Here is a 144179-nt window from a genome sequence, read left to right on the forward strand (position 1 = left end):
GACCGACGTTTGGGTCATAAAATCACTTGGTTGGCAACCACTGGCTTGTTGTAGTATGATAAGTACTGTTGAAGAGCTGCTCACTTTTGAAAAAATTCAGTTTCTTGTTTTGTTTTGATTTAATTTCTCAAACATAAACTAAACCTATACCGCGCTCTCCACAAGTCCCCATGATAAGAATTCCAGGGTGATAGCAATCACATCAGATGCCCTTACCTAGGACCAGGCATTCCGGTTTGTGGAGAGATAGCGAGAGAGAGAGAGAGAGAAGGAGGAAATAATGTCGACATTTCCATGATTGTGCAAGACTTTCAGTAAAAACAGTTGTCACTAAGCTAACAGAGAGACTGGGAACACAAACACATTGTAAAGAGAGAGAGACAGTGTGTGTGTGGGTGTACAGTGTGTGTGGGTGTACAGTGTGTACAGTGTGTGTGGGGGGGTGTACTGTGTGTGTGTGTACATTGTGTGTGTGTGTACAGTGTATGCGCACCACCACATGTCCTTTGCTATGTGACATACTCCTCCATTTCCATCCACAGACCCAGTATCACAACCTGAAGTCACCTGTGAATTGAACGGTACCGTGGCAACACTTTTCTGCAGTGCTGAGGGTCCACTGGTGGAGTACCGCTGGTCTTGGCCTGACCACCAGGGGGAGATGTGGAGCCAGGAGCAGAGTGGACAGCACTACAACACCACATCCCCAGAGTCAGACAGCTACAGCTGTGAGGCCAGGAACCCAGTCAGTGAGAAGACACAGACCTACAACAGCAACGACTGCCTGGCCAAGAGAGATAGCCGAGATATAGAAGGTTTGGGTTTTGTGAAGTAAATACCATTCTTTTGGAATATTTAGTCAAGTTTAAATCATGTATTTCAATGCTGTTGATAAAGGAATGAGAATTCCTTTGTTCAGTTTCCACTGACCATGTGACCTGACCTGTGTGTATCTGTCTGAATGTGTGTGTGTCAGGTAATCCTGAGATGTACATATACACTGGTATTGGTGTAGGTGTCTTGCTGTTGGTTGCTGTTGTGGTTGCTGTTGTGGTCTGGCTCATCAAGAAGCGTTCCAAAGGTAAGCCCATTTTTTTAAATAAGTACAGTAATACCTTATAACAGGGTTCTTTATTAGGAGTCTCCTTAAAGTTGTATTGACATGGTGCTGATTCATTGTGTTCGGTTTAGACTCATAATCAACTGAAGAAAATCTGTCACTTTGTCCGAACTTGCATTTCCCTTTCTTTCTAAGCCCTCTAGTCGCTCCATACCTGCATACCCATTGACTTCCCTTCTTTCCTCTCCCTTGTTTTTGTAACTAAGGCCAAGCTAATTCTGTGGCTCAATCAAGATCTGTCGGCTCCCTTGGTGACACCACAGCTGATACTTTCCAATCCGGTCATGACATCCCTGTTCCTCTAGATTTGTGGAGAACAGGGAATGCCAGCCATCTTGAAGAGGATCGAGAGAAGGCGGTGGCAATCAGCCCGGCAGAGATTAGGAAAGAGGATAAAAAGCTATTACTAGATGAAGAACTTACTTGGAACACAAGTGTAAAGGACAGGGTCAATCAGATCAACCAGACCAGCAAGGCTGTGAAAACTGGAGAGGGAGAGGGAGAGGGAGAGAAGAAACCATTACTAGACAAGGCAGGATCCACTGATTCAGATGTTATTGTGAGTAATATCCCATTCAAACTGAACAACCAGAATCAGGTGTGGGGTGGGGAGTCCAGAAAGAGACAGAGGGAAGAAAAAGAGCAGAACGCAGAATCCAAACAGAACATGAACGTTACCTTGGGGAGTATTACCGAGGATACCAGCCAAACTGCTCCCCCGAAGCCACCTCGGAGCAGCCTTAACTATAATTCACCGTACCCACAGATTCTGGAGACACAGCATAGCAGAGAGCATCATGGGAGAGGACCTGACCAAAGTATTAGTGGTTATGGCACAGAGGGAGATGGAGAGGGAGATGGACAGCTTATGTCCCACAAAACCTTAGACACAGGGGAGGAGAGCGGAGGAAAGGAGGTGGGGACAAGAGAGGAGGGAGAGCACGTTGAGAAAGAGAAGGTAGTAGAAGATGATTTAGTGAGAGTGGAGGGAGAGGGACAAGAAGAAACAGGAAGGAGAGGTGATGGAGGAGAAAAAAAGGGACAGGAGAGAGAGATGGAAAATAATGAAGAAGAGCAGGTGAAAGGAGAGGAAGAAGACAGAGGGAAGAAAGGAGAGAAGGGAGAGGAAGGAAAGAGCCCAACTTCTCCCGAACAACCACTCCCCCGCAAAGCCCCCCGACCACCTCTCGCCCCAAAACCATCATCTATAAGACATGGCAACCAGATGGGTGTAGAACAAGGAAGCATAGTGAAGACAATGAAAACCCAGAGGAGCAGTAGTCAGGTAGACAGAGAGGGGGGAACACCTGGCCTATCAGGTCTGAGGAGACCAACTAGCTCAATGTCAAACAGTACATACACTCCTGATAGAAGCAGTCCAGAATTGTCAGCTGGTCTCAGAGCCACAGCATTTAGTCCAAAGATAGACAGTGGTACTGTATCCAAACCAGGAAAGTCCAGTTCAGGTGCACCCTCTGGACCAGTAGACACCAGTTCAGATACAACTTGTACAGCAATAGAGAGTAGCTCAGATACTCCAACAGAGACCAGTAAAGCTACAGCCTCTGTACCAGGAGAAACCAGTTGAAAAGCACTTGTTGAAATAGTTTGTTAAACAAAAATGTTAGGCTCTGTACGGGGATGCTTTGTTTCTCTTATATTTAGACAAAATTAGTTCAAGTGTATTTAAAACCAATTATCTTTAGACTTTTACTTTAGTCATTTTCTATTAAAGTATCTTTACTTTTACTCAAGTATGACAATTGGGTACTTTTTCACCACTTTTTCACCACATAGCACATCAACATTGTATTGTGTTGGTACAGTATACAGTACATTTTTTATACCAACATACATTTTGTATTTTTAAGTGTATTTTATGAAAAAAATGTTTAATTAAGAGCTTTGATCCTTTACATGGTGTGAGTGCTGATACTTTGCTCTATAAAAATAAGACATATTTCAAATGTTAATATTTTTAAAAAGTTGCGAAATTTTATTTTGTCCCGACTTTCAATAATGCCTGAGGCGTAGGCCCGTATAAAAAAGAAGAAATAACCCTATTACTTTGACTTCATGGATCTCACTTGTGGGATATGGCTGACAAAGGACGATCAATTTAAACTGTAATAGTATTAGTCACCATCTCCTGTTGCATTTGTGGCAGATAATTAATGAATGGTAAGTGACTATATTTCCCGCAGGTATTCCTAATTATAGTCTAGACGCACTCAAGTGAAACAGAGGAGATTTCAGTCTAGGGTTAACTGACAATATACACTGCTCAAAAAAATAAAGGGAACACTAAAATAACACATCCTAGATCTGAATGAAAGAAATATTCTTAAATACTTTTTTCTTTACATAGTTGAATGTGCTGACAACAAAATCACACAAAAATGATCAATGGAAATCAAATTTATCAACCCATGGAGGTCAGGGATTTGGAGTCACACTCAAAATTAAAGTGGAAAACCACACTACAGGCTGATCCAACTTTGATGTAATGTCCTTAAAACAAGTCAAAATGAGGCTCAGTAGTGTGTGTGGCCTCCACGTGCCTGTATGACCTCCCTACAATGCCTGGGCATGCTCCTGATGAGGTGGCGGATGGTCTCCTGAGGGATCTCCTCCCAGACCTGGACTAAAGCATCCGCCAACTCCTGGACAGTCTGTGGTGCAACGTGGCGTTGGTGGATGGAGCGAGACATGATGTCCCAGATGTGCTCAATTGGATTCAGGTCTGGGCAACGGGCGGGCCAGTCCATAGCATCAATGCCTTCCTCTTGCAGGAACTGCTGACACACTCCAGCCACATGAGGTCTAGCATTGTCTTGCATTAGGAGGAACCCAGGGCCAACCGCACCAGCATATGGTCTCACAAGGGGTCTGAGGATCTCATCTCGGTACCTAATGACAGTCAGGCTACCTCTGGCGAGCACATGGAGGGCTGTGCGGCCCCACAAAGAAATGCCACCCCACACCATGACTGACCCACCGCCAAACCGGTCATGCTGGAGGATGTTGCAGGCACCAGACTCTGTCACGTCTGTCACATGTGCTCTGTGTGAACCTGCTTTCATCTGTGAAGAGCACAGGGCGCCAGTGGCGAATTTGCCAATCTTGGTGTTCTCTGGCAAATGCCAAACGTCCTGCACGGTGTTGGGCTGTAAGCACAACCCCCACCTGTGGACGTCGGGCCCTCATACCACCCTCATGGAGTCTGTTTCTGACCGTTTGACCAGACACATGCACATTTGTGGCCTGCTGGAGGTCAATTTACAGGGCTCTGGCAGTGCTCCTCCTCCTCCTCCTTACACAAAGGCGGAGGTAGCGGTCCTGCTGCTGGGTTGTTGCCCTCCTACGGCCTCCTCCACGTCTCCTGATGTACTGGCCTGTCTCCTGGTAGCGCCTCCATGCTCTGGACACTATGCTGACAGACACAGCAAACCTTCTTGCCACAGCTCGCATTGATGTGTCATCCTGGATGAGCTGCACTACCTGAGCCACTTGTGTGGGTTGTAGACTCCGTCTCATGCTACCACTAGAGTGAAAGCACCGCCAGCATTCAAAGTGACCAAAACATCAGCCAGGAAGCATAGGAACTGAGAAGTGGTCTGTGGTCACCACCTGCAGAACCACCACTCCTTTATTGGGGGTGTCTTGCTAATTGCCTATAATTTCCACCTTTTGTCTATTCCATTTGCACAACAGCATGTGAAATTTATTGTCAATCAGTGTTGCTTCCTAAGTGGACAGTTTGATTTCACAGAAGTGTGATTGACTTGGAGTTACATTGTGTTGTTTAAGTGTTCCCTTTATTTTTTTGAGCAGTGTATGTTTTGACACAGCCATCCAGCGGGCGACAGTTTTTCATTAATGTTTGTTAGGGTGCAGACTATTGAGTCGAGTTAAGGGTGTGCATTATAAGAACATGTGAACTATATTGACTGTGCCATTGTGTTTTTGAAATGTGAACGGTAGGCCTACTTCACAGCTGAATGTATACTGGGCTGTTATTACTGGGTAGGACAAGATGTTAATACTCGACTAAAGACTATGGCATGTTAAGAGTGATGATGCAACCATATAAATAGAATTTAAGTAGACCTACCGGACTTATGATTCTTTTTCTAAGGGTGTAACTCTGCTCTTTTCCCATAGCAGCTGCAGCTTCACCAATACGTTATATCATCACAAAGGAACGTCATCATCAATCCTGGGATCCGTGGTGGAATTCTACAGGAGATCCTCTGGAAACATGGTGTAAATAAGGTGGTGGAATGGGACACTGCCAGGATACGGAGATTTCGTGATTTTAAAGGAAAGACATCCTTGAACACCACGACTGGAGAAATCACTATCAGACAGTTGACCAAGCAGCTCAGTGGGATGTATGATTGGTGGAAAAATACAGACCTTTCAGCAGAGAGTGAAATTTGTTGTAAAGTCATTGTTTCCTAAATGGAAGGTCGGGACTTGTGATCCAATGATGGATCGGGACCTCTTTTTAGGTACTAGCTAAAGACGGGGATGTAACACATTTAAAAAATGTAACCTTTATTTAACTAGGCAAGTCAATTAAGAGCAAATTCTTATTTACAATGACGGCCTACCCCTAGCCAAACCAGGACGATGCTGGGCCGCCCTATGGGACTTCCAATCATGGCCGGATGTGATACAGCCTGGATTCGAACAAGGGACTGTAGTGACGGCTCTTGCACTGAGATGCAGTGCTTTACACCGCTGCGCCACTCGGGAGCAAAACATGTCAAAGGTTCAAACACAAAAAGGTTGCCAACGACTGTGTCATGTGCTGTTAAAGTGCTGAACAGGAACCTTGGTTAGTCCACACTTTTTAAAGACATTTCTGTTTCTGGTTATCTTTTTACTTTTCTTATAAACAAACCCTATATGCAGCTCTCTCCAAACGTCCCCATGATAAGAACGCAAGGGACTTTTGTTGTATATCAGATAAGAGAACTATGCAGGTTTGAGAGAAACAAAGAGACAGTCACAGATAAATCTGGCATGTGTTTGTGTTTACATGTGTGTTATAGGGATTCCATGGATCCCCATACTAGCAGCTTTTGATGTCCTGGCCTTAGTTTTGTTTGTTGTTGGAGTATTTCTTATCTACAAGAAGTGTTATAAAGGTAAGCCCACATCTTTAAGTAATACTATGGTGTTTTTATTTTGCTTTTACTCCTTTAACTTGGATTTAATCTCTCAGGATCAAATGATGATTTCAGGTCAAACACTATTCATTATGTTAAATTGTGACTAAAACATTACATTTACATTTAAGTCATTTAGCAGACGCTCTTATCCAGAGCGACTTACAAATTGGTGCATTCACCTTATGACATCCAGTGGAACAGCCACTTTACAATAGTGCATCTAAATCTTTTAAGGGGGGGGGGGGGGGGGGGGCAGAAGGATTGCTTTATCCTATCCTAGGTATTCCTTGAAGAGGTGGGGTTTCAGGTGTCTCCGGAAGGTGGTGATTGACTCCGCTGTCCTGGCGTCGTGAGGGAGTTTGTTCCACCATTGGGGTGCCAGAGCAGCGAACAGTTTTGACTGGGCTGAGCGGGAACTGTACTTCCTCAGTGGTAGGGAGGCGAGCAGGCCAGAGGTGGATGAACGCAGTGCCCTTGTTTGGGTGTAGGGCCTGATCAGAGCCTGAAGGTACTGAGGTGCCGTTCCCCTCACAGCTCCGTAGGCAAGCACCATGGTCTTGTAGCGGATGCGAGCTTCAACTGGAAGCCAGTGGAGAGAGCGGAGGAGCGGGGTGACGTGAGAGAACTTGGGAAGGTTGAACACCAGACGGGCTGCGGCGTTCTGGATGAGTTGTAGGGGTTTAATGGCACAGGCAGGGAGCCCAGCCAACAGCGAGTTGCAGTAATCCAGACGGGAGATGACAAGTGCCTGGATTAGGACCTGCGCCGCTTCCTGTGTGAGGCAGGGTCGTACTCTGCGGATGTTGTAGAGCATAAACCTACAGGAACGGGCCACCGCCTTGATGTTAGTTGAGAACGACAGGGTGTTGTCCAGGATCACGCCAAGGTTCTTAGCGCTCTGGGAGGAGGACACAATGGAGTTGTCAACCGTGATGGCGAGATCATGGAACGGGCAGTCCTTCCCCGGGAGGAAGAGCAGCTCCGTCTTGCCGAGGTTCAGCTTGAGGTGGTGATCCGTCATCCACACTGATATGTCTGCCAGACATGCAGAGATGCGATTCGCCACCTGGTCATCAGAAGGGGGAAAGGAGAAGATTAATTGTGTGTCGTCTGCATAGCAATGATAGGAGAGACCATGTGAGGTTATGACAGAGCCAAGTGACTTGGTGTATAGCGAGAATAGGAGAGGGCCTAGAACAGAGCCCTGGGGTACACCAGTGGTGAGAGCGCGTGGTGAGGAGACAGATTCTCGCCACGCCACCTGGTAGGAGCGACCTGTCAGGTAGGACGCAATCCAAGCGTGGGCCGCGCCGGAGATGCCCAACTCGGAGAGGGTGGAGAGGAGGATCTGATGGTTCACAGTATCGAAGGCAGCCGATAGGTCTAGAAGGATGAGAGCAGAGGAGAGAGAGTTAGCTTTAGCAGTGAGGAGCGCCTCCGTGATACAGAGAAGAGCAGTCTCAGTTGAGTGACTAGTCTTGAAACCTGACTGATTTGGATCAAGAAGGTCATTCTGAGAGAGATAGCAGGAGAGCTGGCCAAGGACGGCACGTTCAAGAGTTTGAGAGAAAAGAAAGAAGGGATACTGGTCTGTAGTTGTTGACATCGGAGGGATCGAGTGTAGGTTTTTTCAGAAGGGGTGCAACTCTCGCTCTCTTGAAGACGGAAGGGACGTAGCCAGCGGTCAAGGATGAGTTGATGAGCGAGGTGAGGTAAGGGAGAAGGTCTCCGGAAATGGTCTGGAGAAGAGAGGAGGGGATAGGGTCAAGCGGGCAGGTTGTTGGGCGGCCGGCCGTCACAAGACGCGAGATTTCATCTGGAGAGAGAGGGGAGAAAGAGGTCAGAGCACAGGGTAGGGCAGTGTGAGCAGAACCAGCGGTGTCGTTTGACTTAGCAAACGAGGATCGGATGTCGTCGACCTTCTTTTCGAAATGGTTGACGAAGTCGTCTGCAGAGAGGGAGGAGGGGGGGGGGGGGGGGGAGGATTCAGGAGGGAGGAGAAGGTGGCAAAGAGCTTCCTAGGGTTAGAGGCAGATGCTTGGAATTTAGAGTGGTAGAAAGTGGCTTTAGCAGCAGAGACAGAAGAGGAAAATGTAGAGAGGAGGGAGTGAAAGGATGCCAGGTCCGCAGGGAGGCGAGTTTTCCTCCATTTCCGCTCGGCTGCCCGGAGCCCTGTTCTGTGAGCTCGCAATGAGTCGTCGAGCCACGGAGCGGGAGGGGAGGACCGAGCCGGCCTGGAGGATAGGGGACATAGAGAGTCAAAGGATGCAGAAAGGGAGGAGAGGAGGGTTGAGGAGGCAGAATCAGGAGATAGGTTGGAGAAGGTTTGGGCAGAGGGAAGAGATGATAGGATGGAAGAGGAGAGAGTAGCGGGGGAGAGAGAGCGAAGGTTGGGACGGCGCGATACCATCCGAGTAGGGGCAGTGTGGGAAGTGTTGGATGAGAGCGAGAGGGAAAAGGATACAAGGTAGTGGTCGGAGACTTGGAGGGGAGTTGCAATGAGGTTAGTGGAAGAACAGCATCTAGTAAAGATGAGGTCAAGCGTATTGCCTGCCTTGTGAGTAGGGGGGGAAGGTGAGAGGGTGAGGTCAAAAGAGGAGAGGAGTGGAAAGAAGGAGGCAGAGAGGAATGAGTCAAAGGTAGACATGGGGAGGTTAAAGTCACCCAGAACTGTGAGAGGTGAGCCGTCCTCAGGAAAGGAGCTTATCAAGGCATCAAGCTCATTGATGAACTCTCCAAGGGAACCTGGAGGGCGATAAATGATAAGGATGTTAAGCTTGAAAGGGCTGGTAACTGTGACAGCATGGAATTCAAAGGAGGCGATAGACAGATGGGTAAGGGGAGAAAGAGAGAATGACCACTTGGGAGAGATGAGGATCCCGGTGCCACCACCCCGCTGACCAGAAGCTCTCGGGGTGTGCGAGAACACGTGGGCAGACGAAGAGAGAGCAGTAGGAGTAGCAGTGTTATCTGTGGTGAGCCATGTTTCCGTCAGTGCCAAGAAGTCGAGGGACTGGAGGGACGCATAGGCTGAGATGAGCTCTGCCTTGTTGGCCGCAGATCGGCAGTTCCAGAGGCTACCGGAGACCTGGAACTCCACGTGGGTCGTGCGGGCTGGGACCACCAGGTTAGGGTGGGCGCGGCCACGCGGTGTGAAGCGTTTGTATGGTCTGTGCAGAGAGGAGAGAACAGGGATAGACAGACACATAGTTGACAGGCTACAGAAGAGGCTACGCTAATGCAAAGGAGATTAGAATGACAAGTGGACTACACGTCTCGAATGTTCAGAAAGTTAAGCTTACGTTGCAAAAAATAAAATAAAATAAAAGATCTTATTGACTAAAATGATATAGTACTGCTGGCTGGTGAAGTAGCCTGGCTAGCAGTGGCTGCGTTGTTGAAAGTGAAGCTGGCTAGGTAACCTCGACAATTTCTCTAAATTTCTCTAAACTACACAATTATCATGGATACAAGGACAGCAAAGACAACTAGCTAACACTACGCTAATCAAGTCGTTCCGTTGTAATGTAAGTTTCTACAGTGCTGCTATTCGGTAGAAGTTGGCTAGCTAGCAGTGTTAGCTAGCAGTGTTGGCTAGGTAGGAGGACGGCAGCGCGGCAGGCGAAAATAGCTGGCTAGCTAACCGATAATTACTCAAGGCTACACAATTATCTTAGATACAAAGATAGCAAAGAAAACTATGTTGCTAGCTAACACTACACAAATCAAGTCGTTCCGTTGTAATGTAATCGTTTCTACAGTGCTGCTAATCGGTGGCTAGCTGGCTAGCTAGCAGGGTTGACTACGTTACGTTACGTTAGGACGAGAATACCTGGCTAGCGAACCTCAGCGAACCTCGATAACTACACAATTATCTTTGATACAAAGACGGCTATGTAGCCAGCTAAGTAGCTAGCTAAGATCACAAATCAAAGATAGCAAAGACAACTGTGTAGCCAGCTAACACTACACTAATCAAGTCGTTCCGTTGTAATGCACTCGTTTCTACAATGCTGCTATTCGGTGGCTAGCTGGCTAGCTAGCAGTGTTGGCTACGTTGCGTTACGTTAGGACGAAAATAGCTGGCTAGCGAACCTCAATAACTACACAATTATGTTTGATACAAAGACGGCTATGTAGCTAGCTAAGATCAAACAAATCAAACCGTTGTACTGTAATGAAAATGAAAATCAGACCGTTGTACTATAATGAAATGTAATGAAAAGTTATACTACTATTCGGTAGACGGTGGACGTTTGCTAGCTGGCTAGCTGCTGGGCAGATAGCAGTGTGGACTACGATAGACGACGAAATACGATAATTACGCAATTATCTTTGATACACAGACGGCTATGTAGCTAGCTAAGAAGAAATTGCTAAGGTTAGACAAATCAAACCGTTGTACTATAATGAAATGTAATGAAATGTAAGGAAAAGTTATACTACCTGCGGAGCGAATGCAAATGCGACCGCTCGCTCCAAACCGGATGTGTAAAACATCCCACTGGGCAGAAACTGGTTGCATCTACGTTGTTTCTACGTCATTTCAACCAAAAATGAAATGTGAGGATGTTCAATCTATGCCGAAAACGGATTGGATTTACAAGGAATTTCATGTTTTTTCACCCAACTTTGAACCTAAATCCAATTACATTGTGAAATGTTTTATTGATATTGTAACGCTCGTCGTCGGTGGAAGGAAGAGTGGACCAAAGCGCAGCGTGGAAAGTGTTCATGATATTTATTACAAGAAACACTCAAATAAAAATAACATATCCGAAAGCGAACAGTTCCGTCAGGCACAGGCACTAAACAGAAAATAACACCCCACAAAACTCAGACGGAAAATCACAACTTATATATGATCCCCAATCAGAGACAACGATAGACAGCTGCCTCTGATTGGGAACCACACTCGGCAAAACAACAAAGAAATAGAAAGCATAGATTTTCCCACCCGAGTCACACCCTTACCAAACCAAACATAGAGAATAAATAAGGTTCTCTAAGGTCAGGGCGTGACAGATATCACGTTGAATTCAAGTTAGTTAAAATAAAAACTAGATGTTGAAATGACGTCTGTGCCCTGTGGGACATCTGTCACTTCGCCTGACGTTGCTTTTCGGTTTCATAGCTACAGATTGTTACACCAGATAATGTGATTTAGTCAAAGATTTTTGGTATCCATTTCTGGGAGTGACAGGTTGGGTACTGTTTGGTGTAGCACAGAGGATTTTCGACCAACCTTATCTTGGCGATACCATCTTCGTTCTCGATTCGGCCAAACATGTATCGTCTAAAATATCCATGTCCAGTTGCAGGAGGTGCGTTTGAATATAGATAATGCTCCATTATTCAAAAAATAAAAAAATAAAAATCTCCAGTAATCCAACAATGTGTACGACGTCATCTTGTCTATTTCAAATCTTCTCTCATTGTTCGAAACAGGTGAGTGTCATCATGACATGCGTCACGCCCACCCGTCTCAATCAATGAGAGAAGATTTGAAATAGACAAGGTTTTGTCATAACCCGGCTCTCCATACCTCTACGACCATTGACTTTGCCTTCTTCCATCTCTTTTGTTTTCCCTAACATTCCCATATCTAAACCAATGCAAAGCTAATGGAGACCCTGAGACCAGATCTGTCTGCTCCATTGGAGGTATCACAGCTGTTCCTCAACACAGACATCACATCCACATGCCTCAATGTGGGCTGAGCCCTGGGAATGACGACCACTCAGAAGAGGTTCCTGAGAAGGCAGTGGGAACCAGCCAAGCAGAGAGTGGGGAGAAGGAGAAGCAGCCATTACTGGAACAATAATCTGGGGTTAAAGTAGGGGACATATTCAACAAGATCAAGCAGACCAAGGAGGGTGTGAGAACCAGAGGGAGTGAGGGAGATAAGAACCCATTACTGGACTATAACAAGGCAGGATCTACTGAAAACATAGGTGGTACTGTGAGTAATAACCAGTTGAAACTAAACAACTAGAATCAGGGCCGAGGTTCCAACCAGCCTAAATATTAGATGAGGACACCGACTAAGGAATGTGAAGACGGAGAGGGGGAGGGAGAGAGAGGAAAGTGAAGAAAGAAAGTGAGGGAGAGGAAGAATATGGACTCATCTCACCCCTTCCAAAGCCCCCTCAGATGTCACGTGCCAGCGATGAATACAGCCTGAACCACAATCTAACACTCCCAACAGGTTCAGGATAAACAGTGGGGGAACCGAGCTGACCAGGAGTTACATGAGAGGAGTGACAAAGGAAATGACTCAGACAGAGGGAGGGAGAGATGAAGAGGAAAGGAGAGATGTCGATGGAGAGACGGAGGGAGAGACAGAGGGAAGATGAGATGCAGAGAGGGAGGAAAAGGAAGATGAGGAGACACAGAAGGAAGGAAAGGAAGAAGAGGGATATAGAAAATAAGAAGATGACGACCAACAACAGGAGGACATCCAATCTGAGGTGGAGCCAGGGTCAGAGGAGCAAGAGGAGGAATCCAGCAGAGCCACACACACAACAGCCAGACTGACGGTCAGAGGTCTCCACCAACTCCTCAGAGAATGGACTAAGATGGAGCGTCCAGAGAGAGAGTAGGTGAAAGAACCTAACGTATCCCAAACAAACACCTCCATTCTAAATTCCATGAGTAGGAGATGCACTGCAATACTTAATGCAGCTGGTGGCCACACCAGATACTGACTGTTACTTTTGATTTTGACCCCCCCTTTGTTCAGGGATACATTATTCAATTTCTGTTAGTCACATGTCTGTGGAACTTGTTCAGTTTATGTCTCAGGTGTTGAATCTTGTTATGTTCATACAAATATTTACAAACGTTAAGTTTGCTGAAAATTAACGCAGTTGACAGTGAGAGGACGTTTCTTTTTTTGCTGAGTTTATGTTTTGAGGAAAATATTTCACATTGTCAATGTTTTGGTGTGCATGCCATATAGGCCTGTGGATGAATGGCTATAGGCTGGTGAATTAAAATCTCTCTTACACTCAATGGACAGGAAAACAATTAAATTAACTATAGTTATTAATTTACCTTTGAATATGACAGTATTGCCAAGTTGTGTTACATTATAGCAGAGATTCTATCAGTTCTAAACTATATATATGGAATTCTGTGCGTTGCAGCCAATTATACACACAGGGAGGCGCCAAAGACCAGGTATGGGCACGACTACAGGAAGGAATATTTCAGAACTGGTTAGAAAAAATTGCTTATTAAAGTTATTATAACATATATAAATAATGCAATGTGTTTGTTATAAAATATTATTTAGTTGCAGCTATTAAAACGTAATTTACAAGTCAAATGGAACGTTATTTTATTTTCCACCAAGAGGTGATGAATAGGGAGGAACTAAACCACATTTTACTTTCACTTTCACAGCCTTAGGAAATAAAATATCAGAAGTAGGCTAGACTATGAACCACACATTGTTTTGGCATATCTAATTTGAATTTACTTTTACTTATTATCTCAACAAACAAACGAATTAGCAAATATGCCCAAACTAACGCTCATCGGATTGTACTTTTGGATTTGTCTTGCGCAAAAGGTGGTTTCCGGAGGTAAGTTGAACCGATTGGCAAGGCCGAACGTAGTTTTTGGCCTACTTAATATTTGTAATGTTACTTGTGTGCTATAGTGTGCTTCCTGTATAGCCTACAATATTATCACATAATGTTTGACTATCATGAACAATAGGTGTATGATATGTTACAATGTGCCTTATGAACACAATGTGCGTTGCAACTTCAAGAACACGCGAAGCCGCCCAAGTGTTATTCACGTCAATGAAAAAACATGGCAATCTGAAACAAGAAGCTTTTATAGCGACATTAGCCTAAACACGCTCTTCATAGTGATTTTCAACATGGAAAGTCTGAATGGTTTTAAACGAAGTCTATGTGGGTTTCGATAAGAAATAAGGACCGCACCCTTATTATTTTTACACACACACACATGCGCGCGCACACACACAATTTAGGAAGTGATCTAATATTAAGTCTTGGGCTGCATTCCAAACACTTGTATACACTTGCAGGGCAAGGGAGGAAGGAATGATTTTTAAATGGACTGCACTTGCCTGGAAATTCGTCACTCATTCATCCCGGATGATTGTGTTTTCAGCCATTGGTAGCTTGTGGGTGCTTTATATGCGCTAAAGTCAATTATGATTGCATGTCTACTTATATGAACTCTATCATTATTAATATACTCCACCTGTATGATAGCTAGCAAATTAATAAGCTAACTAATGTAAGCCTGCCTAGCTAGAACTTCTGAAGGAAAATGTTTTATTTCTACAATTTCCAAAAGCTAACCAAACAAAAACTTCATTACTTTTACGAGACATGTTTAGGCTGTCATGTGCATTAGTAGCACAATTTCAAACCTTTAAACATTAGTTTTTACTTACACTTGTATGTTGACTTATCCATATTGACATTGAGGTTTTAATTTTCGGCTGACTTTTCTTAGTGGATGTACAATCATTGCGAATTGAAGTATGGGGCGTTTCAGGCCCTGACGTGAACATAATTGTACACTCGCAAACTCAATCAAAAACGAGGGTCGAGAGGCTTACATTGCAAACTTCCCTTGTTTGGCTAATCATTTGGACCGATGTCCAAGATGTTGACAGGGATTCCTCCAAGGGCATAAGGCGAGGTTAAGTGGACGAGGGTGTGTCTTTTATGAGTTTGAAACGCAGCCCTGGCCTAACCAAGGCGTAAACCAACAGAAGGGTCTGCGTGATCATGGCAGGGGCGGTGATATGGACCGGCCTTAGGGGGGCTACCATACCTTCTTGCCCCTCCAAATAAAATATTTAAATATGTGTTATTTATTTGACTGAGATGCACGCCGACAGAAAGAGCCAGCAATCTCAGATAAAGCATCCGAGCAAGCGAAACGTCTCCCCTCTGTCTCAGTATTTGTAGACAATGTATCTGATGCTATGTGGACCAAAAAAGAGTATGGCATGTTTCAGCAGCGAGGAAGAGGCGAAGTGAGAGGGCTCACTCTCGCCAAAATCAGTCCAGAATAATCCCTATGGGCATAATATGCAGACATAACCTTGTTGTCTGCCTTCCTGCCTTTGGGACAATGACTCCCATCATTAGCACGGAGACATGAGTATCTATCTCATCATTATATAAAGTTAGGATGCTGGCTTCCCCTAAAGTAAATTGATGATTGTTTTGCCAAAATTATATAATTACTTATATAATTACTCCTGCCTAAATGAAAACATTCAAAAAAGACTATACCAGAGAGCATGACTTAGCCACAGAGAATCATTAAAATACTTCACCAGAGAGCATGACTTAGCCACAGAGGATCATTAAAATACTTCACCAGAGAGCATGACTTAGCCACAGAGGATCATTAAAATACTTCACCAGAGAGCTTGACTTAGCCACAGAGGATCATTAAAATACTTCACCAGAGAGCATGACTTAGCCACAGAGGATCATTAAAATACTTCACCAGAGAGCTTGACTTAGCCACAGAGGATCATTAGCTTCTTAAAAAAAATCTACTCACTAGTGCATAGGCCTTTGTCTTTCCCACGATTTGGGCAGCGGGTGTGCAATATGTCTAGCTGACTGAGTTTTGGCCATCAATAAGAATTTGTTCTTAACTGATTTGCCTAGTTAAATAAAGGTTAAATAAATAAATATATATATATATATAAGAATCTAAAATATTTGTGAAAATAATGTGTCTTGAGTATAATTTTTTATGTTGCAAGAAGAACAAGAAGAAGGGGAGGGGCGTGTTTCTCTCCAGAATGCATGCACTCAGCTCTCCAGAATTTAATCCGCAGTCTCCCGCCAATCCTTGCCTATTCATTGTTTCATTGTGTGAATTGTTTGCCGTTTGATTGTTTATTTTTTATCAATTCCTCATTACATGTCACAAGTAGGCCTAGTAAATGTTAATCCCTCTTCATTTGCTGCAAAACCTGGACCCATACAAATCAGCTGGGCTTGACAATCTAGACCCTCTATTTCTGAAACTATCCGGCGCCATTGTCGCAACCCCTATTACCAGCCTGTTCAACCTCTCTTTCATATCGTCTGAGATCCCCAAGGATTGGAAAGCTGCTGCGGTCATCCCCCTCTTCAAATGGGGAGACACCCTGGACCCAAACTGTTACAGACCTATATCCATCCTGCCCTGCATGTCTAAGGTCTTCGAAAACCAAGTTAATAAACAGATCACTGACCATCTCGAATCCCACCGTACCTTCTCCGCTGTGCAATCCGGTTTCCGAGCCGGTCACAGGTGCACCTCAGCCACGCTCAATGTACTAAATTATATCATAACTGCCATCGATAAAGACAGTACTGTGCAGCCGTCTTCATCGACCTGGCCAAGGCTTTCGACTCTGTCAATCACCATATTCTTATCGGCAGACTCAGTAGCCTCGGTTTTCTGATGACTGCCTTGCCTGGTTCACCAACTACTTTGCAGACAGAGTTCAGTGTGTCAAATCGGAGGGCATGTTGTCCAGTCCTCTGGCAGTCTCTATGGGGGTACCACAGGGTTCAATTCTCGGGCCGACTCTTTTCTCTGTATATATCAATGATGTTGCTCTTGCTGTGGGCGATTCCCTGATCCACCTCTACGCAGACGACACCATTCTGTATACTTCTGGCCCTTCCTTGGACACTGTGCTATCTAACCTCCAAACGAGCTTCAATGCCATACAGCACTCCTTCCCTGGTCTCCAACTGCTCTTAAACGCTATTAAAACCAAATGCATGCTTTTCAACCGGTCGCCGCCCGCCCGACTAGCATCACCACCCTGGACGTTTCCGACCTAGAATATGTGGACATCTATAAATACCTAGGTGTCTGGCTAGACTGTAAACTCTCCTTCCAGACTCCTATTAAACATCTCCAATCCAAAATCAAATCAAGAATCAGCTTTCTATTTCTCAACAAAGCCTCCTTCACTCACACCGCCAAATTTACCCCAGCCTACTGCTGCATTGGCCTATAGACTATCTCTGAGTTCTTTGCGCTAATTTCCTTAGCCGCCAATGGACCACAGTGTATCAATGTGTCCATATGGCAGAGGCTGGTGCTCTCACCTTAAACCAGGTGTACACTACACGATTTTGGCCATGATTTAGCTGTCCCAGACCCAGTTTTTGAGATTGGGGACAAAATCCCATATCGTTGCCTACTCGGGGCGCACAGCCATCGCCGACGCTTGTTTAATGTGAGTAGGTCAAATACGCAATCTGAAGGCTACGGATCTCGTCTTTGAGCAGTACCAGACATCCTAATATTTTCAAACATGTTTGATTTTATCCGCACACAATATACAGTGCTATTGTAGTGTGAGATGTGCAACAACAAGTTTCGAGAACAATGATCAGCAATAGCCAATGAGAGCTCGGCAGAGAAGAAGTCAGTGGGATGACGTTGCTTCGCATCACCCAAAATATGTAGATCTCGAGCAGGAGAAATGACTAGTCTACTAATAGTATGCGTTTGTAATTGCCTTTAACCAAAGCCAACGTGTCAAATCGTTACAGCTCTGAAGTTCACAAGCAATGTTATTCAATTCAAAATGTTGGCTAGATATTTGAACTCTATGTGGCAAGTGTTTATGAAGCTGCTTTTGAGACACAGCTCGTAGCTAAGTAAATCTAATCACATCATTGTTTTCACGAGACAGCATGGTATCGAGAATCCTCACGACAAAGTGAAGAATCTTGTAGTGTGTGAACTCCGTCTGTGCCACATCGTTTAGTGCGAGCACCACAACGTTGGCTACATCAAAAAATGAATGGAAATTACAGTCGTTTAATGTGAGAGGCTCAGCGTTGTTAGGATTTTGAAAGTCGTGTAGTGTTCACCCAGCTTTAGTAGAATTTTAACTTTGATATTTTTATAATTAACCATGTGCCAATGATTTTGAGAAACGTAAACGTTATTATTGAAATGTCACTGTTCCACGAAAATGCGCATATAAAAATAATCATAACCTTCATGCAGATCGGTAGAAAAGGTACGATACTTTGTAAGCTTCCCCAAACTTCAATCTCACGAGCTGCCTATGGTCTTTACTATAACACCAATAAAAACACATTTGTGAACGCGCAAGCCGTGCCCACCTATGGATATCAAAGGCCCATTCAACTGATTAGTTCTACACACACGCTCCCTCAACGTTATCAGCACAGAGAAACCACACGTGCTCATTGCTCACTTGGAGCACTTCAAATAAAAGACAATACAAAAATGGACAACTCCTAAATGATGGTTAGGAAATAAACCAGAACTTGTTTCTCACAAGTGAAGCAGGTTGTGACCTCTGCAAACAACGTTTCCACTCCGAGAATGAAAACAGTAAATGACTGTAATGCACGCATTAAAATTAATAAATGTAACCAAATGACGGGGATTAACGGTACATTTACTAGGCCTACTGGTTACATCTGTAATAGGGAATTGATAGAAATAAACAATCAAAGGGCAAACAATTCACACATTGAAACAATGAATGTGCAATAATTGGCGGGAGACTGCGAAGGACATTCTGGAGAGCTGAGTGCATGCATTCTGGAGAAACACGCCGATATCTATACCACACACCCCTCACCTTATTCTTATCTCAATATTTTAAATGATACTCAAGCCACACTATCTTCACACATTTTAGATGCTTTTCACTGACAGCTACAACTAAATAATCAGCTAGGCCTATTGCCACGCGCTGAGCAAATTGCTGTATTCCCAAATAGGCATAGACATGTGCACTTGTGATTTGCAACAGTCCACAGCTATTTTTTTAAAGAAGCTAATGATCCGTTGTGGCTAAGTCAAGCTCTCTGGTAAAGTATTTTTAATGATTTTATTTAGACAGGAGTAATTATATAATTTAGGCAAAACATCCATTTACTTTAGGGGAAGGCTGCATACGAACAGTCCGCTGTGCACCCGCCAATTTTCCTTTCTAATTCGCAAGTGGCTGAAACCACAGATCTGTATATAATGACGAGATGCGAGTAGTTGTCCCAAAGGCGGGAATGCAGGCGACAAGTTTATGTCCCATGGAAACGTGTTGGGTTTATTCAGGACAGATTTTGGTGAGAGTGAGTCCTCTCGTTTAGCCTAATCCTCTTTGTTGAAACTAGCGAGCGAAACGGCGCCCCTCGGTTTTACTATATGTAGCCCAGGTATCTGATGCTGTCTGGCCAGAAAAAAATATAACATGCCATACTCCTTTTGTCCGGACAGCATCAGATATCTGGGCTACATATACTACATCTCGGTGCTAGAGGCGTCACTACAGACACTCTGGTGCAGCGGTCTAAGACACTACATCTCAGTGCTAGAGGCGTCACTACAGACACTCTGGTGCAGCGGTCTAAGATACTACATCTCAGTGCTAGAGGCGTCACTACAGACACTCTGGTGCAGCGGTCTAAGACACTACATCTCAGTGCTAGAGGCGTCACTACAGACACTCTGGTGCAGCGGTCTAAGACACTACATCTCAGTGCTAGAGGCGTCACTACAGACACTCTGGTGCAGCGGTCTAAGATACTACATCTCAGTGCTAGAGGCGTCACTACAGACTCTCTGGTTCGAATCCAGGCTATATCACAACCGGCTGTGATTGGGAGTCCCATAGGGCGGAGCACAATTGGCCCAGTGTCGTCCGGTGTAGGCCGTCATTGTAAATAAGAATTTGTTCTTTACTGGCTTGCCTAGTTAAATAAAGGTTAAATACAAAAATAAAACAATTACTGTACACGATTATATGGTCTGTGGTCCCACTATGACTCAGGAAACCATGCTGTTTTTAGGGTACAGATGAAATAAGCAGGGGTGCAACTTTCACTGGGGAAAGGGGTCATGTCCCCCCCACATTCTGAAATGACATTTTAGCCCCGCAAAGGGTGCTTTAGAACCATGCGGACACCTCAGAGCGTGGCTGGATTTAGGACACCACAGAGCGGGCTTACAGGCTGTGTGAAGGCAAAGATTCTGAAAGGCTGGCTGGACCAGCATGGGAAAGTTGAGCATAGTTCAGTGTGAATGTGTTGCCCTCTTTCACCAAGTTGTAAAAGCAAGCAAGCTACCTCAAAAAATGGCCCCAAACCCAACAGTCCCACAAAGTTACCGGCATAAGGCTTGATTTTCTCTGGAGGCCAGGAAGGAGCTGGTACGATGTACATTACTTGCGGTTTTAGATTTTAGTGATGTTACATATATGCAGGCCTCAACCACTACCCTGAGAGCACTTGATTCAGTGTATCATGCAGCCCTCAGGTTCATTACAAATCAAAAAAGTCTAACACATCATTGTGATCTCTACAGCGCTGTTGGCTGGTCGTCATTGACCTTGCGTAGGCTTAAACACTGGTATACACTGATTTATAAGGCCATATTGGGTAAAATGCCATTTTATCTCTGCTCTTTTTTAATCAGGTCGGTAAATAAATATAAATTATGGTCCCATTCTCATTTGCTTTTAACAATAACAAGAATTAGAACAGGTCATGGTAGAATAGTTTTAGTTACTCAGCTCTGTGGTCAAGATTCTCTGGTCTGATGAAATCAAGAATGAACTATTTGACCTGAATGCCAAGCGTCACATCTGGAGGAAACCTGACACCATCTCTACAGTGAAGCATTGTAGTGGTAGCATCATGCTGGGGGGATGTTTTTCAGCGGCAGGGTCAGGGAGACTCGTCAGGATCGAGGGAAAGATGAAGGGAGCGAGGTATAGAGAGATCCTTGATGAAAATCTGCTCCAGTGCGCTCAGGACCTCAGACTGGGGTGAAGGTTCACCTTCCAACAGGACAACTACCTTAATCACACAGCCAAGACAATGCAGGAGTCTCTGAATGTCCTTGAGTGGCCCAGCCAGAACCTGGACTTGAACCTGATCGAACATCTCGAGACCTGAAAATAGCTGTGCAGCGATGCTCCCCATACCACCTGACAGAGCTTGGATCTTCAGAGAAGAATGGGAGAAACTCCCCAAATACAGGTGTGCCAAGCTTGTAGCGTCATACCCAAGAAGAATCGAGGCTGTAATCGCTGCCAAAGGTGCTTCAACAAAGTACTTAGTAAAGGGTGTGAATACTTATGTAAATGTTATATTTCAGTTTTTTACTTTTAATAAATTCGCAAAATATTTGAAAAACCTGTTTTTGCTTTGTCATTATGGGGTATTATGTGTAGATTGATGAAGAAAAAAAATATTTAAACCCTTTTAGAATATGGCTGTAACGCAACAAAATGGGGAAAAAGTCAAGGGGTCTGAATACTTGAAGAATACATAGGATAGAATAGTAAATGTACAGCAATAGTTGAATAGGATGGCCTTAACTAGAATACAGTATATACATATGAAGTGGGTTAAACAGTATGTAAACATTACTAAAGTGACCAGTGTTCCATCCATGTCTATGTTGTACCTTGGCTGCAGAGGGAACGAGAGGGCCGACCTTGACCAGGCCATGAATCTGTACAGGAAAGCACATTAAGCTATAGATGGATGGATGGATAGACCGTATGTGTTATTTTTGGTCTGTTTTTTGTTTCCAAAATGTTCCCTTGTGAACAAAGAAAATGAAATGTAGGAACTGGGAAGGAACTTGTGTTTGGAGAGAGTTGAGTAATTGACTAGACTGGTGGGGGTCGGGCTGGTGGGGGTCAAGAGTTGTTCATTTGTTAGGCTGTTGGTTAAAGGTGCAACACAATATTTATTATTGAATTACCTTTGATCAAGTTTAGTGTCACGCCCTGACCTTAGTTATCTCTGTTTTCGTTATTATTTTGGTTAGGTCAGGGTGTGACGAGGGTGGGTATGCTTGTTTTGTCTTGTCTAGGGGTTTTGTATATCTAGGAGGTTTTGTAAGTGTAGGTATATGTATGTCTATGGTGGCCTGAATTGGTTCCCAATCAGAGGCAGCTGTTTATCGTTGTCTCTGATTGGGGATCCTATTTAGGTTGCCATTTTCCCTTTTGGTTTCGTGGGTTTTTGTCTATGTGTAGTTGCCTGTCAGCACTCGTTTAGTATAGCGTTTGGTTTGTTCAGTGTTCTTTCTTTAATAAAATAAGTATGTACGCTCTCCTCCATACAACGAACGTGACATTTAGTCTTATGAATCACTTAAACATATTTAATATTGATTTCTTACCTAGCTTGATGATTGTGGGCATCTGTGCTTACTTTTTTTTGTTCTAAATAGAGACAGCATAGTGGATTGGGTAAAAATTGGCTTTAGCTGCCCCAACAAATGTTGGGACCCCCAGACGCCCAACTAAGTTATTTCCCACCAACTTCTAAAAACAAAGTGGTGCCCCTGGAAATAAGTTATGATGAACTTCCCAGGGTGGTGAAAGTGCACGCAATCTTAATGCTCCTTTCCAATAAATATTGAGGGTCTTATTCTTGTGACATGATTATCGATACTTGACTGCCGTAATAATGTCATCATGTAGACTAGCCTACCAGCACAGCACTGTATCTGAGAGCTGTTGGCTAGAACCCACGTGCCAAGACCAGAGTAGGCAATTTTGTTTTTGTTACAAAACTATCAATAGAGTTGAAAATACGCTGGAAACATATTGAACTTTAGATTTTTATTCCCGTACATGAAAATGTAAGCGAAAAAGTACATTTAGTGTGATTTTGATTAGGATCCCCATTAGCCGACGCCAATGGTGACATTACAGACAAAATACTTTACAATTGACATACATTTAAAAACATTAACATGTAGTGTGTGTGCATCTATCAGTTCCACATACATATCAGTACATACACACAACAAGTAGGTCAGGAGAGGCGTTGTGCCATGAGGTGTAGATTTATTTGTTTTTTTTAAACCAGGTTTGCTGTTCACTTGCCCTATATAAGATGAAAGGGAGTTCCATACACTCATGTGCACTACATCATCACACACAGCCTTTTATCCTCAAAAAGTCAGTTTGATGGAAACATCTCTCTGGTGGGAGAATTTGCATATTGTTTTATGCAGATTTAGAATAATAGCATGAAACTCTGTTGCAGATTGGATGGAGACCTAGCTAGTGATATAATAGTGGACAGGGTGTAGACAAAGTCTTTAATCTGTAGTGTAGTCTAGATACATTTCTGCTCCAGTGGTGGTGGTGAGGGGGGACATACTAATCAAAGTGGGCTGTCTACATAGACCAGATACACCCAACAAGCAGAATTCTAGACATAAACAGTAAAGGTTGATAATAATGACAGTTTAATGCCAATAGGGTTAGGACTACGTATTTATACCCTAATGTGTTACCCTGGACACATTGATACTCTGATACATGTATGAAATGTCTGCTTTTCCAGAGGATCTTTATCATAAAGTGGAAGGTGAGCTGGTGTTGAAACCAGACAAGTCCACAGTGCCTGACTCCATCACAAGCATCCTATGGAAGCATGGGAAGAACAAGGTGGCAGAGTGGGACAAAGATTTTGGTGGTATTCTGGAAATCTATGCTGGCTTCAAAGGCCGCACAACCCTGGACCAGACTACTGGAGAGCTGAGAATCAGTGGATTGAACAAAACAGACAGTGGAGTTTATTCTGTGGAGTTCAACAGCAAACTGCTTGAGAAGACATATACACTGTCTGTTATCAGTAAGTGTGTGTGTGTGTGTGTGTGTGTGTGTGTGTGTGTGTGTGTGTGTGTGTGTGTGTGTGTGTGTGTGTGTGTGTGTGTGTGTGTGTGTGTGTGTGTGTGTGTGTGTGTGTGTGTGTGTGTGTGTGTGTGTGTGTGTGGTTGTGTAGAAACAGCAGGTGATGTATTGTAGTGCCTCACAAGTATTTCCCCAAATGATTCCTGTTTCTTTCCTCTATTTACAGAGGCAGTCCCCAAACCCATCATCACTTCTTCCTGTAACGCCAACCTAACCTCCTGCACTCTGACCTGTGAGGGCAACACCACTGATGCTGAACCCGTGACCTACAGCTGGAAAGTGGGAGAGGGGGCGTGGGAGGTCGGAGGAAAACTGTTTAATGTCTTTAAGAGCGACACTGGCAAATCAACCAATGGTTACAAGTACATCTGCAAGCTGAAGAACGCTGTTAGTGGGGAAGTCAGTGAGCCAGTTGGAGAGGTGTTTGGTCCAGGTGAGTGGACACTCATAAGTGTGTTACAGTCTTATGTATTGATACTGCTAGTGTTGTAGGACATTTTGAATGCTGGACTATGTTGGATACCTGATCAACTCCTGTCAAAGTATCAATACAAAATGTGTTTTCATTTCAGAGCCTTCCAATACCAGTGCTATTGTTGGTGGTGTTATTGGTACCGTATTAGCTCTTGTTGCCATCGTCATAACAGGTAAGAACAGTACTTTTATAGTAACAGAGGACTGCACATGTACATAGTTCTGAAGCACAGATTGACACAACAGCAGCAACAACAGTGAGCTATACCCCCTGAAGGGGATACCTGTTCTACCTGTATTTACAGTACTGTTCAGGCTACTGTTACAGTCAAGTCAAGGGGTTAGATGCACCACCTTGTCACGCTGACCTTAGAGATCCCTGTTTATTCTCTATATTTTGGTTAGGTCAGGGTGTGATTAGGGTGGGTACTCTAGTTTTTGTATATCTGTGTTTTCTTTTTCTTTGTTGGCCTAGTATGGTTCCCAATCAGAGGCAGCTGTCTATCGTTGTCTCTGATTGGGGATCATATTTAGGCAGCCTTTTTTCCCACCTTCTGTTGTGGGATCTTGTCTATGTTTGGTTGCATGTATTTTGCACGACAAAGCTTTTTGTTCGTTGTATTGTTTATAGTTTTTTTTGCTGGTTCACATTTTTAATAAATATGATGAACCCAAATCACGCTGCGCCTTGGTCTACCCTTAACGATGAACATTACAGAAGATCCCACCACCAACGGACTAAGCAGCGTGGTCAGGAGGACTGGACCTGGGAGGAAATCCTGGAGGGAGCAGGACCCTAGACAAGGGCCGGGGAGTATCGCTGTCCGAAGGAGCAGATGGAGGCAGCGAAAGCGGAACTGCCACGATACGAGGAGTTAAATCAACAAAGCAAGCACGAGAGGCAGCCCCAAAAAACATTTTTTGGGGGGGGCACACGGGGAGATTGGAGGAGTCAGGGTTCAGACCTGAGCCAACTCCCCGTGCTTATCGTGGGGAGCGAGTGACCGGTCAAGCACCGTGTTATCCGGTTCTACGCACCATGCCTTCAGTGCGCATCCACAGCCCGGTGCGCTCTGTGCAGGCTCCCCGCAGTTGCCGTGCTAGAGTGGGCATTCAGCCAGGACGGATTGTGCCGGCTCAGCGCTCCTGGCCTCCGGTGCGTCTCTTCAGTCCAGGATATCCTGCGCCACCTCTACGCACGGTATCCCCAGTTCGCCAGCACAACCCAGTGCGGCCTGTGCCAGCTCCCCGCACTTGCCGTTCTACAGGGGGGATTCAGCCAGGACGCGTTGTGCCAGCTCTGCGCTCCAGAGCGCCTCCACGGCCCAGTATATCCTGCGCCAGCTCTGCGTACTATGCCTCCAGTGCGCCTGCATAGCCCAGTGCGTCCCGTGCCAGCTCTCCACACTCACCAAGCTAAAGTGGGTATCCAGCCAGGATGTGTTGTGGCAGCTCCCCCCACCAGGCTTCCAGTATGTCTCCTCAGTCCGGTGAGACCTGTTCCGGCTCCACGTACGAAGCCTCCAGTGATGATCCATGGCACGAAGCCTCCAGTGATTATCCATGGCCCGGAGCCTGTAGTGGTGATCCATGGCACGAAGCCTCCAGTGATAATCCATGGCCCGGAGCCTCCGGCGAGGAGCCACGGTCCAGTTCCTCCGGCAACGATTCACGGTCCGGAGTCTCCGGCGACGATCCACGGTCCGGTTCCGCAGAAGCGGAGGGATCAGCGTAGGGAGCGGGGGCTACGTGCCGAACCGGAGCCGCCACCGTGAGTAGATGCCCACCCGGACCCTCCCCTATAGGTTCAGGTTTGCAGCCGGAGTCCGCACCTTTGGGGAGGGGGGGTACTGTCACGCCCTGACCTTAGAGATCCCTGTTTATTCTCTATATTTTGGTTAGGTCAGGGTGTGATTAGGGTGGGTACTCTAGTTTTTGTATATCTATGTTTTCTTTTTCTTTGTTGGCCTAGTATGGTTCCCAATCAGAGGCAGCTGTCTATCGTTGTCTCTGATTGGAGATCATACTTAGGCAGCCTTTTTCCCACCTTCTGTTGTGGGATCTTGTCTTTGTTTGGTTGCATGTATTTTGCACGACAAAGCTTTTCGTTCGTTGTATTGTTTATTGTTTTTTTTGCTGGTTCACATTTTTAATAAATATGATGAACCCAAATCACGCTGCGCCTTGTTCTACCCTTAACGATGAACGTTACACACGTGCTGTAGGGCACAGTCTTCATAATGTGTCACACACAGGGAGGCACCAAATTGGATTGTGCACAATATGGATTAGTCTAGTCTGAATTAATCAGCAAAAAGGATGGTAAATACTCTGTGTCAACCTAAAAATATGTTTAGTTTACAATGGATATTAAATGTGAAATTGCTGGCTAGGATATTTTACCTTTGTCATAGGCTACATCCATCCTATTTTTTTCAATCGAATGGCTCAACTGGCAAGTTTTAGTTTCACTTTTACAGAAAGCTCATGTCTGCTACATAGGCTGAAGACATAGCCACAGTCAAAATACTATACAACTGTTAGTTACAAGCCAACTAGAAAAGTACTTCAAAGAAAAGGCTCCCAGTGCCTCTGAAGATGTGGGCCATGAAACCACGGAAAGCCATTCATTTCCAATGGAAGAGAAGCGACGTGGCAGGGGACAGTTTGGCGATGCGAGCATGGGTGAGGGTCGGGAACAGGGTGTGACCAAAGTCAGGGAAAGCTGAACTTTATGCAAATACTTACCGCCATCGCGGCGGGCTTGAAGTACATAAATAACAACATACATCAATAAAACATCATGTTAGGAAACTGCTAATAATAAGCCATGGGTAGAATCTGAATTGTTTACTCTTCGTGTCCTCGCTTCCTTCTCAAAACCCATTGGAGGAGAAGGTCAGAGGGGCGGGATCTCTGGCTGTCTCATAAATTGGGTTTTGAGAAGTAGTAGGGAGGAGAGAGGACGCAAGGAGTATGTCACTGAGATTCTTCCCTAGTTGCACAAGTATGCTACGTTTTCCATACAATATCGACCACACCCTTTAACTTTAATGTGACTGTTTATGAGGCCTATCTACAGGTCTATAAAAAGTTGGTTCATTTTGGCTGTGTGTGTGTGGCATTACCATTTAAGAAAGTAGACTAAAATGCAACATCTGTTTAGAGTAGTGGATGGCATCGGTGAGCAGCAGCCAGCATGGTGCCTCTTCTGTCACTTTTAGAAAGCAGAGAACAGAGAATACCAGTTTGTTTTGCCGGTCAGTAGTGTAGGCCGGTCACCGATCGCTTTGACTCTTATGTCAGGATTTGAACTCGTCCTTGTAATCCGTGTTGTAATCTGATAGCCAGGGAATTGAGAGGTGGGGGAGTCCTCCTTTTTGGTGACCAATGGAAACCAAAAGCTATTTTATTTATATTAAAATATAGGTTGTGATAGCTGTAGCCTAATTGGTATCTTCATTCATTCGGCCCAGGAGGCTAGTGCCGTTTTGGTTTCATGTATTAATTTGAAAATAAACACAACTGAAACAACTTCCCCAAAATACATGTCCTGTTTGTTTTATAAAGCTAGGCTACTTATGGTTTTTAGTCTGTTTGTGTGCTCTCCTCCTGTGTCGTTGAAGACACTAATGACTTCCCACCAACATTGTCTCGTGCTCTTCCCACTTTCTACAAAGACCATTGGTGGGGAGTCATTATAGAGCTACACTGTATGCGCCGTTCCACAAGGGTGACTATAGTCTAGGGGGTCGGCAACCTTTTTCATCTGGAGAGCCAATTTACAATTATTCCTACCATTTCTAAAGTTCTGCGTGTCAGTTATGCTTTTCATATATGCATTGTAGGCTACCTAACCATGCTCCGAAAATGTCTAACTGCCCACAAACTGAAGAATTTTATAGCTGTCTACTAGACAGAGGTGCTGTCCAATCAGCACCACGCCACAAAACTCCACTATGCCTACCTGTACCGAGGAGCTGTCCATTCAGCGGTGCTGAATCACAGACGCAGCCTTACATGCTGACTAGACTGGGCACGCAAGTGCGCCATCGCGCGCATGTTGATTTTGTCCATCCATACTAGACGCAATCAGAACACGCAGGTTGAAATATCAGAACGAACTCTGAACCAACTATATTAATTTGGGAGCAGGTTGAAACATTCATGGCCATTTAGCTTGCTGTTGCTAGCTAATTTGTCCTGGGATATAAACATTGGGTTGTACGGTTTCCTGAAATGCACAATGTCCTTTTTTCTGGATCTTTGTAGAATTTTTACCCATTTTGAGTCATACAAAATCACGTGTTTTCTACTCTGCCAATTAATCCACAGATAAAAGGGGAAGCCTAGTTAGTTAGTTTCTAGTAATTATTTGTATACCTTTTGTTTCTAGTAATCTCTCGTTCAGTCGTCTTCTTCTTCTTCGGACTTTATATGGCAGTTGGCAATCAACTTTAAGGTGCATTACCACCACCAACTGGACTGGAGTGTGGACCTCAGTTCATCTTTCAATCACCCACGTGGGTATATGCTCCTAAAAAACAATGAGGAGATGGAAGAGGCGCCCGGCTATTTTAGCGCCCGGCTACGCAGACACTCATTGACGTGCGCAATCATTTTGGATGAAATCATCGAAAAACATGTACAGTGCATTCGGAAAGTATTCAGACGCCTTTTTCCACATTTTGTTGCGTTACAGCCTTATTCTAAAATGTATTAAGTACTTTTTTTGCCTCATCAATCCACACACAATAACCCGTATTGACAAAGCAAAAACAGGTTTTTAATATTTTTGTTAATTTATAAAACATTTAAAACGGAAATATTAAATTTACGTAACTTTTCAGACCCATTACTCAGTACTTTGTTGAAGCATCTTCAGCAGTGATTATAGCCTTGAGTCTTCTTGGGTATGACGCTACAAGCTTGGCACACCTGTATTTGAGGAGTTTCTACCATTCTTCGCTATAGATCCTCAAGCTCTGACAGCTTGGATGGGAAGCGTCGCTGCACAGCTATCGATCCTGACTAGTCTCCCTGCCTTTTCACATTGAAAAACATACCCACAGTATGATGCTGCCATCACCATGCTTCACCGTAGGGATGGTGCCAGGTTTCCTCCAGACGCAACGCTTGGCATTCAGGCAAAACAGTTAAATCTTGGTTTCATCAGACCAGAGAATCTTGTTTCTCATGGTCTGAGAGTCTTTAGGTGCCTTTTGTTAAACTCCAAGTGGGCTGTCATGTGCCTTTTACTGAGGAGTGGCTTCTGTCTGGCCACTCTACCATAAATGCCTGATTGATGGAGTGCTGATGAGATGGTTGTCCTTCTGGAAGGTTCTCCCATCTCCACAGAGGAACTCTGGAGCTCTGTCAGAGTGATCATTGGGTTCTTGGTCACCTCCCTGACCAAGGCCCTTCTCCCCCGATTGCTCAGTTTGGCCGGGCAGCCAGCCCTAGGAAGTCTTGGTGGTTCCAAACTTGTTCCATTTAAGAATGATGGAGGCCACTGTGTTCTTGGGGACCTTCAATGCTGAAGAAATGTTTTGGTACCCTTCCGCAGTTCTGTGGCTCGACATAATCCTGTCTCTGAGCTCTATGGACAATTCCTTCAACCTCATGGCTTGGTTTTTTCTCTGATACGCACTGTCAACTGTGGGACCGTATATAGACAGGTGTGTGCCTTCCCAAATCATGTCCAATCAATTGAATTTAGCACAGGTGGACAGCAATCAAGTTGTAGAAACATCTCAAGGATGATCAATGGGAACAGGATGCACCTGAGCTCAATTTCGAGTCTCATAGCAAAGGGTCTGAATACTTATGTAAATAAGGTATTTCTGTTTTTTATTTTATTATATATTTGAAAACATTTCTAAACCTGTTTTCGCTGTTTTATTATGGGGTATTGTGTGTAGATTGATGAGGACATTTTTTTATTTTATCAATTTTAGAATAAGGTTGTAATGTAAGAAAATATGGAAAATGGTTAAGGGTCTGAATACTTTCTGAATGCACTGTATGTGTACATTTATTTTGCAACACCAGCGGAGTGGTCAGCATGTTAGCTCCCTTTAAAAAAGCAGGTGTATATTTAGTGATTTTTGTCATTCTTTGAGGTTTTTTGTCTTCATGCGTCCTTGTTGATTGTAGGCCTGGGTAAGTCCTTTGATGATTGCCTTTTATTTCAATGCATGTGTAGGATTTATCTAAGCATAGTTTGCATTCGTTGTCAGCTGTTTAATGCACCGGTTACTTTCACATTGATTTGAAGTCGGCCTTGTGCAGGTACTGTATGCATGCTCTCAAATGATGTCTCCTTATTGCAGCTTAAGCATGTAAATGTGGGTGAAGTCACACTCCATAGTTGATAGAATGGTTAATACACAGACTTGTACTTTATGATGGGTTATTTCTCACTCTGTTAAACTTAACACATAAGATACAGAACCATGGATCAACTTGGAAAATAACATATTACTTTTTTTACTCCACAGGATTTTTGATATGGGAAAAAAAAAAGCCAGGCAGGTTTTTTTTGGATTCTCTGTCTCTTCCTGTCTCAATTCTTCATACTCACTGCTTCACAATTATTTTTTTAACATTTGGATTCCAGTTAAAACAAAGAACCATTTGAATGAAACTGTCAATAATGTCTTACATTTTTGTGTGCCTTTTTCATCTCAGAATATCTACAAGACACCTGGATCGAATTTTTTAGCAAGTTTTTTAGTCGATTGTGTGGTAAGTGTTACCTTAACTTGACTGGTCCATATTCAACCTGCCAACAGGGTCCCCAAACACAACATTATTCATGTACTGCACTATATTCACAACCTTCCATGCACTGCACACATGCTTCCTCACAGCACAGGACAGTAGTGTTGTTTTTGTCCCACCCCAGAAATCAAGAAACCTGTTTTAATCAAAGTGTGTGTGTGTGTGTGTGTGTGTGTGTGTGTGTGTGTGTGTGTGTGTGTGTGTGTGTGTGTGTGTGTGTGTGTGTGTGTGTGTGTGTGTGTGTGTGTGTGTGTGTGTGTGTGTGTGTGTGTGTGTGTGTGTGTGTGTGTGTGTGTGTGTGTGTGTGTGTGTGTGTGTGTGAGAGAGTCCCAGAATATTTCCACGTTTTCTCAACATAACCTTAAAGGACAAATACCTCCTAAATTCAAGGAATGTCTTCTACTCTGTTTGCTGTAAACAATGTTGATGGATGGTTTAACTTTACAGGGGATGCAGGCAACAATCAGAACTCTGTTGCCCCGGATACTGTTTATCACACTGTAGGGGATGTTCAGGTCACCAACCTTGGAGCTTCAAGGGTTTTCTCTGGGGTTGCCATGGATACAGTTTACAGCACTGTAGGAGAGAAGTCTTCTAGAGATTATTCCATGAATCAGAATAATAACAATCAGCCCACTAACACAGGTAGTAACACTAACACACCTTTTACATGGTACTTCTATGGGGACATTTTGACAATGCAGATACAGTGGGGCAAAAAAGTATTTAGTCAGCCACCAATTGTGCAAGTTCTCACTACAGACACTCTGGTGCAGCGGTCAAAGACACTACAACTCAGTGCTAGAGGCGTCACTACAGACACTCTGGTGCAGCGTTCTAAGACACTACATCTCAGTGCTAGAGGCGTCACTACAGACACTCTGGTGCAGCGTTCTAAGACACTACATCTCAGTGCTAGAGGCGTCACTACAGACACTCTGGTGCAGCGTTCTAAGACACTACATCTCAGTGCTAGAGGCGTCACTACAGAAACTCTGGTGCAGCGGTCAAAGACACTACATCTCAGTGCTAGAGGCGTCACTACAGACACTCTGGTGCAGCGGTCTAAGATACTACATCTTAGTGCTAGAGGCGTCACTACAGACACTCTGGTGCAGCGGTCTAAGATACTACATCTCAGTGCTAGAGGCGTCACTACAGACACTCTGGTGTAGCGGTCAAAGACACTACATCTCAGTGCTAGAGGCATCACTACAGACACTCTGGTGCAACGGTCAAAGACACTACATCTCAGTGCTAGAGGCGTCACTACAGACACTCTGGTGCAGCGGTCTAAGATACTACATCTCAGTGCTAGAGGCGTCACTACAGACACTCTGGTGCAACGGTCGAAGACACTACATCTCAGTGCTAGAGGCGTCACTACAGACACTCTGGTGCAGCGGTCTAAGATACTACATCTCAGTGCTAGAGGTGTCACTACAGACACTCTGGTGCAGCGGTCGAAGGCACTACATCTCAGTGCTAGAGGCGTCACTACAGACACTCTGGTGCAGCGGTCAAAGACACTACATCTCAGTGCTAGAGGCGTCACTACAGACACTCTGGTGCAGCGGTCAAAGACACTACATCTCAGTGCTAGAGGCGTCACTACAGACACTCTGGTGCAGCGGTCAAAGACACTACATCTCAGTGCTAGAGGCGTCACTACAGACACTCTGGTGCAGCGGTCGAAGGCACTACATCTCAGTGCTAGAGGCGTCACTACAGACACTCTGGTGCAGCGGTCTAAGACACTACATCTCAGTGCTAGAGGCGTCACTACAGACACTCTGGTGCAGCGGTCTAAGATACTACATCTTAGTGCTAGAGGCGTCACTACAGACACTCTGGTGCAGCGGTCAAAGACACTACATCTCAGTGCTAGAGGCGTCACTACAGACACTCTGGTGCAGCGGTCGAAGACACTACATCTCAGTGCTAGAGGCGTCACTACAGACACTCTGGTGCAGCGGTCTAAGATACTACATCTCGGTGCTAGAGGCGTCACTACAGACACTCTGGTGCAGCGGTCTAAGACACTACATCTCAGTGCTAGAGGCGTCACTACAGACACTCTGGTGCAGCGTTCTAAGACACTACATCTCAGTGCTAGAGGCGTCACTACAGACACTCTGGTGCAGCGGTCTAAGACACTACATATCAGTGCTAAAGGCGTCACTACAGACACTCTGGTGCAGCGGTCTAAGATACTACATCTCAGTGCTAGAGGCGTCACTACAGACAATCTGGTTCGAATCCAGGCTATATCACAACCGACTGTGGGAGTCCCATAGGGCGGAGCACAATTGGCCCAGTGTCGTCCGGTGTAGGCCGTCATTGTAAATAAGAATTTGTTCTTTACTGGCTTGCCTAGTTAAATAAAGGTTAAATACAAAAATAAAACAATTACACGATTATATGGTGTGTGTTCCCACTTTGACTCAGGAAACCATGCTGTTTTTAGGGTACAGATAAAATAAGCAGGGGTGCAACTTTCACTGGGGAAAGGGGTCATGTCCCCCCCACATTCTGAAATGACATTTTAGCCCCCCCCCCCGTTTTATCATTAGAATGTGATACAAAAAGAGGCAAAGGGTGCTTTAGAACCATGCGGACACCTCAGAGCGTGGCTGGATTTAGGACACCACAGAGCGGGCTTACAGGCTGTGTGAAGGCAAAGATTCTGAAAGGCTGGCTGGACCAGCATGGGAGAGTTGAGCATAGTTCAGTGTGTATGTGTTGCCCTCTTTCACCAAGTTGTAAAAGCAAGCAAGCTACCTCAAACAAGGGCCCCAAACCCAACAGTCCCACAAAGTTAACGGCATAAGGCTTGATTTTCTCTGGAGGCCAGGAAGGAGCTGGTACGATGTACATTACTTGCGGTTTTAGATTTTAGTGATGTTATATACAGTGGGGCAGAAAAGTATTTAGTCAGCCACCAATTGTGCAAGTACTCCCAATTAAAAAGATGAGATAGGCCTGTAATTTTCATCATAGGTACACTTCAACTATGACAGACAAAATGAGAAAAAAAAATCCAGAAAATCACATTGTAGGATTTTTAATGAATTTATTTGCAAATTATGGTGGAAAATAAGTATTTGGTCACCTACAAACAAGCAAGATTTCTGGCTCTCACAGACCTGTAACTTCTTTAACCTGTCTGGCTCTGGTGTTCCGCTTGCGGAACTCCTCCCACATTCCACTGAAAAGGCAGAGCGCGAAATTCAAAAGATATTTTTTGGAAATATTTAACTTTCACACATTAACAAGTCCAATACAGCAAATGAAAGATACACATCTTGTGAATCCAGTCAACATGTCCGATTTTTAAAATGTTTTACAGCGAAAACACCACATATATTTATGTTAGCTCACCACCAAATACAAAAAAGGACAGACATTTTTCACAGCACAGGTAGCATGCACAAAGCCAACCTAACTAACCAAGAACCAACCAAACTAACCAACAAACAACTTCATCAGATGACAGTCTTATAACATGTTATTCAATAAATCTATGTTTTGTTCGAAAAATTTGCATATTTCAGGTATAAATCATAGTTTACATTGCAGCTACAATCAGAAATTGCACCTAAATACTCTTCATAAAACATTTCTGAAAAATCGATGGTGTACAGCAAATTAAAGGCAAATCTTGTGAATCCAGCCAATATTTCCGATTTTTTAAGTGTTTTACAGCGAAAACACAATATAGCATTATATTAGCTTACTACAATAGCCTACCATACTACCGCATTCATTCATCAAGGCACGTTAGCGATAGCAATAGGCACGTTAGCGATAGCGAATAAACCAGCAAGATATATAATTTTTGACTAACCTTGATAAGCTTCATCCGATGACAGTCCTATAACATCAGGTTATACATACACTTATGTTTTGTTCGAAAATGTGCATATTTAGAGCTGAAATCAGTGGTTATACATTGTGCTAACGTAGCATCTTTTTCCCACAACGTCCGGATATTTTTCTGACACTTTTTCTGACACACATATTTTGACCAAATAACTATTCATAAACATAACAAAAAAATACATGTTGTATAGGAAATGATAGATACACTAGTTCTTAATGCAATCGGCGTGTTAGAATTCTAAAAATAACTTCATTACGACATCCAGCTTAGGTTTAGCGAGAGAGTGCCCAAACTCTGGGCGCAAACGACTAGTTCACATGTACGACAGATATATGAAATAACATCATAAAATGGGTCCTACTTTTGCTGAAATGGGTCCTACTTTTGATCTTCCATCAAAATGTTGTACAAGGGGTCCTTTGTCCAGAACAATCGTTGTTTGGTTTTAGAACGGCCTTTTTCCTTCTCGATTTAGCAAGCACACTTGCCAAGTGCCGCGAATCTCTCCATCGTCAACAAACTCAGAGAACGGAACAAGGCAAAAATTTCAATAATCTGATTAAACTATATTGAAAAAACATACTTTACGATGATATTGTCACATGTATCAAATAAAATCAAAGCCGGAGATATTAGTCGTCCATAACGACAGCTTATCAGAAGGAAAATCCAGGTCCCTTCTCGCGCTCTCCAGAAAACAGGAAACTGGTGACATGTCATGCCAAGGGCTGTTTTTCTGCAAAGGGACCAGGACGACTGATCAGTGTAAAGGAAAGAATGAATGGGGCCATGTATCGTGAGATTTTGAGTGAAAACCTCCTTCCATCAGCAAGGGCATTGAAGATGAAACGTGGCTGGGTCTTTCAGCATGACAATGATCCCAAACACACCGCCCGGGCAACGAAGGAGTGGCTTTGTAAGAAGCATTTCAAGGGCCTGGAGTGGCCTAGCCAGTCTCCAGATCTCAACCCCATAGAACATCTTTGGAGGGAGTTGAAAGTCCATGTTGCACAGCAACAGCCCCAAAACATCACTGCTCTAGAGGAGATCTGCATGGAGGAATGGGCCAAAATACCAGCAACAGTGTGTGAAAACCTTGTGAAGACTTACAGAAAACGTTTGACCTCTGTCATTGCCAACAAAGGGTATATAACAAAGTTTTGAGAAACTTTTGTAATTGACCAAATACTTATTTTCCACCATAATTTGCAAATAAATTCATTAAAAATCCTACAATGTGATTTTCTGTGTGATGAGTATTTGAAATAACCTGCTTGGGTTTTAGTGTATCTTTACATCTATGCATTTTTTCACTGTCAAAATGTCACCCGTAGAGGTAACACTCTGAATAAAGATTGTCACTGTCACCCCTTGCTAGTTTGTATGCTCCAAAAGCCAATTATTTAATGAGTTCAGTGTGAGTCTTCTGCTTTATTTGATCTGTCAATCAGAACATTTTGAGTTATCAGAACTGCTTCCATGTTTTGTTTGAACATCTGAATACCTTTGCAGGTTTTGTCGTCATAAAGCAGAAGTAGCATCGATGCTCATCTGCATTTCTCAGAATATCAAAAGAACATAGATTGCTATTTTATTTGAATTCTGTTGATGACTGGCAGCAGGAAGTCACTGTGTATGATGCTATGCCTACTGGTATACTTTATTGGGAAGTTATTCTTGTCAAAATAGAAGGTTAGTAAGTGGCAACTTGTAGGTGAGTGGGAGCCAGTACTACTAGTATCTACACCATTTTGCTGACAGTCATTATGAAATGATGCCTGTTCTACCTGTATTTATAGTAGATTTTAGGTGTGCATGTACAGTACGGCAGTTGTTTATTAGTGTTCTCTGTTCTGTCCTCATTATTGAAGTAGCTTAGAGTGTAAATGTAGGATAAATCTTCCAACAGCTCATTGCTTGTGGTCTTGCAACTTTTTTCCCATAATTTTTCATACCGACTCTTAGATTTCCTGAAATCATTAGCTAATTTTAGACTGTATTAGATGGGTATCTGCGTATCTCAGAATATCATAGGAACTTAATTCTGTGTGGCTAGGTATTTCTTCTGAGATGGTACTTCCACAGAACTTCCACTAGAATCAAGCTTTGACGATTGTTCCAAACAGATGAAGGGTTTTGCTGAAATATCATTTGGTGCAACTGTGAACAAAACTCCCCTCTGTAAGCTCCACTACCCACAGACAGGATAGGAGTCATACTTAACTGGGGGAGATGATTTATAGACAAACTTTGTTATTCTGTCCTCAGGGACGGCTGGCAACAATGCCAACAGTGTTAAGCCGGTGACAAAACCTGAAGAAGGTTAAGACACTAGCTAGGTTTCCATCCAATTGGCGACAGATTTTCATGAGAATATTCTAAAATCTGCATAAAAACAATATGCATGTTTTTCCACCAGAGAGATGTTTCCATTAAACTGACTTGTTGCGGATATAAGGCTGTGCGTGATGTCATGGTACACATAAAAATAACGTTTGCAGTTAATTTCCCATCTACTGAATAAAAAATACAACTTAAGTGGGTTTCCATCCCATTTTCAATTCTTCTGATGGTTTTTCACCCCAAAATGTGACCTCTAGCCAACAGCTCGCAGATACAGTGCGGGCATAGCATACATGATGAAATTATTATGGAGAAAAGTCTGATTATTTTTTTATTTGTCAAACAGCACCCAACCATCTTTCATCATGTCACCAGAATAAGACCCTCGATATTTATTTGAAAGGAGCATCAAACTCATCACTTTGCACTTTCACCACCCTGTGAAGTTCATAATTTATTTAATCTGTAACCTAATAAACTGCGTACTTTCCAGAGTCGTAGTGGCAGGACCACACGTCATTGCGTGACTCCAAGTTTACTTTAATATGATCGTTATTAAATCAATATTTGTGCATAAAAGCGTTTCCACTGTCATTTCTCACATAATTAATTTGACAGACACAAAAAGATCCCACCTTGTCTTGCGTGTTTTGTCGTCATTTGAAGTTTACTGACATTAGCTGTTTCCATCAGGCTGGTCATTAAAAAGAATGTAGTCGGACATGTACTTCCATTAATAAGGTTGGATGGACACCTGGTTACAGATTGAGGTGAAAGTGGCATTCCAATGGAATTCTACAATCAAATATGTTGAGGATTGTTAGAACAAGTCGGGTTTGAAAAACATTGTGGTGGGAGGGCTTGTCCTGTCTAAGAAAACACTGTCTCGGAAACACTGGTGGTTCAGTATAGAGGCTGTAGTACATGGTTTACCCTCTGTTTGTTTCCTCAGTGGGCGAGTCTAAAACAGATGGCAGCGCTGCACCAGTGGGCGAGGATGAGTCCAAAACGGATGGCAGCGCTGCACCAGTGGGCGAGGATGGGTCTAAAACGGATGGCAGCGCTGCACCAGTGGGCGAGGATGAGTCCAAAACGGATGGCAGTACTGCACCAGTGGGCGAGGATGAGTCCAAAACGGATGGCAGCGCTGCACCAGTGGGCGAGGATGAGTCCAAAACGGATGGCAGCGCTGCACCAGTGGGCGAGGATGAGTCTAAAACGGATGGCAGTACTGCATCAGTGGGCGAGGATGAGTCTAAAACGGATGGCAGCGCTGCACCAGGGGGTGACCTAAACGCAGCTGAAAAAGGAGAGGCAAATGGAGGTGTGTATGAGTAAGGGATAGCAAACATCAAGTCCCTCTGAATGCATCAGGATAAATGTACAGACGTCAGTCTCAAATAGATGGGAAAGACTGGCTTCATTTTAAACTGGCATAACAGAGCAGGAATCAGTGCCATTGTAATTATAGCATTCTTGAATCACATTAATTCTGAATGGTTTCATTTCTCCAGTTGAGTTCTCCTACTGTGTTTTCTTGCAGAGGTGTCCATGCTGCTGAACGAAGACACGGTGAAGTACGACAATGGAAAGGGGGCAGCAGAAGAGAATTCAGCATTGTAGGACGGTAAGTTGCAGTGTGATAACAATGTAGACTGTTTTCACTTAATTTCCCTTTATTGTACAATACTTCTTCTTACACTCTGGTCAACTCACTATAAGCAGACTGTTAGTATGTTACCAACTCTTGTTCCTACTAACTGACTTCTCTCTAGACAGGGAACTGTGGACCACAGGTACACAGAGGATCATGAAGACGAGAACCCACCGTCTCATCCGGGTTACCAGCACTGGACGACAAGGCATTCTAACGTTCAGAGAATATTTCCATAGCAATAGACTGGTTGGTGTTCGGTGAAACTGAGGTCCATTTATAACATCACTGGTCCTTTCTAAACAAGTGTGCTTTCTAAAAACAAGGAGTGGGAAATGTGTAGCAATAGTTTGACCCCTAGAAGACCTTTTTGAAATTGAGAAAGTATAAAAATGCACAACCCCAACAAAGCGAAGCACCTTTAAAGCATCATATTAAAGCTTTGATTAGAAGTGAAACAGCAACAAATCATAAACCAACACAAAATTGGATGCAATACGGCTTTCTGTATCGGATGTAACCAGCAATCAAACTAATAGTCAATATCGTCAGTAGTCCAAAGGTCAAAGTCAAAAAGAAATTCAGTTCAACCAAAAATGTCCTTTAAATCCAGGATTCCCAATATTCAATTCAGTACTTTCCCAAAAAAGGTAAAGCCACAAAAAATATAAATTATATTCCAATTGTAAGAGCAGGAGAGTCGATCAACAATTCACATTCAATCAGATACACTCATCACTCCGTGGTGTTGAATAGAAGTCCTTAAATCCAGTAATTTCCCTTTTGATGGCAAATAATTCAGTGGAACAGGTTTAAACTACACCATTACGGAGCAATTTTACTTGCAAAGTTTTCAAAAAAGCATTTCCTCTTTGTTCTTTTTGTTCTTTTTTTTTGCTCTTCCCTTTCCTACACACATGACCACATACTTAAATTGACAGGTATCATTTCTGGCCAATCAACAGAATATCCACTCTGTGGCACTTAAATCAGGGCAAGGAAAACATGCATGACCATTCATTCTGTTTCGTATCACATTTAATGTGGCAACGTTACACGCGTTAGTTTATTTTAATCTCGTTTAGTAAGTAATGTCCAAAGCTGCCACTTCTACTCTGCATATTTCCCAGCTTCCACCTGTCCTCTCTTCTATTTCATAACAAAATGATTGCTAGCAAGTGTTATGGACATGTCAAGATAAAGCAGAGGAATGCCCATGCCCTGTAGATACCTTAGGCCTACTGTATTTTAACTGAATTATTTGCATGATTATATTGACATGATAATTTCCCCCTGTTGTACATTAATCCTAGTGTATGAGTGGTGTGTGTTATGTATGTAAGTATTTTGTATAAAAGCCTTTATATATTTTGCAATAAACATTCAGGCCAAATATATTTAAATATGAAATTAACAAGGGGTGCTGCGGAGAACTTTTGTCAGAGTATTTTTCTCCGCTCATATCAGAGTATTTTGTGTGTGTGTATATATATATATATAATTAGTACCAGTCAAAAGTTTGGACACACCTACTCATTCAAGGGGTTTTTCTTTATTTTTACAATTTTCTACATGGGGGGAGAGGGTGTGTCTACATGTATTATCATAGTGAAGACATCAAAATGAGGCTGGTAACTCAAATTAACTTCTCCTCTGTAGCAGAGGTAACTCTGAGTCTTCCTTTCCTGTGGCGGTCCTCATGAGAGCCAGTTTCATCATAGCGCCTGATGGTTTTTGCAATGGCACTTTCAAAGTTCTTGACATTTTCCAGAGGCAAAATAACCAGGGATGTTGTCTTGATAGGTGTGTGAATCAGACCATTTTCTTGTCCTGCTAAGCATTCAAAATGTGACACACTTTTGAGTAAAAAGTACATTATTTTCTTTAGGAATGTAATGAAGTAAAAGAAGTAAAAGTTGTCCAAAATATAAATAGTAAAGTACAGATACCCCCAAAAAACTACTTAAGTAGCACTTTAAAGTACTTTTACATAAGTACACCATTGCAGCTTTGCTAATTCTTGGCATTCTCTCAACCAGCTTCATGATGTGGTCACCTGGAATGCATTTCAATTAATAGGTGTGCCTTGTTAAAAGTACATTTTAACTTTTAACAAGGAATTCCTTGCCTTAATGCGTTTGAGCCAATCAGTTGTGTTGGGACAAGGTAGGGGTGGTATACAGAAGATAGAGTCCTATTTGGTAAAAGACCAAGTCCAGATTATGGCAAGAACAGCTCAAATAAGCAAAGACAAACAACAGTCCATCATTACTTTAAGACAAAGGTCAGTCAATCTGGAACATTTCAAGAACTTTGAAAGTTTCTTCAAGTGCAGTCGCAAAAACCATCAAGCGTTATGTTGAAACTGCCTCTCATGAGGACCGCCACAGGAAAGGAAGACCCAAAGTTCTCTCTGCTGCAGGGGATAAGTTCATTAGAGTTACCTGCCTCAGAAATCAGCAATTAACTGCACCTCAGATTGCACCTCACAGAGTTCAAGTAACAGACACATCTCAACATCAGCTGTTCAGAGGAGACTACTTGAATCAGGCCTTCATGGTCGAATTGCTGCAAAGAAACCACTACTAAAGGACACCAACATGAAGAACAGTCTTGCTTGGGCAAGGAAAGACGAGCAATGGACATTAGACCAGTGGAAATGTCTTTTGATCTGAAGATTCCAAATTTGAGATTTTTGGTTGCAGCTGCCGTGTCTTTGTGAGAGGCAGAGTAGCTGAACGGATGATCTCTGCTTGAAGCATGGAGGAAGAGTGAAGCATGGAGGAGGAGGTGTGGGGGTGCTTTTGCTGGTAACATTGTCAGTGATTTATTTAGAATTCAAGGCACACTTAACCAGCATGGCTACCACAGCATTCTGCAGCGATACACCATCCCATCTGGTTTGCGCTTAGTGGGACTATCACTTGTTTTTCAACAGGACAATTACCCAACACACCTCCAGGCTGTGTAAGGGGTCTTTGACCAAGAAGGAGAGCGATGGAGTGCTGCATCAGATGACCTGGCCTCCACAATCACAACCCAATTGAGATGGTTTGGGATGAGTTGTCAAGCCGTCTACGCATACAGTTTGACACATACATTCGATAAATCCAAAGTATGCACCACACCAAACGCACTGCAACTGCCTCTGTAACGCAATGCTGCAAGGCAAATACAGCGTTTCATAGGCAATTAATGTAATTATGATGTACCAAAATGCTAACGTTATCCGTGTGTTCGAAGCATAAGTCATTGTCGCACAAGTAGGCTACGTTTTAAATATGTCGACCACACCCTATAACTTTAGTATGTGACTGTATAAGGCCTATCTGCAGGTCCATAAAATGATGATTAATTTTGGCTGTGTGTGTTTGTGTGGGTGGCTTTAGCATAAGAAATAGGGGGTTTCCAGGGTCGGGTAGGTTGTAATCAGTTACTCCTCAACCCTTGGGGTTTCCACTTCTGCCTCCCAATGATGACATATTATAGGACTATTGTATTGGCAAGCAGAGATATTTTAACAGCTGAAATATTTTGTGTTAACCTTCACACACAGTGCCTTCAGGAAGTATCCATACCCATTGACTAATTTCACATTTTGTGTTAGACTGAATTCAAAAATGTACAAAATATACACTGACTAAAAATATAAAACGCAACATGCAACAATTTCAAAGATTTTACTGAGTTAAGGTACATAAAAGGAAATCAGTCAACTGAAGTAAATAAATTATTTGCTAAACTATGGATTTCACGACTGGAAATACAGATTACTGTTGGTCACAGATACCTTAAAAAAAAACAGAGGGGCGTGGATCAGAAAACCAGTCAGTATCTGGTGTGACCACCATTTGCCTCATGCAGCGCAACACATCTCCTTCGCATAGAGACTGTGGAATGTTGTCCCACTCCTTTTCAATAGCTGTGCGAAGTTGCTGGATATTGGCGTGAATTGGAACACGCTGTTGTACACGTCGATCCAGAACATCTCAAACATGCTCAATGGGTAACATGGCTGGTGAATATGCAGGGCATGGAAGAACTGGGACATTCTCAGTTTCCTGCAATTGTGTACAGATCCTTGCGACATGGGACTGTGTATTGTCATACTGAAACATTAGGTGATGGCGGTGGATGAATGGTACGACAATGGGCCTCAGGATCTTGTCACGGTAACTGTGTGCATTCAAATGGCCATAGATAAAATGCAATTGTGTTCATTGTCTGTATGTAACAATTGTCATCTGGAGAAGGAGAGGAGGACCAAGGTGCAGCGTGGTAAGTGTCCATAACATATTTTTAATAAATCAAAATGAACACAGAACAAAATTAACAAAACACAAACAAACAAAACAGTCCCATATGGTGCAAACACTGAAACAGGAAACAACCACCCACAAACAAAAGTGTGAAAACAGGCTACCTAAATATGGCTCCCAATCAGAGACAACGATAGACAGCTGCCTCTGATTGGGAACCACACCAGGCCAAACATACAGAAACAGAAAACCTAGACCTACAACATAGAATACCCAGACATAGAATACCCACCCACATCACACCCTGACCAAACTAAAAATAGAAACATACAAAGCAATCTACGGTCATTGCGTGACACTGCAGCTTTTGTCTGCCCATACCATAACCCCACCGCCACCATGGGGCACTCTGTTCACAACAGTGATGTCAGCAAACAGCTCGCCCAAATGACGCCACACACAAACATCTGTGGCATTGTGTTGTGTGACAGAACTGCACATTTTAGAGTGGCTTTTTATTGTCCCTAGCACAAAATTCACCTGAGTAATGATCATGCTGTTTAATCAGCTTGTTGATATACCACACCTGTCAGGTGGATGGATTATCCTGACAAAGGAGAAATGCTCACTAACAAGGATGTAAACAAATTTGTGCACAACATTTGAGATAAATAAGCTTTTTGTGCATATGGCAAATTTCTGGGATCTTTTATTTCAGTTCATGGAACATGGGACCAACACTTTCCATGTTGCGTTTATATTTTGGTTCAGTATACATAGTTATAGTTGTTGGTTAGAAGTGGAAGCAAAGATGGTGGATAAATAACACATTTTACTGAGGCCTTTTACCATTGAAAAAAATGGTGACGGTTCCGGTCTTAAGTGGGTGTTTCCTCTCTCGTGTTAGTATACTTTTACCGTGTGGTGTGAGCATGCTTTTCCCGTGTGAGCTCATGGTTCATCCATAATATCTGGCATGCTCACACGAGAGGGAACAGCTGGCTCTGGTCTACTTACTTTCCCCTCCTGCTTGCCTCACCCACCCCACCCAGAAACAATTATCCAGTGTGATGTCTCACCCTGGGGAACCGCCTCCATGGGGTGGGGGCAATAAGTAGACCAGAGTGGCCCCGCCCCGATCAGAAAAAAATTGGGTAGTGGGGCTTCTTGCTTTCTCTACCTTCTCTGGGGGAAGCATTAGAAGTGTTGATTTTGGATGCACTGTGAGAGCTGGGTAATTTTGTAGCGTCTCAATAATTGTGATGATGATGATACCCTCAGTTAACTCCAGCGGCAGTGAGTGGGCAAATTCTGGGCAAAGTGGGCAGCTCAGAAAGTTAATACTGTAATTTTTAATGCCAATGGAGTAACATTTATACCCTTTAAAATAAAGTGTTACCCTGGCTTCTAATTTGAATACATCAATACTCTTTTATATGTTTGGAATGTCTGTTTATCCAGATCAGCTTAATCTTAAGGTGGGGGGTGAGCTCGTGTTGATGTAGGACAAGTCCACAGTGACTGACCTCATCACAAGCATCATATGGAAGCATGGGAAGAACAAGGATTTTGGTGGTCTGGACATCTATGCTGTCTTCAAAGAGCGTACAACCCTGGACCAGACTACTGGAGAGCTGAGAATCAGTGGATTGATGAAAACAGACAGTGGAGTTTAACAGCAGAGCCCCATCTGTTTAGCTATAAAAAAAAGTTTTGCATGTTATTTTGGTGTCACATATCAGTTTGCAAACTGTTGTATATTAACCTGTTAGTAGCCCACGTGCCTCACCTTAATAATTTAGTCCCTTTCCCCTTCATAACAGCCTAATGTTCTGACTTGGTGGTGCACATGTAGCCATAGGCGGAAATCCCAGTGGGGACACGACCCCCCCATCTTGGGAAAAATGTGATTTGTCCCCCCCAATATATCACTTAAACATAACTACGTAATTTCAATAATATTAATAATACGCAATGAAAGCACTTGTGCTGATTATAGACACTTAATACCCGATTGCGACCTCCCCCCGCACTTTGCCTCACGATGGTTTGATCCACTGCCATTCCTTTAGCTGGCAAGGTAATAGAGGTGTGGTATCTACTGTCCGAAAGGCACATGTACGTAATTGACGCGAGGTTAATCCAGTCAATCCATAGCAGGTCCATAGCAATGTTATTTATTTATTTTTATGTTGGCAGGGTTCACACACTAGCTGAATTTGCAGGGCTAGCACGCAAACTAAAGCAAACATTAACCATCAAGCTAGCTAGAAAAGCTAGTACCTATTCCATTTATGTGGCGTCGTCAAAGATGGAATCTTTGCTATCGTCAGTTTATTCCAAGATCAGCATGCAGCTGGAGTGCTTAAGTCCCTGTGATAAGGTTAGCGATAAACTGAACAGAACTACACTCTCGTATACCATTGTCTTAAATATATTTAATGGTCTCGTTGCAAAAGCTAAATTGTCGCTAGTGAACTTTTTAATATTTTTTCACCTTTATTTAACCAGGTAGCAAAGATTATAGCAAACACCACAGAAACGGAATTGGTGCTCGCTAGCTTTGCAAATTCAGCTATTGTTGGAAGCCAGCCAATATGAAACAAACTATATTAAAATTACGAAAGGTTGCAGCATATGTTGTGTAAATGTGTGTGTGTGCAGCTAGGCCAGCCAGCCAGGTAGAAAAATGGCAGAAAAAAGTAAAAAGATTGACATCAGAGTATTTTTCAGTACACCAAAACGCAAAGTAAGAACTCTAGTAGCCTAATATCTCAAAGACTAGTTGATAAAATGTTCATAAGAAAGAAGTGAAATGCTAATGTAAATGTTTCACAATGATGTCATTAGGCAGAGCAGGCAACAGATGGCACACAAACAGCAGAGCTGGGGACAGATTTGCAGGGACAGACTGGCAGAGACAGGGAGTCTCAGGTAAGTTTGTTGAGTCTTTGTTTGGCAACATTATGAAAGGTTCTCAATTCTTTTGACTTGTAAAATAGGGACATAATTGGAAAATGCCAGGGATACCCCCACTCTCAACTTAAACTGGTGACTAAACTAAGATTTGTTTACGGAAGGCAATGGTATTGCTGTTGTGATTAATTGTGTAGTTTTGGGTACTGGTAGTTAGGAGTACGGCAAACACCTTATTTATTTTCTAGGAGACAGACTGAGTCAGTGAGGGTGGTGAAAGGGAAAGAGCCAGGGAGAGAGACTTCAGAGGACAGTGTCACAGCCACGGCAGGACCAGGTGTCACCCTTGTTGCCAGCAGCACCAGTATAGGGGACAGTGGCACAACATTGTCCAGTTACCACAGTGATGGCACAAAACCATATCAGCCACACTGTCACGTTCCTGACCTATTTCTGTTAGTTTGTTATGTGTGTTAGTTGGTCAGGACGTGAGGTTGGGTGGGCATTCTATGTTTTCTGTTTCTGTGTTGGTTTTGGGTTGCCTGGTATGGCTCTTAGTTAGAGGCAGGTGTTTGGCGTTCCTCCAATTAAGAGTCATATTTAGGTAGGCGTTGTCACAGTGTTCCTTGTGGGTGATTGTCTTCCATGTCTGTGTCTGTACACCACGCAGGACTGTTTACGGTTTGTTCGGGTTTGTGTAGCCTATGTTCCTATTCGTGCGTTTTTCTTGTTTTATGTAAGTAGGTCGTCTAGGTCTGTCTACACCGTTTGTTGTTTTTGTTAGTTTAGTCAAGTTCGTGTTTTAGTTAATAAAATATGTCATTTCACTACGCTGCGCCTTGGTTCCCTCAATACTCCTCTTCGTCAGATGAAGAGGAGGAGGACTGCCGTTACAGAATCACCCACCAAATCTCCAGAACCAAGCAGCGGAGTAAACGGAGTAAGGGACAGAGAAAGAAGGAGGAATGGACTTGGGACGATGTATTGGACGGGAAAGGTTGCTACACATGGGAGGAGATCCTGGCTGGTAGGGATCGCCTCCCATGGGAACAGCTGGAGGCACTGAGGAGAGCAGAGGCAACCGGAGAAGGGAACCGGAGTTATGAGGGAACGCGTCTTGCACGGAAGCCCAAAAAGCCCGTGAGTAACACCCAAAAATTTCTTGGGGGGTGGCTAAGAGGTAGTGGGCCAAGGGCAGGTAGGAGACCTGCGCCCACTTCCCAGGCTTACCGTGGAGAGCGGGAGTATGGGCAGGCGCAGTGTTACGCAGTAGAGCGCACGGTGTCTCCTGTACGAGTGCATAGCCCAGTGCGGGTTATTCCACCTCCCCGCACTGGTAGGGCTAGATTGGGTATTGAGCCAGGTGTCATGAGGCCGGCTCAACGCGTCTGGTCTCCAGTGCGTCTCCTCGGGCCGGCATACATGGCACCTGCCTTACGCATGGTTTCCCCGGTTCGCCTACATAGGCCGGTGCGGGTTATTCCACCTCCCCGCACTGGTCGGTGATCGGGAGCATTCAACCAGGTAAGGTTGGGCAGGCTCAATGCTCAAGAGAGCCAGTACGCCTCCACGGTCCGGTATTTCCTGCGCCACCTCCCCGCCCCAGCCTAGTACCTACAGTGCCTACACTACGCACTAGGCTACCAGTGCGTCTCCTGAGCCCTGTTCCTCCTCCACGCACTCTCCCTGTAGTGCGTGTATCCAGTTCGGTGCCTCCAGTTCCGGCACCACGCACTAAGCCACCTGTGCGTCTCCAGAGCCCTGTACACACTGTTTCTTCTCCCCCTACTAATCCTGATGTGCTTGCCCTCAGCCCGGTGCCACCAGTGCCGGTACCACGCACCAGGTATAGAGTGGGCTTTGAGAGTCCAGTGTGCCCTGTCCCTGCTCCCCGCACTAGTATGAAGGTGCGTGTCCTTAGCCCGGTGCCTCCAGTTCCGGCACTACGCACCAGGTCTACAGTGCGCCTTATCCGGCCAGAGCCATCCGTCTCCCCAGCGCCATCTGAGCCATCCGTCTCCCCAGCGCCATCTGAGCCATCCGTCTCCCCAGCGCCATCTGAGCCATCCGTCTCCCCAGCGCCGTCTGAGCCATCCGTCTGCAATGAGCCTGCAAAGCCGCCCGTCTGCCATGAGCCTGCAAAGCCGCCCGTCTGCCATGAGCCTACAGAGCCGTCCGCCAGACAGGAGCCGCTAGAGCCGCCCGCCAGACAGGAGCCGCTAGAGCCGTCCGTCAGACAGGATCTGCCAGAGCCGCCAACCAGACAGGATCTGCCAGAGCCGCCAACCAGACAGGATCTGCCAGAGCCGCCAACCAGACAGGATCTGCCAGAGCCGCCAACCAGACAGGATCTGCCAGAGCCGCCAGCGAGCCATGAGCGTCCAGAGCCGTCAGAGAGCCATGAGCGTCCAGAGCCGTCAGCCTGCCATGAGCGTCGAGAGCCGTCAGCCAGCCATGAGCGTCGAGAGCCGTCAGCCAGCCATGAGCGTCGAGAGCCGTCAGCCAGCCATGAGCGTTGAGAGCCGTCAGCCAGCCATGAGCGTCGAGAGCCGTCAGCCAGCCATGAGCGTCGAGAGCCGTTAGTCAGCCATGAGCGTCGAGAGCCGTCAGCCAGCCATGAGCGTCGAGAGCCGTCAGCCAGCCATGAGCGTCGAGAGCCGTCAGCCAGCCATGAGCGTCGAGAGCCGTCAGCCAGCCATGAGCGTCGAGAGCCGTCAGCCTGCCATGAGCGTCGAGAGCCGTCAGCCTGCCATGAGCGTCCAGATTCGTCAGTCAGCCATGAGCTGCCCTTCAGCCAGAAACGGCTATATACCCAGAACTGCCCCTCAGTCCAGAGCTGTCTCTCTGTCCGGAGCTGCCTTTCAGTCCGGAGTTGCCCCTCTATCATGATCTCCCTCTCTATCTTGATCTACCTCTTTATTCTGATCTATCCCTCTGTCTTGTGCTATCCCTCTGTCTTGATCTATCTCTCTGTCCCGGTGCTGTCCCTGTCATTGATGTTACTAAGGGGATTTTGTGGGGGTAAAATGAGGGTGGACATTCTTAGGGGGAGATGGAGGCTAGGATGGATTATGGTGGGGTGGGGACCTCGCCCGGAGCCTGAGCCACCACCGTGGTCAGATGCCCACCCAGACCCTCCCCTAGACTTTGTGCTGGTGCGCCCGGAGTTCGCACCTTATGGGGGGGGTTATGTCACGTTCCTGACCTATTTCTGTTAGTTTGTTATGTGTGTTAGTTGGTCAGGACGTGAGGTTGGGTGGGCATTCTATGTTTTCTGTTTCTGTGTTGGTTTTGGGTTGCCTGGTATGGCTCTTAGTTAGAGGCAGGTGTTTGGCGTTCCTCTAATTAAGAGTCATATTTAGGTAGGCGTTGTCACAGTGTTCGTTGTGGGTGATTGTCTTCCGTGTCTGTGTCTGTACACCACGCGGGACTGTTTACGGTTTGTTCGGTTTGTGTAGCCTATGTTCCTATTCGTGCGTTTTTCTTGTTTTATGTAAGTACGTCGTCTAGGTCTGTCTACACCGTTTGTTGTTTTTGTTAGTTTAGTCAAGTTCGTGTTTTCGTTAATAAAATATGTCATTTCACTACGCTGCGCCTTGGTTCCCTCAATACTCCTCTTCGTCAGATGAAGAGGAGGAGGACTGCCGTTACACACACCCACAATTTATAGAACCGCAAACTCTTGCCAACAGAGTGTTGACGTTTCAAGAGAGATGGTTTCGCGATTTCCCCTGGCTACATTATAATCCATCAATAAAAGGAGTGTTGTGTTTTCACTGTAGCTAAGGGTTTTCAAGCCAGCCATCTTTTGGCCAAAGAGCAGATGCTGCCTTCATTAGTGCAGGATTTAGGAACTGGAGAAAAGCCATTGAAAAATTCACAGCACAGTAATTGTAACAGCACACCAGCTAAATCCAATCAGTGTCCAGTTATCCAGTGCGTGGGGTAAACAGCAGGAGGATGCAAGGCATTGCTTGATGAAAATTGTTAGTTCGGTGCGGCATGTAGTAAGACAGGGACAAGCCTTTAGAGGCCACACGGATGACAGTGGGAATTTATACCAGCTTTTGAAACTTAGGGCAGAAGAGGATGATCCCATTTTACTGAAGTGGTTAACAGAGCGTACCACAATGTACACAGGCCGCAAAGCACAGAATGAAATTCTGAACATCATGGCCAATACAGTCATTCGAGGCATTGCAGCTGAGATTAGGTCTCTTCCGATTGTACAATTTTCATTAATTGTTGATGGTACTCAAGATGTCTCGTGCTGAACAGGAGAGTGTCTGTCTGCGTTATGTTGACCATGACCTTGTCCCTCACAAGGAGTTTATTGGGCTATACAGGGTGTCGGAGACAACAGGCGAGGGCATTGCGAAAGTGGCAACTGATGTGTTGTTGAGGCTCAATTTGCCCATGTCTGGCTTACGTGGGCAGAGTTACGATGGTGCCTCAAACATGGCAGGAAAATACACAGGTGCACAGGCAATTGTGAGGAGGCAGCAGCCGTTAGCCCTCTATGTCCATTGTGGAGCACACTGTGTAAATCTGATTACACAGGCTGGCTGCTCAGCCTTCCCACTGATCCGGAATTCCCTTTCCTGGGTCCATCAGTTAGGTGTCCTCTATGGCCAGTCAGGAAAGTTTAAGAGCATGTTTGAATCAATTGCCACGTCCAAAGATACAAATCTGACCACCCTGGTCAGGGTGGACTGTGTGGTATACTGCTATTAGAGCTCTGCTAGGACAGTATGAGTGGGTACTAAGCAGCCTAGAGGAGATGGCAAAAACTGCATCCAAGACAGCTTCAACTGCCAGTGGCTTATTCGAGCACTTAAGCAAAGGCAATACTGTGTTGGGCCTCACACTTGCCTCTGCTGTTCTTGGAGAGCTTGAATGTCTAAACATTTCACTGCAGAAGAAAACTCAGACTGTCTCTGGTATGCAGGCTGCAGTCGAGTGTGTGCGGTCATCTCTTAGAGGCACGAGAAATGACGAAAGCTACCTTGCACTGTATGAGAAAGCAACAACATTGATTGACTCTATTGAATCCATTGAGACGCACTCAAGACGATTTGCTGGCAAAGCAGTGGATCACTATAGGGCAGAAATTTTTAAAGTGTTGGATGATGTGGAGGTTCAGTTTGGCGACCGTTTTGACCAGGACAGTCTAAACGTCCTGCAAAAGTTGGAAAGAGCTCTTCTCACGGGGGAGTTGGATGAGTCTCTAGATCAGTACCCAGAACTGAACATAGATTCTCTTTCAGTGCAGATCCCTCTCTTTCACAACAAATACCCCTGTAGCAGCAGTGGAGAGGCAGCAGAGGTCCTCATGAGGCTTCCAGTGGAGGTGCGGGGGTTGTTTGACCAAGTTGAGGTGCTGATCAGAATTTTGTTTGTGGTGCCAGTGTCTTCATGTGAGGCTGAGAGGAGTTTCAGTGCACCCCGCAGGTTAAAGACTTGGCTACGGGCTAGCATGGGCCAAGAGAGACTGAACGGCGTAGTTGTCTGTAATGTACATAAAGACAGGCTGGACAGTCTCAAGAGGGAAAATATCTGCCAGCAATTTGTTGGATCCATTGAAACCCACAAACATATGTTTGGTTCAGTAGTGTGTATAGCAGTGGTTCTCAACCTTTTTTGGGTACTGGAACCCCTGCATATTTTCAAGCAAGGCAGGCAAGGTTTTGAGCGGTCCTCAGGGACCTCCACTCTATAGTATATGTAAACTTACTGGAAACCTTGTGGTGCTGAATACGTTCATTACACTTTTTTATTTCACGGACTGCATACATACTGGACTTGTCAGGAGCACTGCTATAACTATTATTAGTTGTAGAATTATAATGATTTAAACATTTGAACAAGTTGGGAAAACCCTTCAGTTAACTACTGTACCTATCAATTATCCAGTTGTAGGAATTATGGTTCCTCAATATACATTTAACATATTACAACGTAGGCTATGTGTTACAGCACTACTTTTGGTGTCCCCCTTAGGAATTGCTCTTGAAAAAATGTATTGTAATTGTCCCCTCCAAGGTTGATATCAGATTTTCACCCCTGCATGTAGCCTATAGCCTGTTTTAGAGAAATGTCATAATTTAATATTTTAAGAACTTTCATTGTCTGCTTATATGCCCCCTTTATTTATTATACGATTCTGACTTGGTGTACAGGGAGAATATTGTAAGAACAACCATGTTCTGAATTCTGTCGCTGTACATTTCAAAAGTGCTTGTAATGATGACGCTGTGAGTCGAGAAGCAGCTGAAACATTTAATAAAACAACAAATATGAAACGACAGCGAAACAGTGGCGATAATGCATAAACACAGGAACAATACCGACCGAGGAATGAACGTAAGGGAGGGACAGATAAAGGGGAGGTAATAAGGAAGAAATGGCGTCCAGGTGTGAATCATAAGGATCTGCAGGTGCGCTTAATGATGATTCCCAGGACCGATGGTTAGTATTCTGGCGACGTCGAACACCAGAGGGGAGGAGCAGGAGTAGACGTGATAGTGCTGACAAATAGTTATATTGACTACGTCCATCTTATTTCGCTCATTAATGTCTTCATCAAAATTACGGACTGCCTTTTATCCACTCATCGTTCACTTATGCCATAGTTTGTACATCTAAATTGTCAGTAGAAACCACATTTGTTTAAGCAAGTCAGCCATGTTATTTAAAAATGCAGTAAATGAGGCTGAATGAACTGTTTTGCTGTCAGACAAGGCTCCGCTGATAGCCAGGTGTAACAGTGGTAAGGATTCACTCCATGATGTTGAAAAGAAAGCTCTGCTGTTGGGCACCGTTTGTCACTGTTATAGTGCAATTCATTTATTTGTTAGTGTTGTGTTGTGTAGTGGCTTTGCTGGCATGCATCTACCATTTTATAAAAAATGTTGCCCCACCAAGATCGCCACTGTTTACAAGACATAAACTGTCTGTCATCAGTACCTTGTTAAATGTGTGTGTTTGTGTGTATATAGTGCTGAGAAAAAGTATTTGGCCCCTTTCTGATTTGCTCTATTTTAACATATTTTTTTACACTGAATATTTTTTTTAATCTTCAACCAAAACATAATATTAGATAAAGGAAACCTGAGTGAACAAATAAAACAACATGTGGATTCTTGATTGTTTTGGCGCATGAGCTGCTCGTTTCAGGTCCTTCCACAACATTTGGTGGTGGTAGTGTAATGGTTTGAGGATGCTTTGCTGTCTCAGTACTTTGACGACTTGCCATCATTGAAAGAACCATGAATTCTGCTCTGTATCAGACCATTCTGAAGGAGAATGTCAGGCCATCTGTCCGTGAGCTGAAGCTGAAATGCAGCTGGGTCATGCAGTAAAACAATGATCCAAAACACACAAGCAAGTCCACATCAGAATGGCTGAAAAGCAACAAATATAAATATTTTGGAATGGCCTAGTCCAGACCTAAGCCCAACAAATGTTGTGCAAGGATCTGAAACTAGCAATACATTTTTTGATGAGTTAATTTTGCTGAGTTAAGGCAGTTCTCCATGGAAAAGTAGGCCAAAATTCCTCCACAGCAACGTGAGACACTGATCAACAATTACAGGAAGCATTTGGTTGGAGTCATTGCAGCTAAAGGTGGCACAACCAGTTATTGAGTGTAAAGGCAATTACTTTTTCACACAGGGGCATTGAGTGTTGCAAACTTTGTTTATTAAATAAGTATCCATATGTTGTGTTACTTGTTTGCTTCGGTTCCCTTTCTAATTTTATATTTTGGTTGAAGATCTAAAAATATTCAGTGTCAAAAGAATATAAAAAAATAGAGAATCAGAAAGGGGGCAAGTACTTTTTCACAGGACTGTATGTGTACATGTGTGTTTGTGTTCATGTGTTTGTACTATGTGTGACAGGAGGCTGCTGAGGGGAGGACGGCTAATGATAATGGCCGGAACGGAGCAAATGCTATGGCATCTAACACCTGGAAACCATGTGTTTGATCTATTTGATACAATTCCACTGTAGCCGTTACCACAAGCCCGACCTTCCCAATTAAGGTGCCACCACCCTCCTGTGGTATGTGCATGTGTGCGCGTGTCGTGCACGAAACTGCAGGTTATGTAGTGCCTCACAATAGTGTTGTCAAGATACCAGAATGTTGACTTCGATACCAGGTTTAGTATCATGATACTCGATACCACATCAAAAAAAAGAAGGCATATTAACCAAAGTCACAGAATGGCACTTGATACAGACAGTTAAACTCAGCTCTTGCTTTGTTCAATCATTGGGCATCTTTTGAGTTCAATATCATTACATTAGAACATTTTTACATCAACATTTTTCAGAGACAGCCATGTATGCATTAATATATCAATCATACAATCAATTTGATTTGATTTTTACCAATGTTAATCATTTATTTGAATGGTAAATCTCTATTGAGAATGCCATTTAGGCTTGGCCTATTCACAATACAGGTGAATGCATAATCAATAGGAGTGTGTACATGCATTGTTATTGAGCTTGTTTTGGCTCATATCATGGGACTACAGTTGACAATCAATCTGTTTCCCTTCCATTTGGGACTTATTTTATTGAACTGATCAACAAAATTTGCATAGAGGGACCTTATTTTAGACAAGCGTCTCTTTAACCAATAATGATGCCATTCAGGAGGCGGCCCATCGGAGCCCTATTCACACACACATTCAGCTTGCTGAGGCAATATATCATTTTTGGGAGTGATGTGCGAGAGAGAAACCGATTTTTAAGTGAATGAGTCAAGTTTGTGGCAATCAGCTTTGAAATCACCATATTTAGCATATTATCACAAACAAAGTACTAGAGTAGTGAATTGATCTTAGCTTCAGTTGTAAGCTAGCAAGGAAAGTTTACAAAGCTGGAAGCTACCGGTATCTTCTTACATTGTGAAGTGTTCTAGCCTGTATGTATGGACATTGTTTTGCAAACAGTAATTAACCGTTTCAACATTTCTACATGCCTTGTTTCTACATACATTTCTACATGCCTATTCAAGTGTTTTAACTTCTGTGCAGCATGCTTTGAGAGCCAACATGATGCAGCACAGACCCCCAATGCAGGCTAAGTGGAGCAGGCACCGTGCGCGGTTAAGGGGGACATCTGCAGCACCGAAAGTAACACAAATTCTACTGCCAAATCATTTTTCATGTTCTAGAATTGAAAAAGTACCTTAAGATTCCGTATACCGTGCAACACTACCTCAAGCATTTTTCCAAATTATTCCTGTGTCTTTCCTCTATTTACAGAGGCAGTCCCCAAACCCACAATCACTTCTTCCTGTAACCCAGACAAAACCTCCTGCACTCTGACCTGTGAGGGCAACACTACTGATGCTGAACCCGTCACCTACAGCTGGAAAGTGGGAGAAGGAGCATGGGAGGTCTTATACAAACAGAGGAATGTCTCTAAGAGCAACACTGGCAAATCAACCAATGGTTACAAGTACATCTGCAAGCTGAATAACGCTGTTAGTGGGGAAGTCAGTGAGCCAGTTGGAGAGGTATTTGGTTCAGGTGAGTGGACACTCATAAGTGTGTTACAGTCTTATGTATTGATATGTTAGTAACACTGCTAGTGTTGTAGGACATTTTGAATGCTGCACTATGTAGAATTCCTGATTAACTCCTGTCAAAGTATCAATAAAAAGAAAAATCATTTCAGAGCCTTCCAATATCGGTGCTGTTGTTCCTTTCATTGTCACTGCAATATTAACACTTGTCTGCCTAATGAATAGGTAAGAACAGCACATCTACAGTAACAGAGTACTGTACATGTACATAGTTGTGAAGCACAGATTGACACAACAGTAGCAACAACAGTGAGCTATACCTGTGGTACCTGAAATTTACAGTAGTGTTCAGATGTGCAGGTACTGTATGCAGGTTGTTTATTGGTGCTGTCAGACATGATGGCTTGTTATTGCAGCTTAAACATGTAATTGTGGGTAAAGTCATTCTCCATAGCTGACGGAAAATTAATGCAGACTTGTACTTTAAGAAGTGATCAAATATAAACATTTTTACTTCCAGATTTGGTTGGTATGGAAGAAAATAAAAGGTATGATGATTTTCTGGCTCTTCCTGGTTCAACTCTTCATACTCACTGCTTCACAAAATGTTAGACAATGTGAATTTCATTTAAACGCTTTAAGTGTCTTAATAAAGTCTAACATTTGTGTGTCTTTTTAATTTCAGGATATCCCCAAGACACCCGGATCAACTTTTTAAAAAGGTTTGGGGTGGAATTTATTGTAAGTTTTGCCCTAAATTGACTCTGATCCATATTCAACCTGCTAACAGGGTCGCTAAAGTAATACAAACACAACATTATTCATGTACTGCACTATATTCACAACCTTCTATGCACTGCACACATGCTTCCTCACAGCACAGGACAGTAGTGTTGTTTTTGTCCCACCCCAGAAATCAAGAAACCTGTTTTAATCAAAGTGTGTTTTAATCAAAGTGTGTGTGTGCGAGAGAGAGAGAGAGTGCATAGCTGTAGTCCTACCACCCAGAATATTTCCAAGTTTTCTGATCATAACCTTACGCAAGGAACGTCTTTTACTCTGTTTGCTGTAAACAATGTTGATGGATGGTGTAACTTTAGGGATGCAGTCAACAATCAGATTTCATTTTCCCCGGATACTGTTTATCACACTGTAGGGGATGTTCAGGTTGCCAACCATGGAGCTTCAGGGGTTCTTTCTGAGGTTGCCATGAATACAGTTTATAGCACTTGTGGTAAATCATGGGGTGTTGGGTTGAGCGTGCAGAGATTAACACAGAGACAGGGAGGTTCTAGTCAGCAAACACGACTTTACTAGGCAATAAAATAAAATCACGTAGGGCTGGCTCGGTCCTTTTTCTCAGCTTCTACTCTATGTCGGTCTCTCTGTTCTCCTATTATGTGCTCCTATTATGTGGCCTCCACGGCTGGTTTCGCCTAATTTCTCTACTTGGGGCCATGCATGTCGGGGTGCCCAGCCTGTGTACTCCCAGCAGAGGGAGCCAAAGTCGCAGCACATACCTCTCCTCTATCCCCAAACCCCGAGGTAGATCTCCCGGGATACCACACACTGTAGGGGAGAAGTCTTCTAGAGATTACTCCATGAATCAGAGTAATAACAATCAGCCCACTAACACAGGTAGTAACACTAACACACCTTTTACATGGTACTTCTATGGGGACATTTTGACAATGCAGATATGTGGAGATGTTGCCAGAAATGTGTTTCTCATATTATTAGTGGTGACATTTATTTGAAGAACAAGCTTTTGTGACATGTTTTATTTATTTATTTAACCAGGTATTCTAGTTGAGAACAAGTTAGGCTAGTTGTACACACAGTATGAGAAACACAGTATGAGAAACACAGTTTGAGAAAGTGATGATTATTCATGTGAGTTTAAAGTTATCAGTGTGTGGGTTAGCGTATATAAAATGTTTATTATAAGGTTGGAATCTGCAAGGAAAATGTGCTTTAAATGATGTACTTGTGACAAGTATTTGAAATAATCTGCTGGGTTTTGGTTTATCTTTACATCTATGCATTTTTTCACTGTCAAAATGGCGCCCATAGAGGTAACACTGTGGATAAAGATTGTCACTGTCACCCCTTGCTAGTTTGTACTGTTGAAAAGCCAGTTATTTCACAATCTTCTGCTCCATTTGATTTGCTCCATGGTTGTCATTCAGGACACGCTTTCAGTTCTGAGAACGGTTTCCATCTTGTTTTGTTTGATATGATTGTTGCTGGTTTAGAGATTTTTTAAATTTATTTTACCGTTATTTTACCAGGTAAGTTGACTGAGAACACATTCTCATTTGCAGCAACGACCTGGGGAATAGTTACAGGGGAGAGGAGGGGGATGAATGAGCCAATTGTAAACTGGGGATTATTAGGTGACCATGATGGTTTGAGGGCCAGATTGGGAATTTAGCCAGGACACCGGGGTTAACACCCCTACTCTTACGATAAGTGCCATGGGATCTTTAATGACCTCAGAGAGTCAGGACACCCGTTTAACGTCCCATCCGAAAGACGGCACCCTACACAGGGCAGTGTCCCCAATCACTGCCCTGGGGCATTGGGATATTTTTTTAGACCAGAGGAAAGAGTGCCTCCTACTGGCCCTCCAACACCACTTCCAGCAGCATCTGGTCTCCCATCCAGGGACTGACCAGGACCAACCCTGCTTAGCTTCAGAAGCAAGCCAGCAGTGGTATGCAGGGTGGTATGCTGCTGGCACAAGAGATGTAGCTTGTTTCAGAACGTCTCAAGACCTTTGCAGGTTTTGTGTCTTTTAGAGCTTATAGTATTCATCTACTGCAGGGGTAGACAACCCTGGTCCTGGAGGGCCGCAGACACTTCATGTTTTTGATTTAACCACCTAGAAGACCAGGTGTGTTGAATTGAGGCCATCACTGAACTGATCAATTAGCTCAGTTGGTCTGGTGTGGTGCCTAGTTGGAACAAATTCCTGCAGTACCTACTTTACTGACATTACTGTCCCCATGGGGACATGTTGTTGCAGTGTCATGTACATGTTTCAAGTGGTGTTTAAATACAAAACAAATTGAAAATACAACTTTCATATCATTTACATACCAATAAAAAGAGACTAGCCTGCTGGCCTTACTGGGTCGATAGGAACATTAGCCCGAGCTATTTAGGAGGGATATCACACCTGGCACAAATGATTGTCTAGTTGTGTTTTTCCTGCTGAGGGGTGCCCTATACCTGCGCCCAGAGGGGAGTAATTCAAAGTCTGGCTACAGGGGGTGGCTTGGGTCTAAAATCATTTTGTGCCTTGCGGAGGGCCCTGACCTTAAAGATCTCATCCAGGCCTGTCTGTGTGACTCCAAGTACATTGCTTGGTGTGGTGATAATCCTTCTCAGCATATTTCTCTGGCTGACAGTGGCATTGCCAAACCAACAAACAATACAAAAAGTTCAAATACTCTCAATAAAAGATTTGTAAAACAGAGTCAGTATAGTACAGTCTACATTAAAAGATCCCCGCTTTTTGAGAAAGTGCAGTCTCTGTTGACTCTTTGTAGATCAGGTCTGTACATTTACTCCACTGAAGCTTATTGTCCAAGAGGACACCCAGGTATTTGTATTCCTCTACAATTTCTATATTCTGACCTCTGATAGATGTTGCAGAGGTTGGTGTTGTACACTTCCTGAAGTCTATGCACATCTCTTTGGTCTTGTTGGTATTGAGGACCAAGTGTGATTCGTCACATCACTCTACAAAGGACCGGGCCATGTTGTTCCTCGTCATCATGCAACAAGCTGATCAAGGCAGGATGTGAAGGCAACAGGGCGGTAGTCATTCAGCACAGAGGGATTAGATGCTTTAGGAAAGGGTATAATTCTTGAGTTTTTCCACAATACTGGCACGTGTTGATGGTCGAGCGAGGATTGGAAAATTTCTAAAAACACCAGCCAATTGTTCAGCACAGTGCTTTAACACATGTCCATTTATTTTGTCTGGACCTGGGCTTTTGTGTGCGTTACATCCCCTGAGCAACTTCAAAACATCAGCCTGTTTAACAACAACCCTGTCAAACATTTATAATGCTGCTTCCATTTGTTTTACCTCCGACATAAGGTCGTCAGATTCAAATCTTGAGAAGAAAACATTCAGTTGATTAGCCATGTTCTGTCCCTCATGTCTCCCAAGTTCAGCACTGGTTTTCCCCTGCCTATGTGGGAGGCACTAGCCATGGATTTAATCCCTTGCCAGGCCACCCTTGAGTTTCCTAAGGAGAGGGTTCTCTCCACCCTCCTATGCCTCCTTGTCCACCAGTATCTGTCTTTTGATCGCACGTTGTACATCTCTTAAAGTCTGTCTATTATTATTGCCTTCTTCCTATTAAGTAGTGATATTAGATTTGTTGATACCCAAGGCTTAAGATTTTACAGGTTTTAGTAGGCACAACTAACTCAACTCAGAATCTTACGGAGTCTGAAACAACATCTGTGAGTTCATCAAGATCTGCTGTCCTCGTACCTCCCACATAGTACAGTTAAAACACCCTTGGAGATGAGTGATACTATTGTCGTTCAAGATGTGGACAGTTTTAACTGTAGGTTTCTCCCTCTCCAGGAGGCAACAGTGGGTTGGCCGGAGGTAGACATTATTGTGGTCTGATGTCCCCAGGGGAGGTCTGGTGGTGGCAGAGAAAGCATTTTTTCTCCCATAGTACAAATCAAGAGTCTTATTTTTTTCTAGTGTGACATTTCACATACTGGTGGTATGTGAACAGGAACTTGTGCAAAGTAGTTGTTAAAATGTGGGTGCGTTGGGGGAGATGGATTCCAGTTTCTGTGACAGATTATGAATCATCTCTGATGCTTTTGTTATATTAGCTTTTGGTTGATTGTACACAACGGTAACAAACAATTGGGGGAACTCACAGGGCAGATAGTAGGGTCACAGTGACACAGAAGCAGTTCAATGTCGGTGGTACGGAGTCTCTCTCTTACCAGTATTGATTTACACCACTGGTCCCTGACAAGCAGGCAGACGACCCGCCGTGATGTTTCCCTGTGACGTTCAGATCACGGTCCGCTCTGACCAGTGTGATGCCGGCCGGCTCCACTTCCCTGTCCGGGACTCTGTCATCCAGCTAAGTCTCAGTAAACGCCAACAAACAGGCCTCCCGGTATTTGTGTTGGAAGCGCCGAGTCGTTGACAGCTCATCCGCTTTCCCCCTCAGTGACTGGGCATTGATCAGCAAGGGGGTGGGTAAGGGAGGTGGTGTCTGATTCCCCCGAGTTTTCCACATTTGCATTTGGGTTTGTAATCCTCTCGCAGACAATCAGGGATTAGATGGGCCATTGGGATATCCATCGTGTTTGAGTTGCATTGTAGTATAAACTCTCTGCTGTATTGGATTCCCCAGCCAGCAGCGTATTCATAATTTAGTCCATTTGTTGCGGGTAGGTACAAGATCAGTCCAACACCTCACCACTGTAAAACCATCGTTGACAGATGGTTTACAAACCAAGTGTACAAATTAAAAACATAAAAGAACGCCACACCAAACGTCACACACACTCATCATTAAGTATATAGAATGATATAGCTGTCTACTAGACAGAGGCGCTGTCCATTCAGCACCATGGAGCTCCACTATGCCTACCTGTACTGGTTTGGTTGTTTCAGTTAATGGCAGGGATGGAAACAACCAAACCACAGGCAAGTCCTCCAGCTAATTTAAGACGTCATGAAGCAGAAGTAGCATAGATGCTCATCTGCATATCTCAGAATATCACAAGAACATACATTGATTGCTATTTTATTTTAATTCTGTTAATTACTTTAAATATAAAGTTACTTTAAATATAAAGTTCAATGACACTTGATGGTAAGACAACGTGTCATTCGACTGGAATTCTGCCACTCAGCATCCTTTGCATTGTCATCCAGAAGTGAACACAACAAATACTAATATGGTTTGTGTATGAGAATGCTAAACTCAACTTTTCTCTCTTGTCGTCTTCTCCTCCTCAGCTAAAGGCAGTGCTGGAGTCCAACCAGAACAAGGCAAGTAATCCAGTTAATTTAAGACTGTAGAAAGCTGAAGTAACTTCTTTAAGTAGCATTTGATGCAGTAAGAGAGATGCTGTAGTTGATGTTTTCCTTCTGTGTGATTCTGCAGAGGTTATGGTTCCACTAACGGCATCACCAGAAATCTGTTTTAACTCAATTAGAGACCTTTACTCGTGTGTGTGTGTGTATATGTGTATGTGTGTGTGTGTGTGTGTGTGTGTGTGTGTGTGTGTGTGTGTGTGTGTGTGTGTGTGTGTGTGTGTGTGTGTGTGTGTGTGTGTGTTGTGTGTGTGTCCAAAACAGGGAAAGGCAATGCAGATAAAGCTGAAAAGGGGAAGGGGAATGAAGGTGTGTATGAAACTTAAGTGGGTAGTTTACCCGGTAACAGAGTGCTCTGTCTGTTACAGTACACTCAATACATATTTGTCCCAGATGAGCTGATTCCTGTAACTTACTGAATCTTAAAAGCTAAGTATACTGGAAAAAACATATAAATGCAACAATTTCGACGATTTTACTGAGTTTCAGTTGATATAGGGAAATCATTCAATTTAAATAAATTCTGTAGGCCCTAATCTATGGATTTCACATGACTGGACAGGGGCACAGCCATGGGTGGGCATGGGAGGGCATAGGCGCACCCAATGGGGAGCCAGGCCCAGCCAATCAGAATGAATTTTTCTACACAAAAAGGCTTTATTACAGACAGAAATTAAGTTTAATCAGCTGTCTGAGTGGCTGGTCTCAGATGATCCCGCATGTGAAGAAGCCAGATGTGGAAGTTGTTATGCTGTTATGAAGCCGGTTGGACGTACTGCCAAATTCTCTAAAACAACATTGGAGGCGACTTATGGCAGAGAAATGAACATTCAATTCTCTGGCAACAGCTCAGTTGGACATTCCTGCAGTCAGCATGCCAATTGCACGCTCCCTCAAAACTGCACATTTTAGAGTGGCCTATTATTGCCCCCAGCACAAGGTGCACCTGTGTAATGATCATGCTGTTTAATCAGCTTCTTAAATATGCCACACCTTTCAGGTGGATGGATTACAGTGTATTTGTAAAGTATTCAGACCCCTTGACTTTTTCCACGTATTCTTACGTTACAGCCTTATTCTAAAATGGTTTAAATTCATTTTTTTCTCTCATCAATCTACACACAATACCCCCAAATTGAGCTCAGGTGCATCCTGTTTCTATTGATCATCATTGAAATGTTTCTACAACTTGATTGGAGTCCACCTGTGGAAAATTCAATTGATTGGACAGGATTTGGAAAGGCACACACCTGTATATATAAGGTCCCACAGTTGACAGTGCATGTTAGAGCCAAAACCAAGCCATGAGGTCAAAGGAATTGCCCGTAGAGCCCCGAGACAAGATTGTGTTGAGGCACAGATCTGGGGAAGGGTACCAAAACATTTCTGCAGCATTGCCCCCAAGAACACAGTGGCCTCCATCGTTCTTAAATGGGAAAAATTTGGAACCAGCAAGACTCTTCCTAGAGCTGGCCGCCCGACCAAACTGAGCAATCGGGGGAGAAGGGCCTTGGTCAGGGAGGTGACCAAGAACCCGATGCTCCCAGAGTTCCTCTGTGGAGATGGGAGAAGCTTTTAGAAGGACAACCATCTCTGCAGTACTTCACCAAGCAGGCCTTTATGGTAGTGGCCAGACAGAAGCCACTCCTCAGTAAAAGGCACATGACAGCCCGCTTGAAGTTTGGCAAAAGTCACCTGAAGGACTCTGGTCTGATGAAACCAAGATTAAACTCTTTGGCCTGAATGCCAAGCATCACATCTGGAGGAAACCTGGAACCATCCCTACGGTGAAGCGTGGTGGCAGCATCATGCTGTGGGGATGTTTTTCAGTGGCAGGGACTGGGAAACTAGTCAGGATCGAGGGAAAGATGAACGGAGCAAAGTACAGAGAGATCCTTGATGAAAACCTGCTCCAGAGCGCTCAGAATGGGGCGGAGGTTCACCTTCCAACAGGACAGCGACCCTAAGCACACAGCCAAGACAACGCAGGAGTGGCTTCGGGACAAGTCTCTGAATGTTCTTGAGTGGCCCAATCAGAGCCTGGACTTGAACCCGATTGAATATCTCTGGAGAGTCCTGAAAATAGCTGTGCAGCGATGCTCCCCATACAACCTGACCGAGCTTGAGAGGATCTGCAGAGAGGAATGGGAGAAACTCCCCAAATACAGGTGTGCCAAGCTTGTAGCATCATACCCAAGTAGAGTCGAGGCTGTAATCGCAGCCAAAGGTGCTTCAACATAGTACTGAGTAAAGGGTGTGAATACTCATGTAAATGTTATTACATTATTTTTTTTATTAATACATTTGGAAAAATGTAAACAAACCTGTTTTTGCTTTGTCATTATGGGGTCTTGTGTGTAGATTGATGAGGGGAAAACTATTGAATCCATTTTAGAATAAGGCTAATGTAATAAAATGCTGAAAAAGTCAAGGGTCTGATTAGTTTCCAAATGCACTGTATCCTGGAAAAGGAGAAATGTTCACTAGCAGGGATGTAAACAAATTTGTGCATGTTTTTTTTTGCATATGGAACATTTCTGGGATCTTTTATTTCAGCTCATGAAACATGGGACCAACACTTTACATGTTACGTTTATATTTTTATTCAGTAAATCTTAAAGGCTCTTTATACATACAATTTGTATTATACCCATATGGGTGTGAGACAACATCCCTCCCTGTGGCTGTATGAGAAGTGTATGATAAGGGTAATGTGTAATGTATGTTTTATGTTGAGTGTGTTATGTACAGTGTCTATTTTGTATACAGCGGTACTGTGTGTCTAAGACAATTTTCCCCTTGGGACATTAAAGTTCATCCTCTTTTCCTATAAGCAGTATCTATAATTATATGTCAATATTTTAGGTTGACTATAATTTCATTACACAATTTCTGATACGTCACATGCCTTTTATTTTCCTGCATCAGTAAAATCAGGAAATGCATCATCTATGCCTCTACTGCCATTCATTCCAATTAGACTGGTTTTGGATTTCTTCCTGAACAAGATGTTTGTCATTTTTGCCCCATTCTGGAACTTTGAGGGATTGTGACATAGCCCCTCTAGTGGTTTAATAGGATCTATATTGATATAATAGTGGACAGCCTCTGAGGTAGGGTGTAGCCAAAGATTTCCATCTGTGGTGTAGTCTAGATACATTTCTACTCCAGTAGTGGTGGTGAGGGGGGACATACTAGTCAAAATGGTTAGACTACATAGACCAGATACAACCAGCAAGCAGAATTCTTGACATAAACAGTAAATGTTGACAATAATGTCACTTTCAATGCCAATAGGGTTAGGACTACATATTTATACCCTAATGTGTTACCCTGGGTACATTGATACTCTGATACATGTATGAAATGTCTGCTTTTCCAGAGTATCTTTATCATGAAGTGGGAGGTGAGCTCGTGTTGACGCCGGACAAGTCCACAGTGCCTGACTCCATCACAAGCATCCTATGGAAGCATGGGGAGTGCTGGGTGGCATATTGGGACAAGGATTCGAGTGGTCTGGACATCTATGGTGCCTTCAAAGAGCGTACAACCCTGGACCAGACTACTGGAGAGCTGAGAATCAGTGGATTGAAGAAAACAGACAGTGGAGTTTATTCTGTGGAGTTCAACAGCAAACTGCTTGAGAAGACATATACACTGTCTGTTATCAGTGAGTGTTTGTGTGTGTGTGTGTGTGTGTGTGTGTGTGTGTGTGTGTGTGCATAGATCTGTGTGTATGTACCCTTGTGTATGTGTGTGTGTGATCATGTAGAAACAGCAGGTTATGCAATGCCTCACAAGCATTTTTTTGTTTTAGTATACATTATACTGTGTATTATAAGTATTGGAGTTTTCTTTCACACGATCTAATTAGAAAGAGTTTGTCCTTCTGTTCTCATTTGCAGATAAACCTAGCGGATCCAACCGTCCTAAAGATGAATCAAAGCCTGATGGTAAGACAACGTGTCATTCATCTGGAATTCTGCCACTCAGCATCCTTTTCATTGTCATCCAGAAGTGAACACAACAAATACTAATATGGTTTGTGTATGAGAATGCTAAACTCAACTTTTCTCTCTTCTCAGCTAAAGGCAGTGATGTAGTCCAGCCAGAACAAGGCAAGTCATCCAGTTATTTTAAGACTGTATAAAGCAGGTACATTCTTAAATAGCTTTTGATGCAGTAGGAGAGAGGCTGTAGTTGATGTTTTCCTTCTGTGTTTGATTCTGCAGAGGTTACTGTTCCGCTAACTGCCATCACCACAACAGGGGAAGACAACGCAGACAAAGCTGGAAAGGGGCAGGGGAATGAAGGTGTGTATGAAACTTAAGTGGATAGATTCCTGTAACTGACTGATTCTGAAAAGCTAAATACATTATACTGTGTATTACAAATATAAAGGGTTCATCTAGAACAGGGTGTCAAACTCATTCCATGAAGAGTTTCGTGTCTGCGTGTTTTTGGTTTTTCCTTTCAGTTAAGATCTAGACAACCAGGTGAGGGGAGTTCTTTACTAATTAGTGACCTTAAATGATCAATCAAGTTCAAGGGAGGAGTGAAAACCCCAGACACTTGGCCCTCCGTGGAATGAGTTTGTCATGTGATCTAGAGTGTTTGCTTTTAACTATCTAATTAGAACAAGTTTGTGGTCAAGAATAGACAAACTAGGAAATCCCTGTACTGTATGATTGTTGTAGTTTATGAGGGTGTGAAGGGAGACCAGGGATGTGTGTAAGCTTGCATGCTTACCTGAATGTGTGTGTGTGTGTGATTAAGTCCCAACTCTTCTGTTGTGTGTTTTCTTGCCAGAAGCCAGTCCATTGATGGAGTAGAAAGACCACCAGTAAAGAATCCAGTGTTTTTAGGATGGTAAGTATGAGTCTGAGAAAGACACCAACCACAACATTTATTAAGAAAGCATTAGGAAGTGGTCACATTGTTATTACATTGTTATTATGTTTGTGGTGATCAACATGTGGTATTATTATTTGGATGCAATGAAAGAGAAACAGTGAACAAGTCAGATTGGTGTTGGTATTCTTAAAGGAAAGGAAGAACACCTGTTGTTGCATTTATAACATAAGACCAAGAGTTTTTCCAGACCATGTGACCTGACCAGGAAAAACTCCGGTCCCTAGTCATTAGTAATGTTTTGTCTCATGAGCTCTTTCCTCTACTGCTTCCTTCCAGGTTGTGGTCTTCCTGGTGGGTAACTGAGGACCAGAAACATGGGGTTTGAAGGCTCTCACTACATAACTCCATATCTGTTACATTGAGACAAACGACCAAGAAGAGAGAAACATGTTTGAACTGTTGGAGACGTTTTTAATTCAATGAAAAATTAAGAGAAACAACAGGAAGCATAGTAACTTACATGCGATCAGATGAAGTACAGTGAGCTCCAAAAGTATTGGGACAGTGACACGCATGTTGTTGTTTTTGCTCTGTACTCCAACACTTTGGATTTGAAATAATACAATGACTATGAGGTTAAAGAACAGACAAACAGCTTTAATTTGAGGGTATTTTCATCCATATCGGTTGAGCGGTTTAGAAATTGCAGTACTTTTTGTACATAGTCCCCCCATTTTAGGGGGCCAAAGGTATAGGGACAAATTCACATGTGTATTATTGAGTCACTTTTATTCTAAATGAGAATGTAATGTTTCTAAACACTTTTACATGAATACGGACGATACCATGATTACACAATCCTGAATGAATCCTGAATAATGCAGTGAGGAGTGAGAAAGTTTTGACGCACAAATATCATACCCCCCTAGAATGCTAACTTCCCCTGTTATGTAACGGTGAGAGGTTAGCCTGTCTTCGGGGTATGATATTTGTGTGCCTAACTGTGTTGAGACGTCTAAGTGTTTAGAAACATATTCTATTCTTATTTACAATATAAGTGACAGAATACATTATTTACCATTATTTTGTGCCCAATAGAAATTAATCTGCAAAACAAACAGCAAATGCATCCAACAAGTTTGTAGAGTTACAAGCTTGATGTAATCATTGTGTGCTAGAAATATGGGACCAAATACAGTGAATTTGTCCTGATACTTTTGGTCCCCTAAAATAGGGGGACTATGTACAACAACTCCTATAATTTATAAACGGCTCACCCGATATGGATGAGAACCCTGACATTAAAGCTGACAGTCTGCACTTTAACCTCATAGTCATTGTATCATTTCAAATCCAAAGTGCTGAAGCACAGAGCCAAAACAACCCAAAAAGTGTCACTGTCCCGATACTTTTGGAGCTCACCGTATAACGTGATGAACTGTGTGCTTTATGAACTTACTGTCACGTTCCTGACCTGTTTTCTGTTGTTTTTGTATGTGTTTAGTTGGTCAGGGCGTGAGTTGGGGTGGGCATTCTATGTTATGTGTTTCTATGTTTAGGTTCATTGGTAATTAGCTTTATATGGTTCTCAATCAGGGACAGGTGTTTGACGTTTCCTCTGATTGAGAACCATATAAAGGTAGGCTGTTCACACTGTTTGTTTGTGGGTGATTGTCTTCCGTGTCTGTCGCACCACACGGGACTGGTTCGTGTTTGTAGTCTGTTCCTCTTCGTGTTATTATTGTAAGTTCGTAAGTTCAGGTCTGTCTACTTCGTTTATTGTTTTGTAGTTTGTTCAAGTGTTCATAGTGTTTCGTCTTGTTTAATAAATTCAGTATGTCATCATACCTCGCTGCGTGTTGTTCCGATCCATGCTCCTCGTCTGAGGAGGAGAACGACTTCTACGACCGTTACACTTACAGTACTTCAGATATATGAGGGCAATATTTTTATTTCAGAACATTTGATGGACAAAAACAAAATATTATTTTATACTTTGAGGTAAATAGCTTTGTGGATTCTTACCCTTTCTCAGTATTAATGCGTCTTCTTTACAAATCTCAATCCATTTTCTGCAGGTTGTGTTTGTTGTTTGAAGCCATTGTATCTGTCACACCCTGATCTGTTTCACCTGTCTTGTGCTTGTCTCCACCCCTCCACCCCCCCAGATATCACCCATTTTCCCATATCCACTGTGCATTTTTACCTGTGTTTTCTGTTTGTCTGTTGCCAGTTCGTCTCGTCAAGCCTACCAGCATTTTTCCCCATACTCCTGTTTTTCTCGTCCCTGTTTTCTAGCTGCCGTTCTGTACCTTGTGAGTCTGCTCTGGATTACTGACCTCTGCCTGCCCTTGACCTGTTGTTTTTCCTGCCCCCTGTTTTTGTAAAAACCTTTTGTTACTTTGAACTTTCTGCATCTGGGTCTTATCCTGAGGTCTGATAGTATCAATCACTTTGTGGTTGAATGATTCCTTTTTAATGATTTTCTCCAGACCGCTTTATGCCAACCCAATCCACTTTCTGTTTTAAATCGCAGCTGAATTAATGTCTTATATCATTTTATAATTTACTAATTCTTCAAAACTTGACTTATGTCAAGGAATTTGTACAGGTTGTTATTGTTTGTTGTTTTTCTCAGAGTAAATTATGCCCCCCCCCCCCCCCCCCCCCCCCACTAGGCAAAGTATAGTGTAGGTTGAGAGGAACCAGGCCTGAGAGGTAGAGCTCATCCTCATCTGCCTTGTAAAGAGAGAGAGTTCTGCAGTACTGAGATGTTGTATTATTGAGAGAGAGCTCTGCAGTACTGAGATGTTGTATTATTGAGAGAGAGCTCTGCAGTACTGAGATGTTGTATTATTGAGAGAGAGCTCTGCAGTACTGAGATGTTGTATTACTAAGAGAGAGCTCTGCAGTACTGAGATGTTGTATTATTGAGAGAGAGCTCTGCAGTACTGAGATGTTTTATTTTTAAGAGAGAGCTCTGCAGTACTGAGATGTTTTATTATTAATAGAGAGCTCTGCAGTACTGAGATGTTGTATTACTAAGAGAGAGCTCTGCAGTACTGAGATGTTTTATTATTAATAGAGAGCTCTGCAGTACTGAGATGTTGTATTACTAAGAGAGAGCTCTGCAGTACTGAGATGTTGTATTATTGAGAGAGAGCTCTGCAGTACTGAGATGTTTTATTATTAATAGAGAGCTCTGCAGTACTGAGATGTTGTATTACTAAGAGAGAGCTCTGCAGTACTGAGATGTTGTATTATTGAGAGAGAGCTCTGCAGTACTGAGATGTTGTATTACTAAGAGAGAGCTCTGCAGTACTGAGATGTTGTATTATTGAGAGAGAGCTCTGCAGTACTGAGATGTTTTATTTTTAAGAGAGAGCTCTGCAGTACTGAGATGTTGTATTACTAAGAGAGAGCTCTGCAGTACTGAGATGTTTTATTATTAATAGAGAGCTCTGCAGTACTGAGATGTTGTATTACTAAGAGAGAGCTCTGCAGTACTGATATGTTTTATTATTGAGAGAGAGCTCTGCAGTACTGAGATGTTTTATTATTAATAGAGAGCTCTGCAGTACTGAGATGTTGTATTACTAAGAGAGAGCTCTGCAGTACTGAGATGTTGTATTACTAAGAGAGAGCTCTGCAGTACTGAGATGTTGTATTACTAAGAGAGAGCTCTGCAGCACTGAGATGTTGTATTATTAAGAGAGAGCTCTGCAGTACTGAGATGTATCACTAACAACAATGGTGTGTAACGGATGTGAAATGGCTAGCTAGTTAGCGGGTACGCGCTAGTAGCATTTCAATCAGTTACGTCACTTGCTCTGAGACTTTAAGTAGGGTTTCCCCTTGCTCTGCAAGGGCCGTGGCTTTTGTGGAGTGATGGGTAACGACGCTTCATGGGTGACTGTTGATGTGTGCAGAGGGTCCCTGGTTCACGCCCGTGTCGGGCGAGGGGACGACGTAATGTTATACTGTTCCCTCTGGTAGTCTCTAAGCCACACATATTCACTTTCCTCATACCTCTGGAGTGTCTCCTTTGGATCAAAGTATTTATTTTGTTTACCCGTGGCTTTTAGGTGATTTCTCTTTACAGCTTCCCTTACAGTGCTTAAATACCCTTGGACCTTTTGCACATACTGATAAACATACTGTTTCCGTTAATTTTGTTGTGTTCCCATAACCACATCAACCGGTAAAGTCATTTCAGCACCGAACAGCATCCTGTATGGTGTGAACCCCGTGGAAGATTGAACACTACTGTATGACATCATCACATATGGGAGTATCTCATCCCAATTTCTTTGATTGTCATCAACAAAAAGTGACAGCACGTTGATCAGAGTTCTGTTCATTCTTTCCACTAAACCATCTGATTGTGGGTTGTACGGAGTGGTTTGTGTTTTGTTCATTTGTAAAAGATTGTACATCTCTCTAAAAAGAGCAGATACAAAATTTCACCCCTGGTCGCTCTGGATAGAGGAATGCCTAGCTTCAACAAAAATTCCTCTACCAGTTTCTTGGCCACTGTTACTGCGTCCTGATTGGGTATGGCATATGCCTCTGACCACCTAGTAAAGTAATCTGACACTACCATCATTTGTTTGTTACTCTGTCCTGTCTCTGTAAACAGACCCATTAAGTCTACAGCTATCCTCTCAAAAGTGCGGCCTGTGACTGAACCTGTCATGGGCGCTCTGGGGGCTGGACCCTGTAAATTGTATGCAGTGCACGCCACACAGCCCTTACACCACTGCTTTATGGCTCTCTGCCAGCCTGGACAATAAAATCTTGCTCTGATTTTACGGGTGAGTTTTTCAACTCCTAATTGGCCTCCAGTTCTATCATTGTGGATAAAGGTAAGTATCTCATGTTTGAGCTCATCTGGTACAACCCCTCTCCAGATGGTGTCATCTGTCTCATAGTTTTGACTCTCAAGGCAGAACACCCAATTCTTCACATGTAATGCCCCCAACACTTGTTTGAAAGGCCTGAACTTTGGCTCCGATTGCAAATCACAGGGATCTCGGCTCTAACCTCTTTTTTCCATGTCTTTAATTGGGAGACCACTGGGTCTCTATCCTGTGCTTCCAAAAGGAAAGCTGCATTTTTGGGTACTGCCTGGCTTGTTTGAGCTCCAACCACAAGCTCAATAGTGACATCCTGAGGCTTGTTTACGACGGCTCTCAGATTGACAGTGGCCTCCTGTGAGATGGCTGTATCTACACTCTCTGTCTGTGTGTCTCGGCGTGACATAGCATCTGCATTACAGTGCAGTCTCTCTGGTGAATTTGACAATATCATAGTCAAACTGATCCAATTTCTCTAACCATCTAGCCAACTGTCCCTCAGGTTGGTTGAAGTTACTCAGCCATCTCAGTGAGCTGTGATCAGTTCTCAGTAGAAATTTCCTCCCCAGCAAAAAGTGTCTGAAATGTTTAAGAAACACTACCACAGCAAGAAGCTCCTTGGTAGTTGAATACTTCCGCTCCTGTTTTGACCTTGCCAGACTGGCATATGCTACTACTCTCTCTACCCTCGTGTTTCTGGGAGAGGACTGCCCCTATGTCACATGCATCAGTATCCATTATGAAATCTAGATTTGGGTCTGGGAAAGCAAGTATGGGGATGTGGTAAGCTTGGACTTTAATTCATTAAAAGGCCACTTCACACGCTGCGTTCCACTCAAACATTTCCCCCTTATCTTTCAATCTGTAGAAAGGCTCCGACATAGCTGCAAAATCTGGTATGAACCTCCTGTAGTGTGACGCCAGGCCTAAAAAGCTTCTTGCCTCTGTCAGTGACTTGGGGCTAGGCCATGACCTGACTGTCTCTGTCAGTGACTTGGGGCTAGGCCATGATCTGACTGTCTCTGTCAGTGACTTGGGGCTAGGCCATGATCTGACTGTCTCTGTCAGTGACTTGGGGCTAGGCCATGACCTGACTGTCTCTGTCAGTGACTTGGGGCTAGGCCATGATCTGACTGTCTCTGTCAGTGACTTGGGGCTAGGCCATGATCTGACTGTCTCTGTCAGTGACTTGGGGCTAGGCCATGATCTGACTGTCTCTGTCAGTGACTTGGGGCTAGGCTATGACCTGACTGTCTCTGTGAGTGACTTGGGGCTAGGCCATGATCTGACTGTCTCTGTCAGTGACTTGGGGCTAGGCCATGACCTGACTGTCTCTGTCAGTGACTTGGGGCTAGGCCATGACCTGACTGTCTCTGTCAGTGACTTGGGGCTAGGCCATGACCTGACTGTCTCTGTCAGTGACTCGGGGCTAGGCCATGATCTGACTGCCTCTGTCAGTGACTCGGGGCTAGGCCATGATCTGACTGTCTCTGTCAGTGACTCGGGGCTAGGCCATGACCTGACTGTCTCTGTCAGTGACTCGGGGCTAGGCCATGACCTGACTGTCTCTGTCAGTGACTCGGGGCTAGGCCATGATCTGACTGTCTCTGTCAGTGACTCGGGGCTAGGCCATGATCTGACTGTCTCTGTCAGTGACTTGGGGCTAGGCCATGATCTGACTGTCTCTGTCAGTGACTTAGGGCTAGGCCATGATCTGACTGTCTCTGTCAGTGACTTGGGGCTAGGCCATGACCTGACTGTCTCTGTCAGTGACTTGGGGCTAGGCCATGATCTGACTGTCTCTGTCAGTGACTTGGGGCTAGGCCATGATCTGACTGTCTCTGTCAGTGACTTGGGGCTAGGCCATGACCTGACTGTCTCTGTCAGTGACTTGGGGCTAGGCCATGACCTGACTGTCTCTGTCAGTGACTTGGGGCTAGGCCATGACCTGACTGTCTCTGTCAGTGACTTGGGGCTAGGCCATGACCTGACTGTCTCTGTCAGTGACTCGGGGCTAGGCCATGATCTGACTGTCTCTGTTTTCATGGGGTCAGTGGACACTCCCTCAGCCGAGATGATATGTCCCAGGTAGCTCACCTGTGACCTGAACAAATGGTACTTAGATGGCTTCACCTTAAGTACCGCCTGCTCCAATCTGCTGAAAACCGTGTCTAAATGCTTCACATGCTCTTGGAATGTACAACCAAACACTATGAGGTCGTCTCAGTACACCAAACATGTTGTCCACTGTAAATCAGCCAAAACCAGGTCCATGAGGCGCTGGAAGCTGCTTGGAGAATTTGTCAACCCAAACCCCAATTCCTGGAATTTGAAGAGTCCTCATTTTGTCACAAAAGCAGTTTTGCAATGATCCTCGGGTGCATCTCAACTTGCCAGTACCCACTGGCTAAGTCAAAAGTGGAAAACCACTGAGCACTGGTAAGAGAGTCCAAGGTCTCGTCGATCCTAGAAAGTGGATAAGCATCTTTAACAGTGTTCTCGTTTAACCTTCTGTAATCCGCACAGAACCCGACTGAGCCGTCCTTCTTTCGTACTAACACCACTGGTGCTGCCCATGGACTGCTGGATGGGTTAACTATTCCCCTTTCCAACATGTTCTGCAAATGCTTGTCAAACTCTGCTTGCAGATGAACAGGCACCCACCTCAACACTTGTTTGATACAGTATGCCTGGTGTCCCCTGTGTCAATCCTATCCTGGACTAGTTTTGTTGCAGCCCAAGTGAAACTCACCAGTGCTGAATACTCCCACATACCTTCCCACCATTTCCTTTACAGCTCTCATCTGCACCTCAGTTAGCTGCCTGGAATCTATGTCCAGCTCTTGCATTAACTGTTCTACATCCCACTTTGCTGTGGTGGGAGAGTATGAGGGCTGGTTAGGATCCTGTAGGCTAGCAACGATAGTGTCTTCACTAACCGTTATTTAACTAGGCAAGACAGTTAAGAACAAATTTTTATTTAAAATGACGGCCTACCCCGGCCAAACCCGGACGACGCTGGGTCAATTGTGCGCTACTCTATTGGAATCCCAGTCACCGCCGGATGTGATGCAGCCTGGATTCGAACCAAGTACTGCAGTGATGCCTCTTGCACTGATATACATTCATCACACGCACTGGCAGTTTCCCCTTCACTGAGCTGCAAACGCCACACGCTTCCAATAGGTTACTTGTATCAGTGACTTTAATACAGGGCTCACGAAGACCTGACAGTTTTGTCATTTTTTACTGTACCCTCAACTTTACCAGTTATGAACATTTAACTTCTGGAGGGGATAATTGTGTCATTTGTACCACAACTTAACACTGCCCTTTCCCTGAAAATCAACGGAATCTGCTTCCCCAAAATACATATTTTCTTTCTCAAATCAAGTACAGCCCAGTATTTTACCAGGAAGTCTGTCCCCATCATCAGTGCACACTGGTCTGCATTGTTAGCGACTACAAAATCCCAGGTCAGATTCAAACCGTCAATGTTCATGACTGTGGACCTGCTCCCAAGGACTGATAGAAACTGCCCATTTGCTACTTTAACCATGCTGTGGTATGGTTGCAGTGTACCACTCTTACCTCCAGTAGCATTTCTCCATACGTTTTTGTGTACCATGGAAACCTGGGCCCCGAGTCCGCCATGACCTCACATTCAAAGTCAGCAATTTTGCCCTCCAGGTAAACCCCACTCCCCACAACACTTGAAGTAATCCTTGCTGTGGTCTAGTCAGCTGTGCATGTAGTTGAAGCTGATGCTGTGCTGTCCTTTTCCATGTAAGGACAGTTTTTTTCATGTGCAACCACAGTGCCAGCAGGCCCTGCTATTGGTCGACGTAGGTCGTCCTCTGTCCTCCTAGATCTCCCTCTCCCATGGTCTGGTCTGTATCCTCCCGTGGTGTCCACCGTTGCTACTGTAGAAGACCCTGGAAACGCTCTGCTGCTTTGGTATGTCTCCCTCTGATGTGGCTGCCTCATTGCCAGATACTGCACCTCTGTCCACAACTGTGCAACGCTCTCACACAATGACTCAAACATCTCTCCTGGAACTCTGTCTCCAACTGGAGGCAGAGTAACCTTGCTTGTCCCACACATGTTCACTTTGTATTGTGCAGTGTCTTTGCTCTCCAGCAATTCTAGCTGCCTTATCTGTTATCTGATCAAGCTCTGTAGTAATGCTAATAGCCTCTAACCAATGTTTTTGGTACTGCCTTGCACATGTGCATACGAAGATCACTGCACCTAATGTCTCGTGCCAGCGAATCACGTGTGCTCGCACTATAATCTGGATAAGACTTTGATGCTAGCCTGCTTAAATTATGCCCAAAAATCACGAATGCACTAGTCTACTTTTTCTGTACGATTCCAGTCAGCATGTACGATGTACGATTCCATGTACGATTCCAGTCAGCATGTTCTGGCAGCTCAAAAAGCCTCTGCAAAGCCACTTTCACACTGTTGTAATCATTGTTTGTATCCTGAGGTAAAATACTACAAAATCTCAGATTATTTCCCCTCAGCAACAGAATGAGAAATTTTAAACGATCTGCTTCGCACCATCCATTCACTTGCGCTGCTACCCTAAATTGTTCAATCCAAACAGTCCATTCGACTTCTTTCCCCTCTAAAGATTATGGCATGAACACCGGCCGGTCAATCCACCTGTCCATGGCACCCGGCTGATCCACCACCGGCTGTCGGTCGTTGTTGATTGCTGTTCCCGGGTTGTTTCGACTTCTCCCTCCATTTTCCCATGCAGCTAACCAGCTAATATTAACTTCACTAGAATAGGGGGCAGCATTCGGAAATGCACAATTAAACTGCCTGCTTCTCGGGCCCAGAATATATGATATGCATATAACTGGTAGATTTGGATAGAAAACACTCTAAAGTTTCCAAAACTGTTAAAATTGTGTCTGAGTATAACAGAACTGATTTGGCAGGCGAAAACCTGAGAAAAATCCATTCAGGAAGTCGTTTTTTGGGGGGTTTTGTAGTTTTCTATTCAATGCCATTACAGTATCCATTGACTTAGAACTCAAGTTTCAGTTTCTATGCCTTCCACTAGATGTCAACAGTCTTTAGAAATTGTTTCAGGCTTGTATTCTGAAAAATGAAGAAGTAAGAGCAGTCGGAATGAGTGGACCCTAAAGTGTCACAGAGCTTTTTCATGTGCGAGACCGAGAGAGTGCCTTTCTTGTTTACCTTTTAAATTGACAACGTTATTATCCGGTTGAAATATTATCGATTATTTAGGCTAAAAACAACCTGAGGATTGAATATAAACATCGTTTGGCATGTTTCTATTAACTTTACGGATGCAATTTAGATTTTTTTGTCTTCCTGTTTTGACTGCGTTTGAGCCTGTGGATTACTGAAGAAAACGCGCGAACAAAACAGAGGTTTTTGGATATAAAGAGACTTTATCGAACAAAAGGAATATTTATTGAGTAAATGAATGTCTGCTGAGTGCAACCATATGAAGATCATCAAAGGTAAGGGATTCATTTTATCTCTATTTCTGACATGTGTAACTGTTCTACTTGGCTGGCTACTGTTTGTAATGATTTGTCTAGTGGGCTATGTTCTCAAATAATCGTAAGGTATGCTTTCGCCGTAAAGCATTTTTAAAATCTGACACCGTGGTTGGATTCACAATAAGTTCATCTTTAAACCTATGTAAAATATGTTTTGTTTTCTGAATTTTTATAATGAGTATTTCTGTATTTGAATTTGGCGCCCAGCAGTTTCACTAGCTGTTGAAGAGGTGGGATGCTACCGTCTCACGTGCCCAAGAGAGGTTTTAACCAAGCTCACGAGTTGCTGTTAGCTAGTTGACATGCTGATCCCACCAATTTGTAACGAACCTGTAAGGCCACAAACTCGCACGTTGTTTGTGGACTAGGGTATACAGTCTAGAACACTGATTTCCCATGGAATAATCTAGTTGCATTTTATTTGGATGAACAGACATTGCACCCCAACACTGACCAGACGCACACAACGCCTTCCCAAAAACTCCCTCAGAATGCCTTCTGCATCCTCATAGCAACTCATTTGCATAACATTGTGTGATTACATTATGACACTTTGATAAAATTTAAATAATAGTTTGTATACTTGATGCACAGACAATGAATGCAATATATACCATATCAAAAAGAAGGAAAAAAAGGAGCACCAAGGTACTCTTCATATAATTCATTAAAATGCCTTTATTTGTATGGCATGTTCAATGGAAACAAAGTTTTAAAAATCCAACGGATGCATATCCTTCGTCAGGGAGTACAAAGAAATTATAATACAATGTCCTCTTTTGAACAGCGTTTTCCACTCAGCCCTAATTTGATGAGGGGTGGTTACAAAATGGATTGGACAACACCTAGTAAGCAGTACTATACACATTAAAAAGTGAAATACAGTAGATATGTAATCAAAAAATGTAACTTCCGGTGAAACTGGAGGGCGCATATTTAAAATAAATTCTAATAAATATTATGGATTTTGAACCTTTAGGTACATAAGTGCCTTATATCGGCTGAAAGCTTAAATTCTTGTTAATTTAACTACACTGTCCGATTTACAGCAGCTATTACAGCAAAAGCATGCCATGCAATTGTTTTGTTTGAGGATGGCGCCCCACATCAGCATGTTTTTTTCCACTGGCACAGGTTTCATATGTTCACATATAGCGATTTAAATATTCACTTACTTTTTGAAAATCTTCCTCTGATTTGTCATCCAAAGGGTCCCAGCTATAACATGTAGTGTCGTTTTGTTAGATAAAATAATTTTTTATATCACAAAAAGTCTGTTTAGTTGGCGCCATCGATTTGAGTAATCCACTCATTCAACTTGCAAAGAAAGGAATCAGAAAATCTACCCCTAAACTTTGTTTCAACAAGTCAAAATATGTTTCTATTTACTCCTCAGACACCCTAAAATGTAATCAAACTATAATATTTATTTCTGAAAGAAGTATGTTCAATACGAAACCGATTTTAGTAGGTGCGCAACTTTATCATTACGCGCGATGACACAGATTTTGAGGTCTGTGTCAACTAACAAAAACACTAATTTCTTCTTCGTTTTTGAAGTTACAAGCCTGAAACTTTGAACATAGACTGCTGACACCCCGTGGAAGCCATAGGAATTGATTTGTTTGCCGGCGCAAGTCTAGATAGCATTAGCTGTATTATGCCTACAACAGTGAAGTTTCAGTCCACTAGGTGTATCTCTACAGCATGGACATATCTCTGGGTGACGTGGACATCCCCATGCATGCGCCTTATCAAAATATGACTAATTAACTATTGCATCATCCAATTCTCTGGGCTCTGCAATCATAACCAGTAGTGTATACCAGGAATAATGAATCATAACCAGTAGTGTATACCAGGAATAATGAATCATAACCAGTAGTATATATTAGGAATAATGAATCATAACCAGTAGTATATACCAGTTATAATGAATCATAATGTCTTGACTTTGAAGAGAGGACCAAAACGCAGCGTGTGAGAAATACATTCTCTTTTTATTAGAGAAGAGCAACGAACGAAACAAAACAACAAACTGACGACCATGAAGCTATATAAACAAAATGGTGCTGACACTGACCACTACACAATGACATAGACAATTACCCACAAACACATGATGCCCATGGCTGCCTTAAATATGGCTCCCAATCAGAGACAAATGAAAGACATCTGTCTCTGATTGAGAACCACTCAGGCAACCATAGACATACCTAGAAACATTCACTAAACACAAACCCATACACTAAACCCAACACCCCCTTTACCATATAACCACCCAAGACAAGACAAAACACAAACATTCCCCATGTCGCACCCTGACCTAACTAAAATAAATAATGAAAACAAAGAATACTAAGGCAAGGGCGTGACAGTACCCCCCCCCCCCAAAGGTGCGGACTCCGGCCGCAAAACCTGACATAGAAAGGGGAGGGTCCGGGGTGGGCCCCATCATGGCGGCGGCTCGGGTGCGGGACGTGGCCCCCACTCCACCACTGACAATACCAGCTTTGGTGTCTCTGGTAGATCCTGGCTGACTGGCGGCTCTTGAAGATCCTAGCTGGCTGGCGACTCTGGCTGCTCATGGCTGGCTGGCGACTCTGGCTGCTCATGGCTGGCTGGCGACTCTGGCTGCTCATGGCTGGCTGGCGACTCTGGCTGCTCATGGCTGGCTGGCGACTCTGGCTGCTCATGGCTGGCTGGCGACTCTGGCAGATCCTGGCTGGCGGAAGGCTCTGGCTGGTCCTGTCTGGCGGAAGGCTCTGGCTGGTCCTGTCTGGCGGAAGGCTCTGGCTGATCCTGTCTGGCGGAAGGCTCTGGCTGATCCTGTCTGGCGGAAGGCTCTGGCTGATCCTGTCTGGCGGAAGGCTTTGGCTGCTCCTGTCTGGCGGAAGGCTTTGGCTGCTCCTGTCTGGCGGAAGGCTCTGGCTGATCCTGTCTGGCGGAAGGCTCTGGCTGATCCTGTCTGGCGGAAGGCTTTGGCTGCTCCTGTCTGGCGGAAGGCTTTGGCTGCTCCTGTCTGGCGGAAGGCTTTGGCTGCTCCTGTCTGGCGGAAGGCTCTGGCGGCTCCTGTCTGGCGGAAGGCTCTGGCGGCTCCTGTCTGGCGGAAGGCTCTGGCGGCTCCTGTCTGGCGGAAGGCTCTGGCGGCTCCTGTCTGGCGGACGGCTTTGCAGGCTCAGTACAGACGGGCGGCTTTGAAAGCTCAGTACAGACGGGCAGTTCTTGCTGCGCTTGGCAGACAGACAGGTCAGACGGCGTTGGGCAGAAGGGGCAGTTCAGGCGCCGCGGGGCAGACGGCAAACTCTGGCCGGCTGAGGCGCACTGTAGGCCTAGTGCGTGGTGCCGGAACTGGAGGTACCGGGCTAATGACACGCACCATCAGGCTAGTGCGGGGAACAACAACAGGGCACACTGGACTCTCAAGGCGTACTATAGGCCTGGTGCGTGATACCGGCACTGGTGGTACCGGGCTGAGGGCATGCACATCAGGGCGAGTACGGGGAGAAGGAACAGTGCGTGCTGGACCCTGGAGACGCACATTAAGCCTAGTGCGTGGTGCCGGAACTGGTGGTACCGGGCTGGGGACACGCATCTCAGGGCTAGTGCGGGGAGAAGGAACAGGGCATACTGTACCCTGGAGACGCACATTAGGCCTAGTGCGTGGTGCCGGAACTGGTGGTACCGGGCTGGGGACACGCATCTCAGGGCTAGTGCGGGGAGGAGGAACAGGGCATACTGGACCCTGGAGACGCACCTTAGGCCTAGTGCGTGGTGCCGGAACTGGTGGTACCGGGCTGGGGACACGCATCTCAGGGCTAGTGCGGGGAGGAGGAACAGGACGTACTGGACTCTGGAAATGCACAGGAGGCTTGGTGCGTGATGCCGGAACTGGAGGACTGGTACGAGGGGCTGCCACAGGAGAGTTAGTACGTGGGGCTGCTACAGGAGGTGCAGGACTAGGAAGGCGTACAGGAGGCCTGGTTCGTGGGACTGTCATTCCCAGACGGTTAGCACGCACCTCAGGACGAGCATGGAGAGCTGACTCAGGTAACATCACTTCCCGCACACGCTCTGTCGGGTGGATTTTGTGCCTCACGCACCAACACAGCAGCTCCCTCATTTCACTCTCCTCCAACCTCCCCAATAAATCCTTAACAGTCTCTGTATCATTCCCATTGCTCACCTCCAATATCAGCCCGACTGGCTCAGGTTCTCTCTTAGGGTCCTCACGGGTAGCACGGGAAGTTGACGCAGATCTCCTATCTGGACTCACCACACTCCCCATGAGCCCCTCCCCAAGAAATATTTGGCGTTTCCTCGAGGGCTTCCTACCGCGCCTTCGTGCTCCTTTCTCCAATTCCATAATCCCAGGCATGCTCCGGCACTTTCTCTGGATCGCACGCCCACCTGTCTATCTCTTCCCAGGTTGTTCTCCACTCATCCTTTTCCCGGGTCCATTCCTCCACTAAGCGCTGTTCCCTCCTTTCACGCTGCTTGGTCCTGGTTTGGTGGGTAATTCTGTCACGATCGTCTTGACTTTGAAGAGAGGACCAAAACGCAGCGTGTGAGAAATGCATTCTCTTTTTATTAGAGAAGAGCAACGAACGAAACAAAACAACAAACTGACGACCATGAAGCTATATAAACAAAATGGTGCTGACACTGACCACTACACAATGACATATACAATTACCCACAAACACATGATGCCCATGGCTGCCTTAAATATGGCTCCCAATCAGAGACAAATGAAAGACATCTGTCTCTGATTGAGAACCACTCAGGCAACCATAGACATACCTAGAAACATTCACTAAACACAAACCCAAGCATGCACGGACCAACTGTCAAGTGTCTTCACTGACATTTTCAACCTCTCCCTGACCGAGTGTGTATTACCTACATGTTTCAAGCAGACCACCATAGTCCCTGTGCCCAAGGAAGCGAAGGTAACCTGCCTAAATGATTACCGCCCCGTGGCACTCACGTCGGTAGCCATGAAGTGCTTTGAAAGGCTGGTCATGGCTCACATCAACAGCATCCTCCCGGAAACCCTAGACCACTCCAATTCGCATACCACCCCAACAGATCCACAGATGACGCAATCTCAATCGCACTCCACACTGCCCTTTCTCACCTGGACAAATGGAACACCTATGTGAGAATGCTGTTCACTGTTCAACACCATAGTGCCCACAAAGCTCATCACTAAGCTATGGACTCTGGGACTAAACACCTCCCTCTGCAACTGGATCCTGAACTTCCTGACGGGCCGCCCCCAGGTGGTAAGAGTAGACAGCAACACGTCTGCCACGCTGATCCTTAACACTGGGGCCTCTCAGGGGTGTTACTTAGGCCCCTCCTGTATTCCCTGTTCACCCACAACTGCGTGGCCAAACACGACTCCAACACCATCATTAAGTTTGCTGACAACACAACAGTGGTAGGCCTGATCACCGACAACGATGAGACGGCCTGTAGGGAGGAGGTCAGAGAACTGTCAGTGTGGTGCCAGGACAACAACATCTCCCTCAATGTGAGCAAGACAAAGGACCTGATCGTGGACTACAGGAAAAGGCGGGCTTAACAGGCCCCCATTAACATTGACGGGGCTGTAGTGGAGTGGGTCGAGAGTTTCAACTTCCTTGGTGTCCACATCACCAACGAACTACCATGGTCCAAACATACCAAGACAGTCGTGAAGAGGGCACGACAAAACCTTTTCCCCCTCAGGAGACTGAAAATATTTGGCATGGGTCCCCAGATCCTCAAAAGGTTCTACAGCTTTACCATCGAGAGCATCCTGACCAGTTGCATGACCGCCTGGTATGGCAACTGCTCGGCATCTGACCGTAAGGCGCTACAGAGAGTAATGTGAACGGCCCAGTACATCACTGGGGCCAAGCTTCCTGCCATCCAGGACCTATATACTAGGCAGTGTCAGAGGAAAGGACATAAAATTGTCAGAGACTCCAGTCACCCAAGTTATAGACTGTTTTCTCTGCTACCGTACGGCAAGCAGTACCGGAGTGCCAAGTCTAGGACCGAACGGCTCCTCAACAGATTCTACCCCCAAGTCATAAGACTGCTGAATAATTCATAAAATCAGCCACCGGACAATTTACATTGACCACCCCACCCCTCCCTTTTGTACACTGCTGCTACTCGCTGTTTGTTTGTCACCTATGCATAGTCACTTCGCCCCCACCTACATGTACAGATTACCTCAACTAGCCGGTACCCCCGCACACTGACACGCTACCGGTGCCCCCTGTATATAGCCTCCACACTGACTCAGTACGGGTGCCCCCTGTATATAACCTCCACACTGACACGGTACCGGTGCCCCCTGTATATAACCTCCACACAGACACGGTACCGGTGCCCCCTGTATATAACAACCACACTGACTCGGTACCGGTGCCCCCTGTATATAACCTCCACACTGACACGGTACCGGTGCCCCGTGTATATAACCTCCACACTGACACGGTACCGGTGCCCCCTGTATATAACCTCCACACTGACACGGTACCGGTGCCCCCTGTATATAACCACCACACTGACACGGTACCGGTGCCCCCTGTATATAACCTCCACACTGACTCGGTACCGGTGCCCCCTGTATATAACCTCCACACTGACACGGTACCGGTGCCCCCTGTATATAACTTCCACACTGACTCGGTACCGGTACCCCCTGTATATAACCTCCACACTGACACGGTACCGGTGCCCCCTGTATATAACCTCCACACTGACACGGTACCGGTGCCCCCTGTATATAACCTCCACACTGACATGGTACCGGTGCCCCCTGTATATAACCTCCACACTGACACGGTACCGGTGCCCCCTGTATATAACCACCACACTGACTCGGTACCGGTGCCCCCTGTATATAACCTCCACACTGACTCGGTACCGGTGCCCCCTGTATATAACCTCCACACTGACACGGTACCGGTGCCCCCTGTATATAACCTCCACACTGACACGGTACCGGTGCCCCCTGTATATAACCTCCACACTGACTCGGTACCGGTGCCCCCTGTATATAACCTCCACACAGACACGGTACCGGTGCCCCCTGTATATAACCTCCACACTGACACGGTACCGGTGCCCCCTGTATATAACCTCCACACTGACTCGGTACCAGTGCCCCCTGTATATAACCTCCACACTGACACGGTACCGGTGCCCCCTGTATATAGCTTCGTTATTGTTATGTTATTGTGTTACTTTTATTATAAATTTTTGTTTTAGTCTACTTGGTGAATATTTTCTTCTTCTTGAACTGTTGGTTAAGGGCTTGTAAGTAAGCATTTCACAGTAAAGTGTACACTTGGCGCATGTGACAAATACATTTTGGATTTTGATTTGACATAGTCAACATCCAATTATGGCAATCAACATGTAAAATATAAATTTTACATGACAATTTGTATCACTCAATCTTTAGTAGGATTATTTTGACAGAATTATTTTGTACCACAACACAGTGCTTTTAATCTGCATGCAAAGGTCATTTTGTGCATTCCCCTGTTTGATATTAATCGTATTATGTACACTACCATTCAAAAGTTTGGGGTCACTTAGAAATGTCCTTGTTTTTGAAAGAAAAGCACAATTTTTGTCCATTAAAATAACATAATAAAAAAAAAACATTATTTAAATATGCAAGTCAGTTAAGAACAAATTCTTATTTTCAATGACAGCCTAGGAACAGTGGGTTATCTGCCTTGTTCAGGGGCAGAATGACAGATTTTAACCTTGTTAGCTCAGGGTTTTGATCTTGCAACCTTTTGGTGACTAGTCCAATGCTCTAACCACTAGGCTACGCTGCCACCCCAAATTGGTCAGAAATACAGTGTAGACATTGTTAATGTTGTAAATTACTATTGTAGCTGGAAACGGCTGATTTTTAATGGAATATCTACATAGGCGTACAGAGGCCCATTATCAGCAACCATCACTCCTGTGTTCCAATGGCACGTTGTGTTAGCTCATCCAAGTTTATCATTTTAAAAGTCTAATTGATCATTAGAAAACCCTTTTGCAATTATGTTAGCACAGCTGAAAACTGTTGTTCTGATTAAAGAAGCAATAAAACTGGCCTTCTTTAGACTAGTTGAGTATCTGGAGCATCAGCATTTGTGGGTTCGATTACTGGCTCAAAATGGCCAGAAACAAGATGGGCTGACAAAGTGTCATGGACTGACAAATCTAAGTTTGAGGTGTTCGGATCACAAAGAAGAACATTCGTGATGCTGGAGAGGTGCTTGACGCCATCTGTCAAGCATGGTGGAGTTAATGTGATGGTCGGGGGGTGCTTTGGTGGTGGTAAAGTGGGAGATTTGTACAGGGTAAAATGGATCTTGAAGAAGGAAGGCTATCACTCCATTTTGCAATGCCATGCCATACCCTGTGGACGGCGCTTAATTGGAGCCAATTTCCTCCTACAACAGGACAATGACCCAAAGCACAGCTCCAAACTATGCAATAACTATTTAAGGAAGAAGTAGTCAGCTGGTATTCTGTCTATACTGGAGTGGCCAGCACAGTCACCAGATCTCAACCCTATTGGGCTGTTGTGGGAGCAGCTTGACCGTATGGTACGTAAGAAGTGCCCATCAAGCCAATCCAACTTTTGGGAGGTGCTTCAGGAAGCATGAGGTGAAATCTCTTCAGATTACCTCAACAAATTGACAACTAGAATGTCTAATGTCTGCAAGGCTGTAATTGCTGCAAATGGAGGATTCTTTGACGAAAGCAAAGTTTGAAGGACAATTATTATTTAATTTAAAAATCATTATTTATAACCTTGTCAACATCTTGACTATATTTCCTATTCATTTTACAACTCATTTCATGTATGTTTTTGTGGAAAACAAGGACATTTCTAAGTGACCCCAAACTTTTGAACGGTAGTGTATGTGCTGTGTATACTCTATTGTGTGTGTGATGTATTTATGTATGTAAGAAATATTTGACCTTGAAAAATAAAAACTGTTACTGTATTTGCATGTTTCCATTGTCCCCCTAATAGTTGGTGCTGTGATTGGTGGCTTGGCTTCTGTTCTATTGGCTATTCTTCCATGTGTCGTGGCCTGTCTCATCTGCTGGAAGTGTTCCAAAGGTAAGTCCATGTCTTTACTGTAAATATTACCATAAATGTTTCATTATTTGAGTCTCCTCCTTGAAGTTTGATGGAAATGTATTTTTCATATCAACAGTTGTATCTCTAGCTATCTCAGGATCAAATAACGATTCCAGGTCAACAAAATATTCAGATTTTGAAAGTAAGAAAGGGAAAGTGTGCTCCATATGCTCCAACATCCCTGGTTCTCTAGGTATGATATGTTAAATGATATCCAGAGCAGGACAAAGAACTGCACGCTGATTGGCTGAAAGCCGTGCTATATCAGACCGTATACCACGGGTATGACAAAACTTGTATTTTTACAACTGTAATTACGTTGGTAACCAGTTTATAACAGAAATAAGTCACCTCGGGGGTTTGTGGTATATTGTGAATATACCAAACCCCCTCAGGCATTATTGTTCAGTATAACCAGATTATCCACACCAGCAAGGCTGTGATAACCAGAGGGAGGAAGAGAAGCAGCCGTTACTAGATGAGGCAGGATCTACTGATAACACAGGTGATGTTGAGAGTAATAGCCTGCTCAAACGAAATGACCAGAATTAGGGCTGGAATTCCAATGCCTTCCAGCATTGATATTAGGTGAGGACACTGAATAAGGTTTCTGGAAACGGAGAGAGAGAAAGAGAAAAGGAAGTGAAGGAAGAGAGTAAAGGAGAGGAGGAGGCCATGTCACAGACTCATCTCACCCCCTCCAAAGCCCAGAGATGGATACAGCCTGAATCACAATCAGAATACACTGTGGGTGACAGAGGATTATGGGAATGGATCTAACCAGGAGTCACATGAGGCAAGGGTCAGAGGTTATGATGGTGAGACAGGGGGAGATGGAGAGACAGAGTGAGAACAAGGGAAGATGAGATGGCGAGGGTGAGGAAGAAGGTAGAAGAGATGGAGAGGAAGAGGGAAAGCAGAAGGAGAGGAGGAAGAATAAAAAACACAGGAAGAAGGGAAGGACGAAAAGGGATATAGAAAGAAGAAAGTGATTCCCATCAACAGGAGGACATCCACTCTGAGGTGGCCAGGGTCAGAGGACCAAGAGAGCCACACACGACAGCCAGACTGACGGTCAGAGGTCTCCACCAACCCCTCAGAGAAGGGATGACGATCGAGCGTCAGAGAGAAAGTAGGTGAAAGAACCTAACTTCTCAGATACAAACACCTCCATCCCGAATTCCAATACATCAAGCCCCAACTTCTCCTAAAACAACAACATGCTCCCACAATCCCCCACCACATGTTGCACCAATACCACCATCTATAAGACACTAATTGCTATCAGATGGGTGTAGAACAAGAATAAGCATAGTGAAAACAATGGAAACCCAGAGAAGCAGTGGTCAGGTAGACAGAGAGGGGGGAACACCTGGCCTATCAGGTCTGAGGAGACCCACTAGCTCTGTGTCAGACAGTACAGACACTCCTGATAGAAGCAGTCCAGATTGTCAGCTGGTCTCAGAGCCACAGCATGTAGGTACACTATCTACTCCAGTAAAATACAGTTCAGGTGCACCCTCTGGACCAGTAGACACCAGCTCAGATACAACATGTAGAGCCATAGAGAGTAGCTCAGATACTCTGTCTACTTCATAGGAAAGTATAGGTAAATCCTCTGTACCAACAGAGACCAGTACAGCTACAGAGTCTGTACCAGAAGAAAGAAGTTGAAAAGCACTTGTTGAATTTATAGGTTGTTTGACAAATATTTAGATTCTGTACAGGGAAGGTTTGTTTCTCTTCAGTAAACTCATCTCTCTTTTGGGTTGTTATGAATCATATTGTTATCCTTTATGCAATGTGATGTCTTGTTGAGCCCGGGCTACGATAATTGTTATACACTTTGAATAATGTGAGTTATAATGAAATGTTAATCCATGCAACAAAAATGAATGATGTTTTGAAGAGAATATTTCTTTGTGTGTATGCCACAAACAGTAGGCCTATAGCTCAATGGTTATAGGCTGGTGAATCAAAAGCCCTCAGACTCAGTAGAAAGGAGGAAAATTAAATGAACTATAGTTATTAAGTTACCTTTGAATATTACAGTACTGCCAACCTTTGTTGCATTATAGCACATTGATCCTATCAATTCTGAATTATATATGTAATCCTGTGCATTGTAGCCAATTATACACACAGGGAGGCGCCAATGACCAGCTATGGGCACGACTACAGCAAGGAATATAGAAAAACATGTTATTAAAGTTATTTAAAACAACGGGTGGTTGTTAGAGCCTTTCCTGCTGATGATATATGAGACAACATGCACATGGCCACGTGCATATAAAGTGGCATCGTTTACGTCGTTACCTAGCAACCCACTACCACTACTACTTTAAAAACTACTAGTCTTAGCACCTGTAAGTCATCATGGATAATTTTAATGTTACTTTTGATTTGTTTTATCCACTAACGTTTGAAGAATGGTGCCAACAAGAAGAGGAGGAGGATATGAAAAGAATGAAACAAGAAGAAGAGCAAGTGGACCAGCAACCTGAGCCTGGCGTTAACGTTAGACATGCAGAAATCAGTAGCGCTGCTATAGACAACATAGAAAAGGAGAGACATTAAAAAGCTACATCAAGACAAACCAATTGGGCAGTGAAGTGCTTTCTGGAATGGCTGTCAGAAACGTGGATAAACATCGATCTGGCAAATGTTTCAAAACAGGAGATGGGTAATATTCTCCTGAGTTTCTACGCCACCGCAAGGACTGCTAAAGGAGACCGATGTGGAATCACCTGCTTCGCTGGACTGCGGCTGTCCTACACCGCTACTTAAATGAGCCTCCACTGAGCCAGTCTTGGTGCCTGATGAGAGATACTGAGTTACTAAATACAAACAATGCCTTTGCTGGTATCAAAAAACAGCTGAGAAGGGAGGTCAGGGACAGAACCAACCACCACCCAGCTATAACAGAGTCACAGGAGGACCTAAAAATCCTCTGTGAGTCCGAAGCCTTGAGCCCCGCCACCCCTAGAGGATTACTGAATAAGGTGTGGATTGATTTACATTTACACTTTGGCTGAAGAGGCAACGAAGGAAATCGCAAACTGAAGCCAGACTCATTCGTAATAAAATAGGACAAAAATGGATCGAGATACGCAACACTGAGTTTCACTGAAGAAACCAAGAACCACAAAAATCCAATGGAAAGAGACGGAGACAATCGTTGCGGCTGCATGTATAAATACCTAGGGAATGAGCTCTGTCCGGTGGCATCGCTAGACAAATATCTCTCTAAATGACCAGAACATGCCCCAGCCTTTTCTCTACACCCCAGACAAAAGCTCTCCGATGATGACAACGTGGGGTATACCATGGAGCCAATGGGACTCAACACCCTTTCATCAATGCTGCATCGTCTGTGCAAGGTATTGTCACACCCTGATCTGTTTCACCTGTCTTTGTGATTGTCTCCACCCCCCTCCAGGTGTCGCCCATCTTCCCCATTATCCCCTGTGTATTTATACCTGTGTTCTCTGTTTGTCTGTTGCCAGTTCATTTTGTTTCTTCAAGCCTACCAGCGTTTTTCCCTCTGTTCCTGTCTCGCGATTGTTCCTGTTTTCTAGTTTTCCTGGTGTTGACCATTTCTGCCTGCCCTGACCCTTAGCCTGCCTGCCGTCCTGTACCTTTGCCCCACCTATCTGGATTACTGAGCCCTGGCTGCCCTTGACCTGTCTTATGCCTGACCCTGTTGGAGTAATAAACGGTTGTTACTTCGACATTGTCTGCATCTGGGTCTTAGCTTAAAATGTATTAGTATGAACTGGCCTGACTGACCCAGCAAACACGGGCGAGCTGCGCAACGCAATCTCCACCCAAGGAGCCACCATCGGTAGGCACGAGGAATTGCTTGGTGGGATCATGGAGGGGTCCAAACGTTGGCTGAATGCCATGACAGGGCGTTGGACATTTTGCTGGAGCAATTCTGCGGGTTGTCTGTGAGGCAGCCTACCACTGTGGTAACCCCACAGCCCCTCAGTAACTCAGCTGTTAGTAGCGCCGTCTCATCGGTCACTCCACCTTCTCGGGAGCCCCGCTTACCTCCCCTGGAATGCTTCAATGGAGAGCCGAGCACCTGCCGGGTGTTTCTAGCTCAGTGTGCCCTCGTCTTCGAGCTCCAGCCCTCTTCCTTCCCCTCGGATTGCTCCAAGATAGCCTACCTCGTCACGCTGATGTCCGGGAGGGCTCTCACCTGGGCTACTGCTGTATGGGAACAACAGTCGGCCATATGCGTTAGTCTGGAGGGGTTCGTGGGAGAGGTGAAGAAGGTTTTCGATGCAACATTCTCCAGGAGAGAAGTGGCCCAGAAGCTAATCAACCTTCGGCAGGACTCCCGCAGTGTGGCTGACTATGCGGTGGAATTCCGCCTGTTGGCAGCGGAGAGTGCTTGGAACCAGGAAGCACTGTTCGATATGTTCCTGCACCGCATCTCAGAGGAGGTCAAAGACGAGCTTGCTGCTCAGGAGTTACCTACGGATCTTGATTACCTCATCGCGTTGAACATCCGTATCGATAGGCGATTACGGGAATGACAGAGGGAGAGGAAATTTGATTTTACTCACAAGTCCAGGGATTCCACCTTGCCTCCGTGTCATCCCGGAAGTCTCTGACGGTCCAGTTTGCCCGAAAGAACCCAAGGCTTCCCAACCTCCACCGAGAGTCGCTGAAGACGGTAGAGTCACCGCTTCCAGAGCCTATGCAAGTAGGCAGAGCTGGGCTGTCGTCAGCGGAACGGCAATACAGGATCAACACAAAGAGTTGTCTGTATTGTGGGACTCTTGGTCATTTTGTGTCCTCTTGTCCTTTAAAAGACCAGGCTCACCGGTAGGAGCGAGTACTCTGGTGGGCCATATGGAGAACTTTTCTGCTTCCCTTGCTCGCACCCCTTTTCATGCCATTCTGCTGTGGAGTAACCAGTCTGAATCTTCGGGTCCTCATTGACTCTGGGGCTGATGAGAGCTTTTTGGATGCTACCCTGGCTTCCAAGCTGAACATCCCCACTCAGCCCCTCTCCATTCCCATGGATGTAGGCCGGGTCACTCATAATACCACTCCCATCAACCTACTGGTGTCAGGGAATCACAGACAGACTACTGAATATCTGCTCATCAAGTCTCCTCAGATTCCCATGGTTTTGGGATTCTCCTGGCTCCAGCGACACAATCCCCTCATCAACTGGTCTACTCCTGCCATCGTGGGCTGGAGTCCGTTCTGCCACGCCCATTGTCTGAAGTCAGTGCAACCTGCCCTGGGACATCTTCCTGGGGGCTCGGAAGGTTTCCTGGACCCCTCCGCCATCCCCACAGAGTACCAGGACCTCCGGGAGGTGTTCAGCATGTACAAGGCCACTTCACTTCCGCCTCACCAACTCTATGACTGCGGGATTGACCTTCTACCTAGCACCATGCCGCCCCGGGGATGCCTGTACTCTCTGTCAGGACCGGAGACCAAGGCTATGGAGACCTACATTGGGGACTCCCTACTGCACGATTTATTCTTTCCCGGCAGCGCAGGGTTCTTATTCGTGGAGAAAAAGGACAAGACCCTGCGCCCGTGTATTGACTACTGAGAACTCAATGACATTACTGTTAAGAACCATTACCCGCTACCACTAATTTCCTCGGGCTTCGATCCGCTCCAGGGGGCCACTGTGTTTTCCAAGTTGGATCTACGGAACGCCTACCATCTGGTGTGGATACTAGAGGAGGACGAGTGGAAGACCGCCTTCAACACGGCCAGCAGCCACTACGAGTATCTGCTCATGTCTTTTGGCCTCACCAACGCCCCTGCTGTGTTCCCGGCTCTGGTATATTGATAACATCCTCGTATTCTCTCACTCCCCCCAAGAACCGGTCCACATCCAGCAGGTTCTTCAACGCCTTCTGGAGAATCAGCTGTTTGTGAAGATGGACAAGTGCGTGTTCCATCGCTCCAGCATCCCCTTTCTGGGTTACATCAACTCTGCTGGGAGTGTCCAGATGTATCCCGGGAAGGTAAGAGTTGTGGTGGATTGGCCTCAGCCTATGTCTAGAGTGCAGCTACAATGTTTCCTGGGGTTTACAAACTTTTTATCACTGCTTAATCTGGGGGTTACAGCACCCTGGCTTCCCCCCTGTCTGCACTCACCTCTACCAAGGTTCCGTTCACATGGTCCTCTGCCGCTGACCGGGCTTTCCAGGACCTCAAACACCGCTTCACCACAGCCCCATCTTGGTTCATCCTGACCCTTCTCGTCAGTTCGTGGTGGAGGCCGATGCGTCGGATGTCGGAGTGGGGGCTGTTCTGTCCCAACGTTCTGCCATGGACCTTAAGCTGCATCCCTTTCGCCTTCTTCTCCCACCGCCTCAGCGCCACGGAGAGGAACTACGATGTGGGGAATTGGGAACTTCTCGCGGTGAAGATTGCATTGGAGGAATGGAGGCACTGGCTGGAAGGGGCGGAACATCCGTTCATTCTGTGGACCGACCACAAAAACCTAGAGTATCTTCGCACCGCCAAGCGCCTCAACTCCAGGCAAGAGAGATGGGCCCTGCTGTTAACCCGGTTCAACTTTTCCCTCTCTTATCGGCCGGGGTCCAAAAACGTCAAGCCGGATGCCCTGTCTCGCCGCTATAGCCCCACGGTTACCACCCTGGAGCCCGAGACCATCCCTCCCACCTCGTGCATGGCGACGGCACTCAGCTGGGGTATAGGGAAACAAGCCAACAGTTCTATTTTTGTTTCATCAGACCAGAGGACATTACTCCAAAAGTACAGTCTTTGTCCCTATGTGCAGTTGCAAACCGTAGACTGGCTTTTTTATGGCGGTTTTGGAGCAGTGGCATCTTCCTTGCTGATTGGCCTTTCAGGTTATGCCGATATAGGACTCGTTTTACAGTGGATATAAATACGTTTGTACCTGTTTCCTCCAGCATCTTCACAAGGTCCTTTGCTGTTGTTCTGGGATTGATTTGCACTTTTTGCACGAAAGTACGTTCATCTCTAGGAGACAGAACGCGCCTTCTTCGTGAGCGGTATGACGGCTGCGTGGTCCCATGGTGTTTATACTTGCGTACTATTGTTTGTACAGATGTACGAAGTTCCTTCAGGCATTTCGAAATTGCTCCCAAGGATTAATCAGACTTGTGGAGGTCTACATTTTTTTTATGAGGTCTTGGCTGATTTTTAAAAAAAAAATCCCATAATGTCAAGCAAAGAGGCACTGAGTTTGAAGGTAGACCTTGAAATACATCCACAGGTACACCTCCAATTGACTCAAATGATGCCAATTAGCCTATCAGAAGCTTCTAAAGCAATGACATCCTTTTCTGGAATTTTCCAAGCTGTTTAAAGGCACAGTCAACTTAGTGTATGTAAACTTCTGATCTACTGGAATTGCGATAGAGTGAAATAATCTGCCTGTAAACAATTGTTGGCAAAATTACTTGTGTCATGCACAAAGTAGATGTCCTAACCAACTTGCCAAAACTATAGTTTGTTAACAAGAAATTTGTGGAGTGGTTGAAAAACGAGTTTTAATGACTCCAACCTAAGTGTATGTAAACTTCCGACTTCAACTGTAGCTGTGTGCGCTAACAAGGCAGTTGTTCCTGAGAAATGGCGCCCAGCTGCGCTTTTGACCCCGGCGTTTGACATCTACTTCACTAATTGCACAATGAATGGAAACGTGAAATTCAATGTGTATCACAAATAAATAGCTGTAGATGCTGTGACCATCCGATAAAAAATGTAATTGTGGTTTCTATTCTGATCTGCTGTATCAATGTCTTTGCTACAATGTTTCAGCACTGTTTTCAGAACCATGGACAGCGCCCCTAGAAACCAAGGGTCTGGAACTATCAACCAGCACTTGGGTAGTTTTTCTTTACATGGCAGTCAATACGAAAAGAACTAACGACCAGAGAACGCCTGAAATGTCACTTGACAACCAGTGTTAGTGAAAGTATCATCATGTTTTGTCAGAAAATCGATAGTTTGGGAAATAATCTTGATTTTTAATGCTGGTAAGGCCATGTGTTATGACATTTTTTATCATGGCTGTAGTGTGGTCATAGCCAAGAAGCGAAGCTTCTCATGTATTATTGCTTAAATAGCATATAAACACAATGCAATGTGTTGGTGGTATACAGTGTGATTGTATTGTAGAGATTAAACATTATTTACAAGTCAAAGGGAACGTTGTTTTATTTTCCAGGAAGAGGTCATGAATAGTGAGGAACAAAACCACATTTTACTTTCACTTTCACAGCCTTGGGAAATGAAGATCAGAAGCAGCCTAGATGAACCACAAAGTGTTTTAGCACATCTCGTTTGAATGTACTGTTATTTATTATCTTTACAAAAAAACAGTCTAGCAGATATGCCCAAACTAACACTCATCAGATTGTGGTTCTGGCTTTGTCTGGCGCGGACGGTGGTCTCCAGAGGTAAGTTGAACCGACTTGCAGGGGCGAACGTAGCGTTTTGGCCTACCTACTCATTTCTAGGCGACTTGTTTGTTATTGTGTGCTAATTGTATAGCCTAGACAACAACATCACCTCCTAATCTTTGATTATCATGAACAATAGTTATATATAAGATAATGTCGTGTATGAACACTATGTGCGCTGCAACTTCAAGTTAGAAACGCAGCCGCAGAGTGGGATTCATATCACTGAAAAAATAACTTGTAACGACATTATGGATGGACAATAGCCTTAACAAGGTCTTCATATTGATTTTCAACATGGAAAGTCGGAATGGTTTTAAACGACCTCTATATGGGGTTCGATTAGAAATAAAGACCGCACCCTTCTTGTTCAGTGGCGATTTTGTTGATCCAAGCTGTTTAAAGGCACAGTCAACTTAGTGTATATAAACTTCTGATCTACTGGAATTGCGATAGAGTGAATTATAAGGTCATCTATAAGTCTATGCTAGGTAAAGCTCCACCTTATCTCAGCTCACTGGTCACGATAACAACACCCACCCTTAACACGCGCTCCAGCACGTATATTTCACTGGTCATCCCCAAAGCCAACACCTCCTTTGGCCGCCTTTCCTTCCAGTTCTCTGCTGCCAATGACTGGAACGAATTGCAAAAATCGCTGAAGCTGGAGACTTATATTTCCCTCACTAACTTTAAACATCAGCTATCTGAGAAGCTAACCGATCGCTGCAGCCCATCTGTAAATAGCCCACCCAATCTACCTACCTCTTTTCTGCTCTTTTGCACACCAGTATTTCTACTTGCACATCACCATCTTCTCATCTATCACTCCAGTGTTATTTTGCTAAATTGTAATTACTTTGCTACTATGGCCTATTTATTGCCTTACCTCCTCACTCCATTTGCACACACTGTATATAGACTTTATTTGTTCTATTGTGTAATTGACTGTATGCTTGTTTATTCCATGAGTAACTCTCTGTTGTTGTTTGTGTCGCACTGCTTTGCTTGATCTTGGCCAGGTCGCAGTTGTAAATGAGAACTTGTTCTCAACTAGCTTACCTGGTAAAATAAAGGTGAAAATATATATATATGTATGTATGTATGTATGTATATATGTATATATGTATATATGTATATATGTTGTGTGGGACTTACACTATGACACGGGAAACCATGAAGTTTATTAGAGTACAAATTAAATACATTATGATGAACTTCACATGGTGGTGAAAGTTCACAGTGATCTTGATGCTCCTTTCCAATAAACAATAAATATCATATTTTTATGTCCACTACATCACACAGCTTTTTATATGCAAAACGTCAGTTTAATGAAAACATATCTGCTGTGGGAAAATGTGCATATTGTTTCATGCAGATATTAGAATATTCACATGAAAATCTGTCGCAAATTAGATGGAAACCTAGTGATATACTGTATCCAATAGCTTGAAGATACAGTGCGGGTAGGCTGTGCTGTAGGCTAGTCTACATGATGACATTATTATGGATATTTTTACTTAATAAACTGCATGGTTTTACCGAGTCATAGTGGGAGGACTACACACCATATCGTCATGTGACTCCAAGTTTACTTCGATATATATGATAGATATTATATCAATATTTGCGCAAGGCAGGTTTAATGCGTCAATCTCAGATAAAGCATCGGAGCGCGCGAAATAGCGCTCCTCTGTCTCCGTATGTGTAGACCATGTATCTGATGCTGTCTGGACAAAAGGAGTATGGCATGTCATACTTTTTCTGTCCAGACAGCATCAGATACATGAGCTACATACAGGAAAACAGAGGGGCGCTGTTTCTCTCGCTAGTTTCAGCAGAAAGGAATAGGCGGAGGAAGAGGACTCACTCGCTAAATTCTGTCTTCGGTAAGCCCAATGCGTTTTAATGGGCCCAATATGCAGATCTAAGCTTTTCGCGTGCATTCACGCCTATGGGACAAGGACTGGCATTGTTAGGGCGGAGACATGAGCATCTCGTCATTATATACAGATCTCTGGTTTCAGCCACTTGCGAATTAGAAAGGAAAGTTAGTGGGTGCGCAGTGCACTGTTAGGATGCTGTCTTCCCCTAAAGGAAATTGATGTTTAGCCAAAATTATAGAATTACTCCAGTCTAAATAATATAATTCAAAATACTTTACCAGAGAGCTTGACTTAGCCACAGAGGATCGCGCGTGGCAATAGGCCTAGCTGATTATTAAGTTGTGGCTGTCAGTGAAAAGCATATAAAATGTGTGACGATAATGTGTCTTGAGTATAATTTAAAACGTTGAGAAGAGAAGAAGGGGAGGGGTGTGTGGTGAAGATACGGGTATCTTTCTCCAGAATGCATGCACTCAGCTCTCCAGAATGTGCTCCGCAGTCTCTCGCGAATTCTTGCATCATTCCTTTGTACATTAAGTGAATTGTTTGCCCTTTGATTGTTTATATGTATCAATTCCCCATTACAGATGTAACCAGTAGCCCTAGTAAATGTACCGTTAATCCCCGTAATTTGGTTACATGAATTACTCTTAATGGATGCATTACAGTAATTTACCGTTCTTATTCTCTGAGTGGAAACGTTTGCAGAGTTCACAACCTGCTACACTTGTGAGAAAGATGCTTTAGTCTATTTCATAAACATAATTTAGGAGTTTAGTAGATTTTTTCATTGTCTTTTGCTTTGAGTACCCCATGTGGCTCCTGAGTGGCACAACGGTCTAAGGCACTGCACCTCAGAGGCGCCACTGTAGTCCCTGATTCGAATCCAGGCTGCATCACTGTGTTTGGGTGTCCCATCAGTCAGCGCACAATTGGTTCAGCGTCGCCGGGGTAGGCCATCAATGTAAAAAAGAATTTGATCTTCACTGACCTGCCTAGTTAAAGAAAGGTTGCACTGAGCATGTGTGAGGTTTCTCTGTCCCGATAATGTTGAGAGAGCGTGGGAGCCTGAGCACACCAACCTCCTGAGTTGATACTATGTTGCACTTCACTAGGGATAGCTCAAGTCATCATAGAAAGGGAGGCGGAGTAGAGAGATGAATGCAATTGAAAGAACCTGCATTTTGATCAGGATATTTTCTACTGTTTTAGGTCTATGTATTTTACTTCATTGATGATGGAAGTAGTAGGCCTACTGCTGCATTGGTCTATAGACTATCTCTGAGTTCCATTCGCCGATTTCTTTAGCCGCCAGTGGATCAATGTGTCCATATGGCAAAGGCTGGTGCTCTTGCATTTATTTTAATTTAAACTTTTAGATTTTATAATTTCAATTCAGATTTTTATGATTAACTACGTAAATATAATTTTGAGAAACGAAAATGTAATTATTGAAATGGAAAAATAAAAATAAATATTTGGGGGGGGCTTGCCTGTTTTGCATGTTTTTGTGGCATATACGTGTCACAAATCAGTTTGCAAATAAAGTAATAAATAAATAAATAAAATATTTGAGTTAATAAAGCCGAATACAAACATGGTCTCATTTTTGTTTTCTTAAGTAAGGCAGCTCCAAAATGCAGGTGTTTCATCCTAGCTCAGTGCTTTCTGTGGTGGTGGGGCAAGCCAGCAGAAAATACGGAGCGTTGCACCATGATTGGAGAAATGTAAGGGGAGTCCTTGAAAATTCTAGCCCTTTGGCTGCTGCCATAGAGTTAAATTAGAAGTGCCCATCCAAGAAGGCTCAAGGTCATTGACCACAGATAAAATGACGTCAAATCCCCTTATATCTACCGTAGTTTTGATTGGACTGATCATGTCAACATCATACTTTCAAAATCTTAACTAGCAGTCATCATCATGAATCAAGTCGACAATCTACCGGCAAATCCTTTTCAATCCTTGTCATATGAAAATAAATAATTAAGAGAAATTATAGATAAAACATATCGGTGCTCATCGGTCATTGAACATTACACAAGAAATTGGAAATTGCAAATTCAACAATGAGTGGTTTGGAAGGAAGTGAGCACAGCACAAAAAGGTGAGTCCAAAAATGTATGGTATGCTGCTGCATAAATTATGTAATATGCCAGGGAGATATGTATATTGTAGCTTAGAAAGTAATAACGTTACTAAGCGTATTTTGTGTAGTAAGCTGTTAGAAGCCCATGTGCATCACCCTAATAATTTGGTCTATTTACCCCTCTTAATTTCCTCTACTGTTTGGACTTGGTGGTGCACATGTAGCCTATAGCCTGTTTTAAAGAAATGTAATCATCAAATTTTGTAAGAGCTTTCATTGTCTGCTTATATGCCCCCGTTATTTATCCTACGGTTCTGACTTGGTATACAGGGACAATACTGTAAGAACGGCTTATGTTCTGAATTATATCGCTGTATATTTCAAACGTGCTGAACAAATAGTTATATTGACAACGTTAGTCCTAACTCGCTCATTAATGTCTTAATCAAAATTACGGATTGCCTCTTATCCGCTCGTCGTTCCCTTATACCATAGTTTGTATATCTCAATTATCATTAGAAACCACATTTGTTTAAACAAGTCAGCCATATCAGCTATGTTTTTTTAAAAGGCAGTAAATGAGGCTGAATGAACTGTTTGGCTGCCAGACAAGGCTCCGCTGATAGCCAGGTGGTAAGATGTTGGGACTGCTTCATGTTTTTAGCCTTTATTTAACTAGGCAAGTCAGTTAAGAACAAAATCTTATTTACAATGATGGCCTACCCCTGACTACACTGGCCCAATTGTGCGTCTCCCTATGGGACTCTCAATCACAGCTGAATGTGATAAACCTGGATTTGAACTAGGGACTGAAGCGACACCTCTTGTGCCTTAGACCGCTGCGCCACTCGGGGGCCCTAACAGTTGGTGGCCACAGTTTGTCACCGTTATAGTGCAATTAATGTATTGTTTAGTCACAGCGCACCTGCCAAGACTAAAGTAGGCACTTTGCTATTCAACGCAGTAGAGTTGAAAATATGCTGGAAACACATTGAACTTTAGATTTTTATTCAGTAAATGAAAACTGAAACGAAAAAGTACATTTGTGTGCACTATGTCCTCACACACTGATTTGTATCTGCAACAATTACATTGGGTGGAAACACCACTGTTTGGAAAATTTTCTTGATGTGGATTTGAGATATTCTCATGTCGCCAATTGGTTGGAAACGTAGCTACTAACCAGGTTTCCATTTTTATGAGAGTAAAGTACATGTCAGATAAAAAAATGTCATGACCGGCCTGATGGAAACATGATGGAAACATTTTTCGGGAAACTTTCCAAATGTCGTCAAAACAAAATACACTAGACAAGGTGGGATCTTTATGTGTCGGTAAAATTAATTATGCGAGAAATGTTGGTGAATATGCTTTTATGCGCAAATATTGATATAATAACCATCATATCGAAGTAAACATGGAGTCACGTGATAACATGTTGTGTGGTCCTCCCACTACGACCGCAGTTTATTAGGCTACAGATGAAATAAATGATGATGAAATTCACAGGGTGGTGAAAGTGCAAAGTGATGAGTTTGATGCTCCTTTCAAATAAATATTGAGGGTCTTATTCTGGTGACATGATTATCGATACTTTGCTGCCCTTTAACAAATACAAATAATATCGCTCTTATCCATAATAATCTCATAATGCAGATAGTTTAGCCCCACTTAGATTGATGGAAACATCTCTCTGGTGGTAAAATGTGAATATTGTTTTTATGCAGATTTTTTAATATTCACATGAAAATCTGTCGCAGATTGGATGGAAACCTAGCTAGTGATATGATAGTGGACAGGGTGTAGACAAATACTTTAATATGTGGTGTAGTCTAGATACATTTCTGCTCCAGTAGTGGTGGTGAGGGGGACATACTAGTCAAAGTGGTCAGACTACATAGACCAGATACACCCAGCAAGCAGAATTCTAGACGTAAAAAGGTTAATAGAAAATGTAATATAAAAAACGGTTAATAAAAATGTCTCTTTAAATGCCAATAGGGTTAGGACTACATATTTATACCCTAAACAGAATGTGTTACTCTGGATACATTGATACTCTGATACATGTATGAAATGTCTGATTTTTCAGAAGACCTTTATCATAAAGTGGGAGGTGAGCTCGTATTGACGCCGGACAAGTCCACAGTGCCTGACTCCATCACAAGCATCCTATGGAAGCATGGGAATAACAAGGTGGCAGAGTGGGACAATGATTTTGGTGGTCTGGACATCTATGCTGCCTTCAAAGAGCGCACAACCCTGGACCCGAATACTGGAGAGCTGAGAATCAGTGGATTGAAGAAAACAGACAGTGGAGTTTATTCTGTGGAGTTCAACAGCAAACTGCTTGAGAAGACATATACACTATCTGTTATCAGTAAGTGTTTCTGTGTGTGTGTGTGTGTGTGTGTGTGTGTGTGTACATCTGTGTGTATGAGTTCAACAGCAAACTGCTTGAGATGTATGTATGTATGGATGTGTATGTATGTGTGTGGTCATGTGGAAACAGCAGGTGATGTATTGTAGTGCTTCACAAGCATTTTCCCAAATTATTCCTGTGTCTTTCCTCTATTTACAGAGGCAGTCCCCAAACCCACAATCACTTCTTCCTGTAACCCAGACAAAACCTCCTGCATTCTAACCTGTGAGGGCAACACCACTGATGCTGAACCAGTCACTTACAGCTGGAAAGTGGGAGAGGGAGCGTGGGAGGTTGTAGACAAACAGCTGATTGTCTTTAAGAGCAACACTGGCAAATCAACCAACAGTTACAAGTACACCTGCAAGCTGCATAACTCTGTTAGTGGGGAAGTCAGTGAGCCAGTTGGAGAGGTGTTTGGTCCAGGTGAGTGGACACTCATAAGTGTGTTACAGTCTTATGTATTGATTTGTTTGTATCACTGCTAGTTTTGTAAGACATTTTTAATGCTGCACTATGTTGAATACCTGATCAACTCCTGTCAAAGTATCAATACAAAATGTGTTTTCATTTCAGAGCCTTCCATCAGAGATTTTGTTGGTGTTGTTGTCACTGCCATTGTGGCATTTGTTTTCATTGTCATATCAGGTAAGAACAGCACATCTCTATAGTAACAGAGCACTGTACATGTACATAGTTGTGAAGCACAGATTGACATAACAGCAGCAACAACAGTGAGCTATACCCCCTGAAGGGGATACCTGTTCTACCTGTATTTACAGTACTGTTCAGGCTACTGTTACAGTCAAGACAAGGGGTTAGATGCACCGCCTGCTGTAGGTCAGTCTTCATAATGTGTCACAAGGACATATCAATTTGGACCGCGCACACTATGGAATAACCTAATCGGATTTCTTACACTAGTTCTTCCAATGACCGATAGCCACACGTCTAAAACAGGGAGCTATCCCTGGGTGCCTTAGCACAGGTTCGCTACCCTTTCCTCTCTGTTTCTTTGTCCTACCTTGGCCATTGAGACCACTGTTAGTGACTTCCACTTTGGCAGCATTAACCACTTGTACATCTGCGGTGTAAACTGAATTAGCTTCCACTCTCAATGCTGCTTGAACTATTAAATCCCAATGAGAATGATGGTCCACTACCCCCTCTTTATTTGATTGGAATTTTCCGTTAGCAGGGAAATGCTGACCAATTGTAACAATTTTTCACATTTTTTCCGACATTCGAGAATTGGTCAAATGCTCGTGCTCCTCTTTCACCACCTCTATGGCTTTATTAAACTTCTCTTCCTCTAGCCCCGCTTTACAAGGAGAATCCCTGAATGTCTGTCGCCATTTCAATAGTTATTATTCTGAAATCTCTCCTGATGGTGTCCAGGGTGTTTAGATCTTCTTCACTCCCGGCTCTAATACACACCTTCCATTAACTGTTTTCCAACGTACCGCTAACCACTTCCCCGGAGAATAGTTATGGTATTTGTGCCTATTAATTGGTCATGGCACTTAATACCTTGCATTTGAATCAATCTTATAGCGTCTGCAAATGTATTACTGGAGATTACGGGTGACCTTATGTCTTATTCCAGTGTTATGCCTCAAATATCACTGTTGTTGATTACACACATTACCAAAATGATTCACAGTTGTCTTCCTATTTCCACATTCTCTGTCACGGTTCCCCCTCCCAATAGGGCATAAACCAACCTCTCTCCATATTGCTACTGGTAATACACACAAATCAAACAGCATTTGAAACATCTTATTGCTTTTCTTTTGACGATGAATGCGGCTTTCTTTCAGAAATTACCGGCAACCTTCTTATCACCATCCACATTCCCTCCTGTTGTCCTTTTCCATGGACTACTTCTCTACAATCTGCCATACTAGTACACAAGCATGACAATTATTCCATACACACACACACTACGGCCACCGCGGCTGGGCTTTCACCCTCCCTTTACGGGTCTAGTAGGGAACCAACCCCACTCGGGATTTACCCCCTAGGACTTACTCTCTGCAGGTACCAACCTGCTCGGGCTTACCTTCTGAGAATTACCCTATACTTTATGGTCCTCGCAGGAACCAACCCACTTGGGATTTACCCCCTAGGACTTAATCTCTGCAGGTACCAGCCTGCTCGGGCTTACCTTCCGGGACTTACCATATACCATGAATCTACGACCGGTGGTAATACAATGGGACTACTGAATAAGCTCAGGCTTTCTAGGTCCGTATTCTATAATTGGTTCAGCCTACGACTCTCATCTCCCCAACATGTCAGAATGAGTGGTAACAGGTGTGGAACTGTGCCTACCTTGTTTTTGGTGCCGGCTCCTGTTTCACTGATTCGGAATCTCTAGTCCGACTGTAAATCGTGGTGAACCCCGCTCACAGCGCCAACTGTTAGGTTCTAAATAAACAGAGTAATAAACTCACGGACACTTAATAAAGCTCAAACCAAGATTATTCACCCACTGGTTTGTTCAGCTGCATAAGACAACAACATGGTTCCACCAGTGGTAGTATATATATATATACCCCAATTTGGGTGACGTCCTCCTTCTCTCTAAACATTACATCTTTATTGCAAGGCAGGAAATTAAGTGATGCGGGCCAAAAACTGTTCCTTCTCCCTTAACGTGACCTGACATAACCTCGGCCCCCTTCCTCGCTAAACCACATCTCTCCATCCATCTCCATCCTCTCCATCCACATCTCTCCACATGTGATTGCCCTTCCTTTACTCAGTACATTCCAAGCGTAATTGCCTCCAACATATACATTCCTCCTACAGATAACCACTAACTTCTGGTGTAGACCCTAGACTTTGGCACTCAATATTCCAAAAGGATACCTGATAATTAACAATATTTCAAGTTTAGAACTCATCAGAATTCAAGGCACACTTAACCAGCTTGGCTACCACAGCATTCTGCAGCGTTACGCAATCGCAGCTGGTTTGCTCTTAGTGGTACTATAATTTTGTAATTCAACAGGACAATGGCCTACCACACCTCCAGGCTGTGTAGGGTCTATTTTACCAAGAAGGAGAGTGATGGACTGCTGCATCACATGACCTGGCCTCCACAATCACCCGACTTCAACCCAATTGAGATGGTTTGGGATGAGTTGGACCGCAGAGTAAATTAAAAGCAGCCAACAAGTGCTCAGTATATGTGGGAACTCCTTCAAGACTGTTGGAAAAGCAATCCATGTGAAGCTGGTTGAGAGAATGCCAAGATTGTGCAAAGCTGTCATCAACGCAAAAGGTGTCTACTTTGAAGAATCTCAAATATATGTGTAATTTCATTGTTTTGATGTCTTCACTATTATTCTACAATGTAGAAAAGAGTAAAAATAAAGAAAACCCCTTGAATGAGTAGGTGTTCTAAAACTTTTGACCGGTAGTGTATATTTACAAAACAAATATGGAAATGATGCAGGCAATTACATTGATGGAAGCTACAATCTATCTGCAATATTAAAGCTGATCTACCCCCTAAAAAATAAAAAAGGCCGTTGGTGGGAAGTCATTACAGGTCATCTGCATGCCAGTTATGACTTTCATATACGCATTGTAGGCTACCTAACCTCGCCCTAAAATCTGCCCAAGAACTGAAGAATTATGTAGTTGTCTACTAGACAGAGGCACTGTCCATTCAGCACCACACCACTGAGTTCCACTATGCCTACCTGTACCGAGGAGCTGTCCATTCAGCGGTGCTGAATCACGGATGTAGCCTTAGCTCCCTTTAAAAAGGCATGTGTATATTTTGTGATTTTCGTCAATCTTTGAGCTTTTGTCTTCATGTGTCCTTCTTGATTGTAGGCCTAAGTAAGTCTTTTGATGTATGCCTTTTATTTCAATGAATGTGTTAATGCATGTTTATATATTATCTCTTACATTGTTACCCCAGGAGAAAAAAAATGGGTACAAGCATTTCGCTACACTCGCAATAACATCTGCTATCCAAGTGTATGCGACCAATAACATTTGATTTGATTTGATGTGTAGGATTTATCTAAGCATAGTTTGCATTCGTCGTCAGCTGTTTAATGCACCGGTTACTTTCACATTGATTTGAAGTCGGCCTTGTGCAGGTACTGTATGCATGCTCTCAGAAATGATGTCTCCTTATTGCAGCTTAAGCATGTAAATGTGGGTGAAGTCATACTCAACAGCTGACAGTATGGTTAATGCACAGACTTGTACTTTAAGAGGGGTTATTTCTCACTATGTTATAGCTAACACAAGCTACAGAACCATGGATCAACTTGGAAAATAAAATCTTCATTTTTTTACTCCTCAGGAATGTTGGTGTGGAAGAAAAAGACTGGTAGGATGATTATCTGTCTCTTCCTGTCTCAATTCTTCATATTCACTGCTTCACAATAACATAATTTACATTTGGGTTCCAGTGAAAACAAAGAACCATTTGAATGAAAATGTTAATCATGTCTTACATTCTTGTGTTCCTTTTTCGTTTCAGGATATCCCCAAGACACCTGGATCGACTTTTTGAGAAGGTTTTGTGGTGGAATTTGTGGTAAGTTTTACCCTAACTTGACTCTGATCCATATTTAACCTGCCTACGGGGTCCCCAAAGTAATACAAACACAATATTATTCATGTACTGCACTATATACACATACAGTGCATTCGTAAAGTATTCAGATCCCTTTACTTTTTCTACATTTAGTTACGTTCCAGTCTTATTCTAAAATGGATTAAATGAAAAAATATATATCTACACACACAATAGCCCATAATGACAAAGCAAAAACAAGCTTTTAGATTTATTTGCAAATGTATTCAAAAAATAAAAAACAGAAAAACCTTATTTACATAAGTATTCAGACCCTTTGCTATACGACTCAAAATTTAGCTCAGATGCATCCTGTTTCCATTGATCATCCTTGAGAAGTTTCTATAACTTGATTGGAGTCTACCTGTGAATAATTTAATTGATTGGACATGATTTGGAAAGGCACACACCTGTCTATATAAGGTCTCACAGTTGAGAGTGAGACCTTATATAGGTGCTTACTTATAGGTGCTTAATTTTATTTTTAATACATTTGCAAAATATTCTGAAAACCTGTTTTTGCTTTGTCATTATGGGGTATTGTGTGTAGATTGATGAGGGAAAAAAGCTATTTAATCAATTTCAGAATAAGATTGTAACGCTACAAAATGTGGAAATGTCAAGGCGTCTGAATAAATGCGCTGCACACATGCGTACTGACAGCACATGGCAGTAGTGTTCTTTTTGTCCCATCCCAGAAATCCAGAAACCTGTTTTAATCAAATTAACAGTGCTGTTAACTGGCAACCCCAGAGAGAACCCATGAAGCCCCACGGTTGGCGACCTGAACATCCCCTACACTGTGATAAACAGTATCTGAGGCAACAGAATTCTGACTGTGGACTGTTTATCACAGTGTAGGGGAGGTTCAGGTCGCCAACCGTGGAGCTTCAGAGGTTCTCTCTGGGGTTGCTATGGATACAGTTAACAGCACTGTAGGGGAGAAGTCTTCTAGAAATTACTCAAACAAACTAGAAAAATTATTTAAAAGAAAAGGCTCACTCTCTGAAGATGATGTGGGCCATGAAACCACGGAAAGCCATTCATTTCCAATGAAATAGAAGTGTGCAGGGGACAGTTAGGTAGTATGGGCGAAGGTCGTGAACAGGGCGCTGCCAGTCATCAAAAGCGGAACTTTATGAAAATACTTCCCGCCATCACAACACAAGTCAATAAAATCAGTTAGTCGCCAACTCTGGGAGTTTTCACCAGGTGTTTCCAGGGTTGGGTAGGTTACATGTAATCAGTTACTCCCTAACTCTGGGGGTTTCTACCAAGTGATTCCATTGGGAATTGCAGGGTAGCTCAAGAACAAACATTTAAAGTAGGCAAAAATTATGCCAATCCCAATTAAAATGTATTTTAGAGTATTAGATGGCATGGCTTGGTGAGCAGCTGTCAGCATGGTGCCTCTTCTGTCACTTTTAGAAAGCAGAGAACAGAGAGTGACAGTTTGTTTTGCTGGTCAGCAGTTTAGGCCGGTCACCGATAACTTTGAATTTGATGTCAGGATTTGAACTCGGCCTTGTAAGCCTTGTTGTTGTCACGATTGTCTTCTTTAGAGAGAGTGGACCAAGGCGCAGCATGTGCAAAATACATCTTCTCTTTATTTTGAAGATGAACATGAAACGAAAAACTTATACAAACTATACAAAACAACAAACAACCGTGAAGCTACAAACGAAAGTGCACACACAAGCTACTTACGTTCAACATAGACAATTCCCCACAAACACATGATGCCCATGGCTGCCTTAAATATGGCTCCCAATTAGAGACAATAAACCACAGCTGTCTCTAATTGAGAACCAATCTAGGCAGCCATCGACATACAAACACCTAGACAAGACATTTCCCCATTAAACCTACAAACCCCTAGACAAACAAAAACACATACTTCCCCATGTCACACCCTGACCTAACTAAAATAATAATGAAAACAAAGATAACTAAGGCCCGGGTGTGACATAACCCCCCCCCTCAAGGTGCGAACTCCGGACGCACCAGCATAAAGTCTAGGGGAGGGTCTGGGTGGGCGTCTGTCCACGGTGGCGGCTCTGGCGCTGGTCGTGGTCCCCACCCCACCATAGTCACTACCCGCTTTCGTATCCTCCTCCAAATGACCACCCTCCAAATTAACCCCACTGGATTAAGGGGCAGCACCGGACTAAGGGGCAGCACCAGGATAAGGGGCAGCACCGGACTAAGGGGCAGCACCGGACTAAGGGGAGGCACCAGGATAAGGGGAGGCACCAGGATAAGGGGCAGCACCAGGATAAGGGGCAGCACCAGGATAAGGGGCAGCACCAGGATAAGGGGCAGCTCCAGACTGAGGGACGACAGCTCCGGACTGAGGGACAACACCGGGCTGGCTGGCGGATCCTGGCTGGCTGGCGGATCCTGGCTAGCTGGTGGATCCTGGCTGGCTGGCTCTGGCTGATCCTGGCTGGCTGGCTCTGGCTGATCCTGGCTGGCTGGCTCTGGCTGATCCTGGCTGGCTGGCTCTAGCGGATCCTGGCTGGATGACGGCTCTGGCTGGTCATGGCTGGATGACGGCTCTGGCTGGTCATGGCTGGATGACGGCTCTGGCTGGTCATGGCTCGCTGACGGCTCTGGCTGATCCGGTCTGGCGGAAGGCTCTGACTGATCCGGTCTGGCGGAAGTCTCTGGCTGATCCGGTCTGGCGGAAGGCTCTGGCTGATCCGGTCTGGCGGAAGGCTCTGGCTGATCCTGTCTGGCGGAAGGCTCTAGCGGCTCCTGTCTGGCGGAAGGCTCTAGCGGCTCCTGTCTGGCGGAAGGCTCTAGCGGCTCCTGTCTGGCGGAAGGCTCTGGCGGATCCTGTCTGGTTGGCGGCTCTGGCAGATCCTGTCTGGTTGGCGGCTCTGGCAGATCCTGTCTGGTTGGCGGCTCTGGCAGATCCTGTCTGGTTGGCGGCTCTGGCAGATCCTGTCTGGTTGGCGGCTCTGGCAGATCCTGTCTGGTTGGCGGCTCTGGCAGATCCTGACTGACGAATGGCCCTAGCGGCTCCTGACTGACTAACGGCTCTGACGGCTCGGGACAGACGGGCGGCTCTAATGGCTCGGGACAGACGGATGGCTCAGACGGCACTGGGCAGACGGATGGCTCAGACGGCACTGGGCAGACGGATGGCTCAGATGGCGCTGGGGAGACGGATGGCTCAGATGGCGCTGGGCAGACGGATGGCTCAGATGGCGCTGGGCAGACGGATGGCTCAGATGGCGCTGGGCAGACGGATGGCTCTGGCCGGATGAGGCGCACTGTAGGCCTGGTGCGTGGTGCCGGAACTGGAGTCACCGGGCTAAGGACACGCACCTTCAGGCTAGTGCGGGGAGAAAGAACAGGGCATACTGGACCCTGGGAGCGCACATTAGGCCTAGTGCGTGGTGCCGGCACTGGTGGTACCGGACTGGGGACACGCATCTCAGGGCTAGTGCGGGGAGCAGCAACAGGACGCACAGGACTCTGGGGACACACAGGAGGCTTGGTGCGTGGTTTAGGCACTGGTGGTAAAGGGCTGGAGACACGCACCATAGGGCAAGTGCGTGGAGGAGGCACTGGTGGTACTGGACTGGGGCGGGGAGGTGGCGCCGGAAATACCGGACCGTGCAGGCGTACTGGTTCCCTTGAACACCGAGCCTGCCCAACCTTACCTGGTTGAATGCTCGCCGTCGCCCGACCAGTGCGGGGAGGTGGAATAACCCGCACCGGGCTATGTAGGCGAACCGGGGACACCATGCGTAAGGCTGGTGCCATGTATGCCGGCCCGAGGAGACGCACTGGAGACCAGACGCGTTGAGCCGGCATCATGGCACCTGGCTCAATGCCCAATCTAGCCCTACCTGTGCAGGGAGGTGGAATAACCCGCACCGGGCTATGAACACGTACAGGAGACACCGTGCGCTCTATTGCGTAACACGGTGTCCGCCCGTACTCCCGCTCTCCACGGTTAGCCTGGGAAGTGGGCGCAGGTCTCCTACCTGCCCTCGGCCCACTACCTCTTAGCCCCCCCCCAATAATTTTTTGGGTAGTACTCGCGGGCTTCCAGACTTGCCTCCGTGCTGCCTCCTCATATCGCCTCCTCTCGGCTTTCGCTGCCTCCAGCTCTTCACGAGGGAGGCGATATTCTCCCGGTTGTGCCCAAGGTCCCTTTCCATCTAATATCTCCTCCCATGTCCATGAATCCTTGATGCCTTGATCCTGTTGCCGCTTGTCACGCTGCTTGATCCGGGTTTGGTGGGTAATTCTGTCACGATCGTCAAAGGGAGAGTGGACCAAGGCGCAGCGTGTGCAAAATACATCTTCTCTTTATTTTGAAGATGAACATGAAACGAAACACTTATACAAACTATACAAAACAACAAACAACCGTGAAGCTACAAACGAAAGTGCACACACAAGCTACTTACGTTCAAGATAGACAATTCCCCACAAACACATGATACCCATGGCTGCCTTAAATATGGCTCCCCATTAGAGACAATAAACCGCAGCTGTCTCTAATTGAGAACCAATCTAGGCAGCCATCGACATACAAACACCTAGATAAGACATTTCCCCATTAAACCTACAAACCCCTAGACAAACCAAAACACATACTTCCCCATGTTACACCCTGACCTAACTAAAATAATAATGAAAACAAAGATAACTAAGGCCAGGGTGTGACAGTTGTAATCTGATAGTCTGGGAATTGGGAGGTGGGCGAGCTCTCCTTTTAATTTTTTTTGTCCGTTCGTGTGCTCTCCTCCTGTGACGTTGAAGACACTATAATGACTTCCCACCAACATTGTCTCGTGCTCCTCCCACTTTCTACAAAAACCATTGGTCGGATTAAAACCAAATGATGATAAATGTACTAATTGGATCCCTAAAAAATACAACTTTTACATTATTGTGTAGTTTACCAATAAAATGGTCTGACAGGGATGTGGGCATACTCAGTATACATATCCCGAAAGAAAGAAAGGATCTCACTCCAATACATTTTAATATAAAGTTATGAAAAATAGATAAGATCTTGCGACCATGGAAAGGAAAATCACCCTGATTAACTCTTTAAACATATTCCAGTTTACCTATTTGCTTATGGTCTTGCCTACACCTAGTGACTTGTTTTTAAATTATAACATATTACATTTTATTTGGAATGGCAAGCCAGACAAAATTAAAAGGGCCTATTTATATAATGAATGGGAATTCGAAGGGCAGAAATTATAAAATATTAAAGCATTAGACCTCTCACTAAAGGCGTCAGTCATACAAAAGTTCAACTTTAATCAAAATTGGTTTTCTAGCATATTAGTAAGAATGTCTCACCCCATGCCTTTTCCCCTTTATTCAGATTACAACCCCTCACTTCTGGTTATTTGGAAATGAAATCATCTCCAAAATATTGTTATTTTTAAAACAAGCCATATAAAGTTGGTTGCAATTTCAGTTTAATCCAGCAGAAAAGACAGAACAAATAATACATCAAATATTGTGGTTAAACTCAAATAAACTAATTGATTAAAAAAAACATACTTTTTCATTTAAAAAAGGTAGAATCTTTGTAAATTATATCATGAATAGGACTGGTGGAGTTAAGTCACACATGCAGCTAACAAAAATGATATGGAAATGTCTGCCCTATCTAAAATTACAGTTGAAGTCAGAAGTTTACATACACCTTAGCCAAACACATTTAAACTCAGTTTTTCACAATTCCTGACATTTAATCCTAGTAAAAAGTCCATGTCTTAGGTCAGTTAGGATCCCCACTTTATTTTAAGAATATGAAACATCAGAATAATAGTAGAGAGAAGGATTTATTTCAGCTTTTATTTCTTTCACCACATTCCCAGTCGGCCAGAAGTTTGCATACACTCAAAGAGTATTTGGTAGCATTGCCTTTAAATTGTTTAACTTGGGTCAAACGTTTTGGGTAGCCTTCCACAAGCTTCCCACAATAAGTTGGGTACAATTTGGCCCATTCCTCCTGACAGAGCTGATGTAACTGAGTCAGGTTTGTAGGCCTCCTTGCTCGCACACGCTTTTTCAGTTCTGCCCACAAATGTTCTATAGGATTGAGGTCAGGGATTTGTGATGGCCACTCAAATACCTTGACTTTGTTGTCCTTAAGCCATTTTGCCACAAGTATGCTTGGGGTCATTGTCCATTTGGAAGACCCATTTGCGACCAAGCTTTAACTTCCTGGCTGATGTCTTGAGATGTTGCTTCAATTTATCCACATCATTTTCCTTTCCTCATGATGCCATCTATTTTGTGAAGTGCACCAGTCCCTCCTGCAGCAAAGCACCCCAACAACATGATACCGCCACCCCCGTGCTTTACGGTTAGGATGGTGTTCTTCGGCTTGCAAGCCTCCCCCTTTTTCCTCCAAAGATAATGGTGGTCATTATGGCCAAACAGTTCTATTTTTGTTTCATCAGACCAGAGGACATTTCTCCAAAAAGTATGATCTTTGTCCCCATGTGCAGTTGAAAATCGCAGTCTGGCTTTTTTATGGCGGTTTTGAAGCAGTGGCTTCTTCCTTGCTGAGCGGCCTTTCAGGTTATGTTGATATAGGACTCGTTTTACTGTCGATATAAATACTTTTGTACCTGTTTCCTCCAGCATCTTCACAAGGTCCTTTGCTGTTGTTCTGTGATTGATTTGCACTTTTCACACCAAAGAACGTTAATCTCTAGGAGACAGAACGTGTCTCCTTCCTGAGCGGTATGACAGCTGCGTGGTCCCATGGTGTTTATACTTGCGTACTATTGTTTTTACAGATGGACGTGGTACCTTCAGGCATTTGTAAATTGCTCCCAAGGATGAAACAGACTTGTCGAAGTCTACATTTTTGAAAGACATCCACAGTTACACCTCCAATTGACTCAAATGATGTCAATTATTCTACCAGAAGCTTCTAAAGCCATGAGATCATCTTCTGGAATTTTCCAAGCTGTTTAAAAGGTACAGTCAACTTAGTGTATGTAAACTTCTGACCCACTGGAATTGTGATACAGTAAATTATAAGTGAAATAATCCGTCTGTAAACAATTGTTGGAAAAATTACTTGTGTCATGCACAAAGTAGATGTCCTAACCGACTTGCCAAAACTATAGTTTGTTAACAAGAAATTTGTGGAATGGTTGAAAAACGAGTTTTATTGAAACCAACCTAAGTGTATGTAAACTTCCGACTTCAACTGTAAGTATTCACACTCTTTACCATGAGAATCAAAATTGAGCTCAGGTGCATCCTGTTTCCATTGATCGTCCTTGAGATGTTTCTACATGTTTCTACCTGTGGTAAATTCAATTGATTGGACATGATTTGGAAGGGCACACATCTGTCTATATAAGGTCTCACAGTTGACAGTGCATGTCAGAGAAAAAAACAAGCAATGAAGTCAAAGGAATTGTCCGTAGAGCTCCAAGACAGGATTGTGTCGAGGTACAGATCTGGGCAAGGGTACAAAAAACATTTCTGCAGCATTGAAGGTTGCCAAGAACACAGTGGCCATTCTTAAATGGAAGAAGTTTGGAACCACCAAAACTCTTCCTAGAACTGTCCGCCAAACTAAGCAATCGGGGGAGAAAGGCCTAGGTCAGGAAGGTGACCAAGAACCCGATAGTCACTCTGATAGAGCTCCAGATTTCCTCTGTGGAGATGGGATTAACTTCCAGAAGGACAACCCTCTCTGAAGCACTCCACCAATCAGGCCTTTATGGTAGAGTGGCCAGGCGGAAGCCACTCCTCAGTAAAAGGCACATGACAGCCCGCTTGGAGTTTGACAAAATGCACCTAAAGACTAAGACCATAAGAAACAAGTTTCTCGGGTCTGATGAAACCAAGAATGAACTATTTGGCCTGAATTCCAAGTGTGACGTCTGGAGGAAACCTGGCACCATCCCTACGGTGAAGGATGGTGGTGGCAGCATCATGCTGTGGGGATGTTTTCCAGAGGCAGGGACTGCGAGACTAGTCAGGATCGAGGGAAAGATGAATTGAGCAAATTACAGAGAGATCCTTGATGAAACCTGCTCCAGAGTGCTCAGAACCGAAAGTTCACCTTCCAACAGGACAACGACCTAAGCACACAGCTAAGACAATGCAGGAGTGGCTTCAGGACAGGTCTCTGAATGTCCTTGAGTGGACCATCCAGAGCCCGGACTTGAACCCGATCGAACATCTCTGGAGAGACCTGAAAATAGCTGTGCAGGAACACTCCCCATCCAACCTGACAGAGCTTGAGAGGATCTGCAGGGAAGAATGGGAGAAATTCCTCAAATATAGGTGTCATATCCTAGAAGACTCAAGGCTGTAATCGCTGCCAAAGGTGCTTCAATAAAGTACTGAGTAAATGGTCTGAATACTTATTTAATGTGATATTTCAGTTTTCTATTATTAATACATTTGCAAAAATTTCAAAAAACCTGTGTCTAGATTAATGAGGGAAAAAAGCAATTTAATACATTTTTGAATAAGGCTGTAACATTACAAAATGTGGAAAAAGTCAAGGGGTCTGAATACTTTCCAAATGCACTGTACTTCCATGCACAACACATGCTTCCTCACAGCACAGGACAGTAGTGTTGTTTTTGTTCCATCCCAGAAATCCAGAAGCCTGTTTTAATCGAATTAAGGAACTTTACTCACTAATACTTACAGTTGAAGTCGAAAGTTTACATACACTAAGGTTGGATTCAATAAAACTCGTTTTTCAACCACTCCACAAATTTCTTGTTAACAAACTATAGTTTTGGCAAGTCGGTTAGGACTTGAAAATTCCAGAAAATTATGTCATGGCTTTAGAAGCTTCTGATAGGCTACTTGACATCATTTGAGTCAATTGGAGGTGTACCCGTGGATGTGTTTTAAGGCCTACCTTCAAACTCAGTGCCTCTTTGCTTGACATCATGGGAAAATCTATATAAATCAGCCAAGACCTCAGAAAAAAAATGTAGACCTCGACAAGTCTGGTTCATCCTTGGGAGCAATTTCCAAATGCCTGAAGGTACCACGTCCATCTGTAAAAACAATAGTACGCAAGTATAACCACCATGGGACTATCATCATACCGCTCACGTTCTGTCTCCTAGAGATGAACGTACTTTGGTGCGAAAAGTGCAAAACAATACCTGAACAACAGCAAAGGACCTTGTGAAGATGCTGGAGGAAACAGGTACAAAAGTATCTATATCCACAGTAAAACGAGTCCTATATCGACATAACCTGAAAGGCTGCTCAGCAAGGAAGAAGCCACTGCTTCAAAACCGCCATAAAAAAGCCAGTCTACGTTTTGCAACTGCACGTGGGGACAAAGATCATGCTTTTTGGAGATACTATGTCCTCTGGTCTGATGAAACAAAAATAGAACTGTTTAGCCATAATGACCACCGTTATGTTTGGAGGAAAAAGGGGGAGGCTTGCAAGCCGAAGAACACCATCCCAACCGTGAAGCACGGGGGTGGCGGCATCATGTTGTGGGTGTGCTTTGCTGCAGGAGGGACTGGTGCACTTCACAAAATAGATGGCATCATAAGGAAAGGAAAATTATGTGGGTATAATGAAGCAACATCTCAAGACATCATTAAGGAAGTTAAAGCTTGGTCGCAAATGGGTCTTCCAAATGGATAATGAGCCAAATCATTCTTCCAAAGTTGTGGCAAAATGGCTTAAGGACAACAAAGTTAAGGTATTGGAATGGCCATCACAAATCCCTGACCTCAATCCTATCGAACATTTGTGGGCAGAACTGAAAAAGCGTGTGCAAGCAAGGAGGCCTACAAACCTGACTCCGTTACACCAGCTCTGTCAGAGGGAATGGGCCAAAATTCACCCAAGTTATTGTGGGAAGCTTGTGGAAGGCTACCCGAAACGTTTGACCCAAATTAAACAATTTGCTAAGACAATAACTAACCAAAACAGCAATAGACAAGGCATATTGACATTAGGGAGAGGCCTGTGTAGCCGAGTGATCATAGGGTCCAATGACTAGCAAAAGATGAGTCAGGGAGCCGATTCAGTATTCACTACTACGCTAGGCGAGCTGGAGACACGACGATTCAGACAGCTAGCGGGCCGGGGCTAGCAGATGGGTCCCCGTTGACGCCGCAACGGAAGAGCCTGTTGAAACCACCTCGGACGATTACGTCGGCAGACCAGTCATGATTGGTTGGCGGGGCTCCGTGTCGGCAGTAAATGGTCCAGGCCAATTGGCAAAATAGGTATTGTAGCCCAAGAATTGGCTGGTGGACCTCTTCGGCTAGCCGGGACATGGGCCTAGCTCGAGGCTAGCTCAAGGCTAACTGGTGCTTGCTTCGGGACAGAGACGTAAGCCAGGAGTAGCCACTCGGATTGCAGCTAGCTAGCTGCGATGATCCGGTGTAAAGGTTTAGAGTTTGCGGTAGGAATGCGGAGATGTGGTAGAGAAAAAGTAGTCCGATATGCTCTGGATTGATATCGCGCTGTGTAGACTGGCAGGTATTGACTGAGCTGAGGCTGGCTGGTGTCCGAGTTAAGGCTGAAGACTGCTAGCAGTGGCTAACTGACTACTAGCTAGTAGCTAGTTAGCTGGCTAGCTGCTGAAGGGGGTTCCGGTTCTAAAGTTTAAAAATAGCAGATCCGTACCACGTTGGGTGAGGCGGGTTGCAGGAGAGTATATTCAGTCCGTAGATGGCAAGTGAGATTAAGATATATACGAAGGGGGGAAAAACAAGCAAAAAACTATATTTCCACGGGACGGGACGGGACAAGACAAAACACACGTCCGACTGCTACGCCATCTTGGAATCAGCTGTAACGCATATAATTAACTGGCTTGTGTGCGAAGCAGTAATTGTTTCAAAACATCTCCTGCCATGTCACTGATACGTCGTGAAACAGTGTTGTTTGATGAAGGCATTGTCTGTATTGTTTTTTTGGCCTTTTCAGCAGCATTGTCCCAGCCATATCTGCGGCAGCAGGAAGAATTAAGGCCTCCACAATAGTATGGGGCTTTCGCGTCCTAGCCACTCGGTAGCTCACCATATAAGACGCTTCTAGCCTCTTCTTATGAATGGTATCTGTTGCTTTTATATATGTCTAACTACTCAAGAATTGTTTTTATTCTCACTCAAAACTCCTGTGGCTTATTTTTCAAATTGGCATGTTTTGTTTCTAAATGTCTGCGCAAGAGTGAAGGTTTCATCCAGTTGTGAGATAGTACATTTACACATATAACACACTGTGGCTGAGGAAAGGCACTACTCCCCAAATAAGTGAACCCCAAATCAATGTAGTTCTCATCATATTTGCGCCTCTTTGATGGTCCAACATCCCTGTCTGTTGTTCGGTGCTTTCCCGGGTAAAGGGGCAGTAGCTCTTTGGCTGCATCAGATTCACAGCTGTCAGTGTCCATGCTAGCTGGGCTAACAACAAATGTAGAATTACTGATGCTAACATTTGATGTGCTCGTGGAAGCAGAACAACTTGTCGTCACAGGTGCAGGTGTATTACTGCTGGTAGTAGCAGTACTACCAGTAGAGCTGGTATGTGTATCAATGGATGCGGGCCTTTTAATAAAAAACATTTATACATTTTCAAGCAAACGGAATGAGCAGCAGCTACGTTTGGCTACCTGCGGACCGTTAGTGGAATTCCCACGAGAGAAAAACCTCACCCAAATGTATAGCCCCGTTGGAAAATATAAATGGACTGTGAATCACATTTTTATTTTGCGTACCCCCGACGGCATTGTGCGTACCCCTGTGGGTTTGGGAATACCTGGTGTAGAGGATCATTGTACCATCTAAACCGCTGTGAACTATATTTTCCATAACCAAAAATATTGTATATTCAGCTGGTGTTTGAAGTTGGTGTACAAAACTGAAACGGGATGCATATAAATAGCACACGTAGAACAGATCTACCGCTTCTTAGACTTGCTTTCAATGGGAATGAAAGATCTATAACTCACATTTCTATGTGAATTTGTTTGGGTTGCCCAAAAAGTTACATATTGTAGATTTAAGCAGTGTGTTTTTGATGCAGTAGGAGAGAGGCTGTATTGATGTTGTCCCTCTCTGTGTGTGTTTCTGCAGAGGTTACTGTTCCCCTAATGGCATCATCAGAAATTAGCTTTAATTGAACTATAGACCTTTACTCACACAGCAGTAAATCCCACCACCCAGAACATTTCCAAGTTCTCATAACCTTACGCAAAATTAAAGGGCAAATACATAAATGAACTTCAATGAACCTTCTCTACTCTTTTTGCTGCGAACAAATGTTGATGTCTGAGAAACACTGGTCGTTCAGCAGAAGCTGTAGTATATTGTAATATACTGTTTCCTCAGGGCGCGACGGTGAGCCTAAAAGGGACGGCGGTGGCGGTACAGGGACCGGCGGCGGACCGGCGGCGGCGGAGAGGGCGGCGATTGCGGCGGCGATTGGAGCGGAGGCAGCTATTGCAGGGGCGGCGATGGCGGCGATGGCGGCAGCGATGGCGGCGATTGCGGAGCCGCAGATTGCGGAGGCTGCGATTGCGGAGGCGACGATTGCGGCGAAGGCGGCAATTGCGAAGGTGGCGGAGGCGACGATTGCGGAGGCGGCGATTCCGATAGCGGCTGCGGACCGGGGGCCGGCGGCGATTTTGAAAGGGGCGGTGGCGGAGGCCCGAGGGCCGACCTGAACACAGCTGAAAAAGGAGAGGGAAATGGAGGTGCTGGAATGTCACTAACTCTCTCCCAAGGCCCCTGCCTCAAGAAACATTTCAAAGGGAGAGATACAGAATCCTTGATAAACTCAGTCAACTGGGTGGTGGACATTTCATCAGTCCTGAAAAAAATAAACATGTACTTTGTTTTCACTATGCTGTATCCCAAAACATTTGCATTTTATCCAGAATTATACTTCAGACACATCAGTTGATACAGTTTCCCAGTAAGTGGAATAGAAACCTTCTAAAGTAAACAATCCCAGAGCCACTTTCCGGTAACCTTATCATTTTGACCTGTTGCATTGATTTAGTGAACATATAAAACCTGTTGTTTAACAAATCTAGGACACTCAAAAAGTTGGTGCCGTCTTTTCAGCCTAATATTCGATACTAAAACATTGACTTCAATCTCGGACACTGTTCCACGTAATGGAAACCAATTATCGTTTTCGATGACATTACCTTCTTGCTTAAATCACTGGTGTTACCCAAACTATGAAATTGAGTAATAATAATTAGAAATTGTCAAAAACATTTCCCATTCAACTATTCATACCTCTGCTCCAAATATCCCTTACAACCTGCTCGAGCCCAGCGCACCACTCTCTTTCACCCGCAACTAAAACATTGAATTATTAGTGTATTCAAAAACACTAACATATTACCATCCACATACTGACAACAATCACTTAAATAGGAAGTTATCAATTATGATCAGCTGTTTTTAGAATGCATTAGATTTAGGTAACAATCCGTCAGATTAGGCTGCATGTAACAAAACAAACACTGGCTGTTGTTGACAAGCATATTTTCAGTTCATATCCATATTATTAATATTTGATTCAGTGGTTGAAATTACGACACCGTTCTCAGTAGCCTATTCTAGCAGGCTATTAGGCAACACAAAAACGTATTATTTCAATCGCCTTGCTATTCATGTTGAATAAATAAGTCTTTCAATTTGAACTGAGCAAGGCGCTAAATCGTTCAGTTTACATCTTAAAACAAACACTAGCTGCTGTATCTAGCTAAGAAAACCATGTCAATATTTGAAATACAATCAGAAACCCAGATTTGAGTCAATAACATAGACCCAATGCTATTGAAATGACGAGTAAATACCGCAAATAAATCAATTTGTCTTATTACTTCGTTCCAAGTTACGTCGATATTCCAGCTTAATTCGCTCTAACTTGATAGAAAAAGGTTATATTCGATAAATATGGCAACTCCTCTCTTGCTGTGAAAAATAATAATATTACGAATTTTCAGGCCTTATGGTCCCAGCACACCAAGACAATCGTGAAGAGGGCACGGCAAAACCTATTCCCCCTCAGGAGATATTTGGCATGGGTCCTCAGATCCTCAAAAGGTTTTTCAGCTGCACCTTCGAGAGCATCCTGACTGGTTGCTTCACTGCTTGGCATGGCAACTGCTCGGCCTCCGACCGCAATGCACTACAGAGGGTAGTGCGAACGGCCCAGTACATCACTGGGCCAAGCTTCCTGCCATCCAGGACCTCTATACCAGGCGGTGTCAGAGGAAGGCCCTAAAAATTGTCAAAGACTCCAGCCACCCTAGTCATAGACTGTTCTCTCTGCTACTGCACCGCAAGCGGTACCGGAGAGCCAAGTCTAGGTTCAAGAGGCTTCTAAACAGCTTCTACCCCCAAGCCATAAGACTACTGAACACCTAGTCAAATGGCTACCCAGACTATTTCCAGTGCCCCCCACCCCCTCTCACCCCTCTTTACAACACTGCTTTTCTCTGTTGTCATCTATGCATAATCACTTTAATAACTCCACCTACATGTACATACTACCTCAACTAACCGGTGCCCCTGCACATTGACTCTGTATCGGTACCCCCCATGTATATAGTCTCGCTATTGTTATTTTACTGCTGCTCTTTAATCTCTATTTCGTATTTTTTTGAAACTGCACTGTTGGTTAGGGGCTCGTAAGTAAGCATTTCACTGTACCTACCTGTTGTATTCGGCGCATGTGAATAATAAAATGTGATTTAACTGATTATGAGCTGTTTTTTTAATGTATTACCAGGATGGAGAAAATCCCATAAGCGTTTATAGTTTTATTGGTTAGAGGTAAATCAAGTCCGATGCCTTTAACAAAAGTGGATATATGCCAATCTTTTTCTGAGAATATTTCCCAGACCTTTTTAGACAGCCATACAATGCAAAACGTTATCTTCACAGAATCCATATATAACGTTATAAATCTTAGCTACTCACATCAACCAATCCATGTGCGTTTTCAACGACTCTCAGCTTCTGCAAAGTTTCAGCTTTGCAACCATACTGCCCCAGAACCCAAAGACATTTGGTTTCCCGGACGCTGCCCGGCGGGTCATGGATAAACTGCGCCACACGAATCCTCAACGGCTCTTTAGCCTTCCAGAAACGATAGATTTGCCGCTAATTCCCATACATGTAAGATAACATCCTGTGAAATTACTAGCAGTCCCAGACTATGATGGGCCGTGGAGGACAGAACCCCAAGATAACGTTATATATCGAAACTTATTATCCAAATTTCAATCAGTTTATTATGCACATTTCAGATTAACACTTATTTCCACAGTCACACAGCTCTCCGTGTACTATCAGTACTATCCCCAAACACACTTAATCAATATTTTTGTAACCTGCAGGAATATTTTCTTCTTTCAATAAGAGAGAAAGGGGAAAAAAGAATACCTATATATATATATTTTTTTAAACATTTTTATTACACGTGCATCTACTTCTCACTAGGTGATACCATGTCCCTGCATATAACACCTATTCTCCATATTCCTAGGGTTCATAATAAGAGACCTTCTTCTATTTTCCAAACCTACTCCACGTCCCTCACAGATTTTTTTGCCTTCTTCCTTCATAGGTAAAGTAAGAGACCAAATTATTTTCTCACCCTACTCCACAACCTAGGAGTTTTTAAGGGTAACATCTCTTTCAAGAAAAAGTATATCATTAGCTGCCTGACATTTTTTACATGCCCACAACATTTTTGCCTAAACTGCCCACAATGTTCAATTAGTACTATCCGAGTATTAATCCTGTGCACTTTCAAGTTTTAATTGTTGAAAGAAATCAGTCTCACCCTTAATTCTATCTGTTCAGCCAGGCGGGGATCCGATCTGCTCAGTCTAGTGGAGTATGGCTTCCCCAGCTGCATCTAATGTAACTCCCAAGTACGGTTAACCTGGATTTCCACGGGAACAATCAGCAAAATTAAGATTATCATCCCATCATCGTCGCCAAATTGTCGTGGAATATTTCTATCCAAAGGAGAGAGACTTTGAGATTTCGTCAAAACAATCACACTTTATTATTAATTATTGTAATAAAGGAGGTGGTCAACAATCACCTAGAGGTGATTGTATAACAACCCGCGAGCAGATTTTCGTTTCAGATCTTTATAGCAAAGTACATCCTCCTGAATGTTCATGACAAACAAGAGATGTGTAGAAGAGATGTGTAGAATTATACAAAGGTACATTGTGCAATCAAGCATTTACATTGCGCCAGGTTTCTGTCTCTAGCTCATTTACTTCTTGTTTATACAGGGTTGTCTTCTCAGTTTGACACTCCTTAACACACAGGTACCAATGCAATATGGGACACTGGGTCTTCATCAACATTTCTGAAGTCCAGTGTTCATCTGCATGTAGGAGAGAAACTAGAGGGAGGGTTCACCTGGCCCTGGCAGACAGGCCAGCATTTCATAGACACTAATCATTCAATGGAATGCCAGCGTTTTTGGTTTTTCCTTTCAATGAAGACCTAGACAACCAGGTGAGGGGACTTTTTTACTAATTAGTGACCTTAATTCATCAATCAAGTACGAGGGAGGAGGGGGGATGCATTCTAAAGTAACTTATTAATTAGCATTTTATGCCGTAGGAGAAAGGGTGTAGTTGATGTTTTCCTTCCATGTGTGATTCTGCAGAAAATGTTGAGCTAACTAACTGTCAACCCCAAACAGGGGAAGACGACGCAGACAAAGCTGGAAAGGGGCAGGAGAATGGAGGTGTGTATGAGACTTAAGCAGATAGTCTACCCGGTAACAGAGTGCTCTGGCTGGTTAGTGAACTCCAACCATATTTGTCTTGATGATTTGATTCCTTGACTCACCACTGCTGAATTTTTGCCACCACTGCAAAACTGTATTTTTAAAATATATAAACCCAGCAAAAAAAGAAACGTCCTCTCGTGGTCAACTGCATTTATTTTCAGCAAACTTAACATGTGTAAATATTTGTATGAACATAAGATTCACCAACGGAGACATAAACTGAACAAGACATGTGACTAACAGAAATATAATTATCTGTTCCTGAACAAAGGGGGGGGGGGGGGGGGGGGGGGGGGTGAAAATCAAAAGTAACCGTCAGTATTTGGTGTGGCCACCAGCTGCATTAAGTACTGCAGTGCATCTCCTCCTCATGGACTGTACCAGATTTGCTAGTTCTTGCTGTAAGATGTTACCCCACTCTTCCACCAAAGCACCTGCAAGTTCCCGGACATTTCTGGGGGGAATGGCCCTAGCCCTCACCCTCCGATCCAACAGATCCCAGATGTGCTCAATGGGATTGAGATCCGAGCTCTTCGCTGGCCATGGCAGAACACTGACATTCCTGTCTTGCAGGAAATCACGCACAAAACGAGCAGTATGGCTGGTGGCATTGTCATGCTGGAGAGTCATGTCAGAATGAGCTTGCAGGAAGGGTACCACATGAGAGAGGAGAATGTCTTCCCTGTTCAGCATTGAGATTGCCTGCAATGACAACAAGCTCAGTCCGATGATGCCCAGACCATGCCGGACCCTCCACCTCCAAATCAATCCCGCTCCAGAGTACAGGCCTTGGTGTAACGCTCATTCCGTCGATGCTAAATGCACATTTAAAAAAATATATATATTTCACCTTTATTTAACCAGGTAAGCTAGTTGAGAACAAGTTCTCTTTTACAACTGCGACCTGGCCAAGATAATAGGCAAAGCAGTGCGACACAAACAACAGAGTTACACATGGAATAAACAAGCGTACAGTCAATAACACAATAGGAAAAAAATAAAGTCTACATACAGTGTGTGCAAATGGTGTGAGGTGGTAAGGCAATAAATAGGCCATAGAACCCGAACTTCACCCCTGGTGAGACAGAACCACGACTCGTCAGTGAAGAGTACTTTTTGCCAGTCCTGTCTGGTCCAGCAACGGTGGGTTTGTGCCCATAGGCAACGTTGTTGCCGGTGATGTCTGGTAAGGACCTGCCTTACAACAGGCCTACAAGCCCTCAGTCCAGCCTCTCTCAGCCTATTTCAGACAGTCTGAGCACTGATGGAGGGATTGTGCGTTCCTGGTGTAACTCGGGCAGTTGTTGTTGCCATCCTGTACCTGTCCCGGAGGTGTGATGTTCGGATGTACTGATCCTGTGCAGGTGTTGTTACACATGGTCTGCCACTGAGGACGATCAGTGTATAATTTAATAAACAAATGAACAAAACAAGAAACACGAACAACTCACAGACAGGCAACTGAAACAGAAACAATGATGCCTGGGGAATCCTGTCTCCCTGTAGCGCTGTCTTAGGCGTCTCACAATACGTTCAAGTTTTCATAACTGTAACCTTAATTGCCTACCGTCTGTAAGCTGTTAGCGTCGTAACAACCGTTCCACAGGTGCATGTTCATTCGTTGTTCATGGCTCATTGAACAAGCATGGAGACAGTGTTTAAACCCTTTACAATGAAGATCTGTGAAGTTATTTGGATTTTTACGAATTATCTTCGAAAGACAGGGTCCTGAAAAAGGGACGTTTCTTATTTTGCTGAGTTTATATATATTTCGGCCGTGACGCGCTTTTAAATGATCCTTGGCTCAATGACCTGAATTCTATGGGAAAAGCTACATGTCACGTGTGCTCCCTCTCCGGCCTCTAGGTCACCAGGCTGCTCCTATCATCAGACTCACTTGGACTCCATCACCTCCTGGTTTACCTTCCCAATCATTCCCTGTGATTCCTTCCCCAGGCGTCATTGTTTCTGTTTCAGTTGCCTGTCTGTGCGTTGTTCGTGTTTCTTGTTTTGTTTATTTGTTTATTAAATTATGCACTCCCTAAACTTGCTTCCCGACTCCCAGTGCACATGTTACACTATATATACAAAAGTCTGTTGACACCCCTTCAAATTAGTGGATTTGTCCATTTCAGCCACACCCGTTGCTGACAGGTGTATAAAATTGAGCACACAACCATGCAATCTCTATAGACAAACATTGGCAGTGGAATGGCCTTACTGAAGAGCTCATTGAGTTTCAACGTGGCACAGCCATAAAATGCCACCTTTCTAACAAGTCACTTCATTAAATTTCTGGCCAGGCTAGAGCTGCCCCGGTCAACAAAGTGCTGTTATTGTGAAGTGGAAACGTCTAGGAGCTCAGTCGCGAAGTGGTAGGCCATGTTAACTCAAAATGGCACAACGACTAGCTTCCAGATTAACAATGTTTGCTTCACCGTATTTCCACAGTACTTAGTTGCCATCACACTCAGGCCAGGTGCAACTACCCTGAGACTACTGCGCAGGTGTACTAATAAAAGAGTGATAGCACCATAATAACAGAAATAAAGGGTTACTTTAAACATAAAGTTAACAGGCCACACAAGCTCACAGAACTGGACCGCCGAGTTTTGAATCTCGGTTGCAACACTCACTACAGAGTTTCAAACTGCCTCTGGAAGCAACATCAGCACGAGCTGTTCTTTGGGAGCTTTATGAAATGGGTTTCCATGGCTGAGCAGCCGCACACAAGCATAAGATCACCATGCACAATGCCAAGTGTCGGTAGGAGTGGTGTAAAGTTTGTTACCATTTTACTTTGGAGCAGTGGAAATGTGTTCTTTGGAGTGACGATTCACGCTTCTGGGTTTGGATGATGCCAGGAGAACGCTACCTGCTCCAACTGTAAAGTTTGGAGGAGGAATAATGGCCGGCTGCTGTTTTTCATGGTTGGGGCTAGGCCCTTTAGTTCCAGTGAACAGCATACAATGACATTCTAGATGATTTTGTGCTTCCAACTTTGTGGCAACAGTTTGGCGAAGCACTCTGACCTCAACCTCATCGAACACTTTTGGGATGAATTGGAACGCCAACTGTTCTTGAACTGCCAGGCCGAATCGCCCAACATCAGTGCCCGACCTCACTAGAGAACGTTTGTCCTTAAGTTCTCATTAGCAGCAGAAGCCAGCGTATCCAACAGTCCTAAAGATGCGTCAAAGCCTGATGGTAAGAAGACACAGTGGTATTCACCCGGAATTCTGCCACTTAGCATCCTTTTCATTGTCATCCAGAAGTGAACACAACAAACACTAATATGGTCTGTGTATGAGAATGCTAAACTCAACTTCTCTTCTCTTCTTCTCAACTAAAGGCAATGATGTAGTCCAGCCAGAACAAGGCAAGTCATCCAGTTAATTTAAGACTGTATAAAGCTGAAGTAACTTCTTTAAGTAGCATTTGATGTCATAGGAGAGAGGCTGTAGTTGATGTTTTCCTTCTAAGTGTGATTCTGCAGAGACTGTTGAGCTAATGGCCATCACCAAAACAGTGGAAGATGACGCAGACAAAGCTGAAAAGGGGCAGGGGAATGGAGGTATGTTTGAAACTTAAGCGGATAGTTTACCTACTTAGAGTGCTCTGGCAGTTACAGTACACTCAAACCCTATTTGTCCCGGATGATTCATATAAATGCTAAATACATTATGCTGTGTTGTAATACAAGTATAGAGGGTTCATCTGTTTTACTGGGGTGTCAAAATCATTCCATGGAGGGCTTAGTGTCTGCAGGTTTTAGTTTTTTCCTTTCAATGAAGACCTAGACAACCAGGTGTGGGAAGTTGTTTACTAATTAGTGACCTTAATTCATCAATCATGTTCAAGGGAGGAGTGAAAACCCACAGACACTCGGCACTCTGTGGAATGAGTTTGTCATGTGATCTAGAGGGTTCCTAGAAATTATATAATTTAGAACTAGAATGTAGCCAGAATAGGAAAAACTAGGAAATCCCTCTGCTGTTTGATTGTTGTAGCTTATCAGTGCTGTTGTGTTTTCTTGCCAGAAGCCACCCTGTTGATGAAGTAGAACAACCGCCAGTAAAGAATCCAGTGTTTCAGGATGGTAAGTCTGAGAAAGACACAAACCACAACATTTATTAACAAATCTGTAACGATACTCTAAATCCTCCTCCTCCTCAGACGAGGAGAGGAGAGAGGGATCTGAAGACCAATGTGCAGCGAGGTATGATGACATGATTTATTTAAGACACGACAAAACAACAAACACGACGTAGACAGAAAACGAACTATACTTGAATAAACTACAAAACAAATAAACGATGAAAACAGACCTGGACACGAACTTACATATAACTTGAAGAACGCACGAACAGGTACACGACTACAAACAAACGCTACAGTCCCATGTGGCGTAACATCACACAGACACAGGAGACAACCACCCACAAACAAACAGTGTGAAAACACCTACCTTAATATGGCTCTCAATCAGAGGAAATGAAAACCACCTGCCTCTAATTGAGAGCCATATCAGGTCACCCTTAAACCAACATAGAAACAGAAAACATAGACTGCCCACCCAAACTCACGTCCTGACCAGCTAACACATACACAAACTAACAGAAAACAGGTCAGGAACGTGACAAAATCATTTGGCATGTGGACTTCCGGCGACGATGTGGCTGTATAGCTCCAACTATAGTTTAACTAATTATTCAACACCTAGTTACACATTTCGTTAACTAATTGTCCAAGATATCGGTTACATGAAAAGCAGACACTTTTGACCTGCACCTGCTAGCAAGGAAAAGGGTGGAGAGGAACAGCCTGATGACCCAGTTCTGAAGGTGATTCGCAAAATGGACAAAAATCTTGAAGAGAAGATTGGGAATGTGGGCGATGATGTGGCTGAAATAAAACATAGTGGGCGCACTGAAAACAAAAGTGGACACTCTCAACAACCAAGTTGCAAATGCTGAAGAGAGGATATCAACTTTGTAGGAGAAGAATACCCACCTAAACGACACTGTTGTAAAAATGGAGACAGTGAACGAAGAACGACTTCAAAACCAGGAAAATGACAGTCGGAGAAACACACTTCGGATCAGAGGGGTTCCCCAAATCCGCATAAATACGGTGGATTGTGTGAAAGACATTTTACGCAATCTATTTGAGGACACACTGGAGGATGTTAACATGACCATCGAGAGAACACACTGCACCCAGGACCAGCCCCACGCAACCCCCGGGCCTATCCTTGTGAAATTCCTACGATACACCGACAGGGAGAAGGTACGGCTCTGAGCAAAATAACTTAGGACTTTTCACTGGAAAGGTGGAGTTTTTCCCTGACTTTGCCAAGGAGGTTCAGGATAAGAGAAGTTCACGTAGGTGAGGCCTACAGTGTGTGCATGAAACTGGGACTCAAATACCTTTTGCAATATCCTGCCATGTTCTGGGTTACTGTGAGAGGATCACTACGCCTTTTCACAGAACCAAAGGAGACAAAGAAGTGTGTCGCGGACGTCAATGAGGCCGAACAAATTGAGTAGTGTGGTAGGCTATTGAAGATTCACATGGTGGTGGTGGTTCATCACGGATGGACTATCATTTTTCTCTAAGGTAATAGGATAACTTCCTATGTTGTGAGTAACAGTCTCATCGAGTGTTTATGCTTCAATGCTGCCTATAATTTATCTTTCTGGTTTACAGTTGATATCATTATAGTACTAGATTAAGTAGGATTATAGTCTAGGCATATCATTCTGTTTTATAGTTATGGTGGTGATAGACATATTATTTTTAGTTTTCACTCTTATAACAGCAATATTTGGTCAAGATCGGCCACAACAGGTGTGTTTGTGTGATGGGCACAACCCAGAGTGTTAGGTAGCTTATTTTATCATTACGTATACCGGTCTCCCTTTTGTGTTTGTTCTTTGTTTACTTTCCTGCCTTATTGAATTAGACACTTCATGTATCAGTCTGCATGAGAATGGTCATCTCTTTGCGAGAATAATGATCAGCCTGTCTTTGTTCGATGTTTTGGTTGATCTATGTCATTTCTATGACATGTCATTTCATTGGTAAAACGTTCCTATTCTAGTTGGAGCGTCAGTGCTCGGAAGACCTCGGGACACTTCACACGGATGAAGGCCTGGTTTAAGGGAGGGAGATTTTCATTTTGTATTTTCATTTTTTTTTTTACCTTGTGGGTTTGTTTACGACATTTGTTCTTTGGGAAGTTTAGTGTTCTAGATGGGGGATACTACCAGTTCTTCGCTTTCTTTGATTCGCTAAGCAGTGGCTATCAGAAACACATTGATTTAAAATATTCGAACACTCGTTTTGGTAATAGTATATTTACAACCTTTCAGATATGATGACCAATGCGATTAAAGTTACGTTGTGGAGTGTGAATGGGTAAAAAAAAGAAAAAAAGGGAGGTCTCTATTCTATTTTCCAAAAATATACATGTTCAAGTGGAAAAAGAGTTTAAGGACAAAGAAGGACGAATCTTGATTTTGTTTGTGAAAGGTTTCAGGACGAAATAAAATATAAGAATTGGAAATGTTTATGCTCCGAATGAGGAGGACCCAGGCTTCTTCCTTCAACTGAACAAAATAGTACAGGATTTTGGTTATTTTCCTCTGGTACTAAAACAGAAATCTCATAATTAAAATTCCTCAGACATACATGTGTCTTATACCATTTTAAAGGTAATCTTGTTGTTAATCCCACCAAAGTGTCCTAATTCAAATATGCCTTTCAGCGTAAGCACCACAAACGATTATGTTAGGTCACATCAAACCACAATAAGCACAGCCATTTTTCCAGCCAAAGATAGGAGTCACAAAAAGCACAAATAGAGATAAAATTAATCACTAACCTTTGATGATCTTCATCAGATGACACTCATAGGACTTCATGTTACACAATACATGTATGTATCAATTTTTATTGGTCCAATGAAGATTGATCTAGGAATCTATAGTTCAGAACCATGCTATTTGGACTACGAAGAAAAATGAGTGTGGAACTTTTGATATCAAATCAGTGTGCTTGACAGGTGTTGTCCCACCTTGCACAAAACAATATCCCATTAGCAAGGAAGCTATGGACCCTATTAAAGTAGTGAGTAAAGATCTATTGGACATGGGTATAGTTGAAAAGACTACCCTGATGAAGACAGCTTGCCTGTCGAAACGTTGGTAAATTAAATATTTTTGCATCTGAGCTCCTAGAGTGTGCGGCTCTCCTTTATTTTATAGTTGAAAAGACATGTAATCCAGCTACTCTGATATATCCTACAGATACCACATTACTTGAACACGACTGTTGTGAGTTGTTTTGGATCAGCTCTCTGATGGGTTTATAGAGTAATCCATTGGAAAACTCTGAGTTTATCTTATACACAGACGGTTCAAGCATTGTGGAGGGGGGTGTGAGGAAGGTAGGCAGGGCATGGGTAGTTACTGGGTAGTTACTACAATGGACAATCTGATAATATAGGCACGTTAGATTTGAGAGAAGCAGACGTTTACTTTGAGTGACACAATACTTAACTATTGCATACAACTCTCTAATGGGGAATAACTCCCGAGGGGGGATGTGACGTAGTGCCAGGAAATTAGGTGATGGTAAAAAAATATGTCACAGACACATTAGGGCCAAAATGGGAAGGTCCTTATCAAGTTTTGCTCATAATGAGGTAAGCAGTAAAAGTTCAGGGAAAATCACGATGGATACATGTCATTAACTGCAAGGTTTTCCATCTTCATTGCAAGGTTGTCCATGTTGATGACAAAGCGGAGCCTGGAGAATAAAGAACTGATTGATTAGCAATCGGGGGCCAATCTCGGGTGAAGAAGCACATTAAGATGATCAGAACCTGATAAGCTTCTATGTTGTATACCGCAGTCGTCATATTAGGAATGTCTAGGTGAAATGTCCAACGTTTTCCTGAAAATTGGGGCATGCATACTTAGGGAAATCTATGTGAAATATCAATTTCTCTTGAAACCAGGACATGTTACTTTCACTTTTTTGTTTCCTTCATTACAGGTTATGAGAATCTACAGTCTGAAGCTGCAGCAATATCCTTCGATTCAAGGACTGTACCTGAAACGATACAAGATCACCGGTGAAGTGCAACCAGTGGAACGGAAGAAGAATTCCTCATTACCGGCAGACTGTCAGAACATAATTTTTAATAGTTATCTATGTGGGACTGATACCAGCGTGGAAGAGCTGGTTATTTTTAAAGGACTTTGTGAATGATACTATGACAATAGGACGATTGAATATTATTGTCTTGCAGACATATGAAATATGTTTGAAATTATTTTTCTTGTCGAGTTTTCTCCTAATACAGGATGTGGGTGGTGTTTCCATTTCTTACACAGAGATGCAACAGCAGGATGAGGAACACGTCAATACGTTTCTAGCTCTCTCTCTCTGCACTATGTCACAGTAGTCAATCAAAGTAGTTGTTGGGTTTGTACGTATGCACTATTCACATCAAGGGCAGGTATTGCATTAAGTGTTATTGTCACGCCCTGACCTTTGGGTCAGGTCAGGGTGTGACAAGGGTGGGTATGCGTGTTTTGTGTTGTCTAGGGTTTTTGTAGATCTATGGGGGTTTTGTAAGTCTAGGTGTTTGTAGGTCTATGGTGGCCTGAATTGGTTCCCAATCAGAGGCAGCTGTTTATCATTGTCTCTGATTGGGGATCCTATTTAGGTTGCCATTTTCCATTTAGGTATTGTGGGTACTTGTCTATGTGTAGTTGCATGTCAGCACTCAGTGTTTATAGCTTCACGTTCATTTTGTTAGTTTGTATAAGTGTTCTTCGTTTAATAAAGAGGAATGTATTCCAATCACGCTGCGCCTTGGTCTCATCGTTACGAAGAACGTGACAGTTATTCCTTTTAACCAGAGTGAAATGTTGGGTATATGGAGATATGTTAATAGGTCGGTCTCTGGGAATTTGTCACAACTGCACCAGGACGCGTTTGTCAAAGTAGGACAGAGTAAGTGTGATCAGACAACAGATCTATCTGCCTGTGACGGTACTAAGGTTGCGGAATGTCTAATGTCTCTTGAACAGATTCTCGGTAATGGCACTAGGACTACTTTTTTTGCCATTACCTTCGGTAATATCATCAATAATGGTATGATAGCTCCTAATTGGACTTACTTTATCTGTGGATCCTATGCCTATTCCTGGTTACCAAAGTTGTGGCAAGGGTCTTGTTATTTGGGATATGTAGTACCCTATATAAGACATTCTCCTTTTTCACAGCGTTACAAACGTGTGATTACAGAAATGGAGAGATTCTTTGCAATTGTGTTTTCGTTCTATGGTATTTCTAAAATAGCACGGGAAGTTATATGGATAACTCTTTGGAAATCCTAGCTAATAGTACAGCTGAGAGTCTTGAGTTAGTTACAGCTGAGATGGTTGAGTTAGTTACAGCTGAGATGGTTGAGTTAATTACAGCTGAGATGGTTGCCATTTGGACTGTGGCGATGCAAAATGGTTTGGCCCTTGATTATCCTCTTTCCGCACAAGGGGTTACACGTGCTGTGATTGGTGCTGAATGCTGTACTTACATTCCTGATAATTCTGAGGAAATAATTGACCTAATCCAAAAGATAAATATCATGATTACAATCCAGATGATTTAGGTTTAATCATGTGGATGTCTTCCACATTTGGTACATTGGGATTTTTTTGGGTGAGCACAATACTTCCAATAGTTGTAGTTGTAGTTATTTTTCTTATCCTCATCCAGGTTATTAAGTGTGCTATTGTCCGATGTTTGTCTGCTAAAATCCGATGGTTACGTGATAGGGGATATCATAAGATTAATCAACCGTGTCCTTTTGGAGATGGGTGTCAGTGTTGTTCACAAGAATGTGGTGGGGATTATAAGGGTCTTCATTATCATATCAAGCCTCATGATTGTGGTCAATGTGCCCGTGGTAAATGTTCTCGGTGCTGTAACGAACCATGCTCTCTCAGATGTGCTATCACACCTGTTGAAACCTCTTTTCTATAACTTTGTGTGAAATCTATTTCTTATTGCAACAGAAAGTACAATATGCCCTTTGTGTTTTATAGAAATACACGGTGTTTAACGTAAATAATTTTATGCTTACTGCTGTTTTTATTCTGTCAATTTTTTCATGTTCTGTATTGTTTTCTAAAAATGTATTTTAAGTATATTTCTTTTTCAAATGATCTAGGGGGAGTATAAGAATATTTTGAAGATAAACACACAACGCAGAGGACAAGAGGACTAGGATTAACGATCAATAGGAGTTGATTTTCAGTTCAACATCTGTTTAGGATCCGTGGGATGTCAGTCATGAACTCAGAGCTACGTGTGCTGCGGGGCCACGTTTTCATTGTGCGCTGCCCTATTGGACTCACAATCACGGCCGGATGTGATGCAGCCTGGATTCGAACCAGGTACTGAGATACACGCACTGGCTGTTTCCCCTTCACTGAGCTGCAAACACTGCATGCTACTGTCATGACTGGCCTGCTTGGGTCAGGTTACCATGGACCACAATCCTACAGAGAGATCTCTCACATACACCAAAGGGGAAGAGATTAAGAGGTATGGAGATGTTTTTTTTATGACACCTCACGCCCATTGTAAATCTAAGGTAGCAGACAAAATTCCTTTGTCCTCTCACTATGGAGAACCGGCCTCAGAATATTAACATGCAATAAATAGACTTTGGGACAATAGGTTTCGTCATCCACAATGGTGGTAATGACGATAGATGGAATATGAAAATTAATGTAGCTTTTGTTATGTTATTAAAGGGTAAAGGACAACGTTATAACGAAAACATTGTAACTTTAAGAATATTCCTAGTACGTGCTTGATGTTCGCATATTGTACGTTGTGTGGAAAATGTCCAGTTTAAAGATAATGTTTTTGTAAAGATGAAATGTGATGTTAGTTGTCTAAATTGGATCTGAGTAAAATCCAGACCTTGCCTCGTAACTTGGTACGCCCAGAGAATTTCCCTAAAGGTGGAAACGCCCATTTCTGACCCAGGGGTATAAAACATGTCAGTTAAGAATGAACAAATCAGACTAAGTGACCAGAGCTGCAGCCAAGGTCTGAGTAGTCGGCAACCCCAAAAACGCAACACGAGGTTGAAGACAAAGGAACCTTTTATCTATCTATGCTACGGATGAGTAGCTGCGTCTAAGAGGGTGAATTCAAGCATGACCACCTGGTCACCCCTCTCCATCGAATTGTGTGTCTACACTGCTTTCATTCCTACGCTTTGAGCCCTGAGCTACAGAGCTGGCTGTTCTCAAAAGACCCCTTTCAGAACAAGGGCGAGGAAACAGACCACTAAGACAAAGGACACTGACATCGTGAGGACAACCAGAGAGTTACACCAGAGAAGTGAGTCACCCGAGAAGCCGAAACGGTCCGCGCAGAGACCCCCATTGGAGACCTTCAACACGTAATTACATCATTATATTCTGACCTATAAGAGCGGCAGTTCAGGGCAAGGTTAAGGTTAAAATAAGCGTAGCTGACAAATGCACCCAAGTGTATTTTTATCTTGTGTACTTTCTCTATTTTAAATCCCCAACTTGTGTAACATGTCATATTGTGTTGGCCCGCTAGGGAGCACTTTTGTTGTACTAAGTTCTAATCAATAGCCTAGACTGTGTGTTTGTGTATGTGTATCTTATATTATCATTTTAGCTTGTTAGTAAATAAATAATCAACTCAATTGGTGTGGTACGGACTCATTGGTGAGACTCGGGTTAATTAGCAACTGTTGTAAAATTGATATTCTTTGAGTTAATTTGGGAAATAGAAACTCAATAAAACCAAACTTTTCCATGGTGCCCCAGGTTAATGAGTTAATAATTACCTGATTCATTTAATCACGTAATTATAAACCGTTAATCATTCGATGAGCAGCAGTCGTCACATTAATCAATACAACGTCACGACACTACCAACAGGTTACTTGTATCAGTGACTTTAATACAGGGCTCACGAAGACCCGACAGTGTTGTCATTGTTTACTGTACCCTCAACTTTACCAGTTATAAACGTTTAACTTTTGGAGGGGATAATCGTGTCATTCATCACCACCACTTAACACACTCCTCCTGCACTTTCCCTGAAAATCAACGGAATCTGCTTCCCCAAAACACATATTTTCTTTCTCAAATCAAGTACAGCCCCGTATTTTACTAGTAAGTCTGTCTCCATCAGTGCACACTGGTCTGCGTCGTTAGCGGCTACAAAATCCCAGGTCAGATTCAAACCGTCAATGTTCATGACTGTGGACCAGCTCCCCAGGACTGACAGAAACTGCCCATTTGCTACTTTAACCATGCTGTGGTATGGTTGCAGTGTACCACTCTTACCTCCAGTAGCATTTCTCCATACGTTTTTGTGTACCATGGAAACCTGGGCCCCGAGTCCGCCATGACCTCACATTCAAAGTCAGCAATTTTGCCCTCCAGGTAAACCCCACTCCCCACAACACTTGAAGTAATCCTTGCTGTGGTCTAGTCAGCTGTGCATGAAGTTGAAGCTGATGCTGTGCTGTCCTTTTCCATGTAAGGACTTTTTTTTTTCATGTGCAACCACAGTGCCAGCAGGCCCTGTTATTGGTCGACGTAGGTCGTCCTCTGTCGCTCCTAGATCTCCCTCTGCCCTGGTCTGGTCTGTATCCTTCCGTGGTGTCCACCGTTGCTTCTGTAGAAGACCATGGAAACGCTGTGCTGCTTTGGTATGTCTCCCTCTGATGTGGCTGTCTCGCTGCCAGATACTGCACCTCTGTCCACAACTGTGCAACGCTCTCACACAATGACTCGAACATCTCTTTTGGAACTCTGACAGTCTCCAACTGGAGGCATAGTAACCTTGCTTGTCCCACACATGTTCACTTTGTATTGTGCAGTGTCTTTGCTTTCAGCAATTCTAGCTGCCTTATCTGATCAAGCTCTGTAATAATGCTAAATGCCTCTTCCAATGTCGGTGGTTGTTGATTTCTGTTCCCGGGTTGTTCGACTTCTCCCTCCATTTTCCCATGCCACTAACCAGCTAAAATTAGCCAAGCTCGCGAGTTGCTGTTAGCTAGTTGACGTGCTGATCCCACCGCTGCCACCAATTTGTAGCGAACTTGTAAGTCCACCAAAACTCACACGTTGTCTGTGGACTACCGTAAACAGTCTAGGACACTGAGTTCCCGCGGAATAATCAAGTTGCATTTTATTTGGATGAACTACTTGAGTAAAAGTCTAAAAGTATTTGGTTTTAAATATACTTAAGTATCAAAGTAAAAGTAAAAGTATTAATCATTTCAAAGTCCTTATATTAAGCAAACCAGGCGGGAGAATTTTCTTGTTTTTTAATTTTATTTACAGATAGCCATGGGCACGCTCCAACACTCAGACATCATTTACAAACGAAGCTTGTGTTTAGTGAGTCCATCAGATAAGAGGCTGTAGGGATGACCAGGGATCTTCTTTTAAAAAGTGTGTGAATTAGACAATTTTATTGTCCTGCTTGTAACGTCCTGACCAGAGTTCGTATGTGTTTTGCTTGTTTAGTGTTGGTCAGGACGTGAGCTGGGTGGGAATTCTATGTTGTGTGTCTAGTTTGTCTGTTTCTATGTTGGGTTAAATGTGTTGCCTGATATGGTTCTCAATTAGAGGCAGGTGTTTAACGTTTCCTCTGATTGAGAACCATATTAAGGTAGGCTGTTCTCACTGTTTGTTTGTGGGTGATTGTTCCTGTGTCAGTGTTGGTGCTACACGGGACTGTGACGGTTAGTGTGTTTTGTCAGGTTTTATTAGTGTCTTGTTTTGTTTGATTAAATTCATTATGTCTAATTACCACGCTGCACATTGGTCCTCTGATCCTTCTCGCCTCTCCTCGTCCGAGGAGGAGGAAGAGCTAGACTGCCGTTACACTGCTAAGCATTGAAAATGTAATTTACACCACTGAGAAAAGCCATGCATGAAACATGAAACATGAAACTTAAGCGTGAAATATAAAATGATAACATACAAACACCATGCTACGATTACGGGAATAACATTTTAGGCTTGAACAAATCTTGCATTGCAATTCTGACGTACAATAATTGTTTTTATATATTTAACCTTTATTTAACTTGGCAAGTCAGTATCTTTCAGAGTTTCAGCAGTTTCATCTCACCAACAAAAAAAAAGTACACCAAATGGCCTGTGAGTAGTGCTACGCGAACAAGCATAACACAATATAAAAAAAACGTATGTCTGGGAAACAGGAAAGAGGTATCCTGCACGTTTTCAAGTTAAAAGTCTCCATTTTCATTTTACTCCTCAGTTGAGTTTACTTGAAGTTTAGGTAGCTAATGTAATGGATTTGTTTGCCAGCACAAGTCTAGATAGCATTAGCTGTATTATGCCTACAACAGTGAAGTTTCAGTCCACTAGGTGTATCTCTACAGCATGGACATATCTCTGGGTGACGTGGACATCCCCATGCATGCGCCTTATCAAAATATGACTAATTAAATATTGCACCATCCCATTCTCTGGGCTCTGCAATCATAACCAGTAGTGTATACCAGGAATAATGAATCATAACCATTAGTGTATACTAGGAATAATTAAACATAACCAGTAGTGTATACCAGGAATAATGAATCATAACCAGTAGTATATACTAGGAATAATGAATCATAACCAGTAGTATATACCAGGAATAATGAATCATAACTGGTAGTATCTACCAGGAATAATGAATCATAACCAGTAGTGTATACCAGGAATAATGAATCATAACCAGTACTATCTACCAGGAATAATGAATCATAACCAGTAGTATCTACCAGGAATAATGAATCATAACCAGTAGTGTGTACCAGGAATAATGAATCATAACCAGTAGTGTATACCAGGAATAATGAATCATAATCAGTAATCAGTAGTATATACCAGGAATAATGAATCATAACCAGTAGTATATACCAGGAATAATGAAACATAATCAGTAATCAGTAGTATATACCAGGAATAATGAATCATAACCAGTAGTATCTACCAGGAATAATGAATCATAACCAGTAGTGTGTACCAGGAATAATGAATCATAACCAGTAGTGTATACCAGGAATAATGAATCATAACCAGTAGTATATACCAGGAATAATGAAACATAATCATAACCAGTAGTATATACCAGGAATAATGAATCATAACCAGTAGTGTGTACCAGAAATAATGAAACATAACCAGCAGTGTATACCAGGAATAATGAAACAGAATAATAATAGATGTTTGGTGAATGTATTCATTATATATGACCTCTGGAGTGTTTGACACTCAAAATATTTTATTATAGAATATTTTGACAGAGGTTAAATGTAGGCTAAATCTGGCATAAGCTTATTCCCACACTTTACAATAACTCTACTGCAGTGGTTTTAGGTAGTCTCCTTATAGGCTATTCCCTCCATCGGGACACTGCTGCCCAGTTGAAGAGCTTGTGATCTCCATGTAGCACCACTCTCCTTTGGAAAAGCACCCCTCAGCCTCAGAAGATGCCCTTCTGGAGTCATTATACCCTAATGTAGACCTATTTACCTACTAGCCAAATAAAGTGCAGAGCATGCATGATGCATGCAACTCATCATTTCAATATTCGAACAGTTGCAACAGGAACTAAATCAAAGAGAATTAAACAGTCTTATCCATTTGTTTATTGAAATCCATGTGTGTATTCAAAGTGATCTAAATTCTTCAAAGTTCTTTAGCCTATCACTTCTATAATTCAATATTTAATCAAATAAATAGGCCTTCAACTTGTAGACATTGCAATTTAGGCTTGGTTACTGGTACTCATTTTAGGTACTGGTCTTAGAACACTGTTTTCAAACTGTTTTTATTACATTCCTCCCCTTAAAAAGAGACCCTAGCTCACAGGCCTATGAATATAGCCTCTAAATACATTTTAAACAAAATAGTTGAAGAAGCACGTGCAATGGCTAATAGGGAAAACAGATCTGACAAAAATAATAGGATAGAGTGCGCAGCTGAACACTATGCTGGAAAATCACCCGGTTTGTTATTTTTGATAAAAACAAAACCGCTATTAATAAAATACGATTCCCAAACTTCTTTATGCATGGATTCCGCGACACATTTAGCTTTTAACAGCTAGGAAACACCGCTAACAAAACAACAGTGCTAGGTGGCTGTAGTACAGATACCAGTCGTTGTCGTGGGAAAGACACATTGTTAAAAACATTTGAAAAACAACTGGTTGCAGTAAATAGCCAACTTGGATACTAAAGAGATCCTGAGGGAAATCGACGAGTACCATCAGCTTTACGCTATGGAGGAACAACATAGTCCACCATGGAAAGATCCGACTACCTCACAAAAGAACTCCAACCCGACAAAAAAAAGAAAAACAGATTAATCTACAGACACGGATGATTTACTTACCGTTGAAGTAGAGGTCTGTTGCCGTGCCCTTGAGCAGGGCATTGACCCTGGATGCTTCTGTGTGTCGCTTTGAATGGGAGTCTGTTGGATGACTGGTGTGGTGCAGTTGTTGAGAGTCTTCACTGCAAGTATATTGTTATGTTTTGGATGTTCAATTTAAAATAAAAAAATAAAAACAATAGGCTTTAGATAGTCTTGACCATTTGGGACCCCTTGGCTATTTCGCTCAGGATAGATTATAACAAAGACTTAATATTTTGTTTTGTATCATTTTCTGATATGGAGATAGCCTCTGCGTAAAGTGGTTGTGCAATGCAAATGGCTATAACAAGCCAACATGCAGAGTGGAATTTGCTAATTAAACAGTCAAATGCCTAACATAAGGCCTACAGTCTGTGCTCCCAAATACTGGAAAAACTGTGATTCATTTGGGTACAAGATCACCACAGTAGCCCCACGCCGATATAACAATAAAGTATTAAATGATACGGTCATTAAATAACACACAACTGCATGGCATATTTAGAGAGCAGAATAGGCCTAGCCTAAATCATATTTAGTTTCTGTTTTGCAGCTCAGGCGTTTATTCTAGACAAGGCACTTCTGTGTCTTTATAGTATCATTCTCACACAAGTAATTTTCTGAAGGCCCAAGCTTATACTACGCCATCTACTGGTTTAACGTCGTTATCGAATGCCGGAAATGAAACTGGAAGCCACAAAGCAGCGCTAGCGTCTGGGCTAGAGTTGCTTGATTGACTAGCTAACTTAGGCTAGCTACTTTAGGTCCTTTAGCTACTTTAGGTCCTTTGCAGATGCCACATTCCTGACAACAGTTTGTACGTATAAAAAAGATATGTAACCGAGTAAAGGGAGAAGTAAAGTAAGAATTGAACATGTAAATATTAATTCATAGTCGTAACAGGGTTTGTATGTTTACAGAGTTTAACGGTTCTTTTTTCATGTTTCACGCATGGCTTTTCTTACGATCTTAACAATTTACATGTGGATTTTCTTACGATCCTAACGATATGTACATTCAGCCTTCTGGCAGTTATCTGGCTCCATACATGTAAGCTATAAACATAAATATATTTTCACAATGAGCACTTGTCTTTGCAATACATCTTTATAGTTGTTGGTTAGCTATCTAGGAAATTTTTGCCATATTAGTATAGACATGACCTGAGTCAAAACACCTCAAAAACAAGACATGGTATCAAGAACGAGCTGAAACGAGTCACTTATGATTCCCCACATGGCAGTTTCTTGTCATTCTTGCTAGCAATCTGGCCATCCAGAATCTCAATAAAAGTTAAATAAAAAAATACAGTACAAAATAAAATAAAATAAAGCAAGTTCACATTTTCCATTTTTTCCCCTGCATTCTCACCATTAAGTCTAGTTAAGGAGGACAATTATGCCTTAGCAGCCTGAATGAAGGATGCTTTATGTACGAGCCAGTATACAGGGACACGATAGTGAAGATCTAGCACCCATGCACAATCGGCTGCCTAGGCTAATCAGACACAGAGTCAACATCCAACTATGGCAATCAACATGTAAAATATAATTTTTCCATGACAACTCAATCTTTAGTAGGATTATTTTGACAGAATTATTTTGTACTACAACACAGTGCTTTTAACCTGCATGCAAATATCATTTTGTGCAATTGTACATCCGTACGTTCGTTCCAGTCATTGGCAGCAAAGAACTGGAAGGAAAGGCAGCCAAAGGAGGAATTGGCTTTGGGGGTGACCAGAGAGATAAACCTGCTGGAGCGCGTGCTACGACTGGGTGCTGCTATGGTGACCAGTGAGCTGAGATAAGGCAGAGCTTTCCTAGCAGAGACTTGTAGATGACCTGGAGCCAGTGGGTTTGGCGACGAGTATGAAGCGAGGGACAGCCAACGAGAACGTACAGGTCGCAGTGGTGGGTAGTATATGGGGCTTTGGTAACAAAACGGATGGCACTGTGATAGACTGCATCCAATTTGTTGAGTAGGGTACTGGAAGCTATTTTATAAATGACATCGCCGAAGTCGAGGATCGATAGGATGGTCAGTTTTACGAGGGAATGTTTGGCAGCATGAGTGAAGGATGCTTTGTTGCGAAATAGGAAGCCGATTCTAGATTTAATTTTGGATTGGAGATGCTTAATGCGAGTCTGGAAGGAGAGTTTACAGTCTATCCAGACACCTAGGTATTTGTAGCTGTTTACATATTCTAAGTCAGAACCGTCCAGAGCAGTGATGCTGGACAGGAGGGCAGATGCGGGCAGTGATTGGTTGAAGAGCATGCATTTAGTTTTACTTGCATTCAAGAGCAGTTGGAGGCCACAGAAGGAGAGTTGTATGGCATTGAAGCTCGTCTGGAGGTAAGTTAACACAATGTCCAAAGAAGGGCCAGAAGTATACAGAATGGTGTCGTCTGCATAGAGGTGGATCAGAGAATCACCAGCCGCAAGAGCTACATCATTGATGTATACAGAGAAGAGAGTTGGCCCGAGAATTTAACCCTGTGGCACCCCCATAGAGACTGCCAGAGGGCTGGACAACAGGCCCTCCGATTTGACACACTGAACTCTATCAGAGAAGTAGTTGGTAAACCAGGCGAGGCAATCACACTCAGGCTGCTGTGGTCAGCGAGGTCGTAAATTCCTGGAGGAGATCCTGTCCTCTTGGCCAAACAGTATAGAGAGCGAATGAGTTTCATAGAGAGAATAAAGGAATTTCTTCCACCTCACAGAACTGGAGAACCGAACGATATTGATGTTCTGGAGAAGGTATAAAAGATCGATGAAGAATCCAGCTACGAACTGGTCTGTTTGGTACAATTTTGTGAAACTCATGAGAGACAATACAGCCACATTACAATAACCATGTTTATAGAAGAGTCTCAGTTATGAGGCTTACATCTAATGGTTGTATAAAATGAATGAGTAAAGATTAAACTATTTGTGAAATTATGTAATGTGATTTTAGACTGTTTAATGAAGGAAACTCCAATTCCCTTTGGAGTTTAACTAAATCAGAGGACCGCCCATGAGCACAGTTATGGTCTGGCGTCATAGGACAAGCCCTTTTCTGCTCTTCCGAATCACCAGACCAGCTTACCTCGATAACTACGTGAGGGCCAAGGTTTGAGTAAAGACCATAAACCTGAGTATAAGCTAAGGTTTGAGTAGATTGATGAATCTTTTAACCATACCACGTGGTTAAACTCTTAGACTATTGATATCGACAGAATAAGAACAAATCTTTGATGCTAATTACTAGTCTGCAGCTAGGAATTCGGTATCATTGAATGCGAAGACCGACAAGCGTCGAAACATCTATTCTATAACGACATGAATGAATGTTACTCTGAACTATCCATTCTAACCACGGCAGAGAGAGAGAGAGGGCGGACAAACTCTCCAACAGAAACAAACTTTTCAACAGAGATCCCGACGACACACTGAGCGTAAATGTATATATTGATTGCAATTATTCCCGAATGATTGTTGCGGGGGCTATTTGATGCTAATTCAGTACGCCACAGGATGTTTTTCTGCTGGTCAAGGGCAGTCAGGTCTGGAGTAAACCAAGGGGTATATCTGTTCCTGGTTCTACATTTTTTGAATGGGGCATGCTTATTTAAGATGGCGAGGAAGGCACTTTTAAAGACTAACCAGGCATCCTCTACTGACAGAATGAGGTCAATATCCTTCCAGGATTCCCTGACCAAGTTGATTTGAAAGGCATGCTCACTGAAGTGTTTTAGGGAGCGTTTGACAGTGATGAGGGGTGGTCGTTTGACCGCGGACCCATTACGGATGCAGGTAATGAGGCAGTAATTGCTGAGATCCTGGTTGAAGACAGCAGAGGTGTATTTGGAGGGCAGGTTGGTTAGGATGATATCTATGAGGATGCCCGTGTTTATGGATTTGCGGTTGTACCTGGTAGGTTCAATGATAATTTGTGTGAGATTGAGAGCAAGTAATATGTATGTGCTTTGTATACTGTATTGTTCCTGTTTTCCTGACCCTATGGGGACATTGAACAGTTTGCACAAATTTCGTATGGCGACGTCATGACAAACTTGGGACAAAATCATGGTCCCCACAAGACAGACCATTGGAACTGATAGAAAATGGCATGCTAATGTGAATATCTCAATATTTGAGTTTAGTCGCCAGAAGGTGTTTTTTTCTATCACAGTGTGTGTAAGTGTGTATCTGGAGAGCGCCCCGTGTACCTGGGTGTTGGTACTGCAGTGTGCATATGTAATGAGGCTATGCCTTCATTTGCATATAATTAGCATATTTGGGGGACTTGAGGAAGGGGTATCAAGGAGGACCTTTCTCACTCTCACTCAACATTTTCACTTTCTTTTTTAGTGTTGAGTAGTCTAAAGAAGGCCAGTTTTATTGCTAATTTAATCAGAACAACAGTTTTCAGCTGTGCTAACATAATGGCAAAAGCGTTTTCTAATGATCAATTAGTCATTTAAAATGATAAACTTGGATTAGCTAACACAACGTGCCATTGGAACACAGGAGTGATGGTTGCTGTACGCCTATGTAGATATTCCATTAAACATCAGCCGTTTCCAACTACATTAGTCATTTACAACATTAACAAAGTCTACACTGTATTTCTGATCAATTTTATGTTATTTTAATGGACAAAAAATTTGCTTTTCTTTAAAAAAACAAGGACATTTCTAAGTGACCCCAAACTTTTGAACAGTAGTGTATATTGGCCATATATCACACCCCCTCAGGCATTATTGTTCAGTATAACCAGATTACCCACACCAGCAAGGCTGTGATAACCAGAGAGAGGGAGGTAGAGAAGCAGCCGTTACTAGATGAGGCAGGATCTATTGATAACACAGGTGATGTTGAGAGTAATAGCGTGCTCAAACGAAATGACCAGAATCAGGGCCGGAATTCCAATGCCTTCCAGCATTGATCTCAGGTGAGGACACTGAATAAGGTTTCTGAAAACAGAGAGGGAGAAAGAGAAAAGGAAGTGAAGGAAGAGAG

At 43.6% G+C, this 144179-nt stretch overlaps 3 protein-coding genes and 1 long non-coding RNA gene across 4 annotated transcripts in view; 3 read left to right on the forward strand and 1 right to left on the reverse strand.

The window, feature by feature from the left end:
- LOC129840571 (uncharacterized) overlaps positions 1-244 on the reverse strand; it is a 3023-nt gene extending 2779 nt beyond the window's left edge. Inside the window, exon 1 of the long non-coding RNA XR_008757218.1 lies at positions 1-244. This exon is cut by the window's left edge and continues 57 nt beyond it. This is a non-coding gene — a long non-coding RNA (uncharacterized LOC129840571).
- Positions 1-2869, forward strand: part of LOC129840570 (uncharacterized) — a 4377-nt gene extending 1508 nt beyond the window's left edge. The window contains exons 3-5 of the mRNA XM_055908538.1: positions 543-815; positions 977-1081; positions 1327-2869. Coding sequence (XP_055764513.1) covers positions 543-815; positions 977-1081; positions 1327-2708 — 1760 coding nt within the window. The 3' untranslated portion in view covers positions 2709-2869. The remainder of the gene's footprint in view (positions 1-542; positions 816-976; positions 1082-1326) is intronic.
- A 10786-nt stretch (positions 2870-13655) lies between these two features.
- On the forward strand, positions 13656-118529 carry LOC129840333 (uncharacterized). The gene is made up of 10 exons (XM_055908132.1): positions 13656-13889; positions 23682-23972; positions 24198-24464; positions 55622-55888; positions 65364-65651; positions 101401-101667; positions 101818-101889; positions 105572-105598; positions 105752-105808; positions 118195-118529. Exons 1-10 carry the CDS (start codon positions 13823-13825, stop codon positions 118527-118529), a joined length of 1938 nt encoding a protein of 645 aa, XP_055764107.1. The 5' UTR covers positions 13656-13822.
- On the forward strand, positions 30888-40565 carry LOC129840251 (papilin-like). Its single transcript, XM_055907983.1, has 6 exons — positions 30888-31035; positions 31196-31252; positions 31736-31933; positions 38467-38838; positions 39058-39141; positions 39290-40565. The coding sequence occupies exons 3-5, from the start codon at positions 31846-31848 to the stop codon at positions 39135-39137; spliced, it is 540 nt and encodes a 179-aa protein (XP_055763958.1). The 5' UTR covers positions 30888-31035; positions 31196-31252; positions 31736-31845; the 3' UTR covers positions 39138-39141; positions 39290-40565.
- Positions 118530-144179: the final 25650 nt, after the last annotated feature.

Source organism: Salvelinus fontinalis, chromosome 41, assembly GCF_029448725.1.
Source record: "Salvelinus fontinalis isolate EN_2023a chromosome 41, ASM2944872v1, whole genome shotgun sequence".
NCBI lineage: Eukaryota > Metazoa > Chordata > Actinopteri > Salmoniformes > Salmonidae > Salvelinus > Salvelinus fontinalis.

Bases quoted from the DNA above. Each gene is read 5' to 3' on its own strand.
- LOC129840333 (XM_055908132.1), top strand. From the start codon at position 13,823: ATGCCCAAACTAACGCTCATCGGATTGTACTTTTGGATTTGTCTTGCG. The intron at 13,890-23,681 runs GTAAGTTGAACC...CTGCTTTTCCAG, and splicing joins GCAAAAGGTGGTTTCCGGAG to AGGATCTTTATCATAAAGTG. The intron at 24,465-55,621 runs GTGAGTGGACAC...CTCTATTTACAG, and splicing joins TGGAGAGGTGTTTGGTCCAG to AGGCAGTCCCCAAACCCACA.
- LOC129840251 (XM_055907983.1), top strand. From the start codon at position 31,846: ATGGATACAGTTTACAGCACTGTAGGAGAGAAGTCTTCTAGAGATTAT. The intron at 31,934-38,466 runs GTAGTAACACTA...TTGTTTCCTCAG, and splicing joins CAATCAGCCCACTAACACAG to TGGGCGAGTCTAAAACAGAT. The intron at 38,839-39,057 runs GTGTGTATGAGT...GTTTTCTTGCAG, and splicing joins AAAAGGAGAGGCAAATGGAG to AGGTGTCCATGCTGCTGAAC.